Below are 141,898 nucleotides of genomic sequence, written 5' to 3' on the forward strand. Positions count from 1 at the left end.
GTGGAGTTATTCCTTAAACTACAAAGGCAAGAGAAGTGTGACACTGATCTCGCCACGTGTAGTAGCTACGACACGAGATTGTTTGTGGTATTCACGGAGGTGCTGACCACAGTGAAACGCTGCTTTTGGGGTCAGAAAACAAGCACTGAGTGGTGGGATCACATCGTCATGCATGTCTAGGATGATGAGCAGGGGCTGCAGAACTTTCGGATGAGGAAACACACATTCATGGGACTGTGTGATGAGCTCACCCCGGTCCTGCGGCGCAAGGACACGAGAATGAGAGCTGCCCTGTTGTTGGAGAAGTGCTGGTGATTGCACCATGGAAGCTGGCTAATCCAGACTGTTACCAATTGGTCGCTAACCAGTTCGGAGTGGAAAAGTTGACTGTCGGACTCGTATTGACGGAAGTGTGCAGGGCCATTAATCGCATCCTGCTGGGAAAGACCGTGACTCTGGGCAACATGTGCTTCCCTAACTGCGGAGGGGCAACAGATGGCACACATATTCCAATTCTGGCAGCAGACCACCTAGCCACCGAGTACATTAATCGCAAGGGGTATTTCTCTATGGTTCTCCAGGCACTTGTGAATCACCATGGGAGTTTCACGGACATTAACGCAGGCTAGTCCAGAAAGGTGCATGACGCGCGCATCTTTCAGAACACTGGTCTGTTCAGGAAGCTGCAACCTGGAACTTTCTTCCTGGACGAGAAGATCACCGTAGGGAAGTCGAAATGTCCATTGTGATCCTGGGAGACCCTGCCTATCCCTTAATGCTGTGGCTTATGAAGCCATACACAGGGAACTCTGACAGCAGCGGGAGCAGTTCAACAACAGGCGGAGCAAGTGCAGAATGACTGTTGAGTGTGCTTTTGGCGTTTAAAGGCCCGCTGGTGCTGCCTTTATGGGAAGCTGGACCTGGCCGATGACAATATTCCTATGCTCATAGCCGTGTGCTGTACGCTCCATAATAGTTGTGAAGGGAAGGGTGAAAACCTCACTCAGGGCTGGACCGCTGAGGCTCAGTGCCTGGAGGCTGATTTGCAGGGCCATAAGGATCAGGGATGCCCTGAGGCAGCAATTTGAATCTGAAAGCCACTAATATTTGTTGCTATGTTCGGGAGTGCAGTGCTTGTAATGCTAGGAGGTGATTGTAACAGGTGCAGACGATGCACTATGAAGATTTAAGAAAATTGCCTGTTGCTTTGCAGGGCTCTGTTTGCTTTCAATTAATGGAATAAAGATTCTTTCAAAACCAAAACATTTCTTTTATTAAAAAACAACAACCGGAGGAGAGAAACAAACAAAAACCCCACATCAGCACTGTGGGGGATGGGGGAAGGGAGGGTCCCAGGAGGTGGTGGGATCCTGGGATGGTTAAAGGTTTGTGTACATCCAGGTATCATATGCAACCTTGTCTCTTGCAGTACAGTGCAGCGGATACTGTACTTCAGCAGGGCTAAACTGCAGAGGGACGGGTGTTGAGTGCAGTGGGTAGTGGGAGTGCACAGGGCTGGACTGTGACGGGGGAGGAGTGCAATGCAGCGGGTACAGACTGGAGTCAGGAGGTTGATAAGAGTGTGTTGGCGGTGTCTGGGGGGAGCATGGGAAAGAGTTTTGCGACAGCAGCTGCAGGGGAGGGCGGGCGTGGAGCTGCTCTATTTGCAGTGCTAGTAGCGACTGGAGCATGTCCGCTTGGCACCCCATAATATTTAAGAGCTGCTCCGTGGCTTCATTCTGGCGCACTTGCGTTCTCCTTTCGGTCCCTCTCCTCGCTGTCCCACCACTACTTCAATTCTTGTTTTTCGGCCGCGGAGTGCATCATGACATCACGCAGAAAGTCCTCTTTAGTTCTTTGTGGCCGCTTTCTAATTCCGTGCAGCCGTTCAGCTGGTGATCACAAAGAGGGAGGCTGGGCTCCCAAGGTCATATCTGTGAAGCCAAAATGCAACATTTTACAGAAGCTGTATTGTTTGTAATACACGGACCAGTGATTCAGTGATTTAAAACACAGCCACTATTCACATACCTGTCAGTAACTGGCTGATCCTAGGCAAGCTCACGTGAGCCACAAGACTCCCAAACTGGTGAGTAACCACAGGAGCAGGGGAAATCAATGTTCCAGGACCGTACTGTACACTGGGCACGTGGCTCTTGGAGAGAGCCAGCACTGTAGGGGGGGGAGGCTTATAATCATTACTGTGCCCACATTTTCCACAGGCTGTGTTCGTTATGGAAGATAGGTGAGCAGGAAATCAAGGGAGGGTCGTCTCCAAGACTGCGGCTTCCGCCCTGGCCCTTATGCAACTCGCCTGTGTGCAGCAATGCCCCCTTTCCCCCAGTGACAGCAGAGTGGTGTGGGAAAGTTACTGTTAATGGGGCAAGTAAGAAAGCAGCTCTGCCAAATAACCTGTGGCAGCGGATTGCCCAGTATCTCCATGAGAGTTTCGTGGAGATCTCTGAGGCAGATTCCCGTGAAGTGAAGGAGTCAATCAACACCCTGTTCCGCCGCTCAGACTAGGCATGTGGTGGTACGTGCATCATACAGACACAAGCCTGCTTTCTGCAACCCTCCTGCCCCCAACCACTCATTTCAGCAATTTCCAAACTCAAAGCCACTTGCCAGGGGCTTCCTCTCCTGTTTGCACTTCGCCAAGCTCCAACAGCTGTGACTGGCTAGCCTCCTCCGGGGCAGAGAAGAGCTCCTGGCTGCATGCACCTCTAACCTCCAAGTCATCCTCTGCCTCTGGGTCCTCCTCCCACTCCACATCTTCATCCAAGATTTCCTCCTCCTGGCTCAGTGCACTCTCGACTGGCACGTGAGCCACCAAAGTATTCACAGTGGCCTTCGCAGTGGAGGTGCGGTTGCCACAAGTATCGTGTCCAGCTCTTTGTAGAACCGGCAGTTCGTGGGCACAGCACTGGAGCGGCGCTTTGCCTCCTGCACCTTGTGGTAGGCGTTCTGCAGCGCCTTCTCTATGACCCTGCACTGCAGTGTGTCCCGGTCATGGCCCCTTTCTGTCATCGTGAAATCTGTCCGTAGTGTTAGGCAAAAAGATTCTTTTCCCCAAGAATTAGGCAAGCACAGACAGTACTAGAGGGATTTATTAATGGCACCAGGAAGACTGGTAAACAGCTTCAAAAGTATGGTGTCATAGTGACCAGTTATATACCATTTTTTATTTATGCATTTACATTTATTTTGTACTTACAGGGGCAAACATGGTTACCAAAAAAATCTTAACAAATATAACAGTAAAAATAATACATACGTATAGACCCATCCTAATTATATCAGTTATCTGTGACTGCTTTCGGGGTGAAGAGGTGGGGTGGGAGGTGGGCAGGGTGGGGAGGCGTAGGGATAAGTGCTTACAAATATCCGGGGGCCTTGAGGGTGGTCAGCATTGTCCTTTCTTACTAATAAGCTGAGGCACTGGGTAAATATTTATGTACCTAAGTTATCACATATTGACAGAAACTATGTCCTTGCGTCTCAGCATTCTTACTTAATTTGTGGTTTCTGTCTTTTCTGCTGGCTAAATTTTAACTCCTTCCTGACAGTAGGTATCATAATTCCTATGGCTGGAGCACAGCTGGGACTGGACAGCCTCCTCTCCCCAAATGTCGATGAGGTCCAGCAGCTCGGCATTGCTCCAAGCGGGGGCTCGCCTGGTGCGTGGAGCAGGCATGGTCATCTGGACAGATGCGCTGAGACCACTGCACGCGTCACCGAGCAAACAGGAATGGGAGTTTCAAAATTCCCAAGGAATTTAAGGGGTGGGGCTCACAGTTGGTCACCTGAGGGCAGGGTGGTAGAGTTCAAACCAATGACCAGAGAGGCGAGAACAGGCATTGTGGGACACCTCCCAGAGGCCAATCACAGCGCTGCAATTGACCAGAGTGCCTACAGTGGCACCGCGGCGCTGTAGCCCTGGCGCAGAAAGCTGTACACCTCTCGGCGGGGTCGTTTTGTTACAGCGCAGCAACTGTGCAGTTCCTGTGCTCTAAATGACTTCGCCATGTGGGCACCTCGCTAATTACACCGCAGAAAGCTGCTTTACTGCACTGAAACTTGCCAGTGTAGACAAGGCTAAGGGGGCAGGAGAACTGGACTTTAATATTTAGGGAATAGGATGTGCTCTTGTATTGAAAGACGGTATTGTCCTGTGTACAGCCAGGGGGCAGTCACAAAAAGGCATTTCTGTTTCTCTTTGCCTGAACCTGGCGTAGTTGGGACACTAGCCAAGTCATAGCACGCACGGATGCATGATGTGATCCAGGACGAGATGCGCTGGGTGGAGACCGGAAGGCCCTTCATCCAGTCTGCCACAGCTACGAACAGCTGGGTCATCCTCCTAAAAGGTTTCGTTCATTCGACGTAAAAGGCAAGGGCCCTGCGAATGTCCAGGGAGTGCAGCTGTTGTTCTCATTGAGAAGTGTGTGGCTTCGGATAGAAGACCAGAAGGAATATGTCTTGGTTGACATGGAAGGCAGACACCACCTTAGGAAGGAAGGCAGGATGTGGTCTCAGCTGTACCTTGTCTTTATGGAACACATATACGGTGGGTCCGACGTGAGAGCTCTAAACTCCGACACACCTCACTGAGGTGATAGCTACGAGGAAGGCTGTCTTCCAGGAACGGTACAGGAATGAGCAGGTGGCCATCGGCTCAAACGGGGCACCCATGTGTCTGGATAGGACCAGGTTGAGGTCCCACGTAGGGACTGGATGCCAAATTTGCAGATACAGACGTTCTAGTCCCTTGAGGAACCTGCTGACAATGGGATTGGAGAAGACTGAGCACCCATTTTCGCCTGGGTGGAAGGCCAAAATCACTGCTAGGTGTACTCTGATGGGTGAAACTGCCAGGCCCTGCTGTTTCAAGGACAAGAGGTAGTCTAAGATGGTAGGTACTCGTGCCTCCAAAGGGGCAGTATTGGTCAGGGCACACCAGCAGGAGAAACGCTTCCACTTGGCCAAATACATGGACCTAGTAGAGGGCTTTCTGCTACCCAAGAGTACGTGCTGCACCGAGCGGGAGCAACGCAGATCAGATTGAGTTAGCCATGCAGCATCCATGCTGTGAGGTGGAGGGATTGCAGGTCCGGATGACAGAGTCGGCCGTGCTCCTGAGTGATCAGGTCCGGCCACAACAGAAGTGGGATTGGGGTGGTCACTGACAGATCGAGGAGTGTGGTGTACCAATGCTGCCTTGGCCACGCTGGGGCGATCAGAATTAAGCTGGCCCTGTCTCTGCGCAACTTGAGAAGGACCCTGTGGACTAACGGGAATGGAGGAAAGGTATAATACAGGTGGTCTGTCCACGGTATCAGGAAGGCGTCCGACAGGGAACCCAGGGAGTGTCCCTGGAGAGAGCAGAATACCTGGCACTTCCGATTCTCGCGAGAGGCGAATAGGTCTATCTGGGGAAACCCCCACTTCCGGAAAACAGAGTGAATGACATCTGGGCGAATCGACCACTCGTGAGCCTGGAAGGACCTGCTGAGGCGGTCTGCCAAGGAGTCCTGGGAGAAATGACACACTAGGTTGATCGACTGGGCTATGCAGAACTCCCAAAGATGAATGGCCTCCTGACAAAGGGGGGATGATCGCGCTCCCCCTTGTTTGTTGATATAAAACATGGCCATTGTGTTGTCTGTAAGAACTGCAACACAACGGCCCTGAAGGTACTTACGGAACACTTGGCACGCCAGGTGCACCGCTCTCAGCTCCTGTACGTTGATGTGTAGGGATATCTCTTGTGTGGACCAAAGGCCCTGCATGCGAAGGCCCGCAAGGTGGACACCCCAACCCAAAGATGATGTGTCCGTGGTTAGGACCAGGGAGGGCTGCGGGGCATGGAATGGTACCCTTTCGCATACCGAGTTGGGGTTCAGCCACCAGATCAGGGAGGTTAAGACCTCCTGCGGTACCGTGACCACTATGCACGTGTTGTCCCAGCCTGGGCGGTATACGGTTGAGAGCCAGGGCTGAAGTGGACGGAGGCACAGTCTGGCATGTCTGGTCACAAAAATGCAAGATGCCATGTGTCCCAGGAGACTGAGGCACGTCCATGCTGTCGAGGTCGGGAAGCTTTGGAGGCTGTAGATAATGCTCGCCGTGGACTGGAAGCAGGCATGCGGTAGGCACGCATGGGCGAGATTCGAGTCCAGGACAGCTCCGATGAAGTCTATTCTTTGGGTCGGCTCCAAAGTGGACTTTTTGACATTGAGCAGCAGGCCCAGCTGTCTGAACAAGCTCATGGTGAACTGAACATGAGATTGCACCTGGTCTTTGGAGCGACCCCGAATGAGCCAGTCATCGAGGTACGGAAACACTTGGATCCGATGTCGACGGAGTGAGGCAGCTACGACGGCCATACACTTTGTAAAGACCCTTGGTGCCGTGGATAGGCCGAAGGGGAGGACGGTAAATTGGAAGTGCTGTTGGTTGACCACAAAGCGAAGGAAGCACCTGTGTGGTGGGTAAATCGCTATGTGGAAGTATGCGTCCTTCATGTCGAGGGCGGCGTACCAGTCTCCAGGATCCAGGGAAGGAATAATGGTCCCCAGGGAAACCATGCGAAACTTCAACCTTACCATGAATTTATTGAGTCGGTGCAGGTCCAGAATGGGCTGTAGCCCGTCCTTTGCCTTAGGAACTAGAAAATAACAAGAGTAAAACCCCCTGCCCCTCAGTTCCCTTGAAACCTCCTCTATACCTCCGATAGCTAGGAGTGTTTGCACCTCCTGTAGAAGGAGTTGCTCGTGATAGGGGTCTCTGAAGAGGGACAGGGAGGGAGAGTGGGGGGTGAAACAAATTGAAGGCGGTATCCACTTTCCACCATACATAAGACCCAGCGGTCTGATGTTATATGGGACCACGCAGGGAGGAAATAGGAGAGGCGGTTGTTGAAAGGCAGGGAAGGATCCTGGAAGGAGACTGATGCTCCGCCCTCGGGCGCATCTTCAAACATTTTGTTTGTACCCCGCCGATGGTTTCGGGGGGGGGGGCGGTTCTGGCCCCTCTGAGGACCAGACCGTCTCCGCCTACCACCCCGGCCGCGTCTTCGAGAGAAGTCCTGTCTCGGCCGGGGATTAGGGTAGATGCGCTGGGGTTGGGGTCAGAAGGGCCTACGCTGCATCACCAGGGTATGCATACCCAGTGAATGCATGATGGCCCAGTTGTCCTTCAGACTCTGAAGTCCAGAGTCCGTCTTGTCCGAAAACAGACCATGGCCATCGAAGGGTAGGTCCTGAATAGTCTGCTGGAGTTCCGGTAGGAGACTGGAGACCTGTAGCCACGAGATGCGGCGCATAGTTACGCCCGAGGCTAGAGTCCTAGCCACCGAGTCTGCCACATCTATTGAGGCTTGTAAAGATATTCTGGCTACCTTCTTGCCCTCCTCTAGTAGGGCCCCAAACTCCTCCCTGGACTCCTGAGGAATAAGTTCTTTGAACTTTTGCATTGAGTTCCAGGTATTATAATTGTAGCGGCTCAAGAGGGCCTGCTGGTTGGCCACCCTGAGCTGCAAACCGCCAGCAGAGTAAATTTTGCGCCCAAATAAATCCAGGCGTCTAGCGTTCTTGGATTTAGGAGCAGGAGCTTGCTGGTCGTTTCTTTCCCTCTCGTTAACCGACTGTACAACGAGGAAGCATGGCTGGCGGTGAATGTACAAGTATTCGTAGTCCTTGGAGGGGACCAAGTACTTCCTCTTCACCCCTTTGGCAGTAGGAGGAATAGATGCCGGAGATTGCCAGATAGTAGTGGCATTAGCCTGAATGGTCCGGATAAAGGGCAAGGCTATCCTGGTCAGGGTGTCGGCCGAGAGAATGTCCACTACAGGATCCTCGACCTCCACCACCTCTTCCACCTGGAGGTTCATGTTTTGTGCCACCCTGCGGAGCAACTCCTGGTGTGCACGGAGGTCTATAGGTGGGGGGCCAGAGGAGGACGTACCCACCACCGCCTCGTCAGGCGAAGAGGAGGAGGAAACACCTGGGACTAACGGGTCCTGGGGAAGGTCTTGCTGGGGAGGGTCCGGCTGCCCTAGGTCCACCATGCTGGGGGCATGGGCCTGAGCTGAGGGTAGAGCCGTCGCCTCCGAACCACCTGGGGGAGGGCGACTCACAGTGGCCTCCGACACTAGGGGCTCCGAGTGGGCAGAGCGAGAAGCCCCCGAGGGAACACCTTGGGACTGATGGTATACCCAAGGGGTCCAAAAGGACCATTGCGGAGGTCCCTGACCAGGGTAATGTCCCTTGTCGTGCCATTGGTTAGCACCGTCCGCATCTTGGTCCTGGACATGGTAGCCACTTTCTGCCTGGGATGACCTCGAGGTGGGACGGGACGGCAAAGGTGGAGCTGAGCGTGTATGCTGGGTCGCCTTGTCGTGAGGTACCGCCCCGCGCCGTGGAGATGGGGATCGGCACTGTGGTCTCCAGCGGTACCACGATCCTGATCGGGACCGGCGGTCATATCGGTGCCGGGAGGCAGATCTTGACCTCGACAAAGATCTATGGGCGGAATGGTGCCGGGATCGACTCCGAGTAGCTCGGCGCCCAGGGCAGTGTTGAGATCGGTGCTGGGAGCTAGACTGGTACCAACCGTACCGGGAAGAAGATCTTCGCAAGGTGGAGCGACGCCGCAAGTGCGATCGGCACCGAGATGGTGACCGGTGCTGGGACTGCAAGCGGTGCCGTGAATGAGACTAGTGTCTGGATCGGGACCGTGACTGGGACCGGGATTGGTGCCGTCCTGTGTCACTCTGCGATGGAGGACGCATCATGGAGGGCTTTTCTTTTGAGGGAACAGCCCATACCAGCGGCACCGAAGGTTGCGACGGTCTTGGCTCGGTGAGCGCAATCAGGTCGCATGCCGTGGAGAAAGTCCCCGGAGTGGACGGCAGCCCGAGCTCGACCACGGTACGCACTGGGGAGCTTACGTGTACCAGACTCGACGGCTCTTCTGGCGCCTGAGTCAACAGTACCGGGGTTGGTGCCTTTGTGGGATGGTCCAACACGGGACGCGGCTCTGAGGGAGGGACAGGCGATGCCGGCAACTGCAAGGGAGCAGCGGGTTGTTTCTGCTGCTTCTTCAGTCCCAGAGATAGTGAGCAGCGCCGCACTGGTAGAGGTGCCAGAGATGCCTGCTGCCGGGAGTCTTTGCCGGTGTCCGGACGCAGTGCTGACACTTCTGGTGCTGCAGGCGCGCTTCGAACCGACCAAGTCGGCGCCGGGTCTCAGCACGGAGCCGAGGACATTGGGCTAAGTGCCGCTTCCATAAGGAGCGGCTTCAAGCGAAAGTCCTGCTCCTTTTTAGTCCCTGGCTTGAATGCCTTGCAAATGTGGCACTTATCGGACTGATGGGATTCCTCCAGGCACTTCAAACAGGAGTTGTGGGGCTCTCCCGTAGGCATCGGCTTAAGGCAGGCCGAGCACAGTTTGAAACCCGGAGATCTAGGCATCAGCCCGGGTACTGGGAGGGAGGGAAGGGGAGGAGCCACTTACCCCCAACTACTATTTACACTAAAACAATAACTAATAACTACTTTTAAAACTATTTACAACTATTAGTGAGTGCTACACTATATGCTAGGGAAGTGGAGTTCAGCTAAGCCACGCTCCACAGTTCCAACGACCGTCACGGGCAGTAAGAAGGAACTGAGGGGGCGCTGGGTCGGCAGGGGCATATATCTGGCGCCATAAGTGCACCACTCCAGGGGGGCCCTCAGCTGACCCAACGAGTGTTGCTAGGGTAAAAATCTTCCGACGATCGTGCACGCAGCATGCGCACACCTAATTTGAATTGATATGAGTGAGCACTCGAAGAAGAAGAAGCTGCTTTACTGAGCAGAAACTTGCCAGTGTAGACAAGGCCTAAGGGGGCAGGAGAACTGGACTTTAATATTTGGGGAATAGGAAGTGATCCCGTATTGAAAGATGGTATTGTCCAGTGTACAGCCAGGGGGCAGTCACAAAAAGGCATTTCTCTTTCTCTTTGCCTGGGCCTGGCTTCTGTAACGATAATGTTACACTAACAGAGCTGGTGGTATTTAATTCCTGTTGCCGGTGACGTTTATGGGGGAGCTAATAGCAGCCCCTCTATTTAGGCTGTGTGACAAAGTTCCTCCTCTATCTTGGTGGGTCCTGCGCTTATTGGCGGATTTTCTTGCCTCAGAGATTCACCATGTGGGTTGGGGAACAGCCCAGAGACTTCCCCTCTGGGAGAACCCACAGTCCAGGTCAGTTGGGAGGTTTGGGGGGAACCCAGGCCCGCCCTCTACTCCGGGTTCCAGCCCAGGGCCCTGTGGACTGCAGCTGTCTATAGTGCCTCCTGTAACAGCTGCATGACAGCTACAACTCCCTGGGCTACTTCCCCATGGCCTCCTCCAAACACCTTCCTTATTCTCACCACAGGACCTTCCTCCTGGTGTCTGATAACGCTTGTGCTCCTCAATCCTCCAGTAGCACACCCTCTCACTCTCAGCTCCTTGCGCCTCTTGCTCCCAGCTCCTCACACTCCCACCACAAACTGAAGTGAGCTCCTTTTCAAACCCAGGCGCCCTGATTAGCCTGCCTTAATTGATTCTAGCAGCTTCTTCTTAATTAGCTCCAGGTGTCCTAATTAGCCTGCCTGCCTTAACTGGTTCTAGCAGGTTCCTGATTACTCTAGTGCAGCCCCTGCTCTGGTCACTCAGGGAACAGAAAACTACTCATCCAGTGACCAGTATATTTGCCCTCTACCAGACTCCTGTACCCCACTGGTCTGGGTCTGTCACAGCTGCCTGACCCTTTCCATGATAAAATCATCTCGCAGTCTTTTCTTTGAGATGCTCTCACCCCACCATTTTTTGCAGCGGGTTTTTGATATTCAGCCCTCAGGCTGGAGAATTGGCTTTTCTTTGTTCCATCAGATTCCATTCAGATATTGCTTAGATAGGAACCCCGGGGTTTCTACCTTTTTTTCATTTGGGGACCCCTAAAACATTTCAAATGGAGGTGCGGACCCCCTTGGAAATCTTAAACAGAGTCTGCGGACTCCCAGGGGGCTTCAGACCACAAGTTGAAAACCACTGCTCTATGGGAACGACCTAGTTTGCCAACCCCTGTTTGTCCTCGGGCCACAGGTGGAGGGAGAACCACTGACATAAACTGTTCAGAACAATCCCCATTTCCCCTCCGGCACTTGTGTTCCTGCCTGAATATCACTGAGCTCGAACCTCCCACAGTGCCGCCTCCTGCTGCCACCCCCAAAGCAGCAGCTCCAGCTCCTGTCCTGGGAACAAGTGGGAGCGGCTCTAGCAAGAGGTGTGGGCTTCCCTCACTGGGCACAGAACATGGCTCCAGCGGCCCGTGGCACCTCTGGGGGATCACATGGAGCAGGACCTCCGTCCCACCCAGCCCACTGAGCCAAATAGCCCATCACCCACCCAGGACAACAACCTGCTCCTGCTGCCACTGAACACGATGCTGTGACTCAAGGAGTAGCAGCCTGTGCTGAAGGTTCAAACACACAGAGGGACGTTGCACGCTCAGCACATACAGGACTCCCTAAGCAGTGTGGGAACTAAACCTGCCAACCCTCAGGGAGCAGCAGTGGGGCTGCTCTGGAGAGTCCATGGTGCGCTCTGTCTCTCAGGCCAGCGCTGTGTGGCTGTGACCCACACTCACTGAGTGCCCCACTCCCCCCTGCCACTCATTTGGGCCCTCACCGGACATCATAGAACGTGGCTCCCCATCATCTCCCCAGCAGTGATGGGCTCACGCTGGGCACCGCCAGCGTTTCCTCACCGTGAGAACCATTCACCTGGTCAGCAGGGGGCTCTGCAGACCCATCCCCTGAGTCATTTCAATCCAGCCCTGGGAAAACCCTGCACTGACCGGGGACAGGGCCGGGTTGGGAGGGGCAGGACGCGCTGTCCCAAGTTGCTCGGTCCCAGCTCTGATTTCCGGGGAGGGGGGGGGTGAATGCTGCTCTGGGAGACGCTCCCGCAGCTGTGCCCAGACCACACTGGGGCTGCGGAGCCTGTTTGGGTCGTTGGCTGGGGCTGTCTCGGGATGCCCAGCTGTGACCCAGGGCAGAATTGGGCTCCGTGATGCCAGGACTGGCCGTGACAGAGACCTGAGCCGTTCCATGGACGCCGATCTAAGGGATATGGGCTCCAGGCCTGATGCCTGCCGCTCACCCCCTTCCTGAATTGCTCTCCTCCGGGCAGGGGCCTCCCACCCCACCCCCGGCTTCACCAGCCCCAAAGGGCCCTGTCTGCCTAGTGGGACTGAAATCCCTGTTACCTTTGAACCATCCCTGAGGGCAGGTAAATATTTGAGTGTAAACCAGCAAGGGGCAGTGACCTGGGGCCAGATCTCTGCATCCCTGGAGCTGGCAGCAAGCCAGGGCAAGCAGGCTGCAGCCTCACTGCGTAGGTGTTTACAGTGGGGTGGTCGGGAGAGGTGACAGACCAACCCTGTCCCCTCCCCCTCTTCCCAAATCCAGAGCTCCCTTGTGAGTCTCCCTGAGGACCCAGCCAGTCCCAATCATTTTATATTCAGTGTGGATGGAAGAGACCAGGGCTGGAGCGTGCTCAGCGCAGATGCAATGTACAGAGACTTTAGCCGCAAATATTCATAGCTTGATATTTTCCAAGGACAGAATGGACCACTGTGATCATCTAGTCTGATCTCCTGCATAACCCAGGCCTAAGAACTCCCCCAAAATAATTCCTAGACTAGATCTTATAGGAAAACATCCAACCTTGATTTTAAAATGGTGGTGGAGAATTCATCACAACGCTCGGTAAATTGTTCCACTGGTTAATTACCCTCCATCTTTAAAATGTTCACCATATTTCCAGTCTCAATTTGTCTAGCTTCAACTTCCAGCCATTGGATTGTATTATGCCTTTCTCAGCTAAATTGAAAAGTCTGTTATCCAATATTTGTCCCCCGTGTAGGTACTTATAGACTTAGAATATCAGGGTTGGAAGAAACCTCAGGAGATCATCTAGTCCAACCCCATGCTCAAAGTAGGAAATATCCCCAACTATTTTTTTTTTTTTTGCCCTAGATCCCTAAATGGCCCCCTCAAGGATTGAACTCATAACCCTGGGGTTAAGAGGCCAATGCTCAAACCACTGAGCTATCCTTCCCATTCTCCTAGAGGAATTCTGCATTAGAAAATCCAAAATTCTGCATATTTTTTGTCAAAATAACGCAATATAATCACACCAGTTTCACTTCTTTTGGTAATTTAATTACACTGCCAGACAGAAAAAAAATCACAAGAACTGTTCAGCATTTCCTAAACACAAAAAAGTGAAGTTACAAATACTTGGTAACCAAGACCCTGCATTCCAGTTATAATCCTGGATTTTCATTTAAATTATCCGACTTTTATTTTGGTGTTTGGTGTTCTGTAAAGTAGAATGTCGCTTTAAATTGGTCAGACTTTCACACATAAAAGTCAGACAGTTTTGCTAATCATTGTCCTGCATTTTTTTTAACTGGTTAAGTGAAATAGATCCTGGGCCGTAATCTAACCCCTTCCATTACTGTCATTTACAATAAGGCTCCTTTGCACCACTCTGGCACGGGAAAGGAGCCTCAATTGACTAAGAATGGGAACAAGTCACTAACCATGGGAACATTAGCAGCCTGCCTGCTTAGTTGTTACATTTCTGCTCTGCCTCAGGGCCAGAGCCTGCTTCACCCAGCCCTACGCCTCCCAGCCCGGGATGAGCAACAGTGAGCAAGAGGGACCGAGTGTGTCTCTCGCACTCGTTCGCATGCAGGCAGATGCCCAGCCCCACCCCCTTAACGCCACTCCATGGACCCACACCCAGCCTCCCTCCTGCCCCACCACGGTGATCTTCTCTCTGCTGCCGGCTGCTCCCAGCAGACGCGCCCAGGCTGCCGGGGAAGGGACATGTGTTCCACACAGATTTCTTAGCTCCCCTATTTTTCTTCGGGGGAGCCAAGAAATCTGTGGAAGGTATGAATTCTGTGCCCCCGCAGAGGCACAGAATTCCCCCAGGATTATAGACTGTAATCAAAGCTCTCCTTAGCCATCTCTGTGGTAAGCTAAATAAATTGAGCTCTTGATATCACTATTGTAACCCACCCTTCTGTCAGGCCGAGTTGACAGCAGCAAGGGCTGGGTTCAGTACATAGGGGTTCCCTTTCAACAACACAATGCAAAACCGGCTCGAGCCCCCACCCAGTGACCTGGGGAAATTACACACTCCTGGGTGCCTCAAAGAGGCAATACTTCCCCTCTCGCAAGCACAGAGTCTTCGTATAGCAAAAATGTTTAATAAGGTGAGGTAAACAACTCAGCATTAAATTGGGAAACCACCACAACCAGCAGCGGTCACACCAGTGTCAAATACTGTACAGAGATAAAATCACCTCTCTGCTCCTACTCCAGATTCCCCTTGTGACGTTCCCCTCTGCTGTTATCTGGACCGGTGATCTGCTAGGTCACTCCAATCCTGGACTCTGGGAGCCAGCCTTACCCTGCTCTGCTGTGAGAACTCCCACTCCTGGGCCGGTCACACACAGCCTGTAGCATGTAAGCTGCTTCTTGGATTGTTCAATCGAATGACACTAGCCAATATCTACAGTCCCAGACACAACCCTAGGAACCTCCGGCTTGCAGTGTCCAGTTATGCCCACTGGAGGCTGCAAGCTTATATGAGTTCGGCAATTTAACAAAGAAATTGATATGCACCAGGCTTGTTATCCCAAGGGGAGTCTCTGACACACTTCAAACCAAACACACTGCTTCAGGTGGAATAAACAAACAAATTTATTAACTATAAAGGTAGATTTAAGTGATTATAAGTCAAAGCACAAGAAGTCAGATTTGGTCAAATAAAAGAAAAGAAAAACACAGTCTAAGCTGATCTTAACACCTTCAGTGCCCTTACAAACTGAAATGCTTCTCACCACAGGCTGGCTCTTCAGCCAGACTCTCCTCTTTGATTAGTGGTTCAGATGCTTGGTGGTGGTGGTGTCTGTAGATGTAGGTGGAAGAGAGAGAGCCTGGAAAATGTGTCTCCCTTTTATTATGTCCTTTCTTTCCTCTTGGCTTTGCCCTCCCCCACCCACCCACTTCATAGTCAGGTGAGCATTACCTCATCGCAGTCCCAAACTGCCCAAAGGAAGGGGGTTACTCCCTCAAGGGCATAGACGCCTGGAGCACCCACGGGGAAAAATTGGAGGGGGCGGAGTTGGAGCAGGGACTTTGGGGAAGGAGTTCGAATGGGGGCAGGGCAGGGGTGGAGTCGGAGCAGGGCCGGGGGCAGAGGGAGGTCGAGCACCCATCGGCGCCTGCAGAAGTCGGCACCTATGCTCGAGGGTCTAGCAGCTTCTTTTGTTGCTGCCTGAGCCAGTGTCCCTTGTTCCTGTGAGGCTGGGCTGGGTTTGTCCCATCCATGCCCTGACGAGGTGTGAACTGCCCCTCTGAGTTTTTCATGGGCTTGTTTTAAGTCATGGGGACACATTTTCAGCCTCAAAACTATATACATGAAATTACAACCTATAACAACAATGCTCAGTGCATCATGAGCCTTCCAAAGACACCTGACATGACAAACTTTGCATTGGATACCACATAATCATATTATAAGGATGAACACGGGGGTGCAGGGGGTTCCCCTGAGGTACACAGCATCACACCCCTGTTTATGCATCCGAAGATCACATTAACCCTTTGGGCCACAGCATCACATTGGAAACTCATGTTCAGCTGATTATCCACCCTCCACCCAAATCTGCTTCAGAGTCATCGCTTCACAGAATTGAGTCTTCCATCCTGTAAATACGGCCAGCAGTCTTTGTTCCAAGATGTGTACATTTACATTTAGTCACATTGAAACACATATTGTGTGCTTGCTCCCAGCTTCCCAATTTATCCATAACTTATCAGTAACCTGCCCTCTTTGTTATTTACCACTCCCTCCATGTTTGTGTTGTCTGCAGTCTTTATCACTGATGATATTAGGTTTTCTTCCAGGTCATTGATAACAATGTTAAATAGCACAGGGCCAAGAACTGATCCCCACGTGATCCCCTGGAACTCATCCGATCAATGATGATTGCCCATTTACAGTTATATTTTGAGATCTATCAGTTAGCCACTTTTAAATTCATTTCATGTGTGCCATGTTAATTTTATATCATTCTTGCGTTTTTAATCAAAATGTCACGTGGTATCAAGTCAAACACCTTACAGAAATCTCAGTATATTATATTGACACTATTACCTTTATCTACCAAATTTATAATCTCAAGTGAGGTGGCAAAGTTTGCAGATGATACTAAACTGCTCAAGATAGTTAAGACCAAAACAGACTGTGAAGAACTTCAAAAAGATCTCACAAAACTAAGTGATTGGGCAACAAAATGGCAAATGAAATTTAATGTGGATAAATGTAAAGTAATGCACATTGGAAAAAATAACCCCAACTATACATACAATATGATGGGGGCTAATTTAGCTGCAATGAATCAGGAAAAAGATCTTGGAGTCTTCATCGATAGTTCTCTGAAGATGTCCACGCAGTGTGCAGAGGCGATCAAAAAAGCAAACAGGATGTTAGGAATCATTAAAAAGGAGATAGAGAATAAGACTGAGAATATATTATTGCCCTTATATAAATCAATGGTACGCCCACATCTTGAATACTGCATACAGATGTGGTCTCCTCATCTCAAAAAAGCTATACTGGCACTAGAAAAGGTTCAGAAAAGGGCAACTAAAATGATTAGGGGTTTGGAACGGGTCCCATATGAGGAGAGATTTAAGAGACTAGGACTCTTCAGCTTGGAAAAGAGGAGACTAAGGGGGGATATGATAGAGGTATATAAAATCATGAGTGATGTGGAGAAAGTGGATAAGGAAAACTTATTTACTTATTCCCATAATACAAGAACTAGGGGCTACCAAATGAAATTAATGGGCAGCAGGTTTAAAACAAATAAAAGGAAGTTCTTCACACAGCGCACAGTCAACTTGTGGAACTCCTTGCCTGAGGAGGTTGTGAAGGCTAGAACATAAGAACATAAGAACAGCCATACTGGGTCAGACCAAAGGTCCATCTAGCCCAGTATCCTGTCTACCGACAGTGGCCAATGCCAGGTGCCCCAGAGGGAGTGAACCTAACAGGTAGTGATCAAGTGATCTCTCTCCTGCCATCCATCTCCACCCTCTGACAAACAGAGGCTAGGGACACCATTCCTTACCCATCCTGGCTAATAGCCATTAATGGACTTAACCTCCATGAATTTATCCAGTTCTCTTCTAAACACTGTTATAGTCCTAGCCTTCACAACCTCCTCCATCTTATTCTCTATCCCCTTTTTAATGATTCCTAACATCCTGTTTGCTTTTTTGACTGCTGCTGCACACTGCATGGACGTCTTCAGAGAACCATCCACGAAGACTCCAAGATCTTTTTCCTGATTCATTGTAGCTAAATTAGCCCCCATCATATTGTATGTATAGTTGGGGTTATTTTTTCCACTGTGCATTACTTTACATTTATCCACATTAAATTTAATTTGCCATTTTGTTGCCCAATCGCTTAGTTTTGTGAGAGATCTTTTTGAAGTTCATCACAGTCTGCTTTGGTCTTAACTATCTTGAGCAGTTTAGTATCATCTGCAAACTTTGGCACCTCACTTTTTACCCCTTTCTCCAGATCATTTATGAATAAGTTGAATAGGATTGGTCCTAGAACTGACCCTTGGGGAACACCACTAGTTACCCCTCTCCATTCTGAGAATTTACCATTAATTCTTACCCTTTGTTCCCTGTCTTTTAACCAGTTCTCAATCCATGAAAGGACCTTCCCTTTTATCCCATGACAACTTAATTTACGTAAGAGCCTTTGGTGAGGGATCTTGTCAAAGGCTTTCTGGAAATCTAAGTACACTAGAGTAGTATACCGCTTGATAGCATTCATCACCATGCATTTTTTGACAGATTTCCATGTCCCATTTTCAGCTTATGTCCCACCTTCCCATCCCGTTTCCGTTGGCACCGAAGTTTGGCGCCATCGGCCATTTTGAAAAATGTTGTGTGTGTTTGTGCTTGGGTACATTGAGAGAGAAAGGTTGAAAGAAGAGAGTGAGAGAGTTTAAAGATAAAAAAGAAAGTTTGGGTAAGGTTTAGAGAAAAAAGGAAAGAAAGGTTATTTGGATGTGTTTGAGTAAGGAGAGAGGATGGTAAGGCAGGTTATTCAAGAATAGAAAGAGAGGAAAAAATAAAGCAGTAAGAGAGTCTGTGTTACTGAACACATTCAGAGTGAAACATCCTACCCCAGCGACTGTTGGTAGTGAAATGATAGCTGTTCTGGGTGGCAAGCTTGGGGAGCTAGCCCCTTCTTTCGGTGGACCAATCAGAGGTTTTTTTACAGCTAGGTCACAGAATGAACTTGTTAAACCAATCCTGTAGTCCCAAGATTAAACAAGAGCCTTTTAGTAATGAACTATTGCTTGGTGGGTTATTTGAAAAACTCTAACCAACGAGCATTTGGCCATGTGTATAAAAACACGTATTTTTGCGAGCTTTAAAACTGGGAGCCTAGACACAAAGACATGTCCATGTACAAGACGCCTACAGAATCCAAGAAGCTGGTATTGCCCCTGGGTGCACCAGTACGTGTTCAGCCTCTTTACGCTTATTTTGCTAACGAGGCGGAACCCTGTGTTTCATCCTGAAGTTAAACCGAAGAAAGAGGAAGACTTTATGGAGCCACGGCCATTTGTAAAAGAGAAAATGGATAAAGTATGAAAAAAATTGTTGTCAGTATTGGAGAAAGCTGACTCGAAGACAGAGGTAAGACCCTTTTTATAACAAATTAATGTTTTACAAATATTGATGGTTAAATATTTTTGTTTTTTATAGGTAGGAATGGAAGAAGAGCCTGTATACGAGGACATGGCAACCAAGGGACCGTCGGAGGATAGCGATGTCGAGAACCACCCGATAGACCCCGAGTCATGGAAAGACGGCGACGTTGTTACGGTAAAAGCAAGTGAAAGCTTTACTAGTTGTGAAAAAATTATTACATTTACGCACTTAAAAATGATTTTTTTGTTTTTTGGACAGATGACCAAACCAGGACCGTACAAGATTACTGCTCTGGTGTGTGATGAGTGGTCGACAGGTGCAGAGCCAGAAGCACATGATGAGGTAAAAACAGCTTAAATTATTTGAAAGAAAAGAAATATATCTATGTAAGCCACTGGTTAAACGTTACTATATGGTTGTGCTTAATAATAGGTTGCTGAAATTATGATTGACAGAGCCCCCGCCGGTGGTGATTCAGAAACAAACAACACAGACAGGGTGTGAAGTGAACGGTTGTCAACTGTAGAACCAAAAGAACATGATGAGGTAATGTGACGCAGTAGGGAGCGGCGTGGATTGACCTGGGAATGTTGTTTAGTTTTACTGGGACTGTCTGCATGGGGGAAGGGAGAGAAGGGGATGACTTTAGGTGAGGGACGTACCTGAGCCTGTAACCTGAGCCAGGATGGGGGTGGGGAAACTGGACAAAGGGAGAGGGGGAAAGAAGGAGGGGGAGAGAGCCTGCTGGAGGGGTTTTTTGTTTCAGTTTTTGGCTGGCTGGGAAGAGGCAGGGAACCCCAAGTCTGAGGTCTAAGATCCTTGCCCCCCCCCCAAAGGGACCTGGCTGAGGGGTCCTGGTTCTACCTACAAGCCCTGTTTGGGACTGTGTTCCTGTCGTCTAATAAACCTTCTGTTTTACTGGCTGGCTGAGAGTTACGGTGAATCGCAGGAAGTGGGGGGTGTAAACAAGGCTATACGTTTGTGTTTAATAACAGGAAGCTGCCACGGGGCCCGACGGTGCGTTAGCCAGGGATGATGATGATGATGATTCAGAATCAGACGAGGGAATGATTGAGCTAGCACGAATAAACAGTAGGTCTTTTTTATTTTTAAATGTTTGCAACAAAGAATTTAAAACATGTTCAGAGGATGAAGAGGATAAAGAGAGGCAGCCTTTGAGCAGAATAACCGTGATATGCACCTATTGTTTTTGCGTGAAGCAAGATTTTTTTTTAAAGTCTGTAAAAAGTAAGGAGGGTGACCAACAGAGCTGTGAAGATGACGTTATGGCTGATATTATTAGGGCCATTGTAGTAAAAGCCATTTACCACTGTTTGAAAAAACAACTTTTGGAAAACTGTGCAGCCTGCGCGGTAAACGAGACAACCCTTTTAGTCACCCTTGTATCTTTTGGGGTCGCTCAGAAGTATTTCATAGAATCATAGAATATCAGGGTTGGAAGGGACCTCAGGAGGTCATCTAGTCCAACCCCCTGCTCAAAGCAGGACCAACCCCAACTAAATCATCCCATCCAGGGCTTTGTCAAGCCGGGCCTTAAAAACCTCTAAGGAAGGAGATTCCACCACCTCCCTAGGTAACCCATTCCAGTGCTTCACCAACCTCATCAGATTAGACGTAATTCTTCTAAACTGAATGTGGCCCAGCTCCTAAATATAATTATAGCTAAAGGCTACAAACTGAAAAAGCTTAACATAACCGCTGAAACTATAACTGAAGTTGTTAAAATGATTAGGGAGGTTGCAGAGACATCTGACCCGGTGGCCTTGCTGGTAGACCTGTCAAACGAGGCGGCGGCCAATATTGGCCAATCGGTGTGTAGCAGGGTTCGTAAAATGGATTATAAAACTTTTTATATGCCAGCTCCTGACCCTAAAGGCTCAAAAAAATATTGATTAAGATGTATTGTAAAATTTAAAAAAAGTTTGTATAACCGTTTTCTATATTACTTTGCTTATGCATTAAATACATGTGTATAGTTATACCGTATATTACTTTGCTGCTGCATTAAAAGCTTGGGGGTTTTTTGGGGGAAAAAAAAGGTAAGTTGTGTATAGATGCTTCTGTATTAAATAAATACAAAAGCAAAAACTGGATCTTGTGTATACATGTGTTTTAAAGCAAGACGGGTCAGACATGGCGAGGTTGCTAAAGAAAATGTATTACTCTCCTGGAGAAGTTGGGAGTTTTGGGGGTGTTACACCCTTATTTCAGGCCGCTAAAAGACACCGTAAAACTTTAAGCAGAAAGCAGGTTGCCGCTTGGCTTGCGCCATCCAGGTTTGATGGGAAAGAGGCATAGAGCTGTGTGTGCCATGTGCATCTTCGGAGAACTACAGCCCAAATTGCTTTATTATTTTCCTCAGCATGACATACAGGAGGGGCAATCGAAATCAGCCAGGTAGAACATGCATGAGAACTGTCTCTAGCATATGCGCCGACTCCGTGGGTGCTCCGTGGGCTGGAGGACCCACGAAAATAAATTGGTGGGTGCTCAGCACCCACCGGCAGCTCCCCGTGGCCCTGCCCCGCCCTCCTGCTCCAGCTCACCTCCACCTCTGCCTCCTCCGTGAGCGCGCTGCCACGTCCTGCTTCTCCCCCCTCCCTCCCAGCGCTTGTGCCGCGAAACAGCTGTTTCGTGGGGCAGGGAGGGAGGGAGGAGGAGGGGGAACGCGGTGTACTGGGGGAAGAGGCGGGGCTGGGGTGGGGATTTGGGGAAGGGATCCAATGGGGCAGGGAGGGGGCGGAGTTAGGGCGGGGACTTTGGGGATGGGGTTGGAATGGGGGCGGGGCCAGGGGCGTGGATGGGGTGGAGTCAGGGTGGGGCCAGGGGCGGGGAAAGGGGCGGGGGCGCGGGCACTCACCAGGGCCAGAGAAAGTTGGCGCCTATGGTCTCTAGACAGATAAGCAATTGATCAAAATCACATTCTCTGATCTCTTGGGGCCAAATCCTGTTCCCATTGAACTGAAAAGGAGTTGTGCTATTGAGTTCAATGGGAACAGGCTTTGACATTTGGAGAGGAAAGAACAAAACCACTCAAGCAAGGGCGATGTTGCTTATACCACAGGTATCAAAGGCTGCTGACTCATGGGAGAAAGTCAGCAGACATCTAATCTTTGTCCATTGCAAGGGAGAAAGCAGCAATCAATGAGGCTAGAACAGTCTCTGTACCAGATCCAATTCATAAATCCATCTGCAAAGGATCAAGGAAATATGAAGGCTCCAGATTACCTTAAAGTCCTCAGTCCCTTGGTCATAGTCCAGAGGCCGGAGCAGGAAAGAGGCAAAATGGAGCTGTTTTCTGGCCAGGGCCTTTTAGCTTCTGCCAAGTACCAGGTAAAGGGAAATCTGTTCTTGCTGTGAAAGATGGTGTTTAGAGTCACATGGGCAAGTTACACGTCCATCCCCCCCCCCCCCAATCTTCTAGTTAGAACATTCACAAAATGTCCATTAAGTGTAGACAGGTGTTTTCCATTGTGAGCTAAATGTTCCTTAATGGGCCATTCAACTTGATTTGTCCCTTCATGTGCTGGCTAAATACCTTGTGGGTGTCACCACAGGAGCAAACGTAGTAAACAGAGCTCATATTCATAACTTCAGATACCAAGATGAATATACATGCATAGAAATAGCATAATCATAAGTACCAGCTATTTCACCTATATGACTATTCCCAAAAGAGATTCTGAAAAATCACACCACGTACCTGAGACCCTATGTGCCAGCACCATGCCCCACTGGAGTTTTATCTGTTTTGTAACAACAGCGATGGAGCCAGTGACATGACTCCATTTAGCCTAAAAGGGCAAGGTTAATTTTTAGCTCTTCAGCTGTGACTGCACCTTTAGTCAGTGAGGGCAAACTGGCTGGCACACATTCAGGTTAATGGGCTTCCGTCTTCCTTTCCAGTTAACTTTTTAATGTTCATAAACCTGGTATGTGCTGAGGTGGTTTAAAGCATAACACGGGTTTTTAGGTTTGCAAATCTGTGAACCTCTGCCTCTTTGAGATTTTATTATTATTATTTATTTATTTATTTATTTTTGCTGGTCATAATGTGGGAGGGTCTCCTCTCCGCCCTCTGCTCATGAGGTTATGTATGTGTCTTGTAGCGCTCTTCTAAACACCAGTTGGAAGGATTTTTTTTTCAGTAAGTGAGGACTGATTCTTTTCTCTTAGAAGGCATGTAATTTTTTCAGGTTCACACTGATTGATACAGAAAACAATTGGGGCTGTTAAACTTTCTTCAAATTCCATAGAAAATTCAGTTCAGCTATATTTTCCAGTACAGTGATGAAATGGGTGTTTGTATATACAAACATCAAGATGCTTAACTGCTCACTTTTCCCCCAAAGATGTAGTATTTCAGTCTGTTTATATGGAATATGGGAGTTGGGTGAGGCCATTTCAGCATACGTCTGACTTATTAAAAGACACATTTTAAATAGAACTGTATCCTAAACTGCACTATGGTATTGTACTCAAACATTGCATTTCAGTGGGGGATTCAACTTCCTTTATAGGAACAGAACAGACTCCTGAAACTCTTACCACAAAAGTGGTCCATAGACATGCAAATAGTCCCATTGTCTTCAATGGGATTGGTCAAATGATTAAGGGTTTACAGGATTAGGTTCCAAGTTTGTAAATTGTTCTGGATGAAATGACAATGCCTGAGCGGTCAGATCAGAAGGAGCTTCATTCGAATAGAGTTGGGCAGATGTGTGATAAGTCTTCGCTCCGTTGCTAAGATGAGGAACATATTTTCAGCAAAGTTCTTGGCAGATTCCTGAGGCAGCTGGTTTAAGGCCGTCAGTGTCCGGCATTATAATTGTTAAGGGAAAACAGCATATGTAACTCCATTTTGTGTTTCAGGCCCACTATTAGTTAGAAGCAAACATTCCATGTACTAGGAGGGAGAAGGAGAGGCATCTGGACACAAGAAGATAAGGGCAGCAGTTGAGAAACAAGCTAGCCGCATGCCTAAGCAGCTGCAGCATTAGGCAGCATGCCTAGAGGGGATAGGTGGTAGATAAGGGAAAAGTTTGTTTATTAGCTATGACTTACGATGCACGAGGACAGCATGCTTTGCTAAAAAGTATATAATCTCTGTGTAACCTGCATTCTGGGTCCCCTCCTGACTAGCAGGGGGGCACCACACTCGAGTGTAATAAACCTGTTATCTCTGTAATTCTCTGCAATTGTGGACTTGGTTCTTGTGCCTCAGCCTAGACTCGAACTGCGCGTGACCTATCGGTATAATTCGCAACATAATCTTCACTTATAGTTCTCTCACCCACAAAGCTGGAAAATGAGGCATTCGTTTTCTTTGTTTTGCTGCTCCAGTTCCAGTTAACAAAATGCAAGTTGGGGTATGTCTACACTACGAAATTAGGTCGAATTTATAGAAGCCGGTTTTATAGAAATCGGTTGTATACAGCCGATTGTGTGTGTCCCCACATAAAATGCTCTAAGTGCTCTAGTCGGAGGACCGCGTCCACAGTACCGAGGCTAGCATCGACTTCCGGAGCATTGCACTATGGGTAGCTATCCCACACTTCCCGCAGTCTCCGCCGCCCATTGGAATTCTGGGTTGAGATCCCAATGCCCGAATGATGCAAAACAGTGTCGCGGGGGGTTCTGGGTACATGTCGTCAGGCCCCTCCCCCTCCATCAGAGCAACGGCAGACAATAGATTCGCGGCTTTTTACCTGGGTTACCTGTGCAGACAACATACCACGGCAAGCATGGAGCCCGCTCAGCTCAGCTCACCGTCACCATATGTCATCTGGTGCCGGCAGACGTGGGACTGCATTGCTACACAGCAGCAGCAGCTAACTGCCTTTTGGCGGTAGACAGTGCAGCATGACTGGTAGCCTTCATCGGCGATCTGGGTGCTGGCAGCCATGGGGCTGGCAGCCGTAGGGCTGCATTGCACCAGCCCTTGCCTTTTGCCTTTTGGCAGTAGATGGTGTATTACGACTGGTAACCGTCGTCATCGTATAGCAGTGGCTGGAACTCCGTATGTCCCCCAGTCCCCCATCCCCCCCGTCATATTCTGCTGCCTTCACAATGACGATGATGGCTATCAGTCGTAGTTACCTATTACAAGTTGGATCATCGCACATTAGCAGAGTCTTCCCTGAGCAGCAGATCGTGCAATAGGCCTGAAGGCCATCGTCATCATACAGGAAAAATGTGGCTATCAGTCTTAGTACACTAACTGCCAAGTGCCCAGTATTTGCTGCCAAGCACCCAGAAGATGCTGAGGGCTATCAGTCATGCTGCACCGTCGTCTTAAAATGTAAAAAATAGATTTGTTCTGTATTCATTTGCTTCCCCCTCCCTCGGTCAAATCAACGGCCCGCTAAACCCAGGCTTTTGAGTTCAATCTTTGGGGGGGGGCCATTCTGTGTGACAGTTGTTTGTGTTTCTCCCTGATGCACAGCCACCTTTGTTGATTTTAATTCCCTGTATGCCATGTCGTCACTCGCCCCTCCCTCCCTCCCTCCCTCCTTCCCCTGGTCCGGCAGATACTAGTTTCGTGCCTTTTTTCAGACCAGACGCCATAGCTAGCACTGGGATCATGGAGCCCGCTCAGATCACCGTGGCAATTATGAGCACTATGAACACCACGCGCATTGTCCTGGAGTATATGCAGAGCCAGAACATGCCAAAGATAAACCAGGACCAGCCGAGAAGGCGATTGCAGCGCGGCGATGAGAGTGATGAGGAAATTGACATGGACATAGACCTCTCACAAGGCACAGGCCCCAGCAATGCGGAAATCATGGTGTTACTGGGGCAGGTTCATGCCGTGGAACGCCGATTCTGGGCCCGGGAAACAAGCACAGACTGGTGGGACCGCATCGTGCTGCAGGTGTGGGACGATTCCCAGTGGCTGCGAAACTTTCGCATGCGTAAGGGCACTTTCATGGAACTTTGTGACTTGCTTTCCCCTGCCCTGAAGCGCCAGAATACCAGGATGAGAGCAGCCCTCACAGTTGAGAAGCGAGTGGCGATAGCCCTGTGGAAGCTTGCAACGCCAGACAGCTACCGGTCAGTCGGGAATCAATTTGGAGTGGGCAAATCTACTGTGGGGGCTGCTGTGATCCAAGTTGCCAGGGCAATGAAAGACCTGGTGATATCAAGGGTAGTGACTCTGGGAAATGTGCAGGCCATAGTGGATGGCTTTGCTGCAATGGGATTCCCAAACTGTGGTGGGGCCATAGACGGAACCCATATCCCTATCTTGGCACCGGAGCACCAAGCCACTGAGTACATAAACTGCAAGGGGTACTTTTCAATGCTGCTGCAAGCCCTGGTGGATCACAAGGGACGTTTCACCAACATCAACGTGGGATGGCCGGGAAAGGTACATGATGCTCGCGTCTTCAGGCACTCTGCTCTGTTTCGAAAGCTGGAGGAAGGGACTTTCTTCCCGGACCAGAAAATAACCGTTGGGGATGTTGAAATGCCTATCGTGATCCTTGGGGACCCAGCCTACCCCTTAATGCCATGGCTCATGAAGCCGTACACAGGCAGCCTGGACAGGAGTCAAGACCTGTTCAACTACAGGCTGAGCAAGTGCCGAATGGTGGTGGAATGTGCATTTGGACGTTTAAAAGCGCGCTGGCGCAGCTTACTGACTCGCTCAGACCTTAGCGAAAAGAATATCCCCATTGTTATTGCTGCTTGCTGTGCGCTCCACAATATCTGTGAGAGTAAGGGGGAGACATTTATGGCGGGGTGGGAGGTTGAGGCAAATCGCCTGGCCACTGATTACGCGCAGCCAGACACCAGGGCGGTTAGAGGAGCACAGCATGGCGCGGTGCGCATCAGAGAAGCTTTCAAAACGAGTTTTGTGACTGGCCAGGCTACGGTGTGAAACTTCTGTTTGTTTCTCCTTGATGAACCCTCCGCCCCGCCCCACCCGGTTCACTCTACTTCCCTGTAAGCCAACCACCCCACCCTCCCCTTCCCCCTTCGAGCACCGCTTGCAGAGGCAATAAAGTCATTGTTACTTCACATTGATGCATTCTTTATTAATTCATCACACAACTAGGGGGATAATTGCAAAGGTAGCCCGGGATGGGTGGGGGAGGAGGGAAGGAAAAGAACACACTGCAGTTTAAAACTTTAACTCTTATTGAAGGCCAGCCTTCTGATGCTAGGGCAATCATCTGGGGTGGAGTGACTGGGTGGCCGGAGGCCCCCCCACCGTGTTCTTGGGCGTCTGGGTGAGGAGGCTATGGAACTTGGGGAGGAGGGCTGTTGGTTACACAGGGGCTGTAGCGGCGGTCTCTGCTCCTGCTGCCTTTCCTGCAGCTCAACCATACGCTGGAGCATATCAGTTTGATGCTCCAGCAGCCGGAGCATCGACTCTTGCCTTCTGTCTGCAAGCTGCCGCCACCTATCATCTTCAGCCCGCAACTTGCTCTGTTCATCCCGCGATTCAGCACGCCACCTCTCCTCTCGTTCATATTGTGCTTTTCTGTAATCAGTCATTGACTGCCTCCACGCATTCTGCTGTGCTCTGTCAGCGTGGGAGGACATCTGTAGCTCTGTGAACATGTCATCACGCGTCCTACGTTTTCTCTTTCTAATCTTCACTAGCCTCTGTGAAGGAGAAACATTTGCAGCTGGTGGAGGAGAAGGGAGAGGTGGTTAAAAAAGACACATTTTAGAGAACAATGGGTACACTCTTTCACGTTAAATTTTGCTGTTCACATTACACAGCACATGTGCTTTCGTTACAAGGTCGCATTTTTCCTCTTATATTGAGGGCCTGCCGGTTTGGTGTGAGAGATCACTCACGCAGTGCCAGGCCACAGATTTCAGCTTGCAGGGAGCCATGGTAAGACACAGTCTTTTGGCTTTTTTAACCTTCTTAACATGTGGGAATGGTTTCAAACAGTAGTGCTCTCATTTCCCATACCAAGCACCCGTTGGGTTGGCCATTTAAAATGGGTTTGCAATGTAAAAGGAGGGGCTGCGGTTTCAGGGTTAACATGCAGCACAAACCCAACTAACTCCCCTCCCCCACACACCCAATTCTCTGGGATGATCACTTCACCCCTTCCCCCCCCCCACCGCGTGGCTAACAGCGGGGAATATTTCTGTTCAGCAGAGCAGGAACGGGCACCTCTGAATGTCCCCTTAATAAAATTGCCCCATTTCAACCAGGTGACCGTGAATGATATCACTCTCCTGAGGATAACAAAGAGCGATAAGGAATGGATGTTGTCGGCATGCCAGCAAACACCGGGACCATACGCTGCCATGCTTTGTTATGCAATGATTCCAGACTACGTGCTACTGGCCTGGCGTGGTAAAGTGTCCTACCATGGCGGACGGGATAAGGCAGCCCTCCCCAGAAACCTTTGCAAAGGCTTTGGGAGTCACCTGTGCTCTCCACGCTGAGCAAACAGGAAATGAAATTCAAACGTTCGCGGGGCTTTTCCTGTCTACCTGGCCAGTGCATCTGAGTTGAGAGTGCTGTCCAGAGCGGTCACAATGAAGCACTGTGGGATAGCTCCCGGAGGCCAATAACGTCGAATTCCATCCACACTACCCCAATTCCGACCCCCTAAGGCCGATTTTATCGCTAATCCCCTCGTCGGAGGTGGAGTAAAGAAACCGGTTTAAAGGGCCCTTTAAGTCGAAAGAAAGGGCTTCGTCGTGTGAACGTGTCCAGGCTTAATTTGATTTAACGCAGCTAAAGTCGACCTAAACTCGTAGTGTAGACCAGGCCTTAGACTACTTTGGCTGCAAAGAAGAATTCTAGGTACACTGTTGTGAGGAAGTGGGGGATTTTCTTGTTTTTCCAATGGTTTGCATGCAGAGGGGGTGGGACTCAGTTTCCCTGGGTGTAACTGGTTTAACGAGGTGAGGGGAGAAGGAGTTTGTTGTTACAGAGGACCCGAGAGGGAATTTGGAACCCCAGCCAATGGCCTGGAGGACGGATACCTCAGCAACTGGTGACCCGACGACCCGGTGACCCAGCTCAGGAGTCACAGCTGGTTCTGGCCAGTGGGAGGACAATGGGCTGTAAAGAGAGGACCCTGGTGACCTAACCAGTCGGTTCCAGCCAGAGGGGGCCAGAGGACAGAAGAGAGGAGAGGAGGCCCAGGTGACCCTGTTTATGACCCTGTTTACCTGGAGAGAAGACAATGGACAGAGGTGGGGCTTGGGTCTGGTGATATCAGATGCCCAGCTGGGAAGCAGGAGGGCTCTGGGCTGGAGACGGGGAGCAGGCAGAGCCCACCTGGATGCAGGGGAGACTGGGCTGTGCTGTGCTGTGCTGAGGGAGGCCAGGCCTGAGGCCCTGAGAGTTTCCTGTGCTGTGTTCAACGCTCAATAAACCCTCCTGTTTTACGCTGGCTGAGAGTCACTCCGGGCTAGAGAATAGGGTTGCATCAACCCCTTCGGGGGTGGAGGCCCTGGGGGTCCAGAGCGAGTGGACTCCCTGTGGGGGCCCACGTCGAGAAACAGGTGTGCTAAGGCTCAGAGAGGTGCGGCTCCAGGAGGTGGAAGGGCCTCACCCCGAGAGAGAGTGGACCCCCAAGAAGGGCTGTCTCACTGAAAGGGGTTCCCCCCACGGACCCCATGGGGCCAAGAGTGGGCAAGATCTGTGAGTCCGTGACAACGTGGTAGCAGAGGATGGTTCATGGATGCACCCTGTAGATGGTTGGCTGTGGGCGCAGGCGCTTGGCAGTGAGTGGCTGCCAGCGATAGAATGAGGGTATTGAATGGAACCAGCCTGGAAATGGTCTATAACCAGCTCCGTAAGAGCGACCTGGCACATCTGTGCAGGTAGAGAGGGCTGAGCATCGGGAGGCTCACTAAGGAGCGGCTGATTGCTCAGCTTGTAGGGAATGACCAGTCTGAGGAACAGGCTCCAGACCCCAGGGGGGCTCCCGGGGTGCCCAGAGAGCCAGGGAGTAGCTGTGGGGTAGTCTGTGTAGTGACCGGGAGTCCATCAGACCCAACTCCCTGGTCAGCACAGAGAGACCCCAGTCGGGTTCCTCCCTAGAGGAGTTGCAGGGACTGGAGCTGGAGCTGAAAGCAAAGGAGCTGGAGCTGGAGCTGGAGGATCGGAGGCTGGTGGACAGAGAGAGAGAACAAGCAGACAGTGCAGAACAGCGGAAGCACGAGTTGGAGCTGGAGGAGCGGCAGGCAAAGGGGGCCTGCCGTGGGGTAACTGGGGAAGGGCCCTGAGACGCCGGTGTTGTGGGGAGTCTAGACACCAAACTGCTGCCCCAGTTCAACAAAGGGGGGGATATTGATGCCTATCTCACAGCCTTTGAGAAGGCTTGTGATCTGAACCAGACTGACCCCGCAGACAGGCTCTGCTGTCTGACCCCCCTGCTGGGTCCCAAGGCCATAGAGACGTTCAGCCAAATGGATGGTATTGAGACGGGGAACTATGACCTGTTCAACAGGCTTTGCTGCTGAAGTTTGAACTGACCCCCAGGCATACAGGAAACGATTCTGGGGTGTACACAAGCCAAGCACAAGCCGCGGGGTGTCAACTGGGTGGAAGCCCACTGAGAGGGGGCACCACCGGGCCTGGGGGCTGCAGTCGAGAGGGCTGTGCCAGGGGGAGGGGACCACCAGGCCAGGCCAGCAGGGGAAGGCGGGGCCCCAGGTCCAGAGCGCCCGTACTCAATCCGCCGGGTGAGCGGGGGATAGGCCCCAGGGGACAATCGCCACAACATCCCCATTGAGGTGGGGGGAAGACGCGTCCAGGGGTTCTGGGACACAGGCGCAGAGGTGACGCTGGCATGGTCCAAGGTGGTGGACCCAGACCAGCAAGTGACCGATGCCTACATGACCCTGAGGGGAGTGTTTGGGCCCCCCATCAAGGTACCTGTAGCGAGGATACACCTGAAATGGGGGGCTAAGGAGGGATCCAAAGAGGTTTGGGTGCACGATCACCTGCCTACCGAGGTGCTAATGGGTAATGACTTGGAGAACGGGCCGGATAGCACTCAGAGCGCCCTGGTCCTTACCCGGAGCCAGAGCCAGCGGGGGATGTGGGACCTCCTGGGGTGGGGGACTGAAGCGCCGAGGGTAGGGCTCGACAGGGCTGGGCTGGAGCCTCCGTCCCAAGGTGGGAAAACTGAGGCACCACCAGCCAGGGCTGTATCATCAAACCCAGCAGCTGAAGTCCAGATGGAGCTGCAGGAGGATCTGTCCTTGGAGAAACTGAGGGCCCTAGCTGGCCACGGCGGTGCAGGGTCCCAGGGGGAGCACCGCCGAGAGAGATTCCTGTGGGAGAAGGGATTCCTGTACCAGGAATGGGCTGGTTCAGGGCAAACTGAACCTTGGAAAGCCAGGAGGCAGTTGGTGGTTCCCCAGAGGTACCGCCGCAAACTGTTGTACTTGGCCCACGATATCCCCCTTTCGGGGCATCAGGGCATCCGGCGCACCAGGCAGAGGCTGCTGCAGACTTTTACTGGCCCAGGGTCTCTGATGTGGTCCGACAATACTGCCAGAGGGTGGGGAAGGCCTGGGATAAGTCTAAAGCACATCATAGAGGAGCCTTTCCAGAAGGTGGCCATGGACATAGTGGAGCCCCTCAGCAGGGTGACCCGGTCAGGGAAGAAATACATCCTGGTGGTGGTAGATTTCGCTACGTGCTACCCCGAGGCGGTGGCCTTGTCCTCTATCAAGGCAGACACCGTGGCAGATGCGCTTGTGACCATTTTCAGCAGAGTGGGGTTCCCCAAGGAGATCCTTACAAACCAGGGGTCTAACTTCATGTCAACCCTGCTCCAGAGCTTGTGGGAGAAGTGTGGGGTCCGACACACCTGGGCCTCAGCATACCACCCTCAGTCCAACTGGCTGGTGGAGAGGTTCAATGGGACCCTAAAGATGATGCTGAAAAACTTTATGGACCAGCACCCGCAGGACTAGGACAAGTATTTACCCCACCCGCTGTTCACATATAGGGAAGTGCCCCAGGAATCCACAGCGTTTTCCCCTTTCGAGTTGCTGTACAGGAGGAGAGTGAGGGGGCCCCTGGATTTGATGAGGGCTGAGTGGGAGGGGAAGGCCTCTTCCAATGGGGAATCGGTGGTGGAGTATGTAATGACTTTCCGGGAAAAGCTCGTGGAGCTCATGGGCTTGGCTAGGGGGAACCTAGCAAGGGCACAGAGGAAGCAGAAGGTCTGGTATGACCGCTCAGCACGTACCTGCTCATATGCTACCAGGGACCAGGTGATGCTCCTCATCCCCGTGAGGAAGAACAAGCTGCAAGCTGCCTGGGATGGCCCCTTCAAAGTCATCAGACAGGTAAACGAGGTGAACTATGTAGTGGAATTGTCCAACCGGGCACACAGCCACCGGGTGTATCATGTCAGCATGATAAAACCATATTGGGACAGGGAGAAGTTGGTGCTGGCTGTGTGTGGGCAGTGGGAGGAGAAGGGAGAGGATCCTCTGGTGGGACTCCTTCCTGAGGGTGGGGCTAACCCCTCACTGGAATCAATCCCCCGCTCAGATGAGCTAACCCCTGCCCAGCAGGCAGAGATCAGAGCCGTGCTGCATTCATACCTGCAGCTGTTCTCCAACCGGCCTGGGCTCACTAACCTGGGTGTCCACCGGGTGGAGACGGGAACCAATCCTCCCATCAGGTGTTCCCATTCAGGGTCACTGGGAAAACAGCCCAGGACCTGGAGAGAGAGGTCGGGGACATGCTGGCTTTAGGGGTGATCCAGGCGTCTGCCAGCCCCTGGGCCTCACCTGTGGTGCTGGTCCCCAAGAAGGACGGGTCAATCCGGTTCTGTGTGGACTATTGGAAGCCCAATGCCATCACCGTGTCCGATGCCTACCCCATGCCTAGGACCAATGAGATCCTAGACAAGTTGGGGGGTGCCCGGTACCTCACTACCATGGATCTTACCAAAGGCTACTGGCAGGTGCCTTTGGACCCAGAGGCCAGGGTGAAGTCTGCCTTCACCACCCCAATAGGGCTCTTCGAGTTCCTGGTCCTGCCTTTCGGCCTCAAGGGGGCACCTGCCACCTTCCAGCGCCTGGTGGATCAGGGGGATGGAGGACTTTGCTCTAGCCGTATATTGACGATATCTGTATCTTTAGCCAGCCCTGGGAAGAACATGTGTCCCAGGTGAAGAGGGTGCTGGGTCACCTCCAGGATGCAGGACTGACCATAAAAGCTGAAAAGGGGGGCAGTCAGGGAGCAAGGAGAGGGTTGGATGGTGGGGGGGGGGGACTTTCTGGGGGTGGGGGTGTGGAGAGGGGCTGGAAGATGCATCCTGAGTGATTTAAAGGCCCCAAACATTGCTGAAAGAGCTGGGAAAGATGCAAGCTTTCTCTGCTGGGCTTTTCATCTGGGTAATACAATGCAAACCTGCTTGAGGCACCGCACGAGATATTTATTGAGGAAGTTCATGCATCTCACAGCTTAAGCTCTTCTAAGCTTGCAGCCATGGCACAAAAGGATTTGGGAGCAGTTAACAATTCTGTGTGGTTAAGAGATTTTCATTTCCTGGGCCCTGCTACCCAATGCCACAGGGCCCCACAGGGGAGACTGAGTGAGTAGCCCCGCTTGTCCTCTGCCCAGACACAATCCCTTCCCTGCTTCTTTCCCTTGTGTTTGCAAGGGTCTCATTAACATGCTGCATCCGAATGCCCCTCCCCCAGGCCTTCCCTCCAGAGACACAGCCTCCTGGCTTCTTCTTCCTCACATTCTCCTTCTCTCCATCTCTGTGGTTTTTCTCCATGCCCCGTCCCTTTGTCGGTACTCCCTCCCCACCCCATGCACTGTATTAAGCATGTCTCTGCCTCTCTTGTTTATGGGCTCTGTGCTGGGATCAGGGGCGGCTTTAGGCACCAGCAAAGCAAGCAGGTGCTTGGGGCAGCCCATTTGCAGGGGCGGCAGCCGGCAGAGAGCCAGCATGGGAGCTGAGAACCAACAGGGGGCCCTGGGAGCTGTAGTTCCTTGGTTAGCTCCCTGCCTATAGAGCCAGCCCTGGAGCAGGAAAAGAACTACATTTCCCAGCATTCCCTTGGCCGCTGTCAACAGGAAAGGGAGGGGGAGGGAGTGAGGTAGCTGAGCCATGCTGCAGCTTGCTGTGAATGGAGAGCTCACTGCTAGAACGGGGTGGCACTGTGAACGGGGAACAAGTATGCCCAAGGAGTAGAAGGCTTTGCCCCAGACATCCCCAGCCTGGATTAGGGATACTGGTGTGACCTCACCTTGCAGCCCCCAAAGAAAGAATCGGGTGGACTAAATGGACAGTGCCCCTCTCTATCTGAAGCCTAGCAAGGGAGGTACGTGGATCCCACTAGAATTTAAAATGAAAAGTAAGGGAGGGGAGGCTCTGGACCTGGGCAGCTTTAGATACAGTACCAGGCACGTAGGAGGATTTCCAGATCTGAGCCATGGAAGCAGAAATTGACTTTTCCTTTCCAGATTTAGCTAATATTCAGAAAGGGAATCTAGCACCTGCTCTCCAGATTTGAACACCTCAAAATTCAGGAGTGCTCAAGATCAATTTGGGCAGCTGTTACTTCATTTCTCCCAAATCAAATATACTGATCCACAGTAACTTGCTGTAGAAAAAGTAGGATAAAATTGAGCAAGAAATGCTTCCCAGTGGTTATTAGGACTGGAATTGATATTTTCAACAGCCATTGCCATTTTTTTTTTTTTTTTTAGTTTTATTTGTTTAAAAGGAAGACAGTGATATTGCATTGGCAAATCCCCGTAGAAAGAAAGAGTGGAACAAAAGAATAATAAAGGCACCTCAACTTTTCCTCATTTATGGAGGACAGTCTTATAATATGCATCCAGATATCCTCCAATCACACAAGCTGAAAATTGTTCCACTTTACTGCAGTTCTGTAACCATATGGGAACCAATCCTGTCTGTGTTCTGTGCACATCTAAAATTCCTGCTGAATGACCTGCCATGGGAGCGAGTTACCAGTGACCCAGGGCTGGGGCAGAAGGAGGGTGCAGTTGGCAGGGGAGAGCCCAGGGCTGGGGCAGCAGGGGGTGCAGGTGGAGGGGGTAGAGCCCAGGGCTGGGGCGGCAGGGGGTGTGTGTGTGGGGGGCACTGGTGGGGGGGAAGGGGGGAGCCCAGAGTTGGGGCAGCAGGGGGTGCGGGTGGGAGGGGAGAGCCCAGGGCTGGGGCAGCAGGGGGGTGCGGGTGGGGGGAGAGCCCAGGGCTGGGGCGGCAGAGGGGTGCGGGTGGGGGGGGGAGAGCCCAGGGCTGGGGTGGCAGAGGGCTGTGGGGGGTAGACCAGGGCTGGGGTGGGGAGCAGCCAAACATTTTTTTGCTTGGGGCGGCAAAAAATCTAGAGCCGGCCCTGACAGGTGGCACCTTTGGGCTGGTTGCGGCGCCTTGATGCACAAATGAGCTGAGGCACTGCACTGGGCAAGTCTTGCTCTTCGTGCCACGTCCTGCCGGCACAGGGTGCTCCTGAGGTGCAGCAAGAACCCTTGTCTGGATACCACCCCCTTTTCCCTCTGTGGGACAAGGGCTGAGAGGAACCTGTCCCCCCCGGGTACAAGCAGACACAGAGGATCCAGCACACATCTGGGTGGGCACAATCTGACCCTGCCAGGCTACGAACACCAAGTGTCCAGGCAGTGCCATTCCCTGGGACTCCCCAGCAAGCTGCTCCCAAAGGCAAACACCGGCCGGCCGCAGTGCCTCTGGAACACTGACAAACCAGGAGCCCTCGGCTCTGCATCCTGCTAGCTGGGCCGCACGGACACACGGTGCTGAGGGCCGCGGAAGAACCTGCACAGAACAGAACAACCGGGCAGGCGGGGAGATCAGAGCAGGGCTGAGCATTGGTGCAGCTTCCACTGCGGCTCAGCACCCCAGTCCCTGGAGCTGCCAGGCGTGGGGGGGGGGGGGCAGCGTACATAGAGCCCAGAGCCTCCAATTCAGGGGAAAGCTCAGCTGGTACCACGACAAACTAGCCAGTCCCGCCGAAGTCCATTAGCCCCTGGCCCACCTTGTCTGTATCCCCATTTTAGAGGGGAACCGTCAGGTCACGGAGGGGAAGTGACTCTTCCAAGGTCACGCAGAGAGTCAGTGGCAGCTGGAACAGAACCCAGGAATCCTCACTCCCGTGTCCTTACTCCAAGCTCTAAACCAGTGGTTCTTAACCCCCCCCCCCAAACCTCCCCCACATGTAACTGTATGGGAAAGGCAGGGTGGTCAGAGCCCCAGGTTGAGAACTGTGCTACCCCCGCCCTGGCAGAGATCCAAGCTGTGGGCACACCTGCTGCTTATCTTAGATTCACAGATTCCAAGGCTAAAAGGGACCACTCGACCATAAAGACTGAGCCCCTACAGAGCACAGGCCAGAGACATGCCCCCAGATAATTCCCAGAGCAGATCTGTTAGAAAAACATCCAGTCTTGATTTAAAAGCTGCCAGAGATGGAGAATCCACCACAGGCCTTGAGAAATTGTTCCAATGGTTAATTACCCTCACTGTCAAAAATGTGCCCCTTATTTCTAGGCTGCATCTGTCTAGCTTCCACTTCCAGCCATTGGCTCGTGTTGGACCTGCCTCTGCTAGACTGAAGAGCCCATTATTAAGTATTTGGTCCCCATGTAGGTACTTACAGACTGTGATCAAGTCACCCCTGAACCATCTCTTTGTTAAGCTACATAGATTGAGCTCCCTGAATCTAGCACTAGGAGGCAGGTTTTCTAAACCTTTAATCATTCTCGTGGCTCTTCTCTGAACCCTCTCCAATTTATCAACATCTCCCTTGAATTGCGGGCACCAGACGACACAGGATTCCATACGTGGCGCATGAATCTTCCATCTGGGGAGGCTTACATGTGGGCACTGGAAGCTCCCTAGAAGGCGGGGGGCACTGGCGCTCGGACCATGGCCCTGCCCCCACTTCACCTCTTCCCCTGAGGCCCTGCCCTCACCACTCCTCTTACTGCCTCTGCTTTGCCCCCTCCCCTGAACCCCTTCTGCTCCTCTCTGCCTCCTCCCCTGAGGCTGCCCGCTGCTCACTCCTCTCCGCCTCTTCCCCCAAAGCCCACCCGCCGGCTGCTTGCTCCTCTCCGCTGCAGAAAGGAGGGAGCAGCGAACTGGTGGGGCGCCGGGGGAAGAGGCGGAGCAAGAGCAGGTCCTTGGGGCACAGCACAGGTGGGGCCAAGGTCCTGGCACTGGTGGCCCCCACACTTCTAGGGAGCTTCACTTCTAACACTCCAAAGGCGGTGTGCTGGAGCGCCGCCAAAGGGAGGTGACCCACATCGCATCCGCGGCATTTGCCCTCCTGCATGGCCAGCCTTTTCGGGGGAGGCTTAACTTCCTATATGCACTGCCCAGGCAGTTTTCCAGCAGTGGGCTCACCAGTGCCAAATACAGAGATAAAATCACCTCTCTACTACTCCAGATTCCCGTTTATGCATCCCAGGATCACATTCGCTTTTTTGGCCACAGCATCACACTGAGCGCTCATGGTCAGCTGATTATCCACCCCCACCCCAAATCTATTTCAGAGTCCCTGCTTCCCAGGATGGAGTCCCCCATCCTGTAAGTATGGCCGACAGTCTTTTTTCCTCAATGTGTATATTTACATTTAGCCGTATTAAAACACATATTGTTTGTTTGCACCCTGTTTACCAAGCGATTCAGATTGCTCTGTATCAGTGACCTGTCCTCTGCATTATTTACCACTCCCCCAATTTCTGTGTCATCTGCAAACTTTATCAGTGATGATTTTATGTTTAATAGCGAAGGGCCAAGAACCGATTCCTGTGAGACCCCACTGGAAACACGCTTGCTCAGTGATTATTCTCTATTTACAGTCACAGTTTGAGACCTATCAGTTAGCCCGTTTTAAATCCATTGAATGTTGGCCAGGTTAATTTTATATCGTTCTAGTTCTTAATCAAAATGTGCAGTACAGAGTCAAATGCCTTACAGAAGTCTAAGTATATTACGTCAGCACTATTACCTTTATCTACCAAACTTTTAATCTCATCAGAAAAGACAACAAGTTAGTTTGGCAAGATCTATTTTCCATAAACCTACGTTGATTTGCATTAATTACATTGCTTTTCTTTAATTCTTTATTAATCAAGTCCCATATCAGTCACCCCATTTTCTTGCCCAGGAATGATGTCAGGCTTAATTACCCAGGTCATCCTGTTCACCCTTTATAAATATTGATACAACATTAGGTTTCTTCCAGTTTTCTGGAACTTCCCCAGTGCTCCAAGACCTACTGAAAATCAACATCAATGGTCCAGCCAGCTCCTATCATAGAATCATAGAATATCAGGGTTGGAAGGGACCTCAGGAGGTCATCTAGTCCAACCCCCTGCTCAAAGCAGGACCTAATCCCAACTAAGTAGGACCTAATCCCAACTAATCCTCAACTAGCTCTTTAAAACTATTGCATGCAAGTTATCTGGACATGCTGATTTTAAAATGTCCGACTTTAGCAGCTTCTGCTTTACATCCTCCAGCGATACTAGTGGAATGGAAAGAGTGTTAGTATCACCCTACGATGAGACTATATCATGTTTTCCCCCAAATATAGAACAGACATGTTTATTGAACACTTCTGCCTTTTCTGCATTATTATTGATAATTCTACCATTTCCAGCTAGTAAAAGACCAATGCCATTGTCAGGATTCTTTTTGTTCCTAATATACTTACAAAACTCCTTCTTATTGTCATGAATTCTGCTGGACATAGAGTTCTCCTTGTGTCTGTTTGCTTCCCTTATCAATTTTCTACAATTCCTAGCTTCTGATTTATATTCATTACTATAAACTTCCCCTTTCTTCCATTTCTTCCCCTTTCTTCCATTTCTTTCATTTATATAACACAAATATATATTATTTGTATAGCTGCCTTCACTTCCCCTCTATCCATGGTACGCCCACATCTTGATTACTGCATGCAGATGTGATCACCCCATCTCAAAAAAGATATATTAGTGTAACCCTTCTGCCAGACAGAGTTGACAGCAGCAAGGGCTGGGTTCAGTACATAGGGGTTCCCTTTCAACAATACAATGCAAAACCGGCTCAAGCCTCCACTAGTGACCTGGGAAAATTATACACTCCTGGGCGCCTCAAAGAGGCAATACTTCCCCTCTCACAAGCACAGAGTCTCAGTGTAGCAAAAATCTTTAATAACATGAGGTAAACAACATCAGCATTAACTTGGGAAAACACCACAACTAGGATTCATAAACACAAACCATGAACCAGAAGACCCACCCCCAAGCAGAGTTTACCTCCCAGCCTGGGTGGAAGGGGGAAGTATGGGGACACCTTACATGCTCCACTGCTGGGGTCAACAGCTGCTTGCCATGCCTCTCCGTGGGGTTCTGCTGCAGACTTCACCGCTAGCCACTCCTCTCCACCAGCTGTCCTGCTAGCCCCCCTGCTCTCAATTATTTCAGCTCTTAGTAAGTTCAGCTCTTTAGTGATTTCAGCTGTTAGCAGGGGAGCCTCAGTGCTAGTGCACTCAGAACCACTAGGCCAAAGTAGGTCTACTCTAATACTTAGATTTAGGTATCCTGATTTCAGCTCTACAGCATATAACAAGCCTCCTAAAGGAGTCAAAATTAGCTCTGTTATTACACTGTGGAGAGAGAGAAGGGATCAAGATGGTGCTCAGAACCCACACCAGCAAATACACATATCTATCCCTAGTCTCTCTTAGTTCACTGGGCTTATTCATGGGCAGGTCACCCATGTCCCTTGCCTAGGGAATTCTACTCAGTTGAGGGCGAGTTCTACTGTCCTTGATTCACATAACCAGATAACACTTTATTACTCCTGCCCCAATAACAAAGAGACTAGGGATCCCACAGCAGCCAAAATGACCATTTGGGCAAGCAGTCCCATCGTGCTAGGCAGGGTGGGTGTGCCCATGCAAATGAGATCAGCCCCTTTTCCACAGCTCACCACCAGATGTCAGGGTAGAGCTCATTCTGACTCTGCTTACATTAGAATTGGAAAAGGTACGGAGAAGGACAACAAAAATGATTGGGGGTGGAACAGCTTCTATATCAGGAGAGATTAAAAAGATTGGGCCTTTACAGCTTGGAAAATCGATGACTAAGAGGGGATATGATCGAGGGCTATCAAATCTTGACTGGTGTGGAGAAAGTGAATAAGGAAGTGTTATTTACTCCTTCACATCACACAAGAACTAGGGGTCACCCAATGAAGTTAATAGGCATCAGGTTTAAAACAAACAAAAGGAAGTATTTCTTCACACAACACACAGTCAACCTGTGGAACTCTTTGCCAGAGGATGTTGTGAAGACCAAGACTATAACAGAGTTCAAAAAAGAACTAGATAAGTTCATGGAGGATAGGTCCATCAATGGCTATTAGCCAGGATGGGCAGGGATGGTGTCCCTAGCCTATGTTTGCCAGAAACTGGGAATGGGCAAAGGAGATGGATCACTCTATGGTTGCCTGTTCTGTTCATTCCTTCTGGGGCACCTGGCATTGGCCACTGTCGGAAGACAGGATACTGGGCTAGATGGACCATTGGTCAGACCCAGTGTGGTTATTCTTATGTTCCCCCCTTTTGTCCTGGAGGGCAACCAAGCACGGAGGGACCGTGTGCATTGGTGACCACCTGGCTGCATGTGCCCTGTTGCTGTGACTGCATGTACAAATCAGGCATGCAAATGCACATGCAAATCTATGGAGAGCTGGCCCAAGCGCTGGAGAATCCCAGAGCTAGAGGGAATGGCACAGGACCCCCGCCGATCAGGTGACCTTTCCACAACGGGCAACCTAAGGCTGAGGTGACCCATGGAGCTGTAGGGAAGGGATGTGGCGGGCTCAGGAGAAGGAGCAGGCTCAGGGCATACAGTGGAGATCCCATGGCAGCTAGAGACAGGGAGGGACTTTCAGGCTAGACAAGATGTGGGAGATGAAGGCCTCATTTGTTTGCCACCTTGTGACCTCCAGATTGTCCCAGTCGAGATGATAACTTGCCAGTCCTGGGAGCCCTTCCTCCAGTCGGGCCGTCACAAGGGACAGTGGGCTGGGGATTATTTGGGGATCCGGTTGGGTTCCTCACATGCTAAGCTCCGTGTTCTTCTCTTTAAAGAAACCCAGGTCTCCTGCTCTGAATCTGCCGGGGGGAGCCAGGGGCTTAGCACAGAGCTTGTGGCCCATCCTTTGATCCATCGCGGAGGGCCTGGCTGGATTAACTCCTCAGCTGAGGCCATCGCTCATCTGCTCTGCTGACCTGCCGCTGCTTTGCTCCCCACCCCCTGCCCCCCATCCGGAGGTGGTGGGGATGTGATCATCCCAAACCCTCTCTCTGATGGCCATTCCCACCCCCACCCCCCAGCCTCTGGGAGCGGAGCTGGCTGTCAGGTGCAGGAGGAAAGGCTCCTTCCCCTCAGGGTGATCTCGGTCAGCAGCCCAGTTCCTACAGGTGGCTAGACTGTTTGGAGAGGCCTCAAGGAACCGTGGGATGGGGCAGGGTCTGCAGTGACACAGCTCCTCTCCTTTGGCCGGGCCTTTTACCTCATGAGGGTTTCCTGCTGTGGTGGCCAGCAGGGTCCCTGCCACGCTGGAGTGGGGGCAGCTCCGGGAGCCTCAGAGAAGTGCCCAGGACAGGATGATATGGGCAGCCCGGCCCTCAGCTGCCCTGCACGGGCCATGCAGCCTGGCAGGCCCCTAGCCTGGGCTGCCCCACGTGCCTCACCTACCATCCCCTAGCCCTCACCCTGCTGCTGTGACCCACTTTGTGCCTGGCACAGCCACACAGCACCCCAGGGCAGGGAGCAGCCTGGCGCAGCACAGACCCACAGGCCAGCCCTGTGCACGGTTCAGACCACGGGCCAGCTGCCATAAAGCCACGGCTCACCACGAAGGCAGAGCCACCCCTCAGCCTGGCAGAACGGGGGTGTAACTAACCCAGGAGAGGGGAATTCCTCCCCGAGGCCCTAGGGATGGTTTGATAGGAGGGTTCCTGGTTGTCCTTGTCCCTCATGCCCATCTCCCCTTGGGTGTGTCTTAGACCTGGGCTCAGCTCTGCTGCCGGTGTCTAGGTTGGCACGGCCCCTTGGCGGATCTCCTGCCCCATAGCACCCAGGCAGGGATCCCATGTCCCCTCCCTGCAGACAGCTCTCCCCACATGGCCCCTTGGGCCTAGAGGGCTGGGCCAGCCCCCTCTCCACTGGGGACCCCCCCCCAAGCTGGCTTCAGAGCCCCTGCCTCCTCAAGGGCCAGTCAGCCCTGGCCTCTCCTTAGACCACTCCCCCCTGCCCCGTCCCGCTGTCCCTTAGGCCCCACTGCCTCCCCCAGCGCTGTGGGTCGCTGCACCTGCTCCCCTAGGACTCTCCCAGCAGCACCGCCCCATCCTCACCAGGCTGCTCGGCCTCCTCTGCTTCTGCCCCCAGCCTCCCCGGGCTGCTCCTCCTGGCCACCGATCTGCTGGGCTCGGCCAGACACTGCCTCCACCCTGCCCAATCTCTCCTGCCTCCTGCTCGCTGTGGGACACAGCCTGCTGTGATGAAGCAGAGGGGTTTCTTGTTGTTTTCAATGGCTTGCATGCGGAGGGGGTGGGTTTCCCTGGGTGTTACTGGTTTAACGAGGTGATGGGAGAGGGAGTTTGTTGTTACAGAGGGCCAGCGAACGGCCAGGAGAATGGATATCCCAGTGACTGGTGACCTGGTGACTGGGAGGCCCAGCTCAGGAGTCACAGCTGGTTCTGGCCAGTGGGAGGACAATGGGCTGCGGAGGGAGGACCCCGGTGACCTGACCAGCCAGTTCCAGCCAGAGGGGAAACAAAGGACGGATGAGAGGAGAGGCTGGGAGGAGAGGAGGCCCAGGCAGCCTGCTTACCTGGGACAGAAGACAAAGGAAGGAGGCGGGACTTGGGGGACGGTGCCCAGCTGGAAGGAGGGGGTCTCTGGGCTCGGAGGGGAGAGCAGCCAGAGCCCACCTGGAGGCGGGACAGACCTAGATGTCCTGTGCTGCGGGAGGCCAGGCCTGAGGCCCTGAGAGTTTCCTGTGCTGTGTTCAGACGCTCAATAAACCCGTTTTACGCTGGCTGAGAGTCGCTCCGGTCTAGAGAACAGGGTTGCATCATTCCCTCTGGGAGTGGAGGCCCCGGGGGTCCAGAGCAAGTGGATTCCCTGAGAGGACCCACTGCGAGAGACAGGCGTGCTAAGGCTCAGAGAGGTGTGGTTCCAGGAGGCAGAAGGGGCTGTGGCTTGACCCCTGACAGAGAGCAGACCCCCGAGAAGGGCTGTCACACCGAAGGGGGTCCCCCCATGGACTGTACGGAGCCGGGAGACAGCACGAATCCTGAGAGTCCGTGACACCTGCCTCTGTGCTCGCCAGACGCTGCCCTGCGCCCTCCTGCTCATCTCAATGCGATGCAGAGGGCAGGCAGCTGGCTTGTTCCCTCATACCCTGGAGACACCAGCGGCGCGTGTAACCCACTGGTGGGCGGGTCTGTCAGCTCTCCCTTAGGCCCATCCACAGCTGTCACGGCCCCCAGCTCCAGGCGCTCACAGCTAGCTCAGGAGGGCACCGGTTCAATCCCCGGTGCGTGGGCCAAGAGTGTAGCTGTCACCTAAGGACAGTGAGGGCAGAGGTGGCGCTCAGACATGGCTGACAACCAGGCACCAGCCCTGCCAGTCCTGGGAGACCCGGGCCCAGGACACCAGCACTGTCCCCCGTGCTGGAGACACCTGGGGTCTTCCACTTCCCCAGGAACCTTGAGGTCCCTTCCATGGCAGCAGCAGAAGGGAGCTCCGGCTGATGTGTCATCGGAGCAGAGGCACAAGCACGTTAAATAAGGGATGCTGGAGACATGCATTAGTCCTGAGGCTACAGCAAGGGGATGCCAGCAGACAGAAAAGGGGGGGGGGTGCGTGGCGGGAAGGACACATCCCTCCCCCCGCCAGTAGCTGCACCTAATAGCACAACCTCTTCCTCCCTGGGGCAGGAGAAGCTGCCACGTCAGGGGACAACCACGCTGTGGAAACAACTAGATAATGAAGCACCTTCTTAGTAGCTGAGAGGCGAGTCCAGGCAAGTTGCCCTTCCGGCTCCATGGGGTGGAGCGAGGTGAGGGACAGGAGAGGACGCATCAGGCGGCTGCCTGTCACTGCGGGAGCTAGTCCAGTTAACGAGCGGGGACGAAGGACAGAGCGGTCGGTCAGGGCCCAACGCACCAGCTTCGCTGGGCCAGGGGAACCCCTCCTGCAGCAGGATCCCCGGAGCCAGGCAGGGATGGGGGTGCAGACGAAGAGGAGAGCTCCCAGGAGGCACAGAGCCAGGCTCACAGCTTGCCCTGGGTGTAGTCGTAATACTCTGCGGCGAGAAAGGGGTGGTGGTGGCAGTGCAGCGAGGCGGCGGCCCATGGCCCTGCCCTGCCGGATGTCAGAGGGATGCAAGGGCAGAGGGACCCCAATGCCAGGCCCGGAGCCGCCCAGCGAGGGCTGGGAGGGATTCGGCCTGGCCGTGTGGGCCGTGGGAGCAGGGCCCAAGGGGAGCAGGCAGGGATAGCAGCAGGAAGGCTCCTGCCCTACAACGCTGTGCGGCAGGCTGGAGCTAATCTGCATTTACCGACCCCGCGCCTAGGCCTTGGGGCTGTTGCTGTCTGGATCCCTGACCCGGGGCCTGGGCCTTCGACAGGGGAAGGTGAGTTCTGTGTACATGGGCTGGGCCCATGGCACGGGACGTGGGAGGTTTAAGGCCTGTGCAAGCAGCCGGGGAGGTGGCAGTGACAGTGACAGTGCTGCGAAGGCTGGAGGGAGGAGGAGTGGGGCTGGGCCCCTCACAACCCCCGTCAGGCAGGGGGAGCCACAAGGGGAAGGGGTTTGTCTGCGGCTGGAGGGGAGAGATGGCCACCCCTGCGGGCAGGAGCTGTGCCATGGGCAGGCTTGGGCGGGGAAGGGCGTCCTTACCCACGGCCGGCGGGACGTCAGCTCCCACTGTCCCCGTGGCGCTGGGCGGTGGGGGCGGAGGGACCACTTTGCTGTGGAAACAAAGCGAGGGCAGGGGGTCAGCAGCGATGGGGGGGGAGGGAGCTCCCCATCCCCCGAAACAAGCCAAACCACTGCGGCCTGCAGGGGCTAGTGGAGGGAACAAATTCGGGAGTCCTGGAGGCAGAGAGCCCAGGCAGAGAAGACCCTTGGGCTCACACAGTAGGAAGGCTGAGTCCGGCACTCCCACCCGCTCCTAAATCTCCTCCCCAACCCATGGCGTAGCCCATCTCCCAGTGATGCTTCACCTGTCACCCACCCGCTCCTAAATCTCCTCCCCCCACCCAGGGTGCTAGTTATTGTAGTAGCACCCATGGGCCTCAGCTAGGCGAGGAGCCCTGTTGTGCCAGGTGCTGCACATGTGCACACAAACAAACTATTGTGCCAAGTGCTGCACACACACACACACACACACACACACACACAGAGTTGGTGCCAGGTGCTGCGCGCGCACACACACACACACACACACACACACACACACACTGTTGTGTCAGGGTGCTGCACATACTGTTGTGCCAAGTGCTGCACCCACACACATACACAGACACACACAGTTGTGTCAGGGTGCTGCACATACTGTTGTGCCAAGTGCTGCACACACAGACACACACACACAGTTGTGTCAGGGTGCTGTGCGCACGTGCACACAGGCACAAACACTGTTGTTCCAGGTGCTGCACACACACACACAGACACACACACACACAGAGTTGTGCCAGGTACTGCACACTGGGGCCAGCTCCAGGAGCCTCAGAGACGTGCCCAGGACAGGATGATATGGGCAGCCCGGCCCTCAGCCACCCTGCACAGGCCATTCAGACACACACACACGTTGTGCGCATACACGCATGCGCGCGTGCACACACAGAGTGATAGCCACTCCCCGCCCCAAGGAGCTCACAGTGTGAACAGAGAAGGCAAAGGGCAGGAGAGAGGAATGTTCCATCCCTACATTACAGCTGGGGAACCGAGGCACAGAGATGATGTGACTATCCCAGCGTTACTCAGGGAGTCTGTGTCAGGGTCAGGGATCGAACCTGGATCTCCTGAATCCCAGCCCAGTGCCTAGCCACAAGGACATGAATGTCGAAGGTGCGGGTCTGGTTAGTTATATCTTATAAAATTAGCTGCCCCCTGAGGCCCCAGATCCCACTGTCCAGTTTCCCCGGCTGCTCTTCGTCACCCCTGGTGGCGAGGGCTGGGTGAAAACTGTTCGTGTAAACAGGATGCCTGAAAATTGGGTTTCTGCCCCAATGACTGTGTTCACGGCACTCCCTGGGAAAATTCACGTTTTTGTTAAAAAACGGAAAGTCCCCAAACCAAACTTTTCTCTTTGTCTGTCCCTGCAGTGCCTCATGGGAGCTGCAGTTCGGTTTCCACATTCCCCCAATCCCTTCTGTGGGCCGGGCTACATCTCCCACAATGTACGGGGGGGCCTCACACTCCCTTCTCTCCAGACAGGCCCCTGCTAGTGCCCAGACTGAGATTTTAATATGTACCTTGGAATGGCTCCCCCACCCCAGTGGCAGCAGCCTGTCCCCCACTTGCACCCCTCCCTGCCTCCACAGAAGGGACTGGCCCAGGGTCTGAGTGGGAGGAGGCAGGGCCCAGGAGCTGGTGAGTGAGGTCCATGGGATTCTAACCCGGTAGGAGCGGATGAAGTTAATTAAATGGGAGAATTTATTGGAATTCTTGGATTCCCTGCAGCTGGCTCCGCCCATCTCCCACTCTGATGTGATGGCGTTTCCCACCTTCCCTGCTCGTTTGATAAACCCATCAGCCCCCTTCTCTGCCCATGGCACCAGCCTCTCCTCTCTCTGCTGGCCTGGGCCCACCTCCCCAGCGCTCAGCTTCCGGCTCCGTACGCCTCCTGTGGCTGGCTCCCCACTGACGGTGCATTCTCGTTACTCACTCATCCTGAGTCCGGCCTGCTGGGGCTGGGTGCGGGTCCTGGCTGACGTGGCGTATGCTAGGGGGCTCCTGTGCCCATGCTGGAGGCTGCGCCAGGGGCTGCCATGCGGGGCCGGGAGTGGCGGTGGGGTATGGTGCGTAGTGGTGGTGGAATACCACATCTGCTTCTTCATCTTCAGTGTGCAGAGGGACCATGTTCACCTGCAGGGAAGGAATAAAAGGCACCTTGGGGCGTCTCCTTGCCCTTGGCCATGATTGCTACCCCTGGAGCTTTACCTGACTCTCGGTAACTGTGTTTAGAGAACTGATTCCTAAGCCCAGAAGACGCCTCCATGCTCACAGGCTCTGCAGCTCACAGCTGGGCTTGCCGGACACTCTTACAGCTTACACCCGGTGACCCTGATCATAGAATCATAGAATATCAGGGTTGGAAGAAACCTCAGGAGGTATCTAGTCCAACCCCCTGCTCAAAGCAGGACCAATCCCCAACTAAATCATACCAGCCAGGGCTTTGTCAAGCCAGGCCTTAAAAACCTCTAAGGATAGAGATTCCACCCCCTCCCTAGGTAACCCGTTCCAGTGCTTCATCACCCTCCTAGTGAAAAAGTTTTTCCTGATATCCAACCTAGACCTCCCCCACTGCAACTTGAGACCGTTGCTCCTTGTTCTGTCATCTGCCACCACTGAAACAGCTGAGCTCCATCCTCTTTGGAACCCCCCTTCAGGTAGTTGAAGGCTGCTATCAAATCCCCCCTCACTCTTCTCTTTGCAGACTAAATAAGCCCAGTTCCCTCAGCCTCTCCTCATAAGTCATGTGATCTCCTGCTGTAGCATGAGACTGTCATGGGGCCAGCAGTACCTGCCAGGAGCCCAGGCCAGGCCTTAGGGACACCCTGTGCGGTGACACTGGGCAGCATGGGCTGGAAGCTGGAGAGCCAGAGGGAAAAAATCCCCTTTGTGTTTCAGAGACTGTCAGGCCGGCAGGTACCCCAGTGATCACCCAGTCTGACCTGTACACCGTGGGCCCTAGGGATGAATTAATCCCTGCTTGAACTAGAGCAGAGCTTTCAGAAAAACATCCCATCTTGATTTTAAAATGGCCAGGGATGGAGAATCCACCCCAGTCCCTGGTAAGTCGTTCCGATGGCGTTCAGCACAGCTGAGTCCGTCCCTGCTCGGCCATGAGGGTCACGCCTCAGCCCGCTAGGCCCTGGGAGTCCCCTTGGCTCCCCGGGCGAGGGGCTGAGCTCCGCAGGCCTTTGGAGATGGAGGGCCTGAGCCAGCCAGGGAGCTCTGCCGTACAGCAGGCTCCTGTATTGGGGCTGGGGACCACGGCTGGCTGGCAAGGGCGGCTGTATCCCATGCAAAGCGCTATGGTGCGTGAACACTCACGCTGCAGACGGAAGCCCTTAAACGTCGTGAAATGCCACGTGCCGATGGCCCACCTTGTGCATTGGGCGGTGCCAGAGGTGGGGTGTGTGGCGGGGATGGGGCCGGGCTCCGCTCACCACACGGCTCGGGCAGCGGAAGAGGCAGCTGCCTTGACCTGGGCGTTTCCTGACTTTTGAGCGCTCCTCTCTGCAGCCAGGCCGTTGGTTTCAGGTGTTCAGGGTGGGCCAGGGGAGCAGGTGCCTTCAGCCAAGCAGTGGGCCTGGGGGGTAGCTCCATGAGAGCAGCTTTTCTTACAGCCCCAGGGGCTAGGACGTGGGGCTGGCGTTGGCCCCTTCCCAGCCGTGCAGGTGGGGGAGCGAGCAGAGAATCTCTCGCGTGTTCCCAGCTGAGTTCTGTGTTGCTGTGGGGAAGGGAGGAGATTGCGATTTGATTGACTGATTGATTTTAAATTGAGCGAGTCAGTGTTTATAAACTGGGCATCCTGCCAACTGGCATATCCGGAGTGTCACAAGGCAGGCCTGCCTTCTAGCACCCTCTGCTGGCCAAGCACGGCACTGCAGGTGCTCCCTGCATCAATTTCCCTCACCAGGGCTTTGCCTCTCCTGGGGATTCCCATAGGTTAGCCGGCTGGCTGAGTCACCCCATTGGTCAATCCCCTTCTGGGGTGACAGAAGTCCAAACAAAAGGTGGTAGGCAGGGTTCCCGGGTCAGGCTCAGGGTTACCAAGACCACCCTGTTACAGCGAGCCTCCCCTTGTGGCTCTGCCCATGCTCCAGTCACGCCATGCCGTATTTTAGCCTGTGGTTCCCCTTACCAGGCCCAGGCAGGCCCGTCTCAGAGTTAGCATTGTGGTGGGGGCCTGTGGAACTACTTCTCCCCCTGCAACCCTCAGCGTAACTGAGTCTCTCCCCCCCATGCAAAATGCAATGCCGGTGAAATCTGCAGATGACACCAGCCTTGGTGGGGAGGTAAACAGCCATCAGGCCAGGGCGATTCTCCAGAGCAGGCTGCATGGCCTGGAGAGCTGGGCTCACTTGAACGATGTGTGCTTTAATGCAGCCAAGTGCCAGGTCAAACATCTAGGGACAAGGAATGTGGGTCCCACTTACTGGGTAGGGGGGTACACTGGAAAGCAGTGACTCTGAATGGGACTTTGGGGCCAGGGCAGAACACAGCTTAAAGCTAATGCGATCCTGGGCTGTGTGAACAGGAGCATACAGAGTGGGAGCAGGGCGGTGGTGTTACCTCCGTAGACAACGTTGGGGAGACCATTACTGGCTCCCGGGCCCGGTTCTGGTGTCCGCATTTTAAAAAGGATGTTGACAAATTGGGAAAGAGGCACAAGAAGGATTCGGGCTCTGGCAAACCTGCCTCACGCTGAGAGCTACAGAAGCTCAGTCTAGGATATCCAAGTGAAAGTTAACAGATGACTGGAACAGTCTATAAATACCTTCCTGGAGAGCAGACGCTGCATTATGTTCTTTTGGTTCTAGGCATGTCTGCAGAACCTTATTGGTTTTTTCTACCAACGCCGTTGGATGTGCCCAGTCAGACCCCTGGCTTTCCTATACTGTAACTTCTAAATTCAGCTGAGTCTGGTTTCTAAGGTCCCCTGGAAGTTTCCTGGGTGGAGCAATTCGTGGGGTTACCTCACGTTTTAATCAAGAGCAATGTGTGTCTTTAATGCCGACGAGTTCACCAAAGCCATCCTGGCATTCTTCGCAAGTACGGGCCCTTCAAACTCAGCTGCTCCTGTTGCACAAAGTCAGATCTGCCTGCTACAGGGACAAAACCCAGGTCTTCCCTCCCATCCGCCCACAGAGGCTAAGGGAGAGGGAGCCGGAGTCTGCTCCTCCTGGTGCATCATCCACAGAAATGGTAGCTAAGTTCCAGCCTCTTCCACCAGGGCAAGAGCCACTGAAGACAATGGGGCTGCACAGGTGCCCCGGAGGGCCTGATTTGGCGTTAAAACTGGTGATGGAAAGCAAGGAAAGGACCCAGCTTGACTCTGGGAGCCCAGGGGAGTTTGCAGGCGGGAATCCTGCATCTTGCAGTCCCTTCTAGCCCTGTGGGTCTATGAGGCTATAAGCTAGTAGAACATCCGTTTGATCTACTCACTCACATTTGATCTGGAATCATCGAAACTACCCTCTTGGAGCCATTTAGTCACTTTTCAGAACACAGCAGCCCTCTCATCCGGCCCCCTGGCACGTACGCCTCCCGAGTCAGCCTTCAACTCAGAGATCACACACTCACGCCGGATCCTGCCTCGTCCAGCCACAGAGGGGTGGAAGGAATCGGGGATATGACAGTTATTCAGCAACAAACACTGGCCACTGCTGCTGCGTCCGCCAAAAGGGAAACAACATTTGTTCCCCCTGTGGGAATGAAATATTTAATCACTGTGCTTTGAATCAACTATTAAATTAAGTCCTTTGCAGGGCTGTTATGTTCAATAAATTGCTTCCATCCTCGCTGTTCAGTGAACACGCCGCCCTGTGCACAGCCAGCCTGTGCACCAAGGGCCGCGCTTACACCCACGTCGACTGGCATTATGGAGCTGGTTCAGGCCGAAGCCCACACCAGAGGGGTGTCAATTCTAGTCTGCAGTAGTGTGTTGCGCACCGTCTGGCCTTAGTGCGTGCTAATGGCCTGTTTCAAACGGTATTGCACTAGGGAACTTTCAGTGCACACCAGCAGCCCATTAGTGTGTAACACACTAGTGTGACTAGACTTCACCCCCCTCTAGTGCGGACTAACCCACCATGGCCAAGCCCTTCGTGACACAGTTCCACTGGCTTCAGGGCTGTTGCAGGGGGTGTAACGTGAGTTTAGAATTTGACTCCACAGGGCCTGATTCTCCATATCCCTGCACCATGTGCTACCATTAATACCAGGGCAAAGAGGGTGTCAAATGCTCCTGTCTCAGAATGGCAGCATCTGGTCCCCACTTTGCACTCAATAAATGAACACACAGAGTGCAGAAAAACAGAGAACCAGGCCTTGTCCACACTAGAAAGTTGTTCTCCTTTAACTAACCTGGCAGAGTTGAAGTGACACAATCCCTCCAGTGCAGACGCAGTTCTACCTGTATACAAGTGATTATCTGGGGCCAGGTCTGCACTACAAACGTGCATTGGTATCACTGCATTGCTCAGGGTGTGAAACATCCACACCTGTGAGCGACGTAGTGACACTGACCAAACCCTGGGTGTAGACAGTGCTGTGTCGGCGGGACAACATCTCCTGTCGACAGAGCAGCCGCCTCTCAGGGAGGTCAATTCACTGCGCCGACGGGAGAAGCTCGTAGCAGCATCTTCACTAACGTGCTACAGCTGCTAGTGTAGCGGGCCGGGCAGCTTTTTAAGCGTAGCCCGGCCCGCAGTATAGCTATAGCTGGGATCCATGCTATGGGGGAGGGGATTGCATAGCTTTAATTCCACTGGTATAACTAGAGCAGTACAACCTCTGCGTGTAGACAAGGCTTAGATTATTCCAGGGAACGAATTTTAAAACCTTACTTACGTTCCCCTGCTAAGACAGGGGCTTACTCACCGTCTGCACCTAGCTCAGTGGCTCGGGCAGCGAACTCAGGCAAGTTCTAGTCCAAGTTTCTGTGACGCTGACAGACTAGGGGCCAGCTCTTGCCAAAGCCCCAGGCCTCACTGAATGCTTACAAATGCGTGGCTGGAAGCCAGGCCAATTCCCTTGTGTATTAGTATAGATCAAAGTGATTGTTAACTGTATAAGAGTGTTTAAACTTCATGACAAGTAATGGGATGTTACATGCATGGTTTTTACTACTCTGTAGCCTGTTATAATGTAGCAAACATTCACATTGTGTTACTCCTGCAACTAAATAACCCACCAAAGGAGAAAGAAGCCTTGTGGCATGCAAATGATGACCTTTAACAGGAAAGTGCTAATTTCAAAGCAAGTGGTCATTGTGTGTGTGATGATTGGAGGTGAAAGACTCTAAATGCATTCCTCACACTCTGTCCTCAAAGGAAGAGCCCACATGGGTAGTGACCCTGGCAACCTGTTTTCTTGAGAAGAAGCTATAAGTGTGGATTCAGGGGAATCCTTCATCTCTGGACTGTTTGGATCCTAACAGGGCGGAATAACTGAACGAGAAGATGGAAATCCCCAGAGTCATTCTGGGTAGCCCTGAGAGAGTTTTGGGAAACTAGCCGACTACTACATCTCTGCTACCATTTGGAATTACAGACTGACTCACCTGTACATATATTGTACCTGCTTTACATAAGAACATAAGAATGCCCATACTGGGTCAGACCAAAGGTCCATCCAGCCCAGTATCCTGTCTTCTGACAGTGGCCAATGCCAGGTGCCCCAGAGGGAGTGAACCGAACAGGTAATGATCAAGTGATCTCTCTCCTGCCATCCATCTCCACCCTCTGACAAACAGAGGCTAGAAACACCATTCCTTACCCATCCTGGCTCATAGTCATTAATGGACTGAACCTCCATGAATTTATCTAGTTCTCTTTTAAATCCTGTTATAGTCCTAGCCTTCACCACCTCCTCAGGCAAGGAGTTCCACAGTTTGACTGTGTGCTGTGTGAAGAAGAACTTCCTTTTATTTGTTTTAAACCTACTGCCCTTTAATTTCATTTGGTGGCCCCTAGTTCTTATATTATGGGAACAAGTAAATAACTTTTCCTTATTCACTTTCGCCACACCACTCATGATTTTATATACCTCTGTCATATCCCCCTTAGTCTCCTCTTTTCCAAGCTGAAAAGTCCTAGTCTCTTTAATCTCTCCTCATATGGGACCTGTTCCAAACCCCTAATCATTTTAGTTGCCCTTCTCTGAACCTTTTCTAATGCCAGTATATCTTTTTTGAGATGAGGAGACCACATCTGTATGCAGCATTCAAGATGTGGGCGTACCATGGATTTATATAAGGGCAATAAGATATTCTCCGTCTTATTCTCTATCCCTTTTTCAATGATTCCTAACATCCTGTTTGCTTTTTTGACTGCTGCTGCACACTGCGTGGACGTCTTCAGAGAACTATCCATGATGACTCCAAGATCTCTTTCCTTATTAGTTGTAGCGAAATTAGCCCCCATCATATTACTTTACATTTATCCACATTAAATTTCATTTGCCATTTTGTTGCCCAATCACTTAGTTTTGTGAGATCTTTTTGAAGTTCTTCACAGTCTGCTTTTAACCTCTCAATAACTCTCATTCCTTCTTCTTAGCTAATAAACCTTTACTTAGTTTACTATAGAATTGGCTACAGGGGTTGTCTTTGGTGTAAGATCTAGGGTACCAATTGATCTGGGGTAAGTGACTGGGCTCTTGGGACTGGAAGGAATCTGAATGTGGTGTGATTTTTGGTGTAAGTGACCATTTATCCCAAAGTCCAGTTTGCCGGGGTGGCAAGATAGATTGGAGAGTCCAAGGGGACTGTCTGTAACTCCACGGTCAGACTGTGATAGTGATCCAGAAGTTCATATTTGTTACTGGCTTGGTGAAATCTAATTAGAGACCACACCACCAGCTGGAGGTGTCTGCCCTGGTTTCTGACAGTCTGCCCTGAGGCAGGCGCTCACGGTTGTGGGCTATTCCGGACAGCATGACAATCTTGTCCCAGTTCGACACACCTACCTGGGCAGCAGCGGGAGCTGGGCTGAATCCAAAGGATGTCAGTGCAGCCATCGTCATGTTGTTCATGATCACCTGATGCATCTGGGCGTTTTGTATCATCATGAACTCTATCAGATCTGCCAAGGGGGAAAGAACAACCCCTCACTATAGAGCTGGGTGAGAACGAGTGAGCAAAGCCATTCAGCTCAGAGCAACAGTCAGTTAGACTGACTAACGCCAAGCTATTTGCTGACTGTTGTGTACGGAGCACCTGGAAGATCGATAAGCGGCTGTTAATCGTATTTTAGGGGACGTAGCCATTGTTTTGCTGTGTCAGGAATTCCTGTCACTGGTTTCCGGAATTGCAGCAGTCTGAGCTGATGTCAGCTGTGATCTCCTAAGAAGAGCATGAAGCAAGATGCTTGGAAACAGTTAACCCGGCTGTGTGATGCTTCCCGGGGATGACCAGGGTTGGGAGGCACCTCGCTACCACCTGCTCCTAGCGTGAGGGAGGCTTGTCTGTGCCTGCCAGGGGTCAGCTCCTCATCTCCACCGGCAACGGGCAACACAAGCCCTTGCCTCTCAGCCTGCCCACTCTGCTGGTTAGCAACAGGCACACGCCCAGCCCCAAGCATCCCCCTGGAGTGTCCAGCCCCCGTTTCACTGGCCACTCGCACAATTCCCAGATCCACTGGTCCTAAAGGACCAGCACCCAGAGACACCACGGGACCACCACTCCGCTCAGCTCACAGCACTGGTTCATGGGGAAACCAAGTGTAAGCATATTTAACAGCAATTCAAGTAATAGCAAGTGGGTAGAAGTGTTGGAAACAACTGGTTCCATCTTTAAAACAAGGTCACACTGCGCCTTCTAGAGCTTAGACATACCTAACAAGCCATTCCTTTGTCTCATACAGGTTAGCTCAACCAGACTCTTCCTCCCAGAGTTTAACAGACAGGCTGGCCCTGGCCCTCCATTCTGAAGACAAGCATGCTGGCTGCTTGTCTGCTAGGTAGGTACCAGGTGTCTCTCTCTTCATTCTCCAGAGATGCCAAACTAAGGGCTTGTCTACACTTGAAATGCTACAGTGGCACCGCTGCGCCTCTAGTGCTCCGGTGTAGTCACGACCTGCAGCAATGGGAGGGGTCCTCCTGTTGGTGTAGGGAAGCCGCCTCTCCAAGAGATGGTCGCTAGGGCCTTGTCTACACTACACAGTTTCATCAATGCAAGTTACGCCAACAATCGAAAAACAGTATAATGACACCGCTTGTGCATATTCCCACGATGCTCCTTCCGTCGGATGAGCATGTCCACAGTTGGTGCTCTAGCATCGACAGCGAGAGCAGTGCACTGTGGGTAGCTATCCCACTGTGCTACTCGCCACCTACTCGCTGGGAAGATGCGAGGTGAGCTGTCCACACCGAGCAAATAGGAAGTGGAATTTCAAAAATTCCCAGGCCTTTAAAGGGGGAGGGGTGAATGCCTGCTACCTGGGTGCAGGGCAGCGGAGTTTGAACTGCTGACCAGAGCGGTCAGGATGGGCATTGTGGGACACCTCCTGGAGGCCATGTACAGTGACATAGCCAAGCGCGGTGTCTACACACTAACACTTTGTGCTGCAAAAAGCTCTACGCTTCTCGTCAAGGTGGTTTTATTTTGTCGGCAAAGCAGGAGAGTTTTGTCAGAAGGAGCATTGCAGTGTGTACACCTCCACTGATTTGTCGATGAAACGGCTTTTGTCGACAAAACTGTGTAGTGTAGACAAGGCCTAGGTCAAGGGAAGAATTCTTCCATCAAGCTATCATAGTATCATAGAATATCAGGGTTGGAAGGGACCTCAGGAGGTATCTAGTCCAACCCCCTACTCAAAGCAGATCCAACCCCAACTAAATCATCCCAGCCAGGGCTTTGTCAAGCCGGGCCTTAAAAACCTCTAAGGATGGAGATTCTACCACCTCCTTAGGTAACCCATTCCAGTGCTTCACCACCCTCCTAGTGAAATAGTGTTTCCTAATATCCAACCTAAACCTCCCCCACTGCAACTTGAGACCATTACTCCTTGTTCTGTGTAGAACTGCCTACACTGGGGGGTTAGGTTGGCTTACCTACACCGCTCAGGGTGTAGGTTGAATTCTTTGATCTCAGTCATAAACAGGACAACCCCCTGCTGTTTGTTCCTTCCTGCAGATTTCATGATCTCTCCTCGACTAGACAATCTTGATTAGCTCATGGCGCCAGATGCAGATCGACTTATGTTGTAAGACACCCAAAGGTCAGCCAGGGAGAGAGAAGCCTCTCCTACCCCCTGCCTGAACCGAATCTGTTTATCACCTTCAGATGACCTGTCTGAACTTACACACCTTCAGAGCATAGTTTTCAGTATGGCTACATAACTCCTTAAATATCACCCGTACATACATCTCCCAGTGACTAGGACGACCAGCGCTTTACTGGCTGTTGGTAGAGACGTCAGTGCCATGCTTTGCCGTACTGTTGTGTAGGCATTAGACCCAAGGGATCCCTGTAAACCTCTAGGCAGCCTCTATGCCCACTACAAGTTGGCACCAAGCGGGCTCTGGGTCACGAGTACCTGCTTTGAAGGGGATGGCGTGCGCTGTTTGGTTTCTTTCGGATGGATAAAGATGTCCGTTTAAACCATTGTTCTGGTGGGTTTTTAGCATGAAAATTTCAGCCTGAATATTTGTTAGCGTTGCTGAACTTGCAGGGAAGGTTTTGTGTTTTAGTCTCCTACCTTCTCGGACGTATCCTGGCCTTACGGGCTGAGTGAAAGGAGACAGGATCCCAGGGATCTGCTGAAATATTGTCAGCGGCTGTTGGGGAATCTAGAAAATAATGCAGAGAGCAACTAATGTGAGAGGGCTGCGGGGTGGGGGGAACGATTGGGGGAGGAAGGGCTGGGAGTGAGGGGGCCATTGGGGGAGGCAGGGCTGGGATTGGGGGGGCGATTGGGGGGAGGCAGGGCTGGGGTTGGGGGGGCCGCACCCCACCCCTCTGGAGGGCGAGCCCCACACTGAGCGCGGAGCCGGCCTGCTGCAGCCTGCCAGCTAGGGTGACCAGATAAGACGAAGAAAATATTGGGACAACCCGGGGCGGGGGGGGGGGGGGGGGGGCAAAAAAAAAAAGCCGAGTGCTGCCGGTGGAGCAAAATATTGGGACAAACAGCTAAAAATCGGGACGGTCCCGATTTTATCGGGACGTCTGGTCACCCTACTGCCAGCCAGCACATGCATGTCTGCGAGGTCTCAGCACGGGGCAGCCCTCGATGACCCTCTGCCCTCGCAGGCAAGGGCTCCGGACAGGGCCTCGCACCCTGCAAAGCCAGGAGCAGTCACGGGGGAGTCTCACAAGGAGCCTAGTCCCAGCCCAAACCTCCCCCCCAACCGCCCCTCATCCCACCTCATCCCAATCCCAGCCTCACCTCATCCCAACCCCCCACTCCCACCTCATCCCAACCCCCCTCACCCCAATCCCAACTCCCCCTCGTTCTCCCTCACCCCAACTCCCCCCTCACCCCAATCCCAACCTCCCCTCATCCCACCTCACCCCAACTCCCCCCTCACCCCAATCCCACCCGACTCCCAACCTCACTTCACCCCAACACCCCACTCCCACCTCATTCCAACCCCCCTAACCCCAATCCCAACCCCCCTCGTTCTCCCTCACCCCAACTCCCCCCTCACCCCAATCCCAACCCCCCATCCCACCTCACCCCAACTCCCCCCCACCCCAATCCCACCCTCCCCTCGTCCTCCCTCACCCCAATCCCACCCGACTCCCAACCTCACTTCACCCCAATACCCCACTCCCACCTCATTCCAACCCCCCTAACCCCAATCCCAACCCCCCTCGTTCTCCCTCACCCCAACTCCCCCCTCACCCCAATCCCAACCCCCCATCCCACCTCACCCCAACTCCCCCCCACCCCAATCCCACCTGCCCCTCATCCTCCCTCACCCCAATCCCACCCGACTCCCAGCCTCACCTCACCTCAACCCCCTACTCCCACCTCACCCCAACCCCTCACCCCAGTCCTAACCCCCACTCATCCCACCTCACCCCAATCCCACCCAACTCCCAGCCTCACCTCACCTCACCCCAACCCCCCACTCCCACCTCATCCCAACCCCGCTCACCTCAATCCCAACCCCCCTTCGTTCTCCCGCACCCCAACTCCCCCCTCACCCCAATCCCAACCCCCCTCATCCCACCTCACCCCAACTCCCCCCTCACCCCAATCCCACCTGCCCCTCATCCTCCCTCACCCCAATTCCACCCGACTCCCAGCCTCACCTCACCCCAACCCCCAACTCCCATCTGGGGTTACCACCTGGCTGGTATTTGACCGGCCTGGCCGGTTTTTTATGGATTTGCTGTTGCCAGAAAAGTAATTTAATCTGCTGGGTTTTTTTTCATGTGTGTCTAAAGATTTGCGTTTGTCACACTGCACTGGGCTAGCTAATGTTCAAAGTGTCTGTGTCCTGCCAGAGACGCTGCAGCACTCCCACTGCCGCAGTTTACGCGATAACAGATCAAAACTACTGAAAACACAGCCGCTATCTGCCCACCAACACACAAGAGTGAGGGGACCTGGGATGTCGTCAGTCTTCTGTATGGGTGTTCTCTCTCTAAACACTATAAAGTGGCTGTTGCAGGGGGTTGCGGAGTTGCCTTGTGGTTGGTTGGGGTTGTGGCGGGTTTGCCTTGTGGGGGTGGGTGCTGGTGTTTTTGCATTTCAAAGGTGGTAACCTACTTCCACCCTCACCTCGCTCCAGTGCCCCCCACTCCTGGCCCGCTCACTCCCACCCCAACTCACCAACCCCCCCCCACCTCATCCCAGTCCCTCCCCTGATTACCCCACACCCGGCCCCCCTTGTCTCACTCTATTCTCCTCCCCAGCCCTGGCCCCGTCAGAGAGCCCAGGTCTCCTGAGGGCAGACGCTGTCACAAGCAGTCCTGGCAGAGGAGTGGAAGAACAGCTAGAAACTCAGTGCCCTGAACGTCTCTCACCGTGGTAAAGGGAAGCCCAGCCTGTGGAATCGGGACCTGGCTCCCCCATAGCTGCCCAGTCCCTGGGGCCAGGCAGTGCCAGCCAGCCATGCATGGGCAACTCAGCAAGACCTTAATCTGCGGCTCGGTCTCCGGGATTTACCTACCGGCTGTTGGATGATCTGCACCCGTGGGGGAGTCTCCTCCCAGGCCTCAGCTGCCCCCAAATTCATGGTGAAGGCGCAGCCCCCGTCTGGAAGGAGCTTGCCAGTGAGGACTGGATGGGAGCAACCCTCCAGGGAGCAGGAAAGCAGTAGGCAGCCAACACAGTTTGTTGCTATAGATGCCGTGTGTAAACAAACCTGCTCCGGAGGCAGAGAAGGCGTCTCCGCTGGGCTCTCCCCGTGCATTGTGTCCCCAGAGACACAGGCCCTGGCGAACCCCTGCACTGAAATGAAGCAGGCACACACGGGGGGCAGAGTTAAGGGTGTGCATGCAGCCTTCACTCTGGCATTCCTAGCCTTAGAGGGCACAAGCATGTAGCCCCAGCATCCTGCTAGGGCCAGAGGGTGATCCTGATACGAGGAAACACTCACCAGCATGAGGCAGGGGTTCACATTGTGGCTCCGGGTGTACATCCCTGCGCCCGCAGGGTTAGCCACGCACCAGCAACGGTGCCGTCACCCTGAGCTTTGGGGAGAACAGCTCAAAAGCCAGGCCACGTATCAGCAAACCCGAAAAGTGACCGAAACGAAAGATTTCAGCCACTGAGCTCAGATTAAAGCAAGAACAATCGCCCAGCTCCCACTGCGTTCCAGGGACCAGAACCTCCTAGCAGCAAAGGAGGGTCAGATTTGTAAAGGCCCCAGGCACTGAAGATGCACTTGGTGGGATTTTCCAAAGCTCCCAGGCTACTAAGACAGAAAGGCAGCATGGTCCAGTGGTTAGTGCACGAGGCCTTGTGAGACCAGGGTTCAGTGCCCAGCTGTGCTACACTCTTCCCGTGGGACCTTGGGCATCTCTGGTTCTCTGCTCCCAGGGGCTCCTAGCCCTGCCCTGCAGAACAGAAGTAACCAGCTGCCAGTGTCCTCCCTGTGACAGAGCCACATCCTTCTCCCTCGGTGGTGTGACAGCAGTCCTCTGTAGCTGGGTAGCTTCCACGGCCTTGGAGGTCTTCGTATGAATACTCTCGAGGAATTCCTTGTGGGCACGGATGCTCCTCAGCCTAACCATCTCTTGTAGCTCTCCCAGCTGTTCTCTGTGCTAATCAAGGACAGTCTACTCTGTGCTGCAGACAGCTAATAAACCCCAATGCTTTTACCACATTGGCTGAGCGTCACTCACATGCTGAAGGTGGGGTGCGTTGCTCCCTTTGGGTGCACAAGGCAGGGAGCTCACGGTGCCAAGCAGGGATGCTGCTGGCGGCTCCAGGGTTTGGCTGAAGGAGGCGGTGAAGCCAAGGGGGCCGGGGCTTGCCCTGATGACAAAGTCAGACCCTAAGGGAGCCTGGCACACGGAAGGGGTCCTCCCAGGGATTGGTCCAGAGCAGGAAGGTGTGGCTGCTTCATGGGCCCGGTGAAGCCGGTCTGAGCAGTTCCCCCCCTTTGCTACCTGACTCGCTGGGTTCTGCCCCCGGAGCAGGTCCTGGCTGGAGCGGGAGCATGGGGCTAATCATGGTGTTAATGCGGCTCCCTCCTGCAGCCTCACTGCCGCAGGGGAGCAGGTTCCCGGGGCTGCGAGAGCCGAGGGCACTGGGCCCATTCGTGCAGAGGCACTTTCCTGCCCGGCCCCAGCGCTTTCCCCGAGCTCCCTCAACCCCCTGCATCCTGTAACCGCTGCTCGGGCTCTGCTCCATGTTCCCCCAGCACCAGCCGCTCCCCTCGGCTCCGGCCCCGGACACCAGCCGGCCTGTAACGACACAAACAGCTCCCGCTCCCAATTCCCGACTTTGGGTGACTTGGGGTGCACTGAGCATGCTCACCCGACCTGAGCCTGCCCAGTAACCTTCACAACCAAATGTAAAATGTTACCTGAATATCGGGACAATGGCGCCCGATTGTACATCGAGCAGATGTGCGCTGCCAGGGGCAATCCCTGCTTGCTAAGGTGGGGAAGTGACCTGGGCGGCAGCTTAGCAGGGCTCAGCCCTGGCCTGCCCTGCGTAGAATCAGCATGTGCAGAGGCAGGTGCCTCCTTTCCTTGGCTCTGCCATGAGCAAGGTGGACCGGTCTGCACCCACTCTGCTGGGGAGGAGGATTAAGCCTCTGACACTTACCTCAGGGACCTGCCGGCCGCTTCCTGGGAGCCACCCCAAGTAAGCACTGCCGGGACCCACCCCTGCATTCCCTACTCCCGCCTTCACTTGAGGAGGTGAGCAGCAGGAAGGGCGGGGCCGGACAGGGGAAATGGGGCATGAATGGCATCGCCAGAGGCACACTGGTCCGGCTGGCCCTGTGCTACCAGCATGCCCCTTCCTGTTGGGGGTGGGCCCATGCTGCGCCACACAGCTCCCCTGCCCAGTGCCCCCTGGATCCATTATGCCTTGCACCCCCTGAACCCACTATGCCCAGAGCTCCCCCACAACAAATGCACAGTGTTGTGCACACCACCACCCCTACCCAGCGCCCCCCCCACCCACAGCCCCACCACAGCTGCCCAGCACCCCACACAGAACCCCCCCACTCGCTAGTTTCCCAATACACACAGATTTCCCCTCCCTCCCTGTGCCTTTCCCCACAGCCCCACCACCACAACTACACAATGCCCCACACAGACCCCCCCTGCCCAGTGCCCTGACACACACAGATCTCCCCCACTTCCCAGCACCCCCCAACAGGCCCCCACTGCCTAGCACCCCAAAACACACAAATCTCCCCCACTGCCCAGCGCCCTCCACACCCTCACAGCCCAGCACCCCCCCCACACACCTCCCAGACACTCACCATCAGACCCTGCCCCCTTCCCTGGCCGCACTCACAAGCCCTGCTGGGAGGTCTCCGGCTCCTCGGGTGAGAGCGGCGAGGGGAGTCTCCAGGCTCTCCACGTGCTGCGCCCGCCACAAGCGCGAGCTCCGTGGCGGGTGGCTCCCATTGGCCGGGAAAGGCGCCAATGGGAGCTGCCGGAGCCACGGGGCGGGGCTTGCAGGCACCGGCAGCACGCAGAGTCCCCCCCCCCGAGCCAGAGGGACCTGCCAGGGGGCGAGGTGAGTCCCAGCGGTGCTTACCTGGAGCGGCTCCCGGGAAGCATCTGGAAGGCAGGTCCCTCTGGCTCCTAGGGTCGCAAGTCGGGTCGAGGGGGGAGGGCGGGGGCGGGGGACTCTTTGCCCGCTGCCCGCGCCTGCAAGCCCCGCCCCTGCAGCACGCGGCGGAGACCTCCTCTGTGCATTGCACTGCAGGCTCCTGCCGGCGGGCGGGCGCCGGGAGCTGCGCTGCCCCAGGAAGAAGAGGCGAGTGGCGCCAGCAGCAGCTTGCGGTCCTTCTCCACCAGACGATATCGATATCGGGACAAAGTGCGTCCCAACCGATGTAAGGTCGGGACGCGGGACAAGTCCCCTAAAATCGGGACTGTCCCAATAATATCGGGACGTCTGGTCACCCTAGGGTGAGACCCTCATTTTCCCTCTCTCTTTTCTTTTCTACCTCAGGTATTAACCTTTAATAATGTAACTTCTTGTGTTCAGGCTCGAGTAGTTATCGCTATTAGTCCATAAATAACTTTCCTCTTGTGTTTGTATCTTCCACACTTATTCTGCAGCAATGCTTCTTTTACCTGAGCTACAGATCCCTGTAGCGCCCCAAAATACTCTGGGGTTTGCTCATCAAGTGGGTTACTACCAGTACAATTGTGATGTAAGCGTGGGGATAGGGACATACTAAATCTGGGACAAATAAGGCTGTCAGCTTGAAAGTGCTGTTTGACTCATTCCATTGGGCACACAAGTAGTACATTGATAGAATTACACAACCACACCCCCTCCAGAAGAGCATATCCCAAAGTATTGTGCAAAGCTGGTCACAAATTCTTGAACAAACGCAGGCAGCATGTCACCCTAATCACATGTTGATTGTTGAGTAGTTGCTGTGGAATAGGGAAACTGAGGCACGGACCTGAGCAAGCTTGCTTTTTCTTTTTCAGACCAAGCTCCTTTAGCAAGGTGTCTCTCTCTCTCTCTCTCATAGAATATTTGTTAACCTTCTGTTATGAATTTTGCTTAGAATACCTGTAGAACTGTGCAATAAGGAGTTAAGAGTTGTGTTCATGTGTATAATGCAAATCATAAAAGCAGCAAGGAGGAAGCAAATCGCGAGTGTTTTCGACCACAAAACCCCCATCCCTCCTGATTCGCAACCATCCCTGGACCAGTGGCAGGTGCATGGGCAGCCAAGTCATTGGAAATACGCAAGGAGGAAGCCAGTGAAAAAAATGAAAGGGACCACTCTGGTATCACCTTGGGCTCAGGGGCAGGCGCTGTACCCCAAACCTTACCCTCCTTTTCACGTATTCACACACAAAGTGGAACAGCGCGCCTCAATCATCCAATAGACCAATTGGTCACATTAGCCAGGAGGAAGCAGATCCTGAGTGTTTTCGACCACAAACCCCATCCCTCCTGATTTGCAACCCCATGGACTAGGCGGTAGCAAGTCCTGAGCAGTAGCCCAGATGGCCACGTTGCGTGGCGGAAACTGCACCTAGTTGCGAAGGGAGGGTTGCTACTCCTGTCATCACACCTGGCTACAGCGCGGGGACTTTTCCCAGCGGGAACCGGCCCGAGACCCCCAAGCTCCCCCCGCGCCGCCCCGCTCGAGTCCCCGAGCGTCACGAACCCCCCTGCGTGGGCCCTACCCGCCGCCCGGCCAATCCGGGGCGGCGCCGCCCCCCGCCCCGCCCGCAGCCCTTTGTCCAGCCGAGGAGCCATGGCCGGGGCCGGGGGCCCAGCGCGGCGGCTGCTCCGGCCCCGCCGGCAGCGGGGCGGCGAGGTGGGCGGGGCCGCGCGGCCGGGACACGGTCCAGGCGGGGCGCGGAGAGCCCGGGCGGAGCCAGGGGTCGGAGCGGGTCCCGGGGGCGGCTCTGGGGACACACCTGCTCCGCGCGCCCCGCAGCCGGGGAAGCACCGGGGTGTCGGGGCCAGGGGACGAGCCGGACTAGCCCCGATGCCGGGGCAGAGACCCAGGGAGCGTCCACACCGGGAGCACGGGGCGCGGACCCGGCTGGTGAATGGCTCTTAGCCGGGATAGTCCGGGATGTGTTGGTCTGATGGGGTCTGTAGATGTGGGGGAGGTTTAAGCTGGGGCTTGGGGGTGTGCCAGTGTGTGTGCAGGGGTCACAGCTGGGGCATTGGGGGGGTGGTTTGGGGGATATTGGGTTTGAGGGGGTCCATGTTCAGATCCAGCACTTTGGGTATGTTGGGGTTGGAGCTGGGGAAGTTGGGGAAATGTCTGAAGTTGGTTGTTTGGGATGTGGGTGGGGCTGGGGAATGTTTGGGGCTCAGGTTTGGGCTGCAGCCCTGTCACTTCACCAGGGTGTCCTGTGTCTTCCTTGGAAAACCTGGTTCCGCTCTCACTGCCCCCCTGAGATCTTCCTCACTGAGGCTGAACTGTATCTGCCAAGCAAGTCAGTCCCCGGGGCTCTGCACAGGGATGTGCAGGGCAGGATTGGGCTCTGAAATCTGGAAGCTGTGAGGCTCTTTCGAGCAGTTTGTAACATCCCCCCCCCCCCCCCCCGCTTCTTCCAGGAGGCACCGGGAGAGCATCTGGCCTGTGAGCGAAAAGCCGAGGAGGAGCGGCAAAGTGCAGAGCTGCTGGTAGGTGCCCAGAGCCCCCTGCCCCTCAGGTTTGCCTGGGATCAGAGTGCCCTGAGTGACACCAAACACAGGGCCCGTCCTGCCAGCCTCAGCCAGGAAACAGCCCCACTGGAGCCCAGGGAGAGGGCAGGGTCAGACGTGGGGGCAACATGATGTGTTTAGGGTCCAAGAGGCTGCCGTGCAGGACAGTGTCGGTCTGTGGCCTGGAGAGACCCTGCCCAAGGGCTGCTCAGATATTATAGTGACCAGGGTTCCTTTCTAGCGCCTAGGGGAGATGGGGGGGGAAGGAGAGGGAATGTGGGTGGGCAGATGAAGAGTTTCGTTGCGTGCAATTTGATGAGGTTTTGGGGGGAAAGCCCCCCCCCCGTTAGCCATGTGCAGCTCACCCCACCCTCCTTCCTGCACCCTTCTTGGCCTAACTGAGCTCCCATCACCCGCCGCATCAACGCTGTGTTCTGGTAAATAACCCCCATCTGCTGGGGAGCACAGGTCTGATTCTCCCCTGTTACCGAGCTGCCCTCTCCCTGGGTTGCAGAAACAGACGGAAGCCGAGAGGCAGAAGATCGTTGCTGAGTGGAAGGAGCTGCGAGGGTTTCTGGAGGAGCAGGAGCAGCTCCTGCTGTCCCAGCTGGAAGAGCTAGCCAGAGCCATCGTCAGGAGACGGGACGAGGGCGTCTCCAGACCATCCAGGGAGATTTCCCTGCTCGGAGAGGAGGGGCAGCAGCAGCCAGGGAGCCAATCCCCACAGGTCAGACTGGCTTATGGCAGTGCTAATACGCTGCTTCTCAGCCCTAGACCCCAACGCCCCTCACAAGGTGGGTCAGGGACATTATCCCTATTGTACAAAGGGGAAAGGGAGGCACAGGACGGAGCACAGTCCTGCCACAGTCACACAGTGAGTCTGTGGCAGAGCCAGGGCTGGGACCTGGGAGTCCTGGGTGCTGTAACCCCAAGACCGTCTCTCCTGCCCTGTAAATGTCTATCTGCGTTTGCACTTTGAGGGTGAAATTCCCAGCCCACCCTCCCCCCCACCAGGCCCAAGGTCCCATGTCGTCCCAGGCTAGTGGGTTCAGTGGTGTGAGGGGACTTGGGGGGGCTCTCAGCACTAGGGGGAATATTCTCTTCCTGTCAAGTGCCTGGGGAGAGACTTTCCCCGATGGCGACCTAGCAGGGACTCCTGGGGTTGCTGAGGGCAGATGTCCCAGCAGTGGGGAAGGGAGATGGCAGCTGTTCTCTGAACGTGAACCCAAGTGTCTGAAATTCCCCAAATACCGGCTGCTCCAGTGGTGACTCCCCTGCAGAGCAGGAGGCCACCCCAGCCTGGGACAGGCCCACTGACGGCCTCTCCTTTCTCCCCCTGTGCAGGGTGCTGGACGCACTGAGAGCAGGTACGTCCTGGGCTCCATGGCACCGTTCGTGTGGAAAACGATGGTTTAGAATTGGAATTCTCCTGACTGCGGCGCTTCCCCCGCTGTGACCCGCTGGCTGAGAGCCTGAGATCACGTCTTTCCTTAGTGGCTGCCTCAGGAAGGAGAAGAGCCTCTATCTGACAGCTAATGGGGGCTGGCAAACAGGGCCTGTGGGCCGGACCCAGCCTGGCTGATGTGTTTACGTGGCCACATCACGTGTTCACAGTGTGCAGAATCTCAGCTTAGGTTTCTGGCCTTCGCGGTTGCAAAGAAACCTTCCGAAATGCAAAGGGAGGCGATGGTGCCTTCCTGAGGGCCTGTCTACAGCGTTTCAGTGGAGACGCTCCCTATGGCGACGGGAGGGGTCGTCCCATTGGTGTAGGTGATCCACCTCCCCACAGGCAGGAGCTAGGTCGATGGAAGACCCTCGTTCGACCTAGCACTGTCTGCCGGGGCACTCACGGCTTAGCTACGCTGCTCAGAGGTGTGGATTTTTCACACCCCTGAGCAATGTAGTTAAGACAACCTAATATTCTAGTGCAGCCCAGGCCTGAGTCTGTGAAACAGCCTGAAACCCGGCTCAGAGATGTGTGAACTCCCCTGGGAATCTCATTGGTGTGTAGCTGAAATGATGTCACTTGAATGTCCATTGCTGAGCTCTGTAGCAGGTGGGATGGGGTTGGGACAGGAGTGAAGCCCTTGAGTGGTAGGAATAGGGAGTTGCTGTAGGGAGGGAAGAACAGAGGACAGACACACAGACACGGATGAGAGAGGGGCAGGGGGAAGGCAGGGGAACAGGGTAGAAATAGAGAAGTGGCTGTTTTCCCAGTGAGTGAAAAAAGTTGTGACAATGAAGTACTTTATAAATAACAAGTAATTAAAAGCTTTCTATATAAAGGGCAGATTCCCCCCCTGGATCTTTGTGCCTGGGTGTCCCCAGTTTATGCCCTAGCCTAAGGACAATGATAAGTGGGATACAGGCCTCTCCACCAATGGGGCTGACACCCCGGGGGTCACTGCTTTAGCTGAAGTTCTCAGGGCTTTGGGCATTAAATGGTCCAGGTTTAATCCCCGGGGAAGACCTGGGCTCTGTCTGTGGCCACTGTGAGCACATGGGACACGCCCACTCTCTGGTCTCTGTCTCCTCCCTTTCCACATATCCCAATGCTGGTGCCCCTTGTTACTGGAATAATCCAGGGTGGAGGGTGGCTCAGCACCCCAGCGTGTCCCAGAGAGGGCACCAGAACCTGTTTCCATTCCGGGCCCCAAAGGCTCCCCACATCCCATCTCTCTGGGCCCACGGAGAGCACCAGGCTGAGAGCAGGTGACATCTCAGACGATAAAGCTCAGATGCAGGTTTCCCAGAGTTTGGGGGCTTCTGGGCTTGGGGATCAGACCCATGTCTCACCCTTCCTGCTTTCCTCAGCAGGGAGGATGGGCCGTTTCAGAAGCCAGAGCCAGCGTTTGCGGAGCTGGAGAAGAGACTCAGCGATTTCTCTCTGAAAAGTGCCATCCTGCAGGAAGTGCTGCTGGGATTCAAAGGTGAATTGGAGTTTGGCAGCAATGTCCCTTCTGGTTAGAGGGACCCTCGCCCTGGGGAGGAGTCAGGGGCTATAGTGTGTCGCTGACCCTGGGCTCCGTCTCAGCCCCAGCTCAGGGAGTTTCCCTTCCCCATGCGAGTAGCCTGTGGGGCTGGCTCTGCCTGAGTTATCAGCCGCGCTCTGGGTCACCATCTCATAATGAAAAGCAGGTACGTTAGTAACCAATAGGAATATGCCCATGAATGCGAGGGCCTGAATTCTCACTTCTCTCCTTCCCCAGAGACTCTGCGACTGGAGCTGGAGAACAATACAGGTACGTTTCTGTCTCTCATGGGGGGGGATTCAGACCAAGAACCATGTTAGCGGCAGGGGCTTCCTGCCTCCAGCCCAAGATAAACCTGAAAGCGGTGGGACAGCGACTGCCCAGGTCACTCCTGCGGTGAGGTCTGGTGGGGGTCAGAGTGAATCCTGAGCTGACGGGTGCATTTCCCTTTGAGGGAAGGAACAAGAACCTGAGTGGTGTGAAATGGGGAGACGAGGCTGAAACATCCTTACACGGTGCAGTCTGCAGCTTTAATGGGCGTCGCCACAGGGCGGCAGCAGAGTCTCAGGAGTGAGGGATTGGAACCCTTGTCTAGACTGATCCTGAATGCCAAATGGGGCTGCTATACTGTGTGCAGACTGGCTGTGAAGGGAAGAGAGCACTGAGCTGTATAGGGGCTCATTCTGAAGGAGGAGGGGGCTTCGCTAGTGGAGATCAGTGTTTCTCACACTTCACATTGGGGATCCTTTATTTGAGGTAAAGAATTTTTGCCACTTTCTTACATTTACTCTAAAAGTAAGAACAGACCAATGGAAGGGTGTTAAGCCTTCACAGTGTGTGTTTCAACAGGCCGACAGAGAATCCCTGACCTTGAGGGATAAGCGTGTGCAGGGCCTGGGGGAATGAGATTCTCTTTATTTAGGTCCTAATAAAGCTTTCCGTATTTCCTAGCCCCCATGACTGCCTTTCCTGAGTCCCCTGGGGGCCATGACCCATCAGTTGAGAAACACTGGATCAGATTTGATCACTATTGGCTATGAATAGGAAGAGAGCACTGCATTGTATATGGACCAAGTTTGGATGAGCAGCTGGCTACTATAGCATATGTGGACTGACCCTGGGAACCTGTCTGTGACCTTTACTATAAATACCCCTGATTAAATCTTAGCTGGGAGCCCCCGGGGAGCCAGCAGCTGGGCACCGCTGAGCAGCGGCTGCTCTGTCCCCCCTGGGGCCACTGCTCCGGTGGCCCGCAGACCCCTGCTCGGGCAGGTCCCCGGGCCAGCTGCTGGACTGAAAATGAACCGCTCTAAAATGAAATGTATGCGGTTTGATGCCTTGCCAAAAGCCCAAATACACCTCTACCCCCATATAACGCGACCCGATATAACACGAATTCGGATATAACGCGGTAAAGCAGCGCTCCAGGGGGGCGGGGCTGCGCACTCCGGCGGATCAAAGCAAGTTCGATATAACGCGGTTTCACCTATAACGCGGTAAGATTTTTTTGGCTCCCGAGGACAGCGTTATATCAGGGTAGAGGTGTAATAGTCAAGGGGGAACAAATAGAAGTTGTTGAGCATTACGTCTGTTTGGGCCAAGAAATCAACACGCATCACGATCAGGAAGGTGAACTATCGCAAAGAAAGCAAGCTTGTTGGCGCGCATTCAGTTCTATCAAGGATGTCCTCCAAGGAAAAATCAACAAGGCAACACACGCCAACCTCTTCAAGTCAACAGTACTGCCGGCAATGTTCTACGGCAACGAAACATGGGCGCTTACGAAGATAGAGGAGCAACAGCTTGTCTGTCACGGAGAGGGCGATGGAAAGCAGAATTCTGGGGATTTCAATCAGCGACCAAGTCCCCAACGACGTGATCAGACAGTAGAGTGGAGTGTGGGACGTCGTTGTTGAAAGCAGGTACAGTAAAATGTGATGGGGTGGGCATATACCAAGGCTCACTGACAATCGATGGACTGCAGCTGTCGCTGAATGGTACCCCCGGGAACTGAAACGACCACTCAGCTGACCTCCAAAGAGATGGGAAGATTTTATCATGCAAAGGCATGGCCACACCTGGAGAAGGAAGGCCAGGATAAGAGAAGAATGGAAGACTTATTGTGATCGGCGCAATCTATATGAGGGCTGAAGTCACCGATTGATCAGCTGTAGTCAGTTCCAGCTACCCTGGGTTTTCAGGCCAAAAAGATCCACTTTGCATGAGCTCCAAGGGTGCTTCTCCCCCGTAGTCTCCTAGGTAATGGGTGTCAGAATGGCTGTCTGCCTTTGGCTGTGTGACCCAGCATCTGTTGTCTCTGTGCCAAGAGCCAGGAAGGCTTCCTTGGTGTGCAGGCTGCATTCCCCGTCATGAGTGCTAAATGGGCTCTCCTCCCATCCCCACTCAGCACTTGGTTTAGCTTGAGGGTTTGGTTTGTTATATGGAGATGGCTTTTCTTTGTCCTCCCAGGAACTACCTGGTTCCATTTCCATTGGGGACACAGGAAAACAGCATTCCTTTGTCTGGGGCAGGCTGGGTTTATGCACTGCTTATAAAAGACATTTTAAAAACCTCTTCAGCACATGCCTATAATTCTTTACACATGACCAGGACGTGTAGCACACGGTACTATTAATGACGGGCATGTTACCTGTTTGCATAGGATACTTTACATGACAATTTTTAGTATGGATAATGACAACAGTGTGTTGGGACAAAGGGTGTCAGCCTGAGGAGAGTCACAGTTTGGTGAGTCCTCTGCCAGATGACGCTGAGGGCTCCATAGGCTACACAGGGAAGGGGAGATTTGGGGGATCTGGAGCTGCAGGGGATCCCAGCCCCTTAACACAGAATCTCTGCCCAGGCCCCATTGCTTTGGAGCCCACCCTCCATTTTCTTTAGTCCACTTTCACTTTCTTTCACATATTCTTCTCTTGTCCTCTTTCCATCACTCACTTCCCCCCACGGATGCCCTTCCCTACCCACTGAGACTGCAGACACTGTTCCCGAGTCCTTACGTTCTCCCCTCACACTCCCTTCCCCAGCACAATTGGGCACTTTGGTGATTATGTCACAACGTGTTAAGAGATTTCTGGGGACTCAGAGAATGTCGCTTCCCCCTCCCCGTCTGCAGCAGCCACAGTCTCTCTTCCCTGCAGGCTCCTTGGAGCTTTGAGCCAGTCCCTCCTGAGGCCACATGGCCCGATTCTTGTTTCTCACATTCTCCTTTTGCAGAGAAAATAAGAGTCTCTTGCTCCTGAATTATATTCTGTAATTTCCCAGCCATGTTCCACATGCTGGGGAATTTTAATACTCCCTCCCACTGCACCTGACTCACTAGATTTCCTGACATCTGTTACCGCTGCATTCATTGACACCCCCCGCTCCCTCCCATCCCTTACTGTGCTGAAACCCCTCTAGCTCATGCTCACTGGTCTCAGCTTCTGTAGGACACTCGCATTGTCAGTGTCAGTGAGAACTGGATCCAGGGTGGTGTCCCCTCTGGCTGGAGCTCCCTCTTTCTGGGACGTAGAAATGTGTTCTCTGTATTTTAGGATCCCCTCTTTTGTCTGGCTGTGTGTGTTCCCAGCAGAGATGTGGATAGTTAAGTCTCCCCATTAGCTGAGTATCATGCAGCTTTGAGCACCTGGGGAGCTGGCTCTGGGATTTTACTGCTTTAAATAAGTTTGTTAAATAATAGGACATTGTGACAAATATCCCACAAATTCACCTGCTCTCACTTATTTTCTTCCCCTGAGCGGGGTTTCCAGTTTCCAAATCTAATGTGCCCATCCAGCTGGAACAAGCTCAGAGCAAAGAGATCCTGGGAGCTGATAGCACAGATGGGAATGAGTTAAACTAACTCAAAACTTTTGTGTGTAATGAAAAGAGCTTGGGATTCCCTACAAAGACCTTGTGAACTCTGGGTTTAGGGTTGTCCCCAGCATGTGATGCGTCCTCATGAAGGAGGTCAAAGCTTCCCACCCACCCTCACTGACATCTGGCACAGCTTCCTCCCTGACGCCACTTCCCCTGGAGTGGAGGCAGATTGGTCCTGTCCTCGCTGTCCTCTGGGGAAAGTTTTGGGAGGAGTCAGCTCCTGATTTTTTTCCATCTCTCCAGCAATTATTTTGGTTTGTTTCCCCCTTTCCCCAGAGCAGGGAACGACTCATGACTGGATTCTCTCTCTGTTGCAGCAGGTGATGGGGCAGTGAGTGAGAACGAGGAGGAGAATCCGCAGCAGGGAGATACTCAGCATGTGGAACCACCCGGGATGTTATCAGAAAGATCTGAAAAGAATATTCACTGGAGTCGTGAGCAGAGAAAAGGTCATGAGAGTCCGCTCTGGCCAGAGAAGCAGCAGGGAAATCAGCCAGGGGATGGTCGGGGAAGTGGCAAGGACCTCCAGGAAACCACAGCCCAGCAGAGAATCCCCCCAGGAGTGAGAAAAAACACCTGCACGGAGTGTGGGAAAACCTTCAGTAGCTGCTCAGCTCTTATTACACATCAGAGAATCCACATGGGCAAAACACCCTATAGATGCTGCGAGTGCGGGAAAAGCTTCAATCGGAACTCGCACCTTAGTAGACATCGGAGACTCCATACGGGACAGAGACCCTTTAAATGCTCCGAGTGCGGGAAAAGTTTCAGTGTGAGCTCAAACCTTATTGCACATCAGACAATCCACACAGGAACCAGACCCTTTACCTGTTCTGAGTGCGGGAAAAGCTTCAATCGGAACTCAAACCTTATTACACATTTTAGAATCCACACGGGCAGTAGACCTTTCACATGTGCTGACTGTGGGAAAAGCTTCACTGACAGCTCAAACCTTACTCAGCATCAGAGAACACATGTGGGGGAGAGACCCTATAGATGCTCAGAGTGCGGGAAAAGCTTCACTCGGAGTTCAGACCTTATTAGACATGAAACAATCCACACAGGAGACAGACCCTTTAAATGCTCAGCGTGTGGGAAAAGTTTCAATCAGAACTCACACCTTATTACGCATCAGAGGATCCACAAGGGAGAGTAACCCCATAAATAGCTTGGCTAGGGGTGGCCGAAGTTTTTTTTTAGAATACATTTGCTATTTCCCACATCGTGACCTTTAAAGCTGTTTGCACCATTTGCTTCACTGTGGTCCCTCAGCTCTCCCAGGTGAATTGCCCGCTTTTGCTGCTCACCTTTCTTTGGGGTGAAGCCCATCGTCCGTTCTATCAATTCCTTGATATCCTGTAAGGCATGGGAGTGTGTGCCCCTCCTGACAGGAATGTCCGTCAGTCCCAGATAGGGAGATAGGGATGACCTCAACTAGCTACATTGAGGTAAAATCTACTTGGACTTTGTCTCTACTAGGGTTTTCCGTGGAGTTAGCAAGCTTGAGTAGCTATCTTGATTTAAATACTAAACTATTTTTGCAGTAAAGACATAGCCCTGCTAAAATGGTTGGGGTTAGCTAGCGCATTTCTCCTTAAGCTGACCCAACCTCCATCACTCTTCCTAGTGCAGACAATCCCAAGCATCACATTTCTATTTACTCCTGCGGGAACTCTGCGCCAAAAAAATAAAAATTCTGCACACAATATTTTAAAATTCTGAAAGCAAACACTACATAATCATGCCAGTTTCAATTATTTTGGTAATTTATTTCAAAATACCTGTCAGCAAGTATGACTGTAACACTACAGACACACACAAAATTTCCCCCAGGAGCAGAGAGTTAAAGAAACCTCTATGACAACCTAGTTCCTGTTTCTCTGCCCCACCCAGAGCCCAGCCGGGTGGTCAGAGCCCATCCGCGGCCCCCTCAGGCCAGACACCAGCTCCCCCCCTTGAGCCCAGCTGTGACACACACCCCTGGCCAGACACCAGCTCTCCTCCCCCCCCCCCCCGACCAGCTGTGGCCCCCCTAGGCCAGACACCAGCCCCCCTCCCGTGCAGAGCCCAGCCGTGGTCTCCCCAGCCCAGGCACCCATCTCCCTACCACCCAGAGCCCAGCCGTGGTCCTCCCAGCTCAGACACCAGCCCCCTACTGGCCACGGATCCAGAGGGAGAAACAGCCTGTTGCTGGGTCCCAGGCTTGTGTGGAGTTTCCTGCACACCGCCCTCTCCTTCCCTCGGGGCGTGCGGGGAATTGCAGCTGCCGGGAACTCTCTACTCTCTCCCCCGGTCCTCCCCACCCCTCAGTGTCTTGTGTGTGCAAGCAGGGCTCAGCCGGGTCCAGCGGCCAGCAGCATCGCAGCCTATTTCTAGGGGGGAAAGGAAATTATGCGTAAAAACCATTAATTTCTGCAAAATTCTGCATTGCGCAGTGGCACAGAATTCCCTCAGGAGTATTCTTGTTCCCCCACTAGCAGAGTGATTGTCAGAGTACTCCCTCACTGCTACGGCTTTAGAATTTATTCTATCCCTCCGCCTCTCAAAGTGTCATGTGACACACTGTTCTCAGCTCTCTGTGCTTAGGAATCACATACTTGTAAGCACTGGAGATGAAAGTGTCACAGACCTAGAGGGGAAATTTGAGTGGATCCCAAAGCCAGTGTGATCGTTCTGATCTTAAATCCCAGTTTCCATTGATTGAAAAAGTGACTTTGGGGCTTTTTCCTGCTGAGCAGATGGAAAAACTGCTGTTTTCCTCCATTTCAATTATGCTAAAACTTTTGAAAATAATAATGAGGTGGTGTTGAGTGAAGCAGGTTTGAATGGATCATAGGAGAACACAGTGGGAGAATTTGTCCTCCTGACTTTTGAATCACTATATAGAACCTCCTCTGGAATTTCATAGTGTATTACACAGTAATTGTCATATTTCTCTGCATTATGGATTTTTCCTGAATGCCGTTTGGTCACGTAACTGGATATTTTGTTGGACAGAATGTAGATCAGATTTATTAGGGACTTTGAAACAGATTACCATTTGCTAAAATAGTCTTGTGGTTTTTTTCCCATCCCTCCACGGTGACAGAGAGGAAATTCTTTCAGTCACCGGGAGAGAATACTCCAATTTATTGGGCATGCTACCAAGGAACTAGTCGTGTATTTTAAATCTCCATACTGAAATGGTGAACAACAGTACACCACAAATGGTGCAACTCGCTGAAGTAATTGGATATGATCACGCTGTTGTTCAGTTGGTTGGGTCAATAACGTGTCAGATGATCTGGGGAGAGAATTTCACAGGAAGTGACTTGGAACTAGGCAAAACATTTGGTTCCCAAAACAGTTGTGGCCCAGGCAGGTCCGGACTAAAAAAATTTGTGGCCCCCTCCCTTAAACTAGACAGAGCATGTGATATACTATATGTAAATAGGAGATCCTCTTCATTTATGATGATGATGGTCAGAGTTAGAGCTTTCTCAGCAGAAAATACAGAAGCACCACTGAAAGTGAAATGATTGTGTCTTATGCTAACTTATACAGTAGCCTAGTGTATTTTGAGAATTAGAAAGAACACAAACAGAATTTGAATATAAGAATAAAAATTAGCCCCACTGAGTGTAAAAAAGCATTACCGTGTGCTGTGCTGCATGTTTCATGTACTGGAAGAAAACATGTATGTTTAATATATTTTAACGTGTTTTGTTTGTTTAGGGTTTTTTGTTAACTACAATTCTCCATTTTTACCTAGTCGTTTGTTCACTTTGTTACCCTTTTTTAACAAACCCCTAATAATTATTTTTTATAGAATGCTTCAGACTATAACATGCACCTGGTGTATTAAACTAAATTGGTTTGTTCAATTCTCAAACAATTTTTCAATCATATTTTTATGCCCTGGGTGGAGAAAGCATTGCTGCTGGGCCTGATCCTTCCAACTTTACTCTTTGAAATCAGTGGGATTAGTTGTGTGTGCAAGGACTGTGCGAACCAGACCAACTCTTATTTTGCAGCAGGTTTAACAGGGTTTGTTTTGTTTTGTTTTTTGCTTTTTAAGTGTAATCAGTTAGCTGGGCATTGTGCCAAAACTCCGGTGATTATAAATGCAAATTTGTGTGTGTGTGTGTGTGTGTGAGACTTTTTCTCACTACACACACACAGACATCTGAGAATCCAGGATTGAGCACCAGTCAGTAGTTTAGGGACACTCAAAGCATGGGGTTGCATCCCTGACCATCTTGGCTAATGGCCATTGATGGACTGATCCTCCCTGAACTTATCTAGTTCTTTTTTGAATGCACGTAGGGCTAGTCTATGCTACCACACTACATCGGGACAGGTGCATTGCTGCAGCGTGTCTGGTGAAGACATGCTATGCCGACAGGAGAACGCTCTCCCGTCAGCATAAGTACTGCGCCGCAATGAGAGGCGGAAACTGTATCGGCGGGAGAGTGTCTCCCACCAACATAGATCGGTGTAGACACTGCTTCAAGTTGATGTAACTTACGTCACTCGGGGGGTGGCTTTTTCACAACCCTGAGCAACGTAATTTACATAGACTTAATCAGAGAGGGCAGTGCAGAATGGGGAAGAAAATTGGCAGCATGTGACCTCCAGAAGAAGAAAGAGGAGAACCCACATACCCCCCAATGCAGAGAGAGGTAAGAAACCGTTTTCAGGCTCTCTGCACAGGTACTACGGTGGAGAATGGTTTGGTAGAGTCATCTGAGGGAAGGGATCAGAAGGAGAACCCATTGACCAGAGGGCATGGGATGCATTGTCCTAGGGACAGGGGTTCCATGACCACCACTTCCAAGAGGAGGAGATGGGTGGTGGTGGTCGGGGACTCCCTCCTAAGGGGGATGGAGTCATCCATCTGCTGCCCAGACCGGGAAACTCGAGGGCAATAAAAATGATCAGGGGGCTGGGGCACATGATTTATGAGGAGAGGCTGAGGAAACTGGGCTTGTTTAGTCTGCAGAAGAGAAGAGTGAGGGGGGATTTGATAGCTGCTTTCAACTACCTGAAGGGGGTTTCCAAAGAGGATGGAGCTCGGCTGTTCTCAGTGGTGGCAGATGACAGAACAAGGAGCAATGGTCTCAAGTTGCAATGGGGGAGGTCTAGGTTGGATATTAGGAAACACTATTTCACTAGGAGGGTGGTGAAGCACTGGAATGGGTTACCTAGAGAGGTGGTGGAATCTCCATCATTGGCGATTTTTAAGAGCAAGTTAGACAAACACCTGTCAGGAATGGTCTAGATAATACTTAGTCCTGCCATTAATGCAGGGGACTGGACTAAATGACCTCTCGAGGTCCCCTCCAGTCCTATGATTTCTATGATAGTCAAGCTGATAACTACTCCAGTGTCTATCAAAAAATCCCTCATAGGGCGCCCCTTGATAGCCCCCTGGAGCATAGGGCAACTGGATACGTCCCGTCCCAGACTGAGGATATGGACAGGACGCCTCCCTGGGCACCTCTAGGTTATAGTCTCCCCCTCCTGCCCTCCCGACCGTTCTGAGAACAATAACACTCCTGTCTCCTAGCAAAATTGTATGCCTGACACTGCAGGCAATCCCAATCCCCTGGTCTCCATGACCACACGCCCCTGCCAATCTGCTGAGATCCTGGGTAGCCAGTTTAGCTTGAAGTCTCTGAATCTGCTGTTCTATTGCTGCCTGCTCATCCCTGACTACCCACCCGAAATCATGGCCCCACGGGCGGTGAGTATAATAGGCCTGGAGAGGCTCAGCCTCCCCTGGTGCAGCCACTGCCGCCAGTTGTGTTTTGGGTGGGGGAAATCTTTGCTTATTATTATGCCCTTTACTGTCAATACGCTTCACAGTCTGAGCAGGGCAGCCCCAGGTGAAACAGGCTCTGGATGCTGAACATCCCTCTCATCCAAGAACTCCTGCCTCCTTCCCACTGGAAGTATTATTATGGTGAGCGGCACCAGGTGGCCCTTGTTACACGGGCTGATGAGTTCTTGTTCAGTCTCTTTGGAAGACAATCTTGTGCATTCAGTGATGCAGTTGTCCTAGGAGAGAAGCTGTGGCAGACAGCAGCTGCTGTATCTCTGTATTCGGAGGCAATTCTTGGCACGGAGTAGCTTCCTGGGAAGCAGGCATTGGTGCATGCTGAGATTTCGGGAGGAGGGGATTTCCCGTGGGCTGTTTGCCTCTGTTCCAGGACTGCTGTATTTGTGTTAATAAAGCAAATCACACGTAGAATTCACCCAGCCTCTGTACACTGATTTCTCCTCCACTGGGAAGCTGACCGGCAAGGCCCAGGACATCTCACGCTCACCAGAGGGGCAACCCTTGTATCAGGAGGATAATATCAAGGCTGGCCTTACAGATGGGTGACATGGGTGACCAACCAGGGCACCATGGTCAAGAGGCAAGGAGGGGGGTTGGCCTGGGGTGCGAGGCTGCAGAAAGGAGCTCAGGGCAGTGAGGGAGGAGGCAGCGGGGCCCTGGGATGATGGGGAGCAGCATGGTCCAGGGGTGATGGGTGGGGAGCCCAGGGAGGCAGTGGGGTCCAGGGGCAATGGGGGATGGGTGGGGGATCCAGGGGCAATGGGGGACCCAGGGAGGCAGTGGAGGCCAGGGGCGATGAGGGGCAGAAGGAGCCCGTGGGAGCCTGGGGGAATGGGTGGGGAGTGCAGGGGCGATGGGGGGGGGAGCCCAGGGAAGCTGCAGGGTCCAGGGGCGATGGGGGGGAGCCCAGGGAGGCAGTGGGGGTCAGGGGCGATGGGGGGGAGCCCAGGGAGGCAGTGGGGGTCAGGGGTGATGGGGGGAGCCAGGGGATGGGGGGGAGCCCAGGGAGCCAGGGGCGATGGGCCCAGGGAAGCAGCAGGGTCCAGGGGCGATGGGGGGGAGCCCAGGGAGCCAGGGGTGATGGGCCCAGGGAGGCAGTGGGAGCCGGGGGTGATGGGCCCAGGGAGGCAGCGGGGTGCAGAGGGGCAGCGTTTCCCCGAGGCCGGTGTGACGATAAGGGACACTGGTGCCTGTAGTTGCTCCGAGCAGGGCCCAGGAGTGGGAGTTTCCCGGCCGCCCCCGAGCAGCCCCTGGCCGCGGCCAGACCGGCTCTAACGCGGGGCAGCAGCCGGAGATTGACGCGGGCGCTGCTCCCCGCTCGGCCCCGGGGCGGGACTTTACCCCGCCCTGGGGCGATGCAGTAACCGGAGCCGGGAACGTGTCCCCCTGGTTGTCCCCCATCCCCCGGCCCGGGGGCGGCTCCTGCCCGGGCTCGAAGCGCCCCGCGATGGGCCGAGCCCGGGCGGCTCTTCCGGGGCACAGGAAGCGGCGGGGAGGGAGATCGGTGAGATCAGATCCTGTGCAGCTGCTGGGCGTGGAACTGGCCCGGCCCGGCCGCTGCCGCTGGGACCCGAGCCCGGGCTCTGCCCCGCTGGGGAGTGTGGCCAGCCCAGCCCAGCCCAGCCCAGCCGGACTTTCTCCCCTGGCCGGGAGTAGCCCCGGGGAAGCCCCGGGCTCTGGAGACATCAACGCCTGAGTGGAGACTGCAGGTAATTGAGAGACTCCGGGGAGTGGGGCAGGAAACCTCCCCCCCGCACCAGGGGATGGGGGGCCTGCCGCTGGCAGCCCCTGGGAATCTGTTCCCCAATTAGCAAAAACAACGCAGAGTCCTTGTGGCACCGTAGAGACTAACACATTTATTTGGGCATAAGCTTTCCTGGGCGAGAACCCACTTCATCAGATGCATGGAGTGAAAAATACAGGAGCAGGTATAAATACAATGAAAGGCTGGGGGTTGCTTTACCGAGTGGGAGGTCAGTCTAAAGAGATCAATCAATTAACAGCAGGATACCAAGAGAGGAAAAAATAACTTCTGAAGTGATAAGAGGGTGGCCCATGACAGTGATGAGCGAACAACTCTGAACCTGCTGCTCTCAGTTCTTCCCCAGGGTCTGCTCCAAGGGCAAAACTGGGGGCGGGGGGGTGTTGCCAAGGTAGCAATTTTTGTCACTAGATTTAGTTTCCCTGGCGAGGAAATAAGTGTCAAAATGACCAATTTAGTGACTTTCCCGGCTGATTACAGTGATATCCAGAGAAAGAAATACCAATTTGTGTAGTCACAAAATCATTCGCAAGCAGCTCAGTAGTGTTAATAAGATCTGTTCCTGGCTCTTCCGCCTGCTTTCTGTTGCCCAGCAAGTCAGTGTCATTACCTCTGACTTGGGCATGTCCTCGGAAGGCCCCGCACCTCGGGCTTGCTTGGGCTGGGAATGGGAGGAAGGGTTTGACTCGAGCTCCTGGTGGCAGAATCAATGCTTAGCACATAACTGCGGCTCAGCTTCTCTGCCTTGGTGGTGGGGAGGGGGTGAAAAGCCAGGTCTAATGGGGAGGGGAGCCTGGAAGAGGGGAGGATACAACTGCCCCTTGGGAGAAAAGTTTAGATCTTCTGCTTAGTAAAAACTAGGTGTGACGAACTGGGACTGTTCTTACTGTGGGCTTTGAATGCTGACAGGGGAGTGTGGCTAGGATAGTCTGCATTGGGGGATGGGAGACTGACCGAGGGAGAATACCTGAGCATGTAACATGAGAACCCAGGAAGGGGTTAGAGGCCAGGTGACACCTTTGCCCGGGAAACTGAACAAAGGCTGTGGGAGGGGTCGCTGAAGGCAGAGTTTCAGGAGCTTGCTGGTGATGTAGCTGGCAGGCAGACAGGGCTCTGACCTCGCAAGGGGGCTGGGGCGCCCTGGGACCCCAAGATGGACCTAACTGAGGGGGGTCCTGTTGTCTGTGCCTGCAAGACCTGTCTTGGACTGTATTCCTGTCGTCTAAATAAACCTTCTGCTTTACTGGCTGGCTGAGAGTCATGGTGAATCGCAGGAAGCCGGGGATAATAATAGAATACCATTTATTTCAATATTTTTTTGATGTTTTCTATATTTTCAAATATATTGATTTATATGGAGATATACTGATCTCCTAGAACTCGAAGGGACCTTGAAAGCAATTGCAACACAGAATACGAAGTGTACAGTGCTCACTTTATATTTATTTTTGATTACAAGTATCTTCACTGTAAAAAAACAAAAGAAATAGTATTTTTAAATTTTCAATTTCAATTTACCTCATACAAGTAGTGTAGTGCAATCTCTTTATCATGAAAGTTGAACTTACAAATGTAGAATTATGGACAAAAATAACTGCACTCAGTCCTACTTCTTGTTCAGCCAATCGCTCAGACAAACAAGTTTGTTTATGTATCAGAGGGGTAGCCGTGTTAGTCTGGATCTGTAAAAGCAGCAAAGAGTCCTGTGGCACCTTATAGGCCAACAGACGAATTGGAGCCTGAGCTTGCATCCGACGAAGTGGGTATTCACCCACGAAAGCTCATGCTCCTATACGTCTGTTAGTCTATAACAGGCCTGCACAACTCGTAAAGCGGCGAGGGCCATATTACTCCAAAGAAAATAGCTGAGGGCCGAAACCCCCCGGCCCCGCTGAAACACCCCCCCCCCCCCAGCGCCGCCCAGCCCCCCGTGTAAGCAAGCAGGACTCACCCCGGTGGCGCTTCCTCCTGGTCTTCTCGGGAATTAGTTCATCCAGCCATTGGATGCAGGCTGGTGTCCCGCTGCCGCTGGCCCCGTGTCCCTCCCAGACCCCGGTGCCCTTTGATCTGGGGTGCTGCCCCCTGGCAATACCCCCACACTCTGCCTCTAGGTCTCCCCTCTCTGGGGAACCCCCACCCACTATCCCTACCTCGCCTCAGAATAAGGCCACTGCCAGTCACCAACTAGCCCCTGCATCCTGGGGCAGACTGCAGTATAAGCCACTCATCACAGGCAAGGTTGGGTTTGGACCGGCTGCCTCTCTCTAGAGCTGGGCTGCCCCTCTGCAGCCCTGGTACTCGTCTTAGACCCTTAGCTAGCTCCGCAGCTTGGGGGTTTTCCAGGCTGGAGCTCCCCAGCTCCTCTAGCCTTCCCCCAGCCCTGCTCCACTCCCAGTACCTTGCTCAGCTCCCTAGCAGCCAGGCCCTTCTCTCTCTACAAGCAGAGAGAGACTTCCTCTGGGCCTCTGGCTCACAGCCTTTTTATACAGGCCAGCTGGGGCATGGCCCAGCTGCAGCCGCTTCCCCAATCAGCCCAGCTTTTCCCCTGCCACAGCCCTCCCCCAGGGCTGTTTAAAGCCCTTCAGGGCAGGAGCCTGCTACATCCCTGCTACATCCCCCGAAACACATCCCCCGCCCCAGCGCCTCCCGCCCCATGGAAACAAACCCTCCTTCCCCAGCGCCGCCCCGCCGAAACAGCTGTGGGCCGAAAAGGAAGGTTGGGGGGGGGGGTGATACTTTATTAAGAATTTTTCAATTAAAGCAAACCATTTTTAAAATTATTTTAATTTTTTTTATGAATCATGGAAAAATGAAAAACACCTGTTCCGTTGAAAAAAAACATTTGTACTTTTCATAATTACCTTGCAAGTTTAATGAGAGATATTACATCTCTTTTCGGCAACAAGCTTGTCGTATTTGGGGGTCATATTTGAAGTGGATATTTTCATAATGTCTTCCTAATGGTCGTTAGAGAAGAACGTTGCTTGTTTTTATTCATGTTTGTAATAGAGTGAGTCGGGGCTCTACCCTGCCGGAGGCAGAGGGGAGCCACGCCGACTCACCGCGGCCGAAATCAATAGCCGGTTAGCTCAGGGCTCAGGCCGTCTGTAGTGGGGGCTGAGGAAAAACAACAGTTAAAGGAGCCTAGGCCCTCTGTATCAGGGGCTAGGCAAACAGCAGTTCAGGGAGCCTAGGCCCTCTGTAGCAGGGGCTAGGCACACAGCAGTTCAAGGAGCCCAGGCCCTCTGTAGCAGGGGCTAGGCACACAGCAGTTCAAGGAGCCTAGGCCCTCTGTGGCAGGGGCCAGGCACACAGCAGTTCAAGGAGCCTAGGCCCTCTGTGGCAGGGGCTAGGCAAACACCAGTAGCTCAAGCCCCTTTGGAGCAGGGGCTGAGCAGGCAAGTAGGCAAAGGGGGCCCAGGTTCCTACCTGAGCCTTGGGTGAGGGGGAAGCCTGCCATCCGTGTGTAGGGGTGGCAGGGGGGGACGCAGGCCCACCCACTCCACTGCGTCCCAGCCCGGGGCCCTAGCAGCGAGGACTCTCGCTGCCGGTCAGTGGGGTGTCCTGACCGAAACACACTGACATGGGCTCACAGGCCTCTGCAGCCTGACCGGGGTCGGCTACCCCCGGGCTACTTCCAAGGTCCCCCTCAGGGCCTACCTCGTCCGTGGGGCTGGGTTCAGGCCAGTCCACCAGCATCGGCTCCTCGGTGGCGGGGCTGGGGGGCTGGTTCGGTAGCTCCTCCCCGGGATAGCTGGCACAGGGGAGACTGGACTCCTCCTCAGGGCCGCTGGTCCGGGGCGCGCTGGGCCAGTCCTCCTCGGGGTACCTGGCGAGAGGGAGGCTAGACCGGCGCGGGGCGTTAGCAGGCGGTTCGCGGTCTGCCGGTGTTTTCCAGGCAGGAGCTCGGTCCGGGACGTCTGCTCTCTCCGGCCGGCTGCCTCCTACTGAGCTTTGGTGTTGGGCTTTTATACTTCCGGGTCGGGGCCGTGACCTCGGAGGGGCGGGCCCCGGGCCCGGAAGCTCCGCCCACGCTGGGGATGGAAGCTGCTCTACCCTGCCGGAGGCGGAGGGGAGCCACGCCTCACTACAATGTTCATGATGGAAAATGTTTGTTCACATATGTAAGTGCTTCCAAAAATGCTGAACGTTTTTAGTGCAACTTCGATAAGATTCTTGTATTTTTCATCATCCAGACTTTTATAGAAGTCCCACAGGCTGCTTTCTCTGTGCTTATTTCGGTAAACTAACGAACATTGAAGTTCAATAACCTCCAACTGCAAAGCTAGTGGCACTTCCTCTGGATCCACAGAAAAGGGATCTTCAATCAGCTTCAACTGGACGTCATCGTCTTTAGACAAAGTAAGTCTTCTGTCAAATTCTTCAATCAAAAGATTGATGTGCTTTGCGTATTTTTCTCCTAACTCGGCGTGTTTGTGCTGAGGGATACGCTGTGCACAAGTGGGAAAGTGACACATTTCACCTTTTGACAGCTGACTTCTGAAAAGTTTCAATTTCATTTTGAAAGCTTTCACTGTTGCACACATTTGAAATATAAGTTGATTTTTTCCCTGAAGTTGAATGTTGAGATCATTCAGGTGTGCTGTAATGTCACAAAAGAAAAAGAGATCTTGATTCCAGGACTCATTTTCAAGCTCTGGGAATTTTTTTGGCCCATTTTCTAGGAATTTTGCTACCTCCTCTTTCAAAGCAACGAAACGCTGGAGCACTCTTCCTCGACTCAACCACCTCACTTCCGTATGGTAAATTAAGTCGCTGCACTCTGCGTCTTCCCCTTCAAGAAAGGCTTGAAATGTCCTATGTTTTAGTCCTCTAGAACGGATGTAGTTTACAATGGAAACTACCACTGACATTACATGCTCAAATTTTAAGACTTTGCTACACAAAACCTGCTGATGTATAATGCAGTGATGTTTGGCTATTTCTCTCCCGATAAATTCTTCAAGAAGAGTAACTGCTCCAACAGTTTTTCCGCACATAGCTGGAGCACCATCAGTACAAATGGCCACCAAGTTTGTGAAATCTAATCCCAACTTATCATTCATGCACTTTATCACTTCACTGGAGATTTCTTTTCCGGTTGTGTGACCCGTCATGGAGCACATGCCAATAAGTTCTTCAGTAATTTCAAAGTTTTTATCAATATCTCTAATAAAAATAAGAAGTTGGGTGGTGTCTTGTAAATCGGTGCTTTCATCCATAGCTAGGGAGTAAAAGCAGAATTCACTGACTCTCTGCTGTAACTGATCACTTAGATTGGTAGAAATGTCAGCTATTCTTCTCTGTACAGTCATGCGTGATAGACTGACATTCTCAAATATTCCCCTCTTTTCTGGACATAACTCAGATACAGCCATCAACATACACTTTTTTAAAAACTCGCCTTCTGTGAAGCATTTCCCAGCAGCAGCAATTTCCTTAGAAATTTGAAAGCTTACTTTTGTAACTGTATCGTTCTCAGTGCTCACTTTCTTGAAAATTTGCTGTTCTCCACTAAGGTTTTTCGCTAAACTGGCTGCTTTAATTATTTTTTCATTTGGGTTCAATTTGGCGAGATTGGGATGTTTAGTTTCAAAGTGCCACTGAAGGTTGTATTCTTTCGGAACAGCTAACATTTCACGACACACGAGGCACAGTATTTTGTCTTTGGAAACAGTATGTAAGTATTTATTCATCCATTCAGTGTTGAAAACTCTGTGCTCTGATTCTGTTTTTCTTTTCACTCATCGTAGTCATTATGAAGCTCAAGATTTTGTTGAATAAATTCACACACAAGGGAAACACTCACAATCAGGGCCGGCGCTTCCACTAGGCGACCCTAAGCGGTCGCCTAGGGCGGCAGGATTTGGGGGGCGGCATTTTGCCGCCCTCAGTGGAAATTTGGCGGCAGGGGTCCTTCCGCTTCGGGGTCTTCAGAGGAAATTCGGCGGCGGGTCCTTCACTCGCTCCGGGACCCGCCGCCGAAGTGCCCCGAAGACGCGGAGCGGAAGGACCCCTGCCGCCGAATGCTCAGAGGAGGAGCGCTGCCGCCTAGGGCAGCAAAACCCCTGGCGTCTCTCCTGCTCACAGTCACACACAAAGAGAAGAGATATCTCATGGCGCGTGGCACACTAGCAAGGCACTGACAGTGTGTGGAAGCCTGTAGAGGGGGAAAGAAACCGTGCGCATAGGGTAACCAGATCACAGCAGTAAAATAGGACCCGCCCCCTCCCTGCTCAGCCCCACCATTACATCCCTCTTCAACCCCCCCAGGGGTCACTATATTACTGCACACAGCATACCAAAAATTAAAATACTGAAAATGGACGCCTCCCTCCAGCCACCGACTGGCTGCTCGCCTCCTCACCCCCCCCAAGTATAAAGCCTCACTGCCACAACCTGCCCACCCGCCCGCTCGGTTCGTCATCCCCCCATGAAATAAGGGGAGGGGAAAAGGGGGGCAGTGTGAAGGGATTGGATGTGACTGTCCAACACACAAACACAGGGAGCCCGGGGGGGGGGGGGGCAGTGTGATAGGGGCCGGGGAGGGGTAAGGTCCCTGGACCAGGGAAGGGGGCAGCAGTCGGGGCACGGCAGGTGCAAAACACACACACACACACACACACACGTCTCCCCCGGGGATTTCCTGGCTGCCCACAGACAGTTCAAACCCTCCCCCTCATCACTACGGAGGCCGCCCTGGGAGCAACCAGCGCAGTAGCCGCAGGGCTGCCCAGAGGATTCAGGGGGCCTGGGGCAAAGCAATTTCAGGGGCCCTTCCATAAAAAAAAGTTGCAATACTCTAGTAACGTATTTGGAAATGTAAAAAATAACCAGTGAAATACATTCCAAAAATAATTTGTAATAATTTGAAAATACACTAAATACATTATTTAAAAACATTAAATGCTTTAATGGTATATATACATTTGCAATTACATAATGGGCTGTTGCTGGGTGATGGTTGGTGCCAATGGGCTGTTGCTGCCTGGGGGTGGTGCTGCTGTTGTCCAGGGCTGGGTGGGGAGCTGGGCTCTGGGTTCGGGGGTGTCCGGCTCAGAGGGGCTGGGCTCGGAGCTGGGGGTCAGGGCTGTGGGGGGATGGGGTCAGGGGGGTGCCCGGCTCACAGGGGCTGGGCTCGGAGCTGGGGGTCAGGGTTGTGGGGGAATGGGGTTGGGGGGGTGTCCGGCTCAGAGGGGCTGGGCTTGGAGCTGGGGGTCTGGGCTGTGAGGGATGGGGTCAGGGGTTGCCTGGCTCAGAGGGGCTGGGCTTGGAGCTGGGGGTCATGGGGTCGGGGGGTGCCCGGCCCCTTAACATGCCACTTACCCCCTCTCCCGGAGCCTCAGCGCGCCGCATCCAGGAGTGGCCCCAGAGCTCCCACTCAGCTGCAGCTTGCAGCCCCGCCCCCTTACCAGCTGAGATGCCAGGGGATGGGGGAAGACGGAGGCGGGGGGAGCCTCCGACATACTCCTGGGGGCCCCTGTGGAGCCCGGGGCAAATTGCTCCTCTTGCCCCCCCGCCGGGTGGCCCTGCCGTCCAGGCGGTTGGAGCGCGGCGCGCGCGGGGCTGTGAGGTCGGCCCCGCCCCCCCCCAGCAGGAGGCGAACCCGGCAGCCGCGCTTCTGCCCGTCCGGGCGGTTGGAGCGCAGCACGCACGTGGGGCTTTGAGGTCGGCCCCTCCCTCCCCGGGCAGGGGGCGAACATGGCAGACCTTCCGCCGCTTGCCCGCGGGCCGCACAGTGAGCCCACGTGGGCCGCATGTTGTGCAGGCCTGGTCTATAAGGTGCCACAGGACTCTTTGCTGCTTTTAAGTTTGTTTACATTTGCAGGAGATAATGCTGCCTGCTTCTTGTTTATAATGTAACCTGAAAGTGAGAATAGGTGTTTATCGCAAGATATTTATGTGCCAGATGTGCTAAAGATTCATATGTTCCTTCATGCTTCAACCATCATTCCAGGGGACATGCGTCCATGCTGATGATAAGTTCTGCTCGAAAGCAGTCCAAAGCAGTGTGGACCGACGCATGTTCATTTTCATTATCTGAGTCAGATGCAACCAGCAGAAGGTTGATTTTCTTTTTTGGTGGTTCGGGTTCTGTAGTTTCCGCATCGGAGTGTTGCTCTTTTAAGACTTCTGAAAGCATGCTCCACACCTCGTCCCTCAGATTTTGGAAGGCACTTCAGATTCTTAAACCTTGGGTCGAGTTCTGTAGCTATCTTTAGAAATCTCACATTGGTATCTTCTTTGCGTTTTGTCAAATCTGCAGTGAAAGCGTTCTTAAAATGAACAAAATGTGCTGGGTCATCGTCCGAGACTGCTATAACCTGAAATATATGGCAGAATGTGGGTAAAACAGCAGTGGACATACAATTCTCCCCCCAAGGAGTTCAGTCACAAATTTAATTAATGCATTATTTTTTAACAAGTATCATCAGCATAGAAGCATGTCCTCTGGAATGGTGGCTGAAGCATGAAGGGGTATACGAATGTTTAGCATAGCTGGCACGTAAGTACCTTGCAATGCTGGCTACAAAAGTGCCATGCAAAAGCCTGTTCTCACTTTCTGTTGAAGTTATAAATAAGAAGCGGGCAGCATTGTCTCCTGTAAATATAAACAAACTTGTTTGTCTGAGCGATTGGCTGAACAAGGAGGACTGAGTGGACTTGTAGGCTCTAAAGTTTTACATTGTTTTGTGTTTGAGAGCAGTTATGTAACAAAAGGAATCTACATTTGTAAGTTGCATTTTCATGATAGAGATTGCACTACAGTACTTGTATGAGGTGAATTACAAATATTATTTCTTTTGTTTATCATATTTTAATATTTGCACTGTAAAATGTAATAAAAATAATATAAATTTTGATTTCAATTACAACACAGAATACAATATATATGACAATGTAGAAAAACATCCACAAATATTTAATAAATTTCAATTGGCATTCTATAGAACAGTGCGATTAATCATGATTAATTTTTTTGAGTTAATCGCGTGAGTTAACTGCGATTAATCAACAGCCCTAGTAAAAACTGTTTTTGACCAGGGTAGGCGTCACTCTCTGGGCGAGGGCGATGCAGGAAAAACCATTTGTCTTTGAGATCTTTGAGACTTTGGCCACTGAAACATTGTTAACTGATCAAAATCAGGGAAGCCGGCTTGTGTAGCTGGGCGATTCCTTGGGACTCTGCTGGACCTGCCCCCATTACTACCTCGTGTGCTCACCTTGCCAGGGCGAGAGGACACTCCCAGCTGCTGAACAGAAAGCAGCGGCAATGCTGGGTAGTCCTGGCAGCTGAGTTGATTTTGTTATCATTGACCGGCTCTATTGGTGTCTCTCAACTGGTAGGGGGCAGGCAAGGGGTTTCATGGCTGTCCTGGTTACATGGGGCAGGGCTGGGATCCCCCCTTTCTAAACCTGGCATTTGGCTGCCCCTGCTCACTTGGGAATAATTTGTTTCCAGCTTTATCTCCATTAAAATGTTTGCTGAGGAAAGTGGCTTGCCCCATATTTAATATACAACAAACCCAGAGGCCTCCTCCTGTTTGGGGGAATAGTGTCTTCCAGTTGCTAACAGGAAAGTTGGCTGGACCCCTTTCTTTTTCCCAGATGGCACAAGATGAGGGGTTCACTTCCCTCAGGGGGCTAACCAACTCCGTTAGTTTTAAGAGAGAGAAATGTATGAGTGCTATTGTGTGACATGGTTTCTTGTGATGGTAAGGGGCTTGGTTATGTCTTACGTTTCTAAAAGCTCATGCTTCAGGGTTTCAGCCTGCCCCCTGCAGGGGTCAGGAAGGGATACCCACCCTCAACCAACGTAGTCTGGGTTTGGTTGGTTTGGTTGTTGTTTGTCTCCTTCCTCTGAAGCATCGGGGATGGCCATGGCTGGAGATGGAACACTGGACATTGGTCAGGACTCGGATGTGGTGCTGAGCATTTTCTCTCTTGGGTGCTTGGCGGGCTGGTTCTTGCTCACGTGCTCAAGATCTATCTGATCACCATTTGTGTGGTGGGGAAGGATTTTTCTCATCGGTCAGATTGGCAGTGATCTTGGAAGTTTTTTTGTCTTCCTCTGCACCATGGGGGTCACTTGCTAAGTTCCCTGTAAGCTGCGCGGATGCACAGCAGCCTATTTAGTGCCGCGCAAGTGCTCAGAGAACCCACCCTGGGACCTGCCACGGCCGGGGGTGGGGCAGCCCGAACCCAGTCCCAGCCCAGACCTGCCGGGGCCGGGCAGGAGGGGCACCTATCCCGCGGCCCCAGCCCCAGAGTTGCCACGGCAGGGAGAGGCGCCTCTCCCCCCAGCCCAGAGGCTGCAGGAGGGGGCTGAGGCCAGTGAGCTCATTCTTGGGAGCTGCAGGAGGTGGAAGGGGGCTGGAGATTTCGTGCCCATAGGCTGCAGGAGGGGACTAGTGGCTAGTGGCAGTGTGCTCAGAGACCGGAGGTATTGTGCGCCCTGGGGCTGGCGGAGAGCAGAGACGGTGGAAGCAGCTTAGTCTCTCTGGCCGTGGTTGGTCCCGGCGGGCAGAAGGCAGCAGGTTCCCTCGCCTCTGCCGGGGGGCGTTGGGGTGGGGGAGCTAATTGCTTCTTCGAATTGAAATGCGCATTGGGGTGGCCTCGGGGGCAGCTGCGAGCCGGCCGGGATGGGGAGCGGAGCCACTGCCCGCTTCCCTGTAACACGCCTTGCAGAGGGGACAGTGGTTCAGTGCAACCAGGGAGTTGCCCGGCAAGCTGCTGGCTCAGGGAGAAGCTCCCGGGCTGCTCATTAACCAGGGCTGGGAAGAGGAAAGCCCCAGAGCACCCTCCTGCACCCCAAACCTCTCATCCCCGGCCCCAACCCAGAGCCTGCACCCCAACCCTCTGCCCCAGCTCTGAGCCCCTCATCCCTGGCCCCACCCCAGAGCCTGCACCCCCAGCCGGAGCCCTCACACCCCTGCACCCCAACCCTCTGCCCCAGCCCTGAGCCCCCTCCCACACTCCAAACCCCTCAGCCCCACCCCCACCACAGGAATTTTTGGTATGTGGTATGAAGGTGATGTGTCACATAACAAAATTTATTCCACGCATGAGTGGGAAAAATGAGAGGGACGCTGGTCACTTGCCAGGATTCTCCGGGTGTATCTCATTTAATCATTTCCTTGCCGTTGCAGGGGACTTGGGCTCTGGTGAACCTCGATCCCTCCTGTTCTCTCTCTGTGGCAGATAAATAGTCTCATCTCCTGTTGGCTGTGATACTTTGGTCTAACTTCGGTTGTTGGGTTTAGTAGGTGGGTGCTGGTGGCCTGTGATATACAGGAGGTGACAGACTAGATGATTTGATGATCCATTCTGGCCTTAAACACTCTGACTCTGTGACATGGCCAGAAGTATTCCAAACCTCATGACGGATGGTCTCCATGGGGGTTGCTTCCCCCAGAGCTGAGATGTAGCCACCTCTCGGGCGGGTCGGTGGTTATTATTGAGAAGGGAATGGAAATTTTCTTAAATATTTTGGCTCTTCCATTTTCCTGTTTAAAAAAGCGTCCCCCAGGGCTCCCTGCTGCCTGTGTGAATAGCCAGCAGGTGGTGGTGGTAACTTTCTATCCATTTATCAAATACTGCTATGAAATCACTCAATTCAGGGCAATTGCATCTGTATCCCACCTCCGTGATCCATCCTGGGCATCCATTTTTAGATTTCCAGCTCCCTCTTGGGCAGAGACCCGTGTCTCTCTCCCTCCTGATTGGGGTTTTTCCAGGCTGCTGTTTCCTGCCTACACTGTGGTATTCCCAGCAAGCCAGGCCACTGCCTGCTCTTTGGTTTCTCTCCAGAGGATATAAACCGTGTAATTGCCCACACAACCCTTTCTAAGTAGGCTTGGCAGAATTCAATCGTTATTTTTTGATCATTTTGATGGGTAACACTGATGTTTACTTTAAGCGCTGTTTTTAGATTTGTATAGATTTACATTTTTCACAGTTGTGGGAATTCGTGGTGGTGGGTGAGTCAATAATTGTTTGATGACAGTGGAGATGGAAAAGTTAAAGCTTTAGAACGGTTAAATCATGAATTGTCAGCATCACATGTTACAATATACTAAGTAATATCCTTAAATCAAACCCTGAGCATATCTCAAGCAGCATTTTTCTTACTTTGCCTACATGTAAATTTTGATTCTAATCAATGGAAATATCTTTTCATCCGTTTGTATGTGTACAGTGAAGTCAACTTTTAGCAATAAAAATCTAATCACGCCAAACCTATTTATAAGCAAGCCCATTTATTCTTCAGGTGAAAGTATTACAGAAAAAACATAAGCAATAAAAGAACCTCCATTCATGCTAATAAGCTTTAAATCCACCAAGGGCTCTGGGAGGAGTCAGTCCTTCAAAGCTCACCAAGGGGTTTTCCTGTGGTTACACGTTTATAATAGTCTTAGCTCAAGATCCAGAACAACCATGAATAGTTCAGTCTCCTTCATACAGCTTGGGCCTTTGATCTTGGCCCTGTGTAACAGGTAATCACCAGACAAAGGCCCACTCTTCAGGGGGTGGTTTCAAAGCCTGGAATTTTTGCATAATGGGGGGGGGGGGGGGAGAACTTGCATTCACTTCCCCCTAGATATTTCCCAGAAAATTCACTTCATACCTATTGTCCCAAAAGACCATTCTTATCTGCCACATTGTTCAATATAGGCCTTTGGTCACCCAGGCCCACAATAATACAGAGCCTTTGTATCTAATGGAATGGACTCCAAAGATACTTGCACTTAATTCTGTAAGCTTTTGTGAGGATACAGTGCATCCTCGCTAGAACGAACCCCTGGGGATTCAAGCCGCTTGTTCGGTGTAGCCAGGGGTTCGTTATAGTGAGAGATTGGGGAGGGTCAGATCCTCCGGCCCCGGGGCCGTGGCTGGCGGACAAGATCGCTCCTACAGCCCCGGGCCGCTGCCAGCACAGGGTGCGCCTCTGGCCGCAGCTGGGACAGAGCTGTGATTCCCCCGCCTCAGCCCCGGGGCCGGAGGAGCTCTCAGCCCCCCACCATGGCAGGCAGGGCTGGAGGTGGGATCCAGGGAAGGACGTCCTAGCACGGGTCAGTCTGTATTGCAGGAAATTGGCACATCTGTCACAGTCACTACAGATTTTGCTTCTCTGTCCCCTTCAGAACTGGAGGAACTTGGGGAAAACTGTTGTCCTAAATCCTTATCCCAGATGTGGGGAGTGAGGGAGGTGGGACGATCTGTTTAAAAGGATTCTGGCCTCATCCCTCCTGAGCCATGTTTCTGGCCTTACCGAGACCAGTGTTAATCCAGGGTCACTGCAAGGAAGAACAAGGAGTGACTCCAGATTAGCACATGGGGGCAAATGAGATCCGCACTGTCCTGCTGGGGGAGTGGTTTCATTGGTAGCTGTGACCAGGGAGCTCTAGTCCTTGCTGAAGGAGGGGGTAGGGGGCTGCTCCCTTCCTCTCTCTGCTCAGGATATTGGGGTTGAGCTTCCTGGGTCAGAAGCTGCTGCCTCCATTGTGATCTGGGAGCCCAGGCTGAGCAGCTGTTGCTCCCCTACCAGGCTCTGTGCTGGGGAGTGACCTTAATGAAAGCTTCCTCTGTGCCCCTCCAAGGTGACGACTTGCTCCATGTGGTACTAGCCCCCCGTCGACATCAACTCCTGAGCCTAGGGCTGCCCTGGGGATTAGCACCAGACGGAGAAGGTCCTCACCTGGGCTGGGCCCAGAGGGACTCTAGGTAATTGAGAGAGACCTCGGAGAAAGTTGCTGGGGACAAGCATGAAAGTGACTCTGCACGAACAGCCCCTCTTAGGATCATACTTAGTCCTGCCACGAGTGCAGGGGACTGGACTAGACGACTTCTCCGGGTCCCTTCCAGTCCTATGATTATTCATCAATCGTCTCTTCTCCCATTAGCAATTGCAGGAGCTGATCCAGGCATGGGAGAGTGAATTCCCCGAGCCAGAGGGGAAAGGAGATATAAAGGGATAGAGGAGAGAGAGACTGAAGGGGGCAGTGGAAGAAATAGGTGGGAATGGAGGTCCCCAGATCTCTAGCCTATGGAGACACTTATTGCAGCATCGCTGGGCAGATTCGCTTTCCTATTAACAAGGTGAGGAGCAGAGAGAGGAAAAGCTCGTTTCTGGCTCTCCCTATTTGCCTTGCTGGGGGGCGAGTGCTGCCCTCAGGGACAATGTCGGGGGAATCCCCCAAAGAGACACCTTTGGTTCTGCTCTTTTCTAGCATTTTGTTCGTAGACTGTTAGAGGGAAGGTTTAAAAATGTCTCGGTGGTTTTAGTCCTTGTGGGAGGGGCTGGGTCTGCACTGAAAAAATAACTAACTAAGAAAGGGGACCAAGCGTCGTCTTAGCACGGCCGTGTCTCGAACGTGTGGGGAAGCGTGATGCGAAATAAACTGAAGCCTGTTCTGAAATCGCCACCATTGCCTTTCTCACCCTGCCAGGCTGCAGAATAACGCCTGTGTTTCGCTCCAGCTCATCCCACCCGCCCATGGGACAGGGAAGGGAAATGGTTTCAGTGGAGCCAGTTCAGGTAGGGATTATCCAGGAGTTGCTGGACGAAGAGGGACAGTGAGTTTGGTCTGGAGGTGGGAGGGGGCAGGAAATACACAGGGTAGAGAAAGGGAGGGAGACAAGGGGTGACAAGCCTGCTGGGCCGTGTTTAATTGGGGGCCTGGATTGTAGGAACAGACCCCTGAGGTTTGGGGGGTGGAAATTCCCTAATTTGTGAAATAGGAAACAACCCTCCTGGGCCGGGCTGGGAAAACTGACCAGACTCCCAGTGCTGGAGCCTGAAGCCACTAGCCAGAGGCTGCTGTGAAATATGAAAGGGGCAGCCACCAGTGAGGCTTATGGGACTTGCCCCGTCCTCTCACACCCAGCTGCTGGCAATGGGAAGGGTGTTTAGGATTCCTACCAGGGGGCTCCATCTCCTGTATCAGCCTCTGGCCGGTAGATGTGTGATGAACAGCAGACTGCCTTCCCCCTCTTTCTGCTGGGAGTGCCGAGGGGCTCCTCTTTCTCCCTCACCCTGATGCCTCCTGGCTGCTCTGAGTGGGGTGGGAAGGGACTCTGCTGACTGTCTGCCTCCCAGAGCGTCCATTTGATTGGCCCTGCCCCCCGTGAATAGAGGGGTTGTCAGAGGGGCCGCTGGTACTAACCAGGAGACTCTTGCTCTTTCAGGGGCTGGTGACCTTCGCGGAGGTGGCTGTGTATTTCACCAAGGATGAGTGGGCTCTGCTGGATCCCGCTCAGAGAGCCCTCTACAGAGACATCATGCAGGAGAACTATGAGAATGTGGCCTCGCTGGGTAAGGATTCCTGTCCCCATGGCTATTAGAAGGGGAAGTAACGAGTTAAAGTTCACATCACCCACACAATGTAACCTCAACTCTGCCCTGTTACGGCAACACCCCAACATGCCAGTGACACACGTGCTCTGCCCTCCCTGTGACAGAACCCATTGGGAACAGAGTAGAGGTGCAGTACAGTACAACGTCGAACATCTCCTCTTTGCCAAGACAAAACTTGGGTTTAGGTCCAGCTGTTGCCTGCACTCAAATGAGATCCCACTCCCTGCAGACTATCTCAAACTTGCAAACTGTTACTACTCCTTTACCCTTGCCCTGAGAATTCCTTCTGAGTCACTGCCTTCGCTTACCCCTTCCTAAGTCCTGGATACCACTAGCATGTACGGCACCAACTTGCTGATGATCCCCGTGGCAAGAACACATCCTTACGCACCTTTATCGAAACCACCTATAACACTGCACACTGAAATGAGTCACACTTGGTCTCTCACCTGGGTCCCTCACGGTTTACCTAAATTCAGCCCCAGCTCTGCCAAACTGCTCCAACTAATCCCTCGGCTATTTCTTCCAGTTACTGCTGTATTGAGCTGAATATATTGTATTTGGCTAAATCATCTTCCAAAAAGGCATCCTGTCTTGTCTTGAAGACTTCAAGAGATGGAGAATCCTCCACTTCCCTTGGTAGTTTCCAAACCATTTCCTGTGGCTACTGGCAGCTCCAGAGGTAGAGGATGAGGGCAGAGTTAAGGTTGTATTGCAGGGGGTGGCACGTACTTTACCTCTTCCTTTCCTGTTTTTCAGAAGTTTAAGTTTAGCCACCCTGCACGTGCTGGAAGGTAGCACTGGGCAACCTTAACTCTGCGTTTATGTAGCTAATGGGCATCTCGTTTCCTTGATTTTTTTTTTTAATAGACTTTTTTGCCACTTTTTTGTGTCTACACTAGAGCTTTTGCCAGCGTAGATATGTTGGCTAGGGATGTGATTTTTCACACCCCTAAATGACAGAGCTATGCTGGCAAAACTTCTAAGTGCAGGCCAGGCCAGAATCTGCAAGTAGATTTTAGGGCACTTTAAAATATTGCTCTTAACCCAGAAATGTTGGTATCAGGACAAAACTTCCAAGAGGAACCCCTGCAAAATGCCATAAAAATGCACAACACACGTTATCTGGAAGCTCTCAGTAGTAGGGTTCAAACTCAAATGCATGGATGTAGCTCCAATTCAATGGCCACGGCATGTCCCTTCAAGCCAGCCAATTACTCTGGACAGCAGCTTGTTGGAAACCTTCCAGCTGTTAACCAGAGCCTGAGTCTTGATGCATATGTGCATTTCAGTCTCTTTTTGGCTCGTCACTTTGGCTCATGCCAATCTGAAATTCCAAACTCTGCAGTTCACTTTTTCAATTGTCCTTCCCCAAAGCGGCAGTTGGGTGCCATGTACAAGCTTGAGACAAATGCCAGATCAGTTGATGAACAATTAGAACCGTAGTTTGAGCTCCAGGTGTGTGCCAAGAAATGTTATAAGAGCTCGGTGCTCTTGGGGCACTATGAAGCAGAGGGCTGACAGCCGTGGGAGGAAGGGGAGGGCTGAGGGGAGGATTCGAATCAGGAAGGGTCGGGTACAGTGGAAGGAAGAGGACGGAGGGAGTCAGAGACAAGAGCTTCTGGGAACTGGTCATGGGGAGGGCTGGGGAAGTGGGAGATTGGGGGGGAAAGGAGGTGGAGGTTCCTATGTAAGTGATGATGGTGGGGGAGGAACTGGGTAAGAGATCTGGGTTAGCTGGGAGTGGGGAACACTGGGGGGGGAGGGCTTGGGGAGTGCTTGCTGTAGGGAGTGGGGAGGGTCTGGTGGGAGTGGGAAGGGAAGGTTTCAGGGAGGCAGAAATTTGGGCCACTCCACTGTGACTATTTTTGTCAAAGTCTCGAATGACTCCTTCAGCGTGTCCTTAGGACGATCCTCCCCACCCCTTTCCCACTTTCTGTGAGGGTTCCACAGGGCTCTGGCCTTCTTCCCCTTCTCTCCTTCCTCTATACCCTGTCTCCGGGTGATCTCATCCACAAACACAAATTCAGCTACATCTGTATGCTGACAAGTCAGAGATCTACCTCTGTGCTCCACACCTGTCTCCCTCTGTCCAAACAAAATCTTAGACTGTGGCTCTGACATCCCTTGCAGATATCTAGCTTTTGGCTTGCAATTAGAGCTAAAAATGGCTAATGAGACTCTTAAACCGCCAAGCCATTCCCCCACCTCCTTTTTCTATCACTGTGTCAGCACCACCAAACCACCTGTCACTAAGGCCTGTAAACTGGGCATGATCTTCCACACAGACCGCTCCCTAGGTCCTCATGTCCAGCCTATGACTCCATCTTGCATTTTCTTTCTGCATAACATTCCTAAGATATGGTCCTTCCTATCCATCCATGTAGCTAAAACTCTTGTCCAGACCCTTTGTTTCCTGCCTTTTAACCAATTACTGATCCATAAGAGGACCTTCCCTCTTATCCCACGAGTGCTTTCTTTGCTTAAGAGCCTTTAGTGAGGGAACTTGTCAAAAGCTTTCTGAAAGTCCTGATATATTATATCCACTGGATCACCCTTGTCCACATCCTGTTGACCCCCTCAAAGAATTCTAGTAGATTGGTGAGGCATGATTTCCCTTTCAGAAAGCTGTGTTGACTCTTCCCCAACATATTGTGTTTATTTATGTGTCTGATAATTCTGTTCTTCGCTGTAATTTCAACCAATTTGCCTGGGACTGCAGGTAGGCTTACCCACCGGTAATTGCCTGGCTCATCTCCGGAGCCTTTTTTAAAAATTGACTTTACGTTGGCTATCCGCCAGTCATCTGGTACAGAAGCTGATTTAAGCGATAGGTTAACCTGCTTTCCTGCCATTTAGTATCCCTGAGATACTGGATTCAGTGACCTTCCGATTCCTTTCCTTTCCTTTCCATGCTGAATCCCACCAGCCCAGGCTTGCTGGTCCCAGCTTCCCCGAGAGTCTCCCATTGTTTCTGGGCCTCTCGCTCTCAGGGAGAAGCAGTTCCAGAGCGACTTCCCTTGTGGCTGGAACTGTCTTCACTTTCAGGCCAGGGTGTTACTCTCTCTGGGTTTCAGGAGACCCTTTGATGAGAAGCATCTGGCTGTGTGTGTTCCCAGCAAAGATGGGGATAGTTAAACCCTCATAGGCCGAGTGTTCTGCACCTTTGAGCATCTGGGGAGTGGGCCCCAGGATTTTACTGCTTAAAATGGGCTGGAGTTAAAATAATGGAACATTCACTGTGACAAATGTCCAATGAATTCACCTGCCCTCCCTTGTTTTCTTTCCCCTGAGCAGGGTTTCCCATTTCCAAACCTGATGTGATCTCCCAGCTGGAACTAGGGAAAGAGCCGTGGGTCCCAGATCTTCAGGGCTCAGAGGAAAAAGAGCTCCTAAGATGCGCCTACACAGGTGAGGAATCACTAAACCAACTCAGAAACTCTGTGGCTGAAGGAAACAGATGGGATTCCCTACAAAGAGCTTACGAGCGCTCTGAATTTAGGATTGTCCCCAGATGTCATATCCTCAGGGCAGATATTGCTCATGCTCCCCGGGCAGTAGCTTCCTCCCTGACTTCCCTCCCCCCTGAATGTTTAGTTTGGATGTGGAGGGAGAATTGATCCACTCCTCTCTCCTATGGAAAAGCGTGTGGGTGAATTCAGTTCCTGGTTTTTATATTTTTCAGTCTCCCCAGGTTGTATTTTGGTTTGCTCTCCCTTTTTGCACTCCTGTTTCTGAGGTTTCTCTCTCTGTTCCAGCAGGTGATGGGACAGTGAGGGAGAATGAGGAGCAAGTGGAACAATCTGGGGCGTTATTGCAAAGATCCAAAGGGACTGTGCCCAGGAGTTCTGAACAGGGAAAAGCCTGTGAGAGTCAGCACAGGCCAGAGAGTCAGCAGGGCAACCAACCAGGGCAAAAAGTGGGTAAATCCATTAATTGTCAGGAAACTCATGAGGACCTCAAGGAAACCACAGCCCAGCAGAGAATCCCCACAGGCGAGAGAAACAACACGTGCACGGAGTGTGGGAAAACCTTCAGTAGCCGTTCAAGCCTTATTACACATCAGCGGATCCACACAGGAGAGCGACCCTATAACTGCTGTGAGTGTGGGAAAAACTTCAGTCGGAGCTCAACCCTTATTACACATCAGAGAATCCACACAGGAGAGAGACCTTATGGATGCTGTGAGTGTGGGAAAACCTTCAGTCAGCGGTCACATCTTATTACACATCAGAAAATCCACACAGACGACAGGCCCTATGAATGCTGTGAGTGCGCAAAAAACTTCAGTGTGATCTCACACCTTATTAGACATCAGAGGATCCACACAGGAGAGAGGCCCTATGAGTGCTGTGAGTGCGGGAAAACCTTCAGTTACCGATCAGGCCTTATTACACATCGGCGAATCCATACAGGAGAGAGGCCCTATGGATGCTGTGAGTGCGGGAAAACCTTCAGTCAGAGCTCACACCTTATTACACATCAGAGAATCCACACAGAAGACAGGCCCTATGAGTGCTGTCAGTGCGGGAAAACCTTCACTCGACACGCACACCTTATTAGACATCAGCAGATCCACACAGGAGAGAGACCCTATGAATGCTGTGAATGCAGGAAGAACTTCACTCGGAGCTCACATCTTATTACACATCAGAGGATCCATACAGGAGAAAGACCCTATAGATGTTCCGACTGTGGGAAAAGCTTCCATCAGAGCTCAGCTCTTATTTATCATCAGAGAATCCACAAGGGAGATAAAAACCATAAAAACTTTGTCTAGTGTTTTAATATTTTTGCTGATTCCTACATAGTGACCTTTAAGCCTATTTGCACCATTTGTCGTCATGGTCTCTCGGGTCCTCCCAGGTGAAAGGCCCACTTTTGCAGCTCACCTTCTTCGGGGGGAATCCTGTGGTCCTTTCTGTCAGCTGCTTTGTCCTATGACAATTCTGTAATAATAAGACAGCACCGAATGATGCAGGTTTGAATAGATCAGAGGGGAATGTGATGGGAGAATCTATTATTCTGATTCTGAATTATCAAATGCAATCTTCTCTGGAATTTCACTTTATGTGAAACTGAAAGTGTCTTTTACCTCTTCCGTGATATGAGTTTTTCCTCTTTCCTGAAGGCCGTTTGGTCACATAACTGGATATTAGTTTTGTTTGACAGAATGTAGCTCAGATTTATTGGGAACTTTGAGACAAATAACCAGCTGCTAAAATACTCATTTCTCATTTTATTTTAGCTTTTTCCCAACCCCTCCATGATGACATGGAGAAAGTTCAAGTGCAGTTCAGTAAACAGGAGAGACTACTTCAAGTTATTGGACATGATAGCAAGGAAACCGAAGTATTCTTATAACGCTCCAATATGAAATGGTGGACAGCAGCACACCCCAAATTGTGCAACTAACTGAAGTAACTGTGTATGATCACAGTGTTGTTCAATTGCTTAGGTCAATATTGTCTCAGATAATCCCTGGAGAGAATTCCACAGTAAGTGATTTAGCAGGAAGCAAAATACCCATGTATTTGGTTCCCAAACAGTTGAGACCTAGTACCTACAAGATCTAACTAATCCTATGATTTAGGACACGTTGTCCCTAACTACGTAGATGTGGAGGAAACAGACGTGGTGTTCTTGTTGAACTCACCCTTCGTAGTGCAAATGTGAATCAAATTAACTGAGTGTTGACTGTGACATAGCTGCAGAAAAATAATTATTTTCAAATAGAAACCCCCTTCCCACCTTTGGCAGATTAGAGATTCTGATCCAAGCCTGTATCTAGTTCCTAACGTCAATCTGTGGCAACAGATTAAAGAAACAAACTTGGCCATTTGTTACTGTGGGTATGTCTACACTACAGGATTAATTCGAATTTATATAATTCGAATTTAGGAAACCGATTTTATAAATTCGAATGTATTCGGCCACACTAGGCACCATTAATTCGGTGGTTTGCGTCCAAGCTACCATAGTAGCATCGATTTCCAGAGCGTGGCATTGTGGGTAGCTTTTACATAGCTATCCCATAGTTCCCGCAGTCTCCACCCCCCTTGGAATTCTGGGTTGAGACCCCAGTGCATGATGGGGCAAAAAACATTGTCGCAGGTAGTTCTGGGTACAGCCTCCCCCTCCCTCCCTGAAAGCAACGGCAGACAACCATTTCGCGCCTTTTTTCCTGAGTGAACTCTGCAGACTCCATTCTGCATCAAGCATGGATCCCGTTGTGCTCCAGAACGCAGTCTTGAACATTATAAACACCTCGCGCTTTCTCGTGGAGTTTATGCTTACACAGGACCAGAAAAAAGAGGCGAGGAGGAGGAGGCGGCGATTGCAGCGCAGCGACCAGCGTGATGAGGACATGGACACGGACACAGAATTCTCTGAGACCGCGGGCCCCGGTGCTTTGGAGATTATGATGTTAATGGGCCAGGTTATAGGCTTGGAACGCCGATTCTGGGCCCGGGAAACAAGCACAGACTGGTGGGACCGCATAGTGTTGCAGGTGTGGGACGATTCCCAGTGGCTGAGAAACTTTCGCATGCGTAAGGGCACTTTCATGGAACTTTGTGACTTGCTTTCCCCTGCCCTGAAGCGCCAGAATACCAAGATGAGAGCAGCCCTCACAGTTGAGAAGCGAGTGGCGATAGCCCTGTGGAAGCTTGCAACGCCAGACAGCTACCGGTCAGTCGGGAATCAATTTGGAGTGGGCAAATCTACTGTGGGGGCTGCTGTGATGCAAGTAGCCAAAGCAATCACGGAGGTGCTGCTACGAAAGGTAGTGACTCTGGGAAATGTGCAGGTCATAGTGGATGGCTTTGCTGCAATGGGATTCCCTAACTGTGGTGGGGCAATAGATGGAACCCATATTCCTATCTTGGCACCGGAGCACCAGGGTACCCAGTACATAAACCGCAAGGGGTACTTCTCAATGGTGCTGCAAGCACTTGTGGATCACAAGGGACGTTTCACCAACATCCATGTGGGCTGGCCGGGAAGGGTTCATGACGCTCGCGTCTTCAGGAACACCAATCTGTTTAAACGGCTGCAGCAAGGGACTTACTTTCCGGACCAGAAAATAACCGTGGGGGATGTTGAAATGCCAATTGTTATTCTTGGGGACCCAGCCTACCCCTTAATGCCATGGCTCATGAAGCCATACACAGGCAGCCTGGACAGGAGTCAGGAGTTGTTCAACTACAGGCTGAGCAAGTGCAGAATGGTGGTAGAATGTGCATTTGGCCGTTTAAAAGGTCGCTGGCGATCCTTATTGACTCGCTCAGACCTCAGCCAAACCAATATCCCCATTGTTATTACTGCTTGCTGTGTGCTTCACAATCTCTGTGAGAGCAAGGGGGAGACCTTTATGGCAGGGTGGGAGGCTGAGGCAAATCGCCTGGCTGCTGATTACTCGCAGCCAGACACCAGGGCGATTAGAAGAGCACACGATGAAGCGCTGCGCATTAGGGAAGCTTTGAAAACCAGTTTCATGACTGGCCAGGCTACAGTGTGAAATTTATGTTTGTTTATCCTTCCTGAAAACCCGCCCCCTTTATTGACTCATTCTCTGTAAGGAACCCACCCTCCCCCTTCCCCCAGCTTGCTTTCAAAGGAAATAAAGTCACCATTGTTTAAAAATCATTTATTCTTTATTAATTGATTATAAAAAGAGGGAGAGAACCTGAGTGGGGTTTGGGAGGAGGATCAGCGGGAAGGAAAAGCCCAGTAAAAAAAGGTTAAGAAAATGGCAGCCTTTTGCTTGGGCTGTCCACTGGGGTGGAATGGGAGGGTGTACGGAGCCTCCCCCCCCGTGTTCTTACACATCTGGGTGTGGAGGCTATGGAACATGGTGAGGAGGTAGGGGGGTTATATAGGGGCTGTAGCGGCACAGAACCTGAGTGGGGTTTGGGAGGAGGATCTGCGGGAAGGAAAAGCCCAGTAAAAAAAGGTTAAAAAAATGGCAGCCTTTTGCTTGGGCTGTCCACTGGGGTGGAATGGGAGGGTGTACGGAGCCTCCCCCCCCCGTGTTCTTACACGTCTGGGTGTGGAGGCTATGGAACATGGTGAGGAGGTAGGGGGGTTATACAGGGGCTGTAGCGGCACTCTGTTCTCCAGCAGCCGTTCCTGAAGCTCCACCAGACGCCGGAGCATGTCTGTTTGCTCACGCAGCAGCCCCAGCGTTGCTTCCCGACTCCTCTGATCTTCCTGCCGCCACCTCTCATCTCGAGCGTCTCTCCTCTCCTCACGTTGGTCCCTTCTGTCCTCACGTTGGTCCCTCATGTCCTCACGTTGGTCCCTCCTGTCCTCACGGTCACTGGCTTCTTTCCTATACTTGCAAACCGTCTCCTTCCACTCATTCAGATGAGCTCTTTCATTCCTGGTGGATTGCATGATTTCGGAAAACATCTCTTCTCTCGTCTTTTTTTTACGACGCCTTATCTGGGATAGCCTTCGGGAAGGAGGAGGGAGGCTTGAAACATTTGCACCTGCTGGAGGGAGTGAAAAAAGGAGAGAATTTTTTTAAAAGATACATTTTTCAGAACAATGCTTATACTCTTTCACGGTGTATACTATTCACATTACATAGCACATGTGATTTCTGTGCAAGGTCGCATTTTGCCTCTTAATATTGAGTGCCTGTGGCTTTGCTGCTAGAGATCACAGACGCAGGTCGGGGCAACAGAATTCACCTTGCATGCTGCCATGGTAAGCCACTGTCTTTAGGCTTCTGCGCCCTGCTTTCCCACATACCAAGCAAAGCCCGTTGTGCTGCAGTTTTCCTGTTAGCTTGTATTCTGCTGCTGAAGGTTAACACCCCCCCCCCATCCAATTCTCTGGGATGAGTGCTTTCTCCCTCCCCCCACCGCGTGGCTGGTATCAGGGAAGATCCCTGCAGGAACCAAACTAACCCCCCCCCCCCACCCGCCATGAATTCTCTGGGATGAGTGCTTTCTCCCTCCCCCCACCGCGTGGCTGGTATCAGGGAAGATCCCTGCAGGAACCAAACTAACACCCCCCCCCCCCCCACCCGCCATGAATTCTCTGGGATGAGTGCTTTCTCCCTCCCCCCACCGCGTGGCTGGTATCAGGGAAGATCCCTGCAGGAACCAAACTAACACCCCCCCCCACCACCCGCCATGAATTCTCTGGGATGAGTGCTTTCTCCCTCCCCCCACCGCGTGGCTGGTATCAGGGAAGATCCCTGCAGGAACCAAACTAACACCACCACCCCCCACCCGCCATGAATTCTCTGGGATGAGTGCTTTCTCCCTCCCCCCACCGCCTGGCTGGTATCAGGGAAGATCCCTGCTAGCAAAACGCGAAAAGCTCTGGGCCAATCCTCCCCCCCCCCCTTTGCACTTGGCTAAATGCAGGGAAGGATTTCTTTTCAGCCACAGGCAAACAGCCCAGTAGGAACGGCCACCTCAGTCCCCTTAATTAAATTCCCTTATTTCAACCAGGTTACCCTAAGCGATATCACTCTCCTGAGGATTACACAGCAAGATAAAGAACGGATGTTGCTTGAATGCCAGCAAACACCGGGACCATACGCTGCCAGGCTCTGTCAGGCAATGATACCAGATTACTTGCTACTAGCATGGCGTGGTCAAGTGTCCTACCATGGAGGACGGAATAAGGCTGCACTGCCCAGAAACCTTGTGGCAAGGCTTTTGGAGTACCTCCAGGAGAGCTTCATGGAGATGTCCCTGGAGGATTTCCGCTCCATCCCCAGACATGTTAACAGACTTTTCCAGTAGCTGTACTGGCTGCGAATGCATCCCAAGTGCTCAGGGCAAATTAATCATTAAAAATGCTTGCTTTTAAACCATGTTTTATATTTTAAAAGGTAAACTCACCTGAGGTCCCTTCCATGGGGTCATGGTCTTGGGTGCTGGCTTGGGAGGCTTGGGAGGGTACTTCAGTCAGGGTGAGAAACAGTTCCTGGCTGTTGGGGAGAACGGAGAGCTGGGTGCTCTCTGCCAGCTCGTCCTCCTCCTCCTCCTCTTCCCCTTCCACGGAATCATCAGGTGTACCTGATGAGATTATCCCCAGCTCGGAATCCACAGTCAGAGGTGGGGTAGTGGTGGCGGCCCCCCCTAGAAATGCATTTAGCTCAGCGTAGAAGCGGCATGTCCGTGGCTCTGACCCGGAGCGACCGTTTGCCTCCTTTGCTTTTTGATAGGCTTGTCTCAGCTCCTTGACTTTCACGCGGCACTGATCTGTGTCCCTATTGTGGCCTCTCTCCATCATGCCCTTGGAAATTTTTTCATAAGTTTTGGCATTTCGTCTTTTCGAACGCAGTTCAGCTAGCACTGAATCCTCTCCCCATATAGAGATCAAATCCAGTACCTCCTGTACGGTCCATGCTGGTGCTCTTTTTCGATTATCAGCCTGCATGGTTACCTGTGCTGATGAGCTCTCTGTGGTCACCTGTGCTCTCCACGCTGTGCAAACAGGAAATGAAATTCAAATGTTCCCGGGGCTTTTCCTGTCCACCTGGCCAGTGCATGCGAGTTCAGATTGCTGGCCAGAGCGGTCACAATGGTGCACTGTGGGATAGCTCCTGGAGGCCAATAACATCGAATTGCGGCCACACTAACGCTAATTCGAATTGACAAATTCGATTTTGGCGCTACTCCGCTCGTCGGGGTGGAGTACAGAAATCGAATTAAAGGGCCCTTTAATTCGAATTAAATGGCTTCGTTGTGTGGACGGGTCAAGCGTTAATTCGAATTAAGGCAGCTAAATCCGAATTAAAGTCGTAGTGTAGACCAGGCCTAACACTGCTGAGATTTTTGGGTCGTTTGGTAAAGGATTCTGCTCCAGAGATGTGTAAATTTACCCTGACCAAGGCCAAGGTCTTGGCAAGAACTCAGGTCAAAATAGCAGGCAACTAGTTGTTGGCATTCACACCAGAGAAGAAAGCTATGGTGGACTATGGTTCAGGTAAAACTGTTTTTAAAACATCCTTCACTAGTGCAGCGGCATTGACTACAGTCTCAAGGGATACCACAGCTCGATTGGGAACAATTGTCCTTTACCACCTGGATCCAAAGTTTCAAGAGGCAAAGAAAGAAGCAGTTGGTGCCTTCAGAGGACATTCCTTCCCATGGATGCCAATCTTGCTGCTTTGTTGTACATTGAAGACTTTCATGATATTCAAGGGCTGATAACCAATGAGGGAATCGATGTTTCAGCCTCTAGATCTGGCCTGAATCCTGAGTCTATGCTTTTGTTTGCTCTTGTGTATTATGCATTTGCATCCCTTCTCATCCACCTCCTGCTACTTTGAAAGATTAAAATGTGGGAAAAGAGACTAGAGGTGCTTGTTCTCATGATACAAACTTTCCCACATAACGTGAGACCCCTTTCCATGAACACTCGTGACAGAAAGCCCAGCGACAAACAAACTCTCAGAAGTAGCAGGCCTGTTTTGGGGTAAGCTACAGCTTTACACAAGGGTTCACTCGGTGGAAGTAGGGATTAAAAGAAACCTAACGTGTATGATAAGATTGCACAATCTTTGACCCTGTTGTTGTTACCAATGGAAACGAAATTAAATATGAAGTTTATTGGTTAAAGAGTAAAGATTAATTATATGATAATCTAAATTAGATTGGAAAACTGAAAGTTACAGCTTTTCTTGTTGTTAGTAATATAGGAGATTTGATGATTTAACTAAACTGATGACTTGATTCCAGTACAATATCATTAACCTCAGTGCAGTGATAGAATCAATCAGCCACCAGGGGGAGCTAAAGGGAAAGTGTAGAGAGACCAGAATGAAAGAAAAGTCTTGGTATTACTTTTTTTCCCTCAATATGTTCAAACAACAAATTGGAGGGCCCTGGATGTGAAGCGTTTTTTGATGCAAAAATAAAAAATTGTTTGAACATATTGAGGGAGAAAAAGTAATACCAAGACTTTTCTTTCATTCTTGTGTCTAACTTGCCCATTGGCTCCCCCTGGTGGCTGACTGATTGTCACTGCACTGAGGTTAATGATATTGTACTGGAATCAAGTCATCAATTTAGTTAAATGATCAAAAAATGCTTCACGTCCAGGGCCATCCAAGAGCAGTTTAAAGTTCTCATGACAAGCTGGATCTGGATGTATTAAAGTGTCAGTCCTTCTGTCTGCTCTGTCCATCCGCAATAATTAAGATGGTTATTTTTCATCAAGTGTAATAATATTTACTAGGGCTGTCAAGTGATTAAAAAAGTAATCATGATTAATTAATTGCACTGTTAATAATAGAATACCATTTATTTCAATATTTTTGATGTTTTCTACATTTTCAATTATATTGATTTCAATTACAACACAGAATACAGAGTGTACAGTGCTCACTTTATATTTATTTTTATTACAAATATTTGCACTGTAAAAAACCAAAGAAATAGTATATTTCAGTTCACCTAATACAGTAATTCCTCACTTACAGTTGTCACGGTTAACGTTATGTTGCTGATTTATCAGAGAACATGCTCATTTAAAGTTGTGCAATGCTTCCTTATAACATTGTTTGGCAGCCGCCTGCTTTGTCCACTGCTTGCAGAAAGAGCAGCCCCTTGGAGCTAGTGATGGGGGCTTGGAACCAGGGTGGGGCGGCAGCCCCCCCCTAAGTTCTCTGTGCCACAGCCACGCAGCAGGCTATCAGTTGCCGGCAGTTCAGCTGTCCCTGACCTCACTGCCATGTGCTGCTCCTGCCCTCTGCCTTGGAGCCGGTCCTGGGAGCCTCCTGCTTGCTGTGCAGTGGAGGGGTGGGGGGGAGGAAGAGGAGTGCTAGTGTCAGGGTGTCCCCCTCCTCCCCCCTGCTCCTTTACCCCATCTCCACAAAGCAGTGGGGGGCATGACAAGGCTCAGGAGGGAGGGAGCTTGCTGGCAGCAGCTGCTGTCTCAACTTGCTGATCTACTTAAAAAGGCAATGTACTTAGTGTGGGGTCAGTGTACTTAAGAGGGCAATGTGCATCTCTCTCTCTGCCATGCTGACTCCCTTACCTCCATTCGTGCTACCTCAGAGTGTGAGGCTACATTAACAACATGTTAACCCTTGAGGGCTCAGCCGAGTGCTAGTTCATCATTTAGCACTAAGGCAGTCCCTGGGAAATATCCCACCCTCTGACTTCACCATCAAAATCACCATTGCTTTGTACAGTATTAAATTGTTTAAAACTTATACTGTGTATATATATATATATATATATACACACACACACACACACACACACACACATTACATATATATGTGTATATAAAATGTTACATTAAGTGAATCCAATTTCCCCATAAGAATTAATATAAATGGAGAAGGGGTTATGTCTGTCTGGCAAAAAAAAATTTCCCTGGAACCTAACCCCTCCCCCATTTACATTAATTCTTATGGAGAAATTGGATTCACTTAATGTAACATTTTTCAGGAACATAACTACAATGTTAAGTGAGGAGTTACTGTACAAGTACTGTAGTGCAATCTCTATCATGAAAGTTGAATTTACAAATGTAGAATTACATAAAAAAATAACTGCATTCAAAAATAAAACAATGTAAAACTTTAGAGCCTACAAGTCTACTCAGTCCTTTCTTGTTCAGATAAACAAGTTTGCTTACGTTTGCAGGAGATAATGCTGCCTGCTTCTTGTTCACAATGTCACCAGAAAGCGAGAAAAAGCATTCACATGGCACTGTTGCAGCCGGTGTCACAAGATATTTACATGCCAGATGCGCTAAAGATTTGTATGTCCCTTCATGCTTCATCCACCATTCCAGAGGACATGTGTCCATGCTGATGACAGGTTCTGCTCAACAACAATCCAAAGCAGAGCAGATAGAAGCATGTTCATTTTCATCATCTGAGGCAGACGTCACCAGCAGAAGGTTGATTTTCTTTTTTGGTGGTTCATGTTCTGTAGTTTCCACTTCAGAGTGTTGCTCTTTTAAGACATCTGAAAGCATGCTCCACACCTCGTCCCTCAGATTTTGGAAGGCACTTCAGATTCTTAAACATTAGGTTGAGTGCTGTAGCTATCTTTGTCTGAGCGATTGGCTGAAAAGAAGTAGGGCTGAGTGGAATTGTAGGCCCCAAAGTTTTGCGTTGTTTTGTTTTTGAGTGCAGTTACGTAACAAACAAACAATCTACATTTGTAAGTTGCATTTTCACGGTCAAGAGATTGCACTACAGTACTTGTATGTGGTGAACTGAATAATACTGTTTCTTTTATCATTTTTACAGTGCAAATATTTGTAATAATATATAAAATGAGCACTGTACACTTTGTATTGTGTTGTAATTGAAAGCAATATATTTGAAAATGTAGAAAAACATCCAAAATATTTAATAAATTTCAATTGGTATTCTATTGTTTAGCAGTGCAATTAAAACTGATTAATCACCATTCATTTTAATTGCAATAATTTTGTTAATCGTGTGAGTTAACTGCAATTAATTGAAAGTCCTAATATTTACCTAATAAAAGAAAATACCTTCATTTTTTGAGATTATTAATTTCAAGCAAATAAAATATTAAACAAATAGAAAATAGTTTGCTCAGTCTGTGACATTCCAGAACCTCCGTGACTTCTGCAGCAGCAGGTGCGGCTGGCCTGGGGGCTGCCTGATCAGCTTGGGTGGCCCCTGAGCCAGCTGCACCGGCCCTTGCCAGGGCAGTATCAGGCAACCACGCCCCTCCCCCCCAGCAGCAGCAGGAGTTTGGGTGTGGGAGAGTGCTCCATGGAGTCAGATAGGGAGCCTGCCAGCTCCTGCTCTGGGGGGGGAGGGATGGCGGCCCATGGGCGCCACGGCCATCCCCCCCCCCCCCCAAAAGCACCCACAGTGCCCTCCACCCCCTCCCCCGCCCCCAAGCACCCAAAAGTTAGTCAGGGGTATATAGTAGAAGTTATGGACAGGTCACAAGCCATGAATTTTTACTGCACATGACCTGTCCGTGACTTTTACTAAAAAGAGCCGTGACTAAAACTTTGCCTTAGCCACAGTCCAATGTCAGGGTGACCCAGTCTGGAGCTGGGGACCTCAGTCTTGCGACTCAAACTTCCCCTGATGAAGTGAGCCCACCCCTCCAAGCTCGGCTCACGTAGCCATTAGCATGTACAGGCCCACTCAGCAAAGTTACATGAATGCTTTCCCCACAATTCCTGGGGAGGAATTCCAAAGTTGGAGTGAAGGCTTTGGATTCTTCGACCATGGGATGGTGTTCCAAGAAGGAGTGCTAGGCAGAGACGGGCTCCACCTAGCAAAGAGAGGGAAGAACATCTTCGCAAGCAGGCTGGCTAACCTAGTGAGGAGGGCTTTAAACTAGGTTCACCGGGGGAAGGAGACCAAAGCCCTGAGGTAAGTGGGGAAATGGGATACCGGGAGGAAGCACGAGCAGGAGAGTGCAAGAGGGGAGGACTCCTGTCTCAGACTGAGAAAGTGGGACAATCAGTGAGTTATCTTAAGTGCCTATACACAAATGCAAGAAGCCTGGGAAACAAGCAGGGAGAAAAGTCCCGGCACAGTCAAGGAACTATGTCATCATTGGAATAACAGAGACTTGATGGGATAACTCACATGACTGGAGTACTGTCATGGATGGATATAAACCAGGGGTAGGCAACCTATGGCACGCGTGCCGAAGGCAGCACGCAAGCTGATTTTCAGTGGCACTCACACTGCCCGGGTCCTGGCCACCAGTCCGGGGGGCTCTGCATTTTAATTTAATTTTAAATGAAGCTTCTTAAACATTTTAAAAACCTTATTTACTTTACATACACAATAGTTTAGTTATATATTATAGACTTATAGAAAGAGACCTTCTAAAAACGTTAATGTATTACTGGCACGCGAAACCTTAAATTAGAGTGAATAAATGAAGACTCGGCACACCACTTCTGAAAGGTTGCCGACCCCTGATATAAACTGTTCAGGAAGGACAGGCAGGGCAGAAAAGCTGGGGGAGTTGCATTGTATGTAAGAGAGGAGTATGACTGCTCAGAGCTCCGGTATGAAACTGCAGAAAAACCTGAGAGTCTCTGGATTAAGTTTAGAAGTGTGAGCAACAAGGGTGATGTTGTGGTGGGAGTCTGCTATAGACCACCAGACCAGGGGGATGAGGTGGACGAGGCTTTCTTCCGGCAACTAGCAGAAGTTACTAGATCGCAGGCCCTGATTCTCATGGGAGACTTTAATCACCCTGATATCTGCTGGGAGAGCAATATAGCGGTGCACAGACAATCCAGGAAGTTTTTGGAAAGTGTAGGGGACAATTTCTTGGTGCAAGTGCTAGAGGAACCAACTAGGGGCAGAGCTCTTCTAGACCTGCTGCTCACAAACCGGGAAGAATTAGTAGGGGAAGCAAAAGTGGATGGGAACCTGGGAGGCAGTGACTATGAGATGGTCCAGTTCAGGATCCTGACACAAGGAAGAAAGGAGAGCAGCAAAATATGGACCCTGGACTTCAGAAAAGCAGACTGACTCCCTCAGGGAACTGATGGGCAGGATCCCCTGGGAGAACAACATGAGGGGGAAAGGAGTCCAGGAAAGCTGGCTGTATTTTAAAGAATCCTTATTGCGGTTGCAGGAAAAAACCATCCCGATGTGTAGAAAGAACAGTAAATATGGCAGGTGACCAGCTTGGCTTAACAATGAAATCCTTGCTGACCTTAAATGCAAAAAAGAAGCTTACAAGAAGTGGAAGATTGGACAAATGACCAGGGAGGAGTATAAAAATATTGCTCAGGCATGCAGGAGTGAAATCAGGAAGGCCAAATCACACTTGGAGTTGCAGCTAGCAAGAGATGTTAGGAGTAACAAGAAGGGTTTCTTCAGGTATGTTAGCAACAAGAAGAAAGTCAAGGAAAGTGTGGGCCCCTTACTGAATGAGGGAGGCAACCTAGTGACCGAGGATGTGGAAAAAGCGAATGTACTCAATGATTTTTTTGCCTCTGTCTTCACGAACAAGGTCAGCTCCCAGACTGCTGCACTGGGCAGCACAGTATGGGGAGAAGGTGACCAGCCTTCTGTGGAGAAAGAAGTGGTTCGGGACTATTTAGAAAAACTGGACGAGCACAAGTCCATGGGGCCGGATGCGCTGCATCCGAGGGTGCTAAAGGAGTTGGCGGATGTGATTGCAGAGCCTTTGGCCATTATCTTTGAAAACTCATGGCGATCGGGGGAGGTCCCGGATGACTGGAAAAAGGCTAATGTAGTTCCCATCTTTAAAAAAGGGGAGGAGGAGGATCCGGGGAACTACAGGCCAGTCAGCCTCACCTCAGTCCCTGGAAAAATCACTGAGCAGGTCCTCAAGGAATCAATTCAGAAGCACTTAGAGGAGAGGAAACTGATCAGGAAGTCAGCATGGATTCACCAAGGGCAAGTCATGCCTGACTAACCTAATTGCCTTCTATGAGGAGATAACTGACTCTGTGGATGAGGGGAAAGCAGTGGATGTGTTATTCCTTGATTTTAGCAAAGCTTTTGATACGGTCTCCCACAGTATTCTTGCCAGCAAGTTAAAGAAGTATGGGCTGGATGAATGGACTATAAGGTGGATAGAAAGCTGGCTAGATCGTCGGGCTCAACGGGTAGTGATCAACGGCTCCATGTCTAGTTGGCAGCCGGTTTCAAGTCGAGTGCCCCAGGGGTCGGTTTTGTTCAATATCTTCATTAATGATCTGAATGATGCGATGGATTGCACCCTCAGCAAGTTTGCAGACGACACTAAACTGGGAGGAATGGTAGATATGCTGGAGGGTAGGGATAGGATCCAGAGGGACCTAGACAAATTAGAGGATTGGGCCAAAAGAAACCTGATGAGGTTCAACAAGGACAAGTGCAGAGTCCTGCACTTAGGACGGAAGAATCCCATTCACTGTTACAGACTAGGGACCGAATGGCTAGGAAGCAGTTCTGCAGAAAAGGACCTAGGGGTTACAGTGGACAAGAAGCTGGATATGAGTCAACAGTGTGCCCTTGTTGCCAAGAAGGCTAACGGCATTTTGGGCTGTATAAGTAGGGGCACTGCCAGCAGATCGAGGGACGTGATCATTCCCCTCTATTTGACATTGGTGAGGCCTCATCTGGAGTACTGTGTCCAGTTTTGGGCCCCACACTACATAAACGATGTGGAAAAATTGGAACGAGTCCAGCGGAGGGCAACAAAAATGATTAGAGGGCTGGAGCACATGACTTATGAGGAGAGGCTGAGGGAACTGGGATTGTTTAGTCTGCGGAAGAGAAGAACGAGGGGGGATTTGATAGCTGCTTTCAACTACCTGAAAGGGGGTTCCAAAGAGGATGGATTTAGACTGTTCTGTCGTACCTGATGACAGAACAAGGAGTAATGGTCTCAAGTTGCTGTGGAGGAGGTCTAGGTTGGATATTAGGAAAAACTTTTCCACTAGGAGGGTGGTGAAGCACTGGAATGGGTTACCTAGGGAGGTGGTGGAATCTCCTTCCTTAGAGGTTTTTAAGGTCAGGCTTGACAAAGCCCTGGCTAGGATGATTTAGTTGGGGATTGGTCCTGCTTTGAGCAGGGGGTTGGACTAGATATCTCCTGAGGTCCCTTCCAACCCTGATATTCTATGATTCCTGAACAGATACAGAACCCCCCTCAGCCCCAGCTTTGCATGTCTTATACTGCTCAGGAAACCGCCCCAAACAGGGTAAACTCATTAAGTCTGTTAGGCCATCAAAGGGTAACGAACATGCCCCAGCCTTCATTAATCTGAGTAGAAATCCCCAAAGACTTCAGTCAAATCACACCGGTTTAATGAACCCATTCAAACAAGTTCATTAACTAGAGAACAATAGCCGTTAAGTGATTATAAGTAAACACTTACAGAAGTGTTACCAAGCTAAATAGGATTTGAAAGACAAAGGTATCTCTCATCCCCAAACTTTCAGCAGTCCATCCAGTTAGGACCAATCCTCCCAGTTCAATGATGGTTCTGTGTCTTTCAAACAAACAATCTTGCTACCGGACCTACCTCCTGGCTATCCAGGAGTCCACCAAATGGCCCCACTTCGAGCTTGGCCTGGCACCTTCCTCACAGCTTGGGGTCCAGGTAAAGCCATTTTGCCCCCCTCAATCCAGGCTATGCCCCTCCCTGCACTCCCTGCACATCTGTGCTAACACCATTAACGTCCCTGGGGGCCCTAGATTATAAACTGGGGGTGCACCTGACACCCCACCTGAGATCAAGGGCCCATCAGACACCCCATGCCTGAGATCAGGACTCCTGGCATGCTGGGTGTCAGAGCCCTAATGAAAGACAGCCCCTACCCTAGAAAACATGGTCTAAATAGACTGGGAGGTGGGGAGGGGAAACTGAGGCACAAAAGGGACACACCCCCTCTCAAAGCCATGGGATTGGGCACAGCTCTGGCCAACGAGGTGGGTGTAAGCCCGTACCTCCTGGGTCTTGTTGCAGAATGTCAATGTGACACGGGAGCTCGAAGAAGCGTGTGTGGTGCCCACCTGTGCCCTTTAAAGCAGGCTCTCTCCTTCGCCGTGGCTGTGGGGTCAGTGCTGTTCTCTTCACAGGGACTGTGGGGCTAGACTGGGGCCTCGGGCCCTGGCTCCTAATGTCACAGATTGCCGCATGAGCTGGCCTTTCAGTTTCTAGCCCGCAGCAAGCCTGAGCCGATCGCTCAGCGAGGGGTGGAGCTGCCCTGAGCATGAGTGACGCTGCCGAGGTCTTCAGAGAGCCTGAGCTGATCACTTGGCAAGGGGGGGAATCGTCCTGAGCGTGCACAACGCTGCCTGAGCCGATCACTCAATGACCTGGGGGAGGGGCTGCCCCCCCTGTGTAACTGTACAGCAAGGCTACGTGATTGCCACTGCGGGGCGCTGCAGGCAGGGAGGAATGCAGCAGCTGCAGACACAGCCCTGGCTCAGGTAACATACCCAGGACCATCACCTGCCACTAGCACCAGCGCTGTTCGCGGGCTGCTACAGCAAGCTGCTTGCTGTGCTCCAACCCTCTGCAGACACAGCCTTGTGCTTGGAGCTTCTTCCCAGAGACGCTCATCTAGGACCCCTCCTACAAACAAACCCCCTTCCACACAGGCAGCAGGTAAGAGCTTAGAATGCTCCTGGCCTCCAGAAACTCACCCCCTGTAGTTAAAATCCCACTGCAGAAAATTGCATACTCCACTAAGGGGACTTTATTTAAAAGCGTCGTGGGTGAATCACAAGGATCAGAGGTCATGTCAGTGCCCAGCTCTGAGCCAGCCCCTGCGTGCGGCAGAAACCCACTCCATGGCAACTCCGGAGGGAGGGGTTCACACAAGCTGCCCATGCCCCCCTCCAGAAAGGTGAGGAGTGGTCTCTGCAGCTGAGCTCATCAATATACAACAATCAAACTGCATTTTACAACCCATTTGTCCATGGGCCATGTCTCAGGTGGGCTGAGATCAGGAGGGCAGAGGCAGCTGCCACAGTGGACCCTTGGGTGCTGGATGCTAGGCTCAGCATGGGCAGAGGCCACAGCTCCCCTACTTCTCAGGTCTGCTGGTTCACAAGGCATCATGGGGCAGACCACCTGTGGGTGAAGTGGATAAGGCTCATCGGGTCCTCCTCCGTGCCCCCTGGCTGGCCCCACCAGTGTCTCCAGGGGTGGTAATGTCTTGGAACAGGCCCCCCGCAGCTGCCTCCTCAGCTGCCGCCTCAGTGTACTGAGTGCTCCAGGCCTTGGGGTCCTTGTTTTGGATCTGATGAAAAGAGACCGGAAGGGAGGATTGAGACAGCTGGGCTGTGATCTCCCCCAGGGCCTACATGGGCAGCAGCAGCCCTTAAGGGACAGGTCTACTGCCCCCTGTGGAGGACCCCCTTGCTCAGGCACCCTGGGATACCCCCAAACCTCAGTTCCCTTGGTTGTCCAGGAACTGTCCCCCCATTTCCCCAAGACCTGCCCTGTAGGATTTTAGTCTTAATTTCCCCACAGCTCCCTCTTAGTGACCCCCACCTCCAGGCACTCAAGGGGGCTCAGGCTCCGCACTTGGGGGCTCAGGCTCTGCTCCCCCTAAATCTGAGCCCTCCCCTTCCTTAAGTCTCTCCCCCATCCCCCGCAGGCAGGTACCTTGGCGACAAAGCGCAGGATCTGCATCTTGGAGGTCTCCTTGGCAGCCCGTGCTCCCCACTGGAACTCAAACTCAGGTGGATCTGTGTGGGGTATGCGGTTGTATTCCAGGTACCTGATGGGGCAAGAGCACAGCAATCAGCAACCACGCCCACTTCTCCAACCCGTCAAATCACCGCCCCCTCCACTGTCACTGAGCCCACATAAATCCCTGCCCCCCTCAGCCCCACTTCCTCCCGAAGAGCAGCCATCTGACCCCAGTAACCTGCTCCCAGCATGGCCGAAGAGGTAGAGCAGTGGGCTCAGGACACCTGGGTTCTAGCTCGCCTGTAACTCCTGTCCTCACAGCCCCTTGGGGTGTAGGCTCCACCCCCCCACTGCAACTCCATGCCCCTTCCTTTGGGGCTCTCCATTCTCCAGAGCTCCTGGGGCCAGCCCTCCTTCCTGTTGCCAGAGAGAAAATGGGCCGCTGGATCTCCCCAGCCCACAGAGAAGGGCAAAGGGCCAGCCCAGGCTGTGCACGTGTCCGATGCCCTCCGGCACAGGGAACCGGCCTCCAGGCTGACTGCATGCGGGGGCAACGAGATAATCTGCGGCATGGTATAAACAGCAAGGCTGTGGGCTCCGCCATGGCTGCTCTGTACACGCCGGCCACATGGGATTTGAACTGCCTGCCCCCAGGCTCGCAGAGAGCAGCCACCCAACCTGCTGGGCCATTGCAGCACCTCGAACAGGGCCCAAATCTACTAATGTGCAAGGAGGGTGAGTGACAGAAGGACTCCTGGGTTCTGTGCCTGGCTCTGGGAGGGGATTGGGGCCTACTGGTTAGAGCAGGAGGCTGGAAGCTAGCTCTTCACCTCCCCATCCTATTCAGCTGAATGTCACTGCTCTATCTAAATATTGTGAGGGGCAAGGCCAGATGGCTATAGAAAAGTAGTGGGAGATAGATATATTAGCCCCAGGTTAAACAAATCCCTGGTACCAGGATAAGTAAACGGCAGCTGCTCCGGGCCAATTAAGAGCTTTCCAGAAGGCAGGGAGGACACTAGGTTAATTGGGACACCTGAAGCCAATCAGGGGCTGGCTGAAACTAGTTAAAAGCCTCCCAGTTAGTCAGGTGGGTGCGCATGTCAGGAGCTGTGGGAGAGACTGAGCAGTACACACCGTATCAGGCACAAGGAAGGAGGCCCTGAGGTAAGGGTGAAGTGGAGGCTGCTGTGGGGAAGTAGCCCAGGGAATTGTACGTGTCCTGTTCCTAAAAGGTCAGCTACCATAGCTGATACTATTAGGGTCCCTGGGCTGGAGCCCGGAGTGGCGGACGGGCCCAGGCTTCCCCCCTTTGCCCCCCTGATTAATCACCAGACTGGGAGACAACAGAGACTGTGCGAGGGAGGATAGCTTCTCCTCAGCTCCCTCGCTGGCTTATGATGAAAATGGCTCAGTGACTGTGACCCTTGTCTCTAGAGAGACAAGGGTTAAGTGGAGGGTCACAGTGAGCCTCTGAGGCTAGCGAAATCCGTCAGGAAACGCAGGACCCATGGAGACAAGGACAGAGCTTTGTCACAATATGTATTTTTTTTTTAACTTCATATACCTTATTGCGTTGTATGGTAGTCACTAAAATATGCTTTGGGAAGCACCCAGATACTAGCTCTCCAGAGACAATGCCAAGGAAAGTAACCAACGTCCAGGCGGGTGTCAAACAACTATTAACAGCCATTGTCCAGCAAGCGAGTTACAATTCGATGACTTACTCACAGGAGACACACCGGGGTATTGCTTCACCTTGTGACTCAGCCATGGCCACCAGACATGTCTGGACTTGTGTTCTTCAAGCACATGGGACTAAGGGAATAAAACAGGCCCAGCATGTGGCCATGGTGTTCTTTCTCCTGCTCCCACCTACGCTGCAAGCAACAAAGACATTCAGAAGACTGAAGACTCCAACAGAAGGGATGGCCCAGGTTGAAGGGACAAACCTGTATATTAAGAACTGCAATATCCAGTGGGGTGAGAAAAACTGCTTTATCTAGATGTTGCCCAGTCTAATAGGGTTGAGAGTTTAGACCGTGTGCTTATATTATCTTTTGGTAACTATCACTTAATCTATCTTTTGTAGTCAAACTTCTTTTACGGTTTATCTTTACCAGTGAGTTTGCTTGAAGTGTGTGGTAAATCTGCTCAGGTTTGCAAAGGCTGGTGTATATCCACTTTCCATTGATGAAGTGGTGAATCAATTAATAAATGTGCACTGCTCATCTTGAGCACTGCACGATGATATATGCCTGAGGTACAAGGCTGGGAGCTGTGGGGGGAGGGGATTTGGCTCTGGTGCCTTTCTCTGGCCTTGGCTACACTCAGGACTTCACAGCGCTGCCGCGACAGCGCTGTGAAGCGTGAGTGTAGTACTCCGAGGGGAGTAGGTTGCAGCGCTGCAAGCAAGCGTGCAGCGCTGCAGGCACTGATTGCACTGGCGCTTTAAAGCGCTGTACTCGCTGTGCTCAGGGGGGTGTTTTTTCACACCCCTGAGCGCACCAAGTTGCAGCGCTGTACAGTGCCAGTGTAGCCAAGGCCTCTATGTGATTCATGAGTGGCTCTGGGAGCATTCATGCAATCTAGCTGGGGGTGGGGCTCCACATGTGGTTGTGCTGAGTGATCACAGTCCCTGGAGGTGGTTGCTGCTTGTCACTAGCAAAACATTGTGCGAGGCAGCCGAGGCTGGAGTGTTAAGGGGGCACAGCGGTCCCAGAGCCAGGCACAGAACCCAGGAGTCCTGGCTCCCAGCCCACCCTGCTCTAACCATTAGACCCCACTCCCCTCCCAGACACAGAACCCAGGCACCCCGACAAGCCCAAACTTACTTTTGGCGGACAAATTCCTCAGTCACCAACTTCTTGACATCCCCAAAGACCTCGTGTCTCACTCTGGAGGGGTTGTGGATAGGAATGTGTTAAAGGGGCATGGCCTCCAGGGCACAGGCCCCTGCTGCTCCACCCCCACTCTGCAAGCCCCATCATTGATTAGCTGGTGCCCAGAGAGGGAGGAGCCTGCAGGGGACAGCGTTAACCCCTGGTATCTCTGACCCCACACATACCCAGGGTCAACTCGCAGTCTCCTCAATGTCTCCCACACAGCAGCTGAAAGGGCAAAGTGAGAATGTCAGTCAGGAGGCGGAGCCTGCAGGGAAAGGGCAAGGCCCGCAGGGAAGGGGCGGGGCTTGGCTTACATTCTTTAGCAGCATTGCCCTTCATGAAGAGGAAGCTGAGGATGACAGTGAGGAGGCCCAGCTTTGCTGTGCAATCATCCCTGCAACACACAAGAGGGGTGTCACTCACCCAGGGAACTCTGCGGAGGACTAGGGATCTGAACAAGGAAGTAGAGGGTTTAATGGCAGAGCAAAGACCCCTCTCAAACCTTCCAGAGCTGGAGAAAGAATCCTGGCTCAAAGCCTCCCCCACTTTAACCACTAGAGCCAGGGACAGCCTATAGACCTCCCAGCAGACCTCCAGCCACATGGACACTGCAAGGCAGTCTTCTGGCCACTAGGGGGCAGAGGAACACAATGCCAGGATGGGGGCATGCAGGGATCAGCCATGGCAGTTTTATGTGGGGTGGGGTTTGGTGGGTGGGTGGAGCCTAATGACAAGGATTAACTCTTAAAGGCTTGGAAGCCTCTTGATGGGGAGGAGGGGGGAAAATGGAGGAATCGGTCATGCTGCCTCCCACCCCAGTCAGCCAGTCCCCCCCTTACTGTTTCAGGTTATCCACTTCCAGGCGCGGCAGGATGCTGACCAGGATGTAGATGTGATGCTTGGGGTCTATCTCCATCAGCTGCAGCCCAAAAACCTGGGGGAGGAGGGGGGGGGAGGTTAATTTCAGGGAGGCATGGGATGGGGAGTGGGGTCTTGTGGTTAGAGCAGGGCATGATGGGAGGAGCCAGGACTCCTGAGTTCTATCCCTGACACTGGGAAGCGAGTGGCAAGAGGAAAGGGCTGCAAGTAGGCAAGATAATACCGATCAAGACTATGTCTAAACTACAGACATAATGCAGCTGCTCTATGCTGGCATGTAGTGTGTATCCTGTGTAGCCACTCTACGCCAGCGGGAGAGCACTCTCCTGCTGACATAACACTGTCCACACCAGCACTTTTGCTGGTGAAACTTATGTTGGTCAGGGGTGTGTTTTTTCACACCCCTGACCAACAAAAGTCATAGTGCAGACAAAGCCCCAGGCAAACACAACAGCTTTAAAAGTTTTTTAAAGATCACTCAGCTGAAAGCTAGTCCCTCATGCAACATGGTGCCCCCTAGCACCCAGCACTGACTGGCAGGGGAGAGTGCCCTCTGCCAAGCTCCCCGCAGCACAGTACCCCCTAGTGCCCAGCACTGATTGGCAAAAGAGAGCACCCTCTGCTGAGCCTGCCAGGGGAGTGTGTCCCTAGCCGAGCCCCCCGTTCCACTCCCCATAGCATGGTGACCTGCTGGAGGGTCCTGCCGGCTCGCTTAATGATCTCAGAATAGACGCCTCTGTAGTCTTTGATGACATTTTTCAGGATATCTACAAGGGGGAAGAGAGGGAGACATGTTACAGCTATTCCCATGGCTCCTAACACTCCCTGCTGGCAAGACAGTGCCCCTGCAGTGGTAACCCTCTAACCCAGCAGGGTCAGTAGAAGAATCATAGAATATCAGGGTTGGAAGGGACCTCAGGAGGTATCTAGTCCAACCCCCTGCTCAAAGCAGGGCTAATCCCCAACTAAATCATCCCAGCCAGGGCTTCGTCAAGCCTGACCGTAAAAACCTCTAAGGCAGTGGTCTCCAAACTTTTTTGATCGCGCACCCCTATCGGTAAAAATTTCTTGAGCACGCACCCACTGCCGCGCCAAAAACAAACAAAAAAAGCTGCTCAGACTTCCGCCTGACGAAGCAAAAAACAAAACAAAAATGCTCCTCCTGCCGTGCACCCCCAAGGATCCTCACACGCACCCCACTTTGGAGACCACTGCTCCAAGGAAGGAGATTCCACCACCTCCCTAGGTAACCCATTCCAGTGCTTCACCACACTCCTAGTGAAAAAGTTTTTCCTAATATCCAACATAAACCTCCCCCACTGCAACTTGAACCAGCAGTAGAATCCACAGGTCTGGAGTTGTAACTTTTTAATGACTGTTTCAGCTACATTCCCCTCCTCATCAGATACCCCGCCCAGGAATCCCACAGTCTACACCATGGGGATCTAAGTAGAGTCTCTGAAAGTTTCAAACATTATTGGTGACCCATACAAAGAGGATTGGGAAATGAGGACTCCTGGATTCTGTCCCCGCCTGTGAGGGGAGTGGGGTCCAGTGGTTAGAGCAGGGACAGCTGGAAGCCAGGACTCCTGGTTTCCATCCCTAGCTCTGAGAAGGGAGTGGGGTCTAATGGGTCAGAGCAGAGGAGGCTGTGAGTCAGGACTCCTGGGTCCTATCACTAGCTCTGGGAAGTGGGGGGAGGCTAGAAAAAGGCTAATCAAAGCATGCAGATGCAGCACAGAAGGAGGAAGCTAGAGAAAGTCACTGTGGCCGAATGGCTGAGTCCTGGCTCTGCTGCCTCAGAGATCTGGATTCAGACCGAGTGGGGAACAGAAATGGCCTCTGCTAATTTGAAGGGGGCTGCAGAACCTCCCCCCCAAAGTCCATCTAGCAGGCCTCTTACCTGCCCGTTTGATGGGGATTTTCTTCTGATCCTTGACCAGCAGGTATTGCACCAATTCGCTCACCTGCAGGTGGAGGACAAGGTGCATTACCCAAAGGGAGGGGGTTCCCAGGGGGGAGGAACAGGCCCCCCACATAGGGTTGCCAGTTTTGGTTAGCTGGATTCCTGGAGGTTTCATCCCGTGCTGTAATGCAGGGGTCGGCAACCTTTCAGAAGTGGTGTGCCAAGTCTTCATTTATTCACTTTAATTTAAAGTTTCATGTGCCAGTCATACATGTTAACGTTTTTAGAAGGTCTCTTTCTATAAGTCTATCATATAGAACTAAATTACTGTTGTATGTAAAGTAACTAAGGGGTTTAAAATGTTTAAGAAGCTTCATTTTAAATTAAATTAAAATGCAGAGCCCCCCGGACCGGTGGCCAGGACCCAGGCAGTGTGAGTGCCGCCTTCGGCGCGCGTGCCATAGGTTGCCGACCCCTGGTGTAATCTTTAGTTCACGATTAATATGTAATTCCTGGAGACGCCAGGCCCATCCTGGGGGGCTGCCAACCCCCCCCGCCCCCTCCCCGCCTCACAGCGCCCCTCCCCCTCCACCCACCTTCTGATCCACTTGAGCCGGCGAGAGTCGCTCCAGGGTCCGCCGCACCTGGCTGGCGCTCTGGGTCAGCGCATAGTCCTCGTCCGCGGCCGGGTCTTCCCCCTGCGCAGGGCGGGAGGCGCATCAAAGCGGCAACGGGACGGGGGAGGGGGGGGGGGCGCACGGGCCGTTCCCAGCCAGCCCCGGTGGGGGCGGGAGAAGGGGCCCCCGGGGCTCGCTCCGTACCTGGGAGGGGCCGGGCCCCTTACCGCGCCTCTTCTGCGCCATCGCTGCCGGGCGGCTCCTCAGCCCGGGGGGTGTCGCTGGCTCCCAGCGCGCAGCCTCTGCGGGGCTCAGCGTGCGCGGGCCCAGGCGGGGAGAGTCCCCCGCGGGCGCCCCCTCACCCCGGGGCCGTCCCCGCCCAGCCCGCCGGTCCCCAGGGGCTGCCCCTCACCCGACCGCGGCTGTCTCGCTCGCGCCTCCCTCCGCTTCCCGCGCGGCCCGACAACACCCTCTGCGCATGCGTGGCGTTACGTCACTCCTTCGCGCGCGCCCTCGCCTCTCCGCATCCCGCCAGCCCCGCCCCGTTTAGCGTCATTCCTCACCCGCCCTCCAAGCCCCGCCCCCCCGGGTTTGAAATACGGCGCGAAATGGCCCTTGGGTCCCAGTCACGGGAGGGGAAGGCGTCCCTCCCCCACACCACAGCGGCGCGTGCCCCAGGCCGTGGCCTCCTGGGCCCTCCCCCCCCCGACGCTCACACGGGCCCCTCCCCCATTACAGCAACATGGCCATAGCTCCTGGGCCTGCGGGTGCTGCTGCTGCACCCCCTGGCTTGGGGGAGTTTCAATCAGGGTTTACAGTTTGGGCCAATGGCTCTCAGGCAGCACCCCCACAATACACATTGTTCCAGCCCCCTGAACATGACCCCCGAGCCACTGAGCCCCCTCAGCCCACCCCACCCCCCCAGGCCCCACTTTGGCTGCAAGAGACCTGTTGCCACCAGGCCCTGTATAATCTCACCCTGGATTACTTGGGTCCCCAGGCTAGGCCCCTATCCGCTCATCCAGGGTCTCACCATAACGGCTCTCCCATCCCCCCACCTTGCCCCCCAGTAGCTTCACACGGGGGAAACTGAGGTATCACAGGAGGGGGTGGGACTTGCTCTGGGGCACAGAACCCAGCAGTCCTGGCTCCCAGCTCCCTCCCCGCACTAATCACTGGACCCCACTCCCCTCCTAGAGCCAGGGAGAGAACTCAGGAGTCCTGGCTCCTAGCCCCCCCGCTCTAACCACTGGACCCCACTCCCCTCCTAGAGCCAGGGAGAGAACCCAGGAGTCCTGACTCCCAGCCACCTCTCCCACAGTTGGGCTGATAAATCTTCCTTCTGGCCAGGGCTGCAGGTTGCTGCTTCTGCAGGGGACAATGCCTCTGCTGGCCCGAGCCACCCCAGCCGGTGGGCAGGTGAAATAAGGAGAGCATTGTGTGAGTCAGAGCAACAAAACCAGATCAGGATCCACCGAGCTCGGAGCCTCTTTCACCCGAAACCCACAATGGGAAGCATTCTCCAACCCAGGGCAGGTGGCACGTGCTTTTGCGACACCTTTCTTTTTGATTCCCTGGCACGGGTACCTCCTGTGAGGATCACCCCCCCCCCCTTGCCATCTTATTTCTGGTGTAAGAAGACCCCTCTCAAAACAACCCTTTCCCCTCCCCTAGCCCCAGCAGAAGGATTTATAAGAAAACTGACGGGTGTTCTGGAAGGGGACCCAGAAGATGGAGAGGAGTGATGCGTGAATGTCTCCGGATGCTTCAGTTTGCCCACCTGTCAAATGGGTTAAAATAGCCTCTGGCTATTTAGGTGGTCAGATTCGGGGTAGGAACCATCTCTTACTGTCTATATGTACGATGACTGGGCATGATCAGGCACGGCTTTCAGTTGGAGTCTGTTTGCTATCACTTATAATCACTTAACATCTATATTTCTGTAGTTAATCAACTTTTTTTTTGCTTTATCTAAACCAGTGTGCCTTTAAGTGAAGTGTCTGGGGAAAAAACTCAGCTTGGTACCACAGGCTTGTTGCATATTCCTTTCCACATTGAGGGCGGGGCGAACTATTTATGAGTTTACTGTGATGTTGCACTCTATATGATTTTATGAAAATATGCTAATAAGTTTAAATATAATGTAACTGGAATATGCTTCATGCAAAAGGTCTCTTGTAAGGTATCATTACAAAGCTTATAATCTACTGAGTGTGGTCATCCTATTTGTATAAATGGTGTACCACTCTTGTATCTGAAACTAGAAATATGAAATATAACTCTGAGGGCCTATTGTAATTATGCAAAGTATGGGCCATTAATGGTGGTTTGGAATCTTGATGGCTCCCATTAACCAGGACAATTGTCTGCAGATGGCTCTGTTTACTCGTAAGTCTTCCTGTATACATGTGTGCTGGCAAGTGGGTAATGAAGTCTTACAGTGACATGTGATCATTTCACCTGAACTGGAATCCATCTTTAACCTGGTGCTTTTCCATTGAGAAGGTGGGGGGGGGGGGAACCCAGAGGGACAAAAGATTCCCACCGTATGCAAAAGATATATAAGTGGGTGGAACAGAACAAAGGGGGGTGGCCATCATGAGGAATCCCCTAGCTACCACCTGAGCTGGAACAAGGGCTGTACCAGGGGAAAGGACTGTGCCCAGACTAGGAAGGCGTCCAGTCTGTGAAAGAGACTTATTAAAACATCTCTCAGGGTGAGATTTTATCTGTACTCAGTTGTATTACTGTATTAGGCTTAGATTTGCGTGTTTTATTTTATTTCACTTGGTAATTCACTTTGTTCTGTCTGTTACTACTTGGAACCACTTAAATCCTACTTTCTGTATTTAATAAAATCACTTTTTACTTATTAATTAACCCAGAGTATGTATTAATACCTGGGGGGAACAGCTGTGCATATCTCTCTATCAGTGTTATAGAGGGCGAACAATTTATGAGTTTACCCTTTATACAGGGTAAAACGGATTTATTTGGGGTTTAGACCCCATTGGGAGTTGGGCATCTGAGTGTTAAAGACAGGAACACTTCTGTAAGCTGCTTTCAGTTTAAGCCTACAGCTGTTAGGGGACATGGTCCAGACCTGGGTCTGGGTTTGCAGCAGGCTAGCGGGTCTGGCTCAAACCAGGCAGGGTGTTGGAGTCCTAAGCTGCCAGGGCAGGAAAGCAGGGGCAGAAGTAGTCTTGGCACATCAGTTGGCAGTTCCCAAGGGGGTTTCTGTGATCCAACCCGTCACACTTATATTGTACAGATCCCTGTGCAGTGCAAGACTGTATCATTTTGGGCTTATACTCCAGAGGGGGGTGCATGCCTGGGGAGCTGGGAAGTTGGCTAGTGCCTGCTGTTTGCACTCAGGTAGCTCAGGCTGGGTGAGTGGTGCCACCTGCTGTCATGTTGGGTGATAACAGGGCCTGATGAGACTGGCTGTGTCTCCAACCCAGCTGTGTGTTGTAGAGGGGCACAGCGGTTCCCACAGCTCCCAGACTGCACCCTGTGGTTGACAACCCATCACAAGCACCTCCTTGGACACATCCCTAGACCGCCCCCTCTCTCCTCCAAACTGTCCATATCACAACTCTACAAAATGACCTTGATATCAACAAGATGAAATTCAATAAATGCAGGGGGAAAGGATTTTTAAATATATTAGGAACAAAAAGAGTCTTGACAATGATATTGGTCCATTACTCAATGGAAATGGGAGAATTGTCAATAATAAGGCAGAAGTGATCAATAAATATTTCTCTTCTGTATTTGGGGAAAAAACAGATGATGTAGTTTCATCCTCTAGGGGTGATAACACTCTTTACATTCCACTAGTATCTCTGAAGCAGGGCCGGCTCCAGGCACCAGCCTACCAAGCATGTGCTTGGGGCGGCACCTGGAGGGGGGCGGCACTCACCCAGGGAGGCCGGGGCCGCGTCCGGGCTCGCCGCCCTCCCCCGGCGCTCCAGCCGGTGGGGGAGAGCGGGGCCGTGGCCGGGCTCGCCGCCTTCCCCCGGCGCTCCGGCCAGCCGGGAAGAGCGGGGCCGCCCTCCCCCGGGGCTCCGGCCCGCCGGGGAGAGCGGGGGCCGCGGCCGGGCTCTCCGCCCTCCTCCCGGCGCTCCGGCCGGTCGGGGACAGCGGGGCCCCAGCTGGGCTCGGCGCCCTCCCCGCGGCGCTCCGGCCAGCCGGGAAGAGCGGGGCCGCCCTCCCCCGGGGCTCTGGCCGGCCGGGGAGAGCGAGGCCACGGCCGGGCTCTCCGCCCTCCTCCCGGGGCTCCGGCGGGCCGGGGAGAGCGGGGCCGCGGCCAGACTCTCTGCCCTCCTCCCGGCGCTCCAGCCGGTCGGGGAGAGCGGGGCCCCGTCTGGGCTCGCCGCCCTCCCCGCGGCGCTCCGGCCGGCCGCGGAGAGCGGGGTTGCGGCCGGGCTCTCCACCCTCCTCCCGGCGCTCCGGCCGGTCGGGGAGAGCGGGGCCCCGTCTGGGCTCTCCGCCCTCCTCCCGGCGCTCCGGCAGGTCGGGGAGAGCGAGGCCGCGGCCGGGCTCTCCGCCCTCCTCCTGGCGCTCCGGCCGGTCGGGGAGAGCGGGACCGCAGCCGGGCTCGCCGCCCTCCCCCGGCGCTCCGGCCAGCCGGGAAGAGCGGGGCCGCCCTCCGCCGGGGCTCCGGCTGGCCAGGGAGAGCGAGGCCGCGGCTGGGATCTCCGCCCTCCTCCCGGCGCTCCGGCCGGTCGGGGAGAGCAGGGCCCCAGCCGGGCTCGCCGCCCTCCCCCGGCGCTCCGGCCAGCCGGGAAGAGCGGGGCCGCCCTCCCCCGGGGCTCCGGCTGGCCAGGGAGAGTGAGGCCGCGGCTGGGATCTCCGCCCTCCTCTCGGCGCTCCGGCCGGTCGGGGAGAGCAGGGCCCCGGCCAGGCTCGCCGTCCTCCCCGTGGCGCTCCGGCCGGTCGGGGAGAGCGAGGCCGCGGCCGGGCTCGCCGCCCTCCCCCGGTACTCCGGCCAGCCGGGAAGAGCGGGGCTGCCCTCCCCTGGGGCTCTGGCCGGCCAGGGAGAGCGGGGCCCCGGCCGGGCTCTCCGCCCTCCTCCCAGCGCTCCGGCCGGTCGGGGAGAGCGGGGCCGCGGCCGGGCTCTCCGCCCTCCTCGCGGTGCTCCAGCCGGTCGGGGAGAGCAGGGCCCCGGCTGCGCTCTCCGCCCTCCTCCCGGTGCTCCGGCCAGCTGGGAAGAGCGGGGCCGCCCTCCTCCGGGGCTCCGGCTGGCCGGGGAGAGCGAGGCCGCAGCCGGGCTCTCCGCTCTCCTCCCGGCGCTCCGGCTGGTCGGGGAGAGCGGGGCCGCGGCCGGGCTCGCTGCCCTCCCCCGGCGCTCCGGCCTGCCGGGAAGAGCGGGGCCGCCCTCCCCCGGGGCTCCGGCCGGCCGGGGAGAGCGGGGCCCCGGCTGGGCTCGCCGCCCTCCCCGCGGCGCTCTGGCCGGTCGGGGAGAGCGGGGCCCTGGCTGGGCTCGCCGCCCTCCCCTGCCGCACTCCCCGCCGGGGGACGGGGGGCAGCAGGAGGCTTTTTTGCCTGTGGCGGCAAAAAAGCCAGAGCCTGCCCTGCTCTGAAGGATGTTAAACAGATGCTCTAAAGTTAATACCATTGGCTCTGTCCACTGTCCAAAGACAGAATAGTGGCTAGATAGACCATTGGTCTGATCTAGTGCAGACATTTTTATGTTCCTTTCTTTGTAGACATTTTTAAATCAGCAGGTCCAGATAACTTGCATCGAAGAGTTTTAAAATTGCTGGCTGAGGAGCTCACTGGCCTGTTAACACTGACTTTCAATCAATCTTGGGGCAATGGAGAAGTTCCAGAAGACTGGAAGAAAGCTAATGTGCCAATTTCAAAAAGGATAAATGGGATGACCTGGATAATTATAGGTCTGTCAGCCTGACATTGATCCCAGGCAAGATAATGGAATGGCTGATACAGGACACAATAAAGAATTAAAGGAGGGTAAATTAATCCAAATCAACTTGGATTTATGGTAAACAGATCCTGTCATATCAGCTTGATATCTTTATTGATTAGATTACAAGTTTGGTTGATAACGGTAATAGTGCTGATGTACTATACTTGGAGTTCTCTAGGGCATTTGACTTGGTACTGCATGACATTTTGATTAAAAAACTAGAATGATATAAAATTAACCTGTTAAACAATAAATGGATTAAACAGTGGCTAATTGCTAGGTATCAAAATGTAATTGTAAATGGAGACTTGTCATCAAATGGATGTTGCCAGTGGGGTCCCACAGGGATCAGTTCTTGGCCCTACACTATTTAACATTTTTATCAATGACCTGGAAGAAAACATAAAATCATCACCAATAAAGTTTTCAGATGATACAAAAATTCGAGGAGTGGTAAATAATGAAGAGGACATGTCACAGATTCTGTGATTTGGATCGCTTGGTAAATTGTGTGCAAGAAAACAATTCTTTGTTTTAATTTGGCTAAATGTGAATGTCTACATCTAGGAACAAAGAACGTCAGCCATACTTACTGGATGGGGGACTCTAGCCTGGGAAGCAGCGACTCTGAAAAACAGCTGGAGGTCATGGTGGACAATCAGCTGAACACAAGCTCCCAGTGTGACGCTGTGGCCAAAAGAGCTAATGCGATTCTGGGATGTATAAATAGGGGAATCTTGAGTAGGAATAGAGAGATTATTTTATCTCTGTATTTGGCACTGGTGCGACTGCTGTTGGAATACTGTGTCCAGTTCTGGTGCCCACAATTCAAGAAGGATGCTGATAAATTGGAGAGGGTTCAGAGAGGAGCACAAGAATGATTAAAGGATTAGAAAATCTGCCTCCTAGTGGTAGACTTAAAGAGTTCAACGGTCAGGGATAATGGATCTTGAGCCCTGGTCCTCAGGGCTCTTTGGCACTAGCAGGGTTTAACCTGCCACCTCAGGACCTCCTAGCTACTGTCAGAATAGGATCTGAACTCAGAAGGAGGGCCTCAGTCCTGGGAGCTGATTGGCAGAACACTGGGGGCCCTGATTGGTCCACAGACCCTATTTAAACTGAGCATAGTGCCGGGAAGGAGTTAAAATTCAGCCAGCAGAAAAGACAGAAACTGCTGAGAAGCAAGGACACAGTTTCTGTCAATACCTGATAACTTAGCTCAGCTTATATGGTCAATGCCCGCCCAGTAACTCAGTTCTTAGAACAAAGACAGGTTTCAGAGTAGCAGCCGTGTTAGTCTGTATCCACAAAAAGAACAGGAGGACTTGTGGCACCTTAGAGACTAACAAATTTATTTGAGCATAAGCTTTCGTGGGCTAATGTTCTCTGTGTATATATATCTTCCTACTGTATTTTCCACTGCATGCATCTGATGAAGTGGGTTTTAGCCCACGGACGCTTATGCTCAGATAAATTTGTTAGTCTCTAAGGTGCCAGAAGTCCTCCTGTTCTTCTTAGAACAATGCTAACCCTCCCTTCACAACCCACCGGATGTCTGTAAGTACTTATCCCTACCCCCCACCCAGTGGTGAGCTGGAGCTGGTTTGCACCGGTTCGCGCGAACCGGTTGTTAAATTTTGAAGCGGTTTTAGAACTGGTTGTTAACCTGCTTCCCTACGAGGAGGGGGCTCTGCGGCTTTGATGGGCTCCGGCCGGGAAGTGATGTAATTCCTCCTCCGGCCGCCGGGGGCGCTGCACTGCAGGAGCCATGTGGGCCGCTGCCTGGCCCTGAGCACGGGCCCTGTTGCTGCTGCTGCTCCCCCGACCCCTGGCCCTGGGGCTCCGACTGCTGCCTGGTGGGTCCCCGGCTGCTCTGCCGGGCCTGGGCTGTGTCCTGCTGCTCGGGCTGCTCCGAGCCGCTCTCCCTGTGAGTACCCGCCACCCTGCCCGCAGCCATCTCCATCTCCAGCCAGCCCCTGCCACACCCCCTGCCCTGCCCTGCCGCACCCCCTGCCCTGCCCGCAGCCAGCCCCTGCCGCACCCCCTGCCCTGCCCGCAGCCAGCCCCTGCCCCACGCCCCTGTCTGCAGCCGGCCCCACGTCCACTGGTGCCCTGCAGTTCCCAGGGCAGTAACCCTGCACACCTGCTTCAATGAGGGGGGCAGGGAGCAGCTGGGACCCACACATGTGCACACCCTAGGGTGACCAGACAGCAAGTGTGAAAAATCGGGCAGGGGGTGGGGGGTAATAGGATCCTATATAAGAAAAAGACCCCAAAATTGTGACTGTCCCTATAAAATTGGGACATCTGGTCACCCTAGCACACCCCCAGGGAGTGGCAGGGACCCACACATGTGAAACGGAGCTCATTTCTAGTTCAGGCCCATCTTTTTAAAAAAGAACTTTAGGTAGGGTTAACATACATCCGTATTTTCCCGGACACGTCAGGCTTTTTGGTTCTTAAATCGCCATCCGGGAGGAATTTTTTAAATTTTAAAAATTCCTCCCGGGAAAATACGGACATATGGTAACCCTATTGGTACAAAAAATACATACTGTGGCACATCCCTTAAATCAGAACTTTTTATAGGGAACCGGTTGCTAAGATTTTGGCAGCTCATTACTGCCCCCACCCTGCCTCCTTCCCCTGCAAGGTAGCCATAGATGTTTGATGCAATTAGGATGACCTCTATATGTACGTACTGTTCTTATTTTTATCTTTGTTCAGGATTCTTTCTTGACTTGTAACAATGTCTGTCTCTGTATGTACAGATAAATGCAAATGAATTGATAAGAGCATGTATATAGCTGGCCACGGTGGCACCATATTTTTGAAGCTGCTTGTCAGTCTTCCCGGTACTGTGAATAAACCCCCTTCAGTATTGTCTGTGCTTGCCTGATTCTTGGGGGAAAGAACCTCTTTGCCCGACAATAAGAACAGGAAGTTGTTCATGCAACTGGGATCCATCCTACTCCGACTATGCACTTCCTCTTCCTGTTGATTGACTCTGGTTATAGATCTGTGGTTCCGCTCTTAAGTTTGTCTCCTGCCTCTGACCTCCCGGTGTCTGACCTGGCCTTTTCCCCAACTCCTGCTTTGACCAACAGGTCAGACTGTCTATGTCCCGGCTGTGACATCAATCTATGTAGCTTAAAGGTTAAAAGGTGACTGGATCACAGTCTATAAGTATCTACATGGGGAACAAATATTTAATAATGGGCTCTTCAGTCTAGCAGAGCAGGATATAATATGACTGAATGGCTGGATGTTGAAGCTAGACAAATTCAAATGGGAAATAACGCACACAATTTTGACAGCGGAGGTAGTTTAACCATTGGAACAACTTACCAAGGGCATGATGGATTCTCCATCACTGACCATTTTTAAATCAAGAGTGGATGTTTTTCTAATAAATCTGCTCTAGGAATTATTGTGGGGAAGTTCTCTTGCCTGTGTGATACAGGAGATCAGACTAGATGATCGCAACAGTCCCTTCTGGGCTTGGAGGCTCTGAAAGTACTTCACTTAGGAAATGCACAGATACAAAATCGGGAATAATTGGCTAGCTTTTCACCAGGTGAATGAGTCAACATTGTGATGCAGTTGCATAAAAGGCTAAGATTCTGACGCGTATCAACAGGAGCTTTGAATGTAAGATGTGAGAGAGAATTGTTCCACTCTACTCTGCACTGCGGAGGCCTCAGCCGGAGTCTTCTGTCCAGTTCTGGGTGCCACACTTCGGGAAAGATGTGGATAAATTGGAGAGAATGCAGAGGAGAGCAACAAAAATGATTAAGGGCTTAGAAAACCCGACCTATGAGGAAAGGTTAAAAAACTGGGCATGTTTAGAAAAGGAGACTGACATGGGTGGCAGGTGAAGCTAGCCCCCTGCCCTGTCTCTTCTGGTGGAGGCCCCACCCCTGCTCGCTGCTCTCAGCCCCTCCCCATTGCTCTGGCTGGTGGGGGGTGGGGCTGAGAGTTTGCCCCCTCCCCCATGGCTGGGGGCTACAGTGGCAGAGCTCTGAGCCCGGAGCCCTTCCCCAATTCTGCCCCCTTCACCTGCAGCCCCAACCCTTTCTCCCCTTCCCCCACACATGGCCTTACCCCATTCCACCTCTTCACCCATAGCCCCACCCTCATTCCACCCCCACTCTACCTCTTGCTCCCAAGGTGCCACCCCCTGCTTGATCCTTTCCACCCCCCTTGCCCCCACTGCGGCCCCAAGACTGGAAAAGCTCTGTGCTCCTGCCGCAGCCCCGGGACTGGGGGCGGGGGGGGGGAGCAAGAGCTCCTCCAGCCCCAGGGCCATGGCGGGGGGACATTTTGCCACAGGCTGCAAATTGGCTCGGCCCCCAACAAAATAACTGGTGGCAACACTTTTAACAGGAAAATACTCCCTGTATCATGCATCCATCAGCATTCTTAAAAATCAATGTGGATTTCTGTGACATAGACACCCATTGGCGGGTCACTACTCGGTCAGGCCTAACACACTCACTGCACCTAGCACACTGCTGTCAGATGAAAGCTGGCGACACACCACTCATTAATATCACTGTGTGATGTGTGGGTGGACGGTGCATGAAGAGTTACGTGTGTGTGCAGGAAATATGTCCTAACATGTTTTGAGGGCAGAAGTGATAAACGAATTTGTCCTAGACAAAGGAATGTTGATTTGCCTGTTTGCCTAAGTCTCACATGGAAACCGAGCAGGTTGAGACAATGGGCAGGTCATTTGCATCTGAGGTAAACAAGAATAACCAGGAGGATGAGGAAAGAGTCTGGCATTAGCACAGCGGTGTCTGAACCCCAGGGGGCCAGCCTGACTCTTGAGCCAAAGACAATGAACTTTGGGAAATACAAGGAGAAGCAAAAGGGCATCGTGTTATCACAAAGTCAGTTATTCCTTTAAAGGGAATAAATACACAACAGCTTATTACCTTAAATAGTTACCCACATGCTTTTTAAATACACACTGAATTAGATAAAACAATGAAACAAGTTTATTAACTACAAACAGATAGATTAAATGAGTACAAGGAATGAGGCATAAAAGTCATAAGTGGTTACAAGAAAAATAAAGATTAAATGTTTTCTTGTGCCTAGCTTACCAAACTACCTGTATAGTAGATTCAAGCAAAGTTTCTTACCACGTTTCTAGCAGCATTTCTGACCCAACTCTTCAGGTCAGGACCCCTCCTGCAGAGCCCAATGGTGGTTTCCTTTGACTTCTAAGGTGCAGAGAATGAGGTGGGGAAGGAGAGAGAGAGAAAAGAGGGTCTTGGGGTATCTTCCTCTCTTTTTTTATAGTTTTTTTTAGTCCCTTTTTGTAAAGCATTTCCATCTGAGAACGAGGAAACAGGCAGTTTGCTGGAGGAAGGAGACTCTAGGCTGTTTCTTTGTTAATACGCAGACCTCTGTCCCTGCCTCCCTTCCTTGCCAAAGATTGGTCACTTGGTAGGTGATTGTCCGTCAGCTTTGTTGACACCTGGCTTGCCCTTTGTCTTGGAGAAACCGATTTAACCACTCCCCAGACTTACCTGGGAAATGCATGTCAGTCACGATTTTTATGTTCATAACTTTACATATAATAATACTATATGCACTTTACCATGATATTCCTGAGCAGCAAGTTATGAGTGTTCACCTTGTACAAAGATTATTACAATAGTGTGTAAGGGTGTATTCCATCACAGTGGATAATGCTAAAAGGTTTCTTTAGTTAGAAACTTATTTTAGTCAAGGATTTTAGCTTGTTAAAGTTTTAGTCACTTAGAAGCATGTTATGCTTTTGTTTGATTTGTAACCATTGCTGTCTCTATTATTCTTGCTTATAGTATCCCTTAAATTTCTGTCCTCGGTTAATAATCTTCTTTGTTTTATCATAAGCATGTCAGTGCTATTATATTAAACACAGTATGAATTCCTGGTTAAATCACGCAAACTGGTGGTACACTCTCTCTAGAGACAGCGAACTTGGTAATTGCGACAGTGACCAGGGGTTGGAGGCTGCAGGGAGATGCTTCTGGAGAGTTTGGGGACTGAAGTACAGGGGTTAACCTGCCAGGCAAAATTAGGACTGGTGGCATCCTGTGGAATCTATGGGGCTGGCTAACAAACTGGAGTGGCAAGGAGTTGTCACTTTGGTTAGCACCACCAGATGCAGAGGGGTGACTTACAGTTCTGGACACCCTGAGAAAGCATCACATCTCATGACAGATGTCATGACTTTGCTTTGCAAACAAGAGAAGTAGGGAACTCAATGACCCTTAGGGCTGGTCTACTCGGGGGGGGGGGGGGGGAATCGATCTAAGATACGCAACTTCAGCTATGAGAATAGCGTAGCTGAAGTCGACGTATCTTAGATCGACTTACCTCCCGTCCTCACGGCACGGGATCGACGGCTGCAGCTCCCCCGTCGACTCCGCTTCCGCCTCTCGCTCTGGTGGAGCTCCGGAGTCGACGGGGAGCGCGTTCAGGGATCGATTTATCGCGTCTAGATGAGACGCGATAAATCGATCCCCGATAGATCGATTACTACCCGCCGATCCGGCGGGTAGTGAAGACGTACCCTTACAGACTAACTGGGTAAAAGATTACACTACTTGTCTCTTTAAGCAATTTCCACTTAACAGAAAATTTGCTTTAGGGCTTGTCGAAATAAATTCCATCTGAAGTAAAACACTGGGTCAGTACTCTCATATACACTATTTCTCTCTCGTATCCCCCCACTCCAACCTTTGAAGTGAGGTTTTTCTTCAAAACTCATTAGTCCAAAGGATGTATCTTACATCAAATATACTTTAAAAGATTAGTCACCATTTCCTATACTAAACGAGAACCAGTGTAAAATCGCAGTGTTCCAGTATAATTCATGTTATCACAAAATTAGTATCTTACTCTTTAACCAATAATGTTCAATTTCATTTCCACTGGTAACAATAACATATTCAAAGATTGCAAAATCTTATATGTGTTAGTTTTCTCTTAATTCCCAGTTCTATCAAGTGAGTCTCATGTAAAGTTGCATTCTGTGTCAACATAGGTGTCTTCCACTTCTTTGAATTCGTTTCTCTCTTGGTCTTCTGCTATAAATGTTGGTGAAAGGGGTCTCACACTATGTGGGACGGTCTGCATCATGAGAACAAGCACCTCTACTCTATTTTCACACTTTCTAATCTTTCAAATTAGCAGGACGTGAAGAAGAAGTGATGCCAATGCATAAAGCACAAGGGCAAAACTAAGAGACAAAAGCAGAGAATCCACATTTATGTATCTGGCTGTCTGCACTTGGAATCTAACACATCCATTCCCTCAGTGGTTATCATCACTTACACAGCATGAAAGTCCTTGTTGTCCACCAATGGAGTCAGACTGGAATCCATAAGGAAGGAATGTCCTTTGAAGGCACTAACTGCTTCTTTCTTTGCCTTTTGGAAAAGGACAACTGTTCCCAGTTTATCTATGGCATCCTCAGGGACCTTACTCAATGCCATTAACCTAGGGAGGGGTGTTCTAAACACAGTTTTACCTGGGCCACCACAGAGTCCTTCTCTGGGGTGAAAACCAACCAGTGGTACCTGCTATTACTGAGTGCTTGCCAAATCCTTGGCCTTGGTCAGGGTAAATTTACACTTCTCTGGAGTAGAATCCTTTACCAAACCACCCAAAATCTCAGCAGTTACTGAGGAAAGGTTTCCCCAAACATGTACAATTTGTTTCTTTAATCTGGTGGCACAGGTCTAAATTAGAATCCCTGCAAGCCACCAAAAGTGGGGGATCTATTCAAAAATCACTATTCCGCAACTACCCCACATTCAACACTGAGTTCATTTTATACACATCTGCAACACGTACAAAGGGTAAGTTCAGCAAAAATGCCACTTCCATTTCCTCCACATCTACACAGATGGGGACAGTGTTTCCCAAAACATAGGCAACATGCACCTGATTAGGAAGGAAATATCTTCCTAATGTGAAGGGCCTGGGCCTCAACTACTTTGGGAACCAAATAAACCGTTATTTTCCCTAGCTCTAAGTCACTTACTCTGGAATTCTCTTCCCAGACCATCGGCAATGATACCGCCGTAACCAGCTGAACATGGGTGTGATTGTAGTCAGTTACTTCAGTTAGTTGCACAGATGGGGGTGTGCTGTTATTTACCATCTCGGAGTGGAGATTTTCAAACACTACTGTTTCCATGGTAGCATGTCCAATAGGTTGAAGCATGACCTCTCCTGATGACTGAACTGCACGTGAACTTCCCCCATGGACCACGTCATCATGGAGGGGCAAGGAAAAAACAAAAATAAATAAATGACTATTTTAGCAAATGGTCATTTGTCTCGAAGTCTCCACTAAATCCGAGCTACATTCTACTTAACAAAACTGCCATCCAGTTATGTGATTAAATGGCCTTCAGGAAAGAGAGAGAAACCGACAATACCGAGGGGGATAAAACACTTTCAGTTTCATATAAACTGAAATTGCAGAGCAGGCTACATCTGATGACTCAGAATCAGGACAACAGATTGTCCCATTGTGTTGTCCTCTGATCCGTTCAAATGTGCTTCACTCAGCACCATCTCATTATTTTTGAATCAGGTTATTTACAAATGTTTTAGCATCATCATAATGGAGAAAAACAGACAAACTTCCCATCAGCAACGATCCCAGCTGAGCAGGAAAAAGCCCAGAAGCAGCTTTGCCGGTTGAGGGAAACGCAGATGAAAGCATAGAACAATTACTCAGTGTGTGGGATTCATTCAAATTCCTGCTCCAGGTCTGCGTCTCTTTCAGCTCCCGCCCTAACGGGTCTGCACGTAGGTATCACAATGTGATCCTAAATCAGAGAGCTGAGAATGTTGCATCACATGACACTTTGGGAGGTGGAGCGGTAGAATGCGGGCAGAATAAACTCGATGGATATGTCTACACTGCCCAAAAAAGAAAAAGCGGCAGCGATTCTCAGATCCTCAGTCTCTCGACTCCGGCTCATGCTACAGCGCTAAAAGCCCCGTCCCCAGGCTTCAGAGTCCAAGCTCCAGCCTCATCTGTTTCCTTGGCTATTTTTAGGTCTGTAGCATACGCCCACGCCTGTAGACCCAGGCAGACTCTAAGACTTGCGGCTGCAGGAGTTTTTGGAGTGTAGACATAGCCAATCTGTCCCCCAGGGGGAACTCAATGCCTCTGACAATCACTCTGCTGACCGTAGGGGACTGTGATGCCCAGGGTTTGTCTAGGCTAGGAAAAGTGATGGAGGTTAAGTCAGGCCCAGGGGGAACATGCTAGATAATGCCGGGCACTATGGACTCTGGCTCCACTGCAGGAATCGTTATGTTTTACATCAGGAGAGCTAACCTGGTGCTCTCTAATTAAAATCCCAGTGGAGACATGGCCTAGGCAGATTATATCTCAACGTAGCTAGTCGAGGTCACCGCTATCTCCCCACACGGGGCTGATGGACATTCCCGGCAGGTGGGGGACACCATCCCCTCCACTACCAGGACAAAGGGGCTGATAGAAGGGGCCCTGGGATTCACCCCAAAGAAGGGTGAGCTGCAAACGCAAAAGTGGGGCAGCTGAGAGCGCGCGGTGACACAACGGTGCAAACAGCCTTAAAGATCTCTATGTAGGAATTAGCAAAAGCATCTTTGGCCAGCCCTAGTCAATGAGTTTATTGTCCTTTGTGGATCCTCTGATGTCTAATAAGGTTGGAGCGGTCATTGAAGCTTTTCCCACACTTGGAGCATTTAAAGGGTCTGTCTCCTGTATGGATTGTCTCATGTCTAATAAGGTCTGAGCTCCGAGTGAAGCTTTTCCCGCACTCGCAGCATTCATAGGGTCGCTCTCCCGTATGGATTCTCCAGTGTGTAATAAGGCTGGAGCTCACACTGAAGCTTTTCCCGCACTCTGAGCATCTATAAGGTCTCTCCCCCATGTGGGTTCTCTGATGCGTAATAAGGTTGGAGCGGTCGTTGAAACTTTTCCCGCACTTGGAGCATTTAAAGGGTCTGTCTCCCGTGTGGATTGTCTCATGTCTAATAAGGTCGGAGCTCCGAGTGAAGCTTTTCCCGCATTCTGAGCATCTATAGGGTCTCTCCCCCACGTGGGTTCTCTGATGCTGAGTAAGGTTTGAGCTGTCAGTGAAGCTTTTCCCACAGTCATGGCATTTAAAGGGTCTATTTCCCGTGTGGATTCTCCAATGTTTAATAAGGTTTGAACGCTGATTGAAGCTTTTCCCACACTCTGAGCATTTATACGGTCTATTTCCTGTGTGGATTCTCCAGTGTGTAATAAGGTTGGAGCGACTACTGAAGGTTTTCCCACACTCCGTGCAGGTGTTTTTTCTCTCTCCTGGGGGGATTCTCTGCTGGGCTGTGGTTTCCTGGAGGTCCTGGCCACTTCCCCGACCATCCCCTGGCTGATTTCCCTGCTGACTCTCATGAGCTTTTCTCCGCTCACGACTCCAGTGAATATTCCCTTCAAATCTTTCTGAAAACCTCCCGGGTGGTTCCACTAGCTCGTGATCTTTCTGCTGAGGATTCTCCTCCTTGCTCTTACTCACTGCCCCTTCGCCTGCTGGGATAGAGAGAGAGAATCCAGGCGAGAGTCAATCCAGGTGCTGGGCTGAAAGGAAACCTCAGCTAGGGGATGGGGAAAGGGGGAAACAAACGACAGTAATTGCTGGAGAGATGGGGGGGGGGGGGAGGGACCGCAGGAGCTGAACCCCTCCCATCTTTCCCCAGAAAAGAGAGAGGAGCCCCGTTCTGCCTCCACATCCCATGCGAACACTCAGGGGCAAGGGAGACTGGGGAGGGAGCTATGCCAGATGTCAGTGAGGATGGGTGGGAAGCTGTGACCTCCTTCATGAGGACGTATCACATGCTGGGGACAACCTTGAACTTAGAGTTCACAAGGTCTTTGGAGGGAATCCCAGCTCTTTTCTTCAGACACCAAGAAGTTTTGAGTTAGTTGAAATGATTCCTACCCCTGCAGGCACCTCCCTGGATCTCTCTTTCTTCTGAGCCCTGGAGACCCAGGACCCACGGCTCTTCCCCTTGTTCCAGCTGGGAGACACCATCAGGTTTGGAAACTGGAAACCCTGCTCAGGGGAAAGAAAACAAGGGAGGGCAGGTGAATTTGTGGGACACTTGTCACAAACAACGTTGTGTGGTTTTAACCCTAGCTCATTATAAACCAGTGAAATCCCAAGTGCCCAAAGCTGCAGGACACTACTAATGGGGGAATGTAACCATCTCCATCTCTGCTGGGAACACACACAGCCAGACACTCATCATCAAGGGGATCCTAAAACACAGAGAAGGCAACTGTATGTCCCCGAAAGAGGAGACTGCAGAGAGAGGAGTGGCCCTGGCTGCTCTTCTCACCAACAGAGGTGTCCAGTGACCAGCAGAGGCCGCAGGAAACGGGGACCATTGAGCACGAGCTGGCTGGGTTCAGCACGCGTGAGGAATGTCGTCAGCACCAAATGCAGCAGCTCAGGGTTATTAGCTGTTAAGAAAATACATTTTGGGGAATTACGGACTCTCTCGAGTTCCGTGTGATGGGAGAGAGTATGAAAATCCCCCAGGGAGGGGAGAGGGCGAGGGAATTAGAATTTGGGAGAAGCAGACTGTAATTCTTCTGGAAAAGGAGAACGCAAGAAATAAGACTCAGGTCACGTGACCTAAAGAGGAACCAGCTCAAAGATCCAGGGAGCCTGCAGGGAAGAGAGATTGTGGCTGCTGCAGACGGGGAGGGGGAAGCAAGATCCTCTGAGTTCCCAGAAGTCTTGCTACCATCCTGTGACATCACCAAGAAAGTGCCCCTTTATGCCGGGGAAGGGGTCATCCCCGTGGCAGGGATGAAATGCAGGAAGTGTCCAGGGTTTCAGTGAGTAGGGACAAGGAGGGCAGGGGGAGGAGCGAGCAGTGGAGGGAGGACAAGAGTTATAACAATATAAAAATACGTAAAAGAAAGTGAAAGTGGACTAAAAAAAATGGAGGGTAGGTTCCAAAGCAACGGGGCCTGGGCAGAGATTCTGTGTTCATGGGCTGGGACTCCCCCAACCCCAGATCCCCCCCAACCTGCCCTCCCTCCCTGGTGGCCATTAGTCTTCTTCCTCCACACTCCCCACCGCCCTCCTCACATCCTGGGACCACAGCACCTACTCCTCGTGTTCTCCTCCCCCGGCCCCAACCCCCTTCGTTTCCAGGTCCTCAACCGCTTTCTATCCCACCCTCCCACTATTCCAAGCCTTCCCCACTCCCACTTCCCAGGAGCTCCTGCCCCACAAAAATTCCCTTGCCTCCCACCAGCACCACCACTGCTTGCAGTACCCACCCTCCCTTTGCTCACACCACCACCAGCCTGCCAGCTCCTCAGAGCTCCTGTCCTGAATGCCTCCCATTGTCCAGCCCTCCGCGACACCGCGACTCTCCAGAGCACCTGCTCTATGGTAACCCCCTCCCCACAGTCCTCCCAGCTCCCAGGAGCTCTTCGCCCCAAACCTTCCCCTCCCCAGCCTACCAGTGCCCAGCCCTGGACCCTTCCAGAACATCGAGTTCAGCCAAGCCCGACTCGTGAAAACCAGCAAATACAGAGTTATGGTACCTGCCCACACAGCTGAACTTTGAGTGACGGCCCCGTGCACCCCTCACGCATTCTGCCTTGGCCCTGTACGGGCCAGGAGCTCCCTACACTTAGCCTGCCCCACAGGAGAGCACCACAGCTACTCAGTGATACAACTCCTTTAGCCCCTTTAGGGCCCTGGTGCGCACAATACCATTTACTTCCCCTCCATTAAACCCACACCGCACACATCTCCCCCCTAGCTGCTGACACACCCCATGGCAAGATGGCCCCTGTGCCCTGCTAGTGACAGTGCAGTGCTGAAATCAGGCATGCTGGATCGCTCCAGGTCCACACGCACCTCTTTCCTCATATCCCACAGGTTGGGGAGAGGGACTTACACACACCCCGACCCCAGAGAGCCACAGCTCCCCAGATCACCTCATAGCACAATCACTGTGCTGCCAAGCTCCTCCACACACCTCCACTCAGTACTGCGACACTCTATGGAACTGTGAGACATTTGATATTATTATTGATACCAATATTATAAAGTTGCAATGAATCGTGCCAGATATGCCGTGTAAGGTGTCAGTGATTTGCCAGGCAATAATGTTGTTTGTATGTTTGTATCACCTTTGTATACTGTGAGTTCTAGATATGTGTGGTACATCTGTATTTCAAAACTCATGCCCTGGTTCTGGGTGACACCCCCAGACAGATTGGCATCAGAACTAAGCCTGCTTGATGGGCCATCGAGGGACATCAGCTGTACAATGAACCCATTAAAAAAGCCAAGGACTACACCTTATGAGTCAGCAAGACATGTAGGGGCAGGCCTATGGACAGAACTCTAAGGCTTTTCCATGCCACGTGCTGTGAAGTTTGTGTTTGGGACAAAGGAAGTACCAACCACATGGCAAAAGGAATATAAAGGGCAGCTGCATCTTCTCCATTTTGTCTTTATTCCCGCTTCTTACCTCTGGAGTAACTTTTCTACAAACGAAGCTCTGAACAAAGGACTGAACGACCCATCCAAGCTGAGGATCTGTTCCAGAGGGACTTTCAAGCCGGCAAACTCACCAGTACTGGTAGGCACCTGATATATGGACCTTGTAGTCTTGTATGTATCCGATTGCTTTACCATTTAACAACTCTCTTCTTCTTTTATAATAAACCTTTAGTTTCAGACACTAAAGGACTGGCTGGCAGCGTGGTATTTTGAGTAAGATCCAAACTAATATTGGCCTGGTGATGTGGGTGACCCTTTGGGGTCAGAAGAGGTTTTAAATGACTTCTCACTGTACTGGACCTAGGTGCTGATGGGGAGCCAGAGAACTGGAATGCAGTAGAGGCGGCTGTGTGATTTCTTTTTTAGCTTCTAGATAACCAGCGTGGGGAATCAGGAGCAGTTTGCAACTGGTTGGTGAGTCTAACTTCAGTGTGAACCACCAGTTTTGGGAGAATCTGCTCTTCTTTTTGCAGCCTGTCCTGACCTCGGCATTTCCAGTGAGGGCTGCCCCAGGCACACCGGGTCACAAATACAGCTACTCCTAAA

At 52.1% G+C, this 141,898-nt stretch overlaps 3 protein-coding genes across 4 annotated transcripts; 1 reads left to right on the forward strand and 2 right to left on the reverse strand.

Annotated features, from left to right (window-relative positions):
• Positions 1-44,178: 44,178 nt before the first annotated feature.
• PRR29 (proline rich 29) lies at positions 44,179-59,053 on the reverse strand. The gene is made up of 6 exons (XM_065422497.1): positions 58,988-59,053; positions 56,566-56,656; positions 53,834-53,949; positions 46,800-46,999; positions 44,807-44,877; positions 44,179-44,210 (listed from the first exon to the last, which is right to left on the reverse strand). The coding sequence occupies exons 1-6, from the start codon at positions 59,051-59,053 to the stop codon at positions 44,179-44,181; spliced, it is 576 nt and encodes a 191-aa protein (XP_065278569.1).
• Positions 59,054-63,973: 4,920 nt separating this feature from the next.
• Positions 63,974-99,216, forward strand: LOC135894698 (zinc finger protein 3-like). Its single transcript, XM_065422835.1, has 10 exons — positions 63,974-64,033; positions 64,555-64,623; positions 65,159-65,371; positions 65,989-66,011; positions 67,462-67,574; positions 67,854-67,886; positions 71,813-72,409; positions 97,734-97,847; positions 98,198-98,648; positions 98,901-99,216. Exons 1-10 carry the CDS (start codon positions 63,974-63,976, stop codon positions 99,214-99,216), a joined length of 1,989 nt encoding a protein of 662 aa, XP_065278907.1.
• A 15,372-nt stretch (positions 99,217-114,588) lies between these two features.
• On the reverse strand, positions 114,589-122,087 carry LOC135894535 (non-structural maintenance of chromosomes element 3 homolog). 2 transcript variants are annotated; one of them, XM_065422648.1, is made up of 10 exons: positions 122,039-122,087; positions 121,814-121,915; positions 121,215-121,278; positions 119,999-120,078; positions 119,272-119,366; positions 118,747-118,826; positions 118,615-118,657; positions 118,382-118,444; positions 115,521-115,635; positions 114,589-115,152 (listed from the first exon to the last, which is right to left on the reverse strand). In XM_065422648.1, exons 1-10 carry the CDS (start codon positions 122,078-122,080, stop codon positions 115,006-115,008), a joined length of 831 nt encoding a protein of 276 aa, XP_065278720.1. In that variant the 5' UTR covers positions 122,081-122,087; the 3' UTR covers positions 114,589-115,005. The 2 variants fall into 2 exon arrangements, with proteins under 2 accessions (XP_065278720.1, XP_065278719.1); XM_065422647.1 differs by lacking the exons at positions 121,814-121,915; positions 122,039-122,087 and having other exon boundaries at positions 121,215-121,449.
• Between the last annotated feature and the right edge of the window lie 19,811 nt (positions 122,088-141,898).

The sequence above is a fragment of the Emys orbicularis genome, chromosome 25 (genome assembly GCF_028017835.1).
Source record: "Emys orbicularis isolate rEmyOrb1 chromosome 25, rEmyOrb1.hap1, whole genome shotgun sequence".
Taxonomy (NCBI): domain Eukaryota; kingdom Metazoa; phylum Chordata; order Testudines; family Emydidae; genus Emys; species Emys orbicularis.

Coding starts and splice junctions, on each gene's coding strand:
- PRR29 (XM_065422497.1), bottom strand. CDS start 59,053: ATGAATTTGGGGGCAGCTGAGGCCTGGGAGGAGACTCCCCCACGGGTG. Junction 44,878..46,799: donor GCAGGCCGGACTCAGGATGA/GTGAGTAACGAG, acceptor TTGTTTCCACAG/CAAAGTGGTCCCTCCGCCCC. Junction 44,211..44,806: donor TGACGTCCCGCCGGCCGTGG/GTAAGGACGCCC, acceptor TTCTCGCCGCAG/AGTATTACGACTACACCCAG.
- LOC135894698 (XM_065422835.1), top strand. CDS start 63,974: ATGCCGGGGCAGAGACCCAGGGAGCGTCCACACCGGGAGCACGGGGCG. Junction 64,034..64,554: donor ACGGGGCGCGGACCCGGCTG/GTGAATGGCTCT, acceptor CGCTTCTTCCAG/GAGGCACCGGGAGAGCATCT. Junction 64,624..65,158: donor GGCAAAGTGCAGAGCTGCTG/GTAGGTGCCCAG, acceptor CCTGGGTTGCAG/AAACAGACGGAAGCCGAGAG.
- LOC135894535 (XM_065422647.1), bottom strand. CDS start 121,449: ATGAAGACTTGGCACACCACTTCTGAAAGGTTGCCGACCCCTGCATTA. Junction 120,079..121,214: donor AATCCCCATCAAACGGGCAG/GTAAGAGGCCTG, acceptor TCCCCCTTGTAG/ATATCCTGAAAAATGTCATC. Junction 119,367..119,998: donor CCGGCAGGACCCTCCAGCAG/GTCACCATGCTA, acceptor CTCCTCCCCCAG/GTTTTTGGGCTGCAGCTGAT.